The sequence below is a fragment of the Strongylocentrotus purpuratus genome, unplaced genomic scaffold, assembly GCF_000002235.5.
Source record: "Strongylocentrotus purpuratus isolate Spur 01 unplaced genomic scaffold, Spur_5.0 spur5_scaffold_17, whole genome shotgun sequence".
In the NCBI taxonomy this organism is placed as follows: Eukaryota; Metazoa; Echinodermata; class Echinoidea; order Camarodonta; family Strongylocentrotidae; genus Strongylocentrotus; species Strongylocentrotus purpuratus.
The window spans coordinates 22,545,080-22,689,258 of record NW_022145602.1 but is presented as its reverse complement, the minus strand read 5'-3'; the positions used below and the strand labels follow the sequence as shown (position 1 = coordinate 22,689,258).

General features: G+C 35.5%; 1 protein-coding gene and 3 long non-coding RNA genes across 4 annotated transcripts; all 4 read right to left on the bottom strand.

Annotated features, from left to right (window-relative positions):
* Positions 1-60,590: 60,590 nt before the first annotated feature.
* On the bottom strand, positions 60,591-97,470 carry LOC115925111 (CUB and sushi domain-containing protein 3-like). Its single transcript, XM_030988312.1, has 9 exons — positions 97,450-97,470; positions 97,088-97,322; positions 96,512-96,700; positions 96,018-96,203; positions 95,021-95,206; positions 70,849-71,052; positions 69,781-69,972; positions 61,712-61,897; positions 60,591-60,745 (listed from the first exon to the last, which is right to left on the bottom strand). Exons 1-9 carry the CDS (start codon positions 97,468-97,470, stop codon positions 60,591-60,593), a joined length of 1,554 nt encoding a protein of 517 aa, XP_030844172.1.
* Positions 65,543-69,462, bottom strand: LOC105443790. The gene is made up of 5 exons (XR_004064498.1): positions 69,166-69,462; positions 68,140-68,287; positions 67,132-67,433; positions 66,085-66,243; positions 65,543-65,659 (listed from the first exon to the last, which is right to left on the bottom strand). It is a non-coding gene; the product is annotated as an uncharacterized LOC105443790 (long non-coding RNA).
* Positions 97,471-97,825: 355 nt separating the features above from the next.
* Positions 97,826-99,191, bottom strand: LOC115925063. The gene is made up of 3 exons (XR_004064544.1): positions 99,126-99,191; positions 98,618-98,803; positions 97,826-97,998 (listed from the first exon to the last, which is right to left on the bottom strand). It is a non-coding gene; the product is annotated as an uncharacterized LOC115925063 (long non-coding RNA).
* Positions 99,192-109,146: 9,955 nt separating this feature from the next.
* On the bottom strand, positions 109,147-125,495 carry LOC100888360. Its single transcript, XR_004064497.1, has 6 exons — positions 125,457-125,495; positions 113,087-113,275; positions 112,385-112,576; positions 111,556-111,741; positions 110,619-110,769; positions 109,147-110,005 (listed from the first exon to the last, which is right to left on the bottom strand). It is a non-coding gene; the product is annotated as an uncharacterized LOC100888360 (long non-coding RNA).
* Positions 125,496-144,179: the final 18,684 nt, after the last annotated feature.

Genomic DNA, 144,179 nt, shown 5'->3' with positions numbered 1-144,179 from the left:
TCAATACCCCCCCCCCCCCCCACAAAGCAAGTGAAACACTTGCATCATAGATGTTAATATTCATAGAATTCCCACTATCAGTAATTAAGTTTCCCAAATCCTTACTGACAAAAGATGATCGACATTTTCAATAGTTTAGCCAATAACCAGGAATGGTAAAAGTACAGTGAACTTCAACCTTAAAGTAGATTGACGTCACCTTAAATATTGACTAGGGCTGCTCCCCGAGTCGTTAAACTCATTTACTGATCCGCCAATGTCTAAACCTAAATATCCATGGAAATAACGGTCATGCATTGGCAAATACAAGTCAAAATATAGTATTTAAAAAAGACCAAGAAAATGCCAAATGGGCGATTGCAATGATGAAAATCAAAGACTGGAACAACCTCAATCATTGGTTATAACGTATGCACGCACCACAATGTTTATGAATAACAAAGTAATACAAAGACGCGAATTGATTTAAAGATTTAAGAAAAACTTATTAAGGTTGTGTGTGTGACTGGTATTCCGTGGTTTTCTTTTCGCCGACATTTCATTTTGTTCTGCGTCATTGTCTGTTCTTTGAGTGTGTGGTATTATATCCTATCTCATTTCATCCCATGCTGTCGATAATACATGTAATCGAACATACGAACAAAATTTGTAAAATGATGATACCATATTCCTGCTATTAAGATCAACTTAAACATAATAGTAATACAACCTTTTGAATTAGTTTGCAAAACCATTGTTTTTGTTTAAATCAATTTTGAAGGCAGCTTATTTAGTGTCGTAGACAAACGTCTCACCTGGTTTGTGGCATCCGACAAATGCTATGTATTTGTTTGTCGTTGAATAATACGTGCAGATTGTGTAGTTTTGTAATACCATTAGAGCAGCTATACATTCTTGTCACACCGGTATTGCTGCTATATACATAGACTTCCCACTATTTGAGCTCCCTGAATCCCAACTAATGACATATATTTGACGGCTTCAAAAACCTATACGCGGCCCATTGCGACGCAGACCAGAAATTATAGTACAGATTTATCATTTTGAATACCATCAGAGAACTTAATATTGTTTAGGTTGTTCAAATGATTAGGTCCTTTTCGCGCAATACTAATCTGAACTTTATAAATATATATAAATTATCGCTAATAGTTGTCTCTCTAACTTGCAAAACATAGAGCAATGTAAATCTGTCCGCCACAAGAAACTCGTCTCGTCTTGCTTCCCGTATAGTTTATGGGGAAAAGAAGGACGATTTCTTTATCTATCATTCGTTATTTTCGAGTTCTTTATTGTATTTTCAAAAAAAAAAAAAAGCCAAGTAACTTGCCCTTTATAAACAGTTTTAAGTACGTATTCAACTTTCAACATGTGACCAAGGGGTAAATAACAATGTTCACTGAATGATAGCTGATTTAGTAGGTATGATAACTATAAACAAAACAAGCTCAAAGCTATACATAATTACTTGCCTACGTATTTTGGTGTTGATGATACTAATGACTATATCGTAAATCATCTGCACGTTTGTAAAAGCTTGATTAGAATTCGCTATCCAATCGTAAACCGCCGCTAAATAGCTATACAAAATAAAAACGTTCTTCTCCGTCAGTGTAAATAAATGGCGACTGGGCGCAAAAAGGGTCTTATTAGTATCGAAATTTCTATGGCCTGTAATTATTATTAATTTCATTGAAAATAAATAGTGAAGGCACATTTTTGTATTGAATTTTGAATGTAGGCCTACATGTCAAAAGACTTTGAAATATTATCCGAAACTTATACGTAAAATGAATTGTTGTGTGTTAGGGCAGAACTTTGCACTTTGATCAAATTAAGGACGGACCAATATATGAGTATCGAATCATTCAGGGAGGAACCTAGTTTATCCAAATATGGACGTCTGCCAAGGCACTTCTGCTGTATATCGCCTCTGCGGTATGTGAAAAAAAGGAACCCCAAATGTATCTGATCAAACAAAAAAGCAAAGGTTTTTTTGTAATATTGACCCAAATTAAATATTCAAAGTACCACCGAAACTGATTTTGAATTGTCCATAAAACAGCAACGAATAATAAACGTGTATCTTTATGTGCGTATCTAGTGTCTTGAAATAACTCATTCGTACTGCTGACTTGCTCAAATGTAATACTTACTGTATCCAACCGAAGGTCATCAAATGATAATGCCCTGCTTTACCTTAGTAGTATATTGCTTGAGTATATTAGTTATTTGTTAATTGTCTAAATCCTTTACAAAAATGTAAAGAGTAAAGATTAACGAAGAGTTTGATTTTCAATTGATGGGCATCACAAAAAGAGCATTTTAATCTTGTGATGAAGTTATTTCTTAGTCAGAATGCACATGCAATTTGTGTTAAGCTTACATTCATATCATCCTCACCTATTACTGAAGTATACGGTGTAATATTAGACCGCCCTTGGCCCCGTCTTATAAAGAATTACGAGTAATCCAAATAAATCTTAAGTGCTCCAATCAATCGTAAGTTTGCAGTTTCCTATTTTGTATGTACCTAGTTGCGATCGATATCAACTCTCTATAAGACAGGGTTAGGGTTATACATCCCTTTATCGGTTTATAACTTAAGTTCTCCGTACAATCAATATCGCAATAAACTATGAATGTATCTAATAATATGACTGATGTAATAAATAATTGGTATATTCCGCTAAAGCTCTACCGTAACGCGTATCATCATGTTGGCAAACAAAATATAGTGTGTGTTTAATCGGCGTGTTTTTTTTCTTTTCTTTTTGAACTAGTGGAGTAATTTACGTTGGATTTCACGCGTAGACGAACGTTAGTAGGCCCGTTTTTATCCATACGATGTCCGAGTTTATGCAATAAACGCTCGTCACAATATACTCGATGGATGTTTCCTCCGTCTATCAAGTTTCTTTGTTTCTTTCATTCTTTCTTTAACAGAAATGTCTAGCTAATTAAGCACTCTAATAATTTACATATTGTGGCGTTAATATAATAAAAGGGGCTGTAAGTTAAACAGCTTAGTTTCATTCAAACGTCTCACCTGGTTTGTTGCATCCGACGAATGCTTCGTACGGATATGACAGTGAAGAATACGTGCAGATTTAATCGTTCGTAATACCGTAAGCGCAGCTGTACACGTTCATCATACATATGTCACTGCCATACGAACGCAAATATTTCATTAGTTGAGCTCCCTGAATTCAACCTGGTGATAATTAGTCGGCTTCGGACGAGTAGCCCAGTCAGAAAAGACCACCAATCATAGATCAGTCTATTCCAACAATAATTTGAGAGCTTGACGGACACGAAGCCTTAACTTTATTCGCTGCAACTGTAGTTTATATCTTCACTTCTTCCTTTTGAATCATTTCTTTTTAGGGTTATGGAATGTGATATCAACTTGTTGTGTTAATGCTTCTCTTAAACGGAGTTCAAATACATTTTTAGACAGCAGCAGGTACTGTGTATGAAATTTTTGTCTCTCATCATGAATGCCTAGGTCACATTTGCTCTACGGCTAGGATACGACGGCCGTACGCTCCCAGAATCGAGAGATACTTGCGGCGGCCGCAGAGAATCTGCTGTGACCTCAGGGTCACCCGAGGGCGTATCCCTATCTTCACAGGCTTTATGGGATAAGAGAAAATTGCCCCCATTTTAAAAGATCCTAAAATACAAATAACTTTTTCATAAATTATGGCATGGGCGTTGAGATATCAAGAAAGGTCACCCATTTCGCCAAGCCCTCTGCCCAACGATATGTTCAGCTAGGATGTTTCAAGCAATATAAAAGTAACCCTGGACGTGGGTCACATTTAACTGATCACATGTTGGAACAGCTTTCTAAATGAACGTTTCGTTAAGACACAACCAAGAAACAAAAAGAAAACAACGAGCATTCCAAATAAAAGAAAAACAAAGCAGCAAGAGTAATACAAAATGATTGAACAATTTTCCTCCTTTAGAAAGGAAATATTAATTAATGATGGAAAGAATATATCCATGACTTATTTGATGATGGCAAAGATCCAGAACAATTAATGACGACGAACCAAGCATACTTAAAGCATACTTTAATCTAAAGTCAAACGTGTTTTGCAATCAATGAGTGCTCCTGGGGATCTTTCCTGCTCAACCCTTAGAAACCTAAGTGAATTTTAACATTTCAAAGCTATCTATCTAATGATTCATGTTACTACGCTATTCTCGAAGATCATACTTAGGGAAATAGATTATGACATTGCCACATGCCTAGGTTAGGAAAACGTTTGTTTCATAATTCAACTCGGTACAAGGGAAGCCATATTCAGCATAATAATGATAACAGACAGATATATAAAATAATACTAATTATATGATATTGGCTGCCATAGAGTGGTATATGAGATATCTTGCATTCCGCTCGCGAATGCAATAATAATAAATAAATAATATTCACTTCTGGTATAGCGCATATTTAAATTTACATAACGTCCCTATGCGCTTCTAACGCTACGTTTACACTATGTTCCCGGCGGCCACGGCAGCCCCGTTTGCCCGAAACATAGTGCGCCGTGGGATTTAGACCAATTTTATCTCTGGATTCAAGTTTTGTTAAGTCTTGCCAAGTTTTCTCACGGTCTACCACGGTATCCGTGACGGGCCGTGGGGGGGGGGGAGGAGATGCTGAGTCCCGGAGGCTCCACGGCGCACTAAGGTTCGGCCCGCGTTCTATCACGGATGACAGAACGTTCCCTCCCGGCCAATCACGTTCTGATGGGGTCTCTCACGTTTTGTTGGGTCCCTTACGTTTCTCACGTTCTGATCAAGTACTGACACGTTTTTTTACATTCTGTCAAGGCTTTCTACGGATGAAACGTGGACGCCGGGCAGCTTTGGAGCACGATTGTGCCTACGGTATAAAAAGAAGGCCTCCCAAGCACTACTGGTGGTGGTGGTGGTGCAGGACGGAGGGTTTTCGAACGTCTTGGCTTCTTCGATGGCATAGCTTGACCTTCTTTCTTCATATTGTAGATGCACTAATGTGTCGTCGATTGCTCAGACTCGAATGAAGCTCCTGCCGCGCCCGTCTTTTATATACTACCTCCCGACCGCGTGCGCTGTGTCAGAACGCAACGCGCCGCGCCCGTAAACCGTCAGACGCTGGGATGCGCCGTGATTAATGCGACAAAACGGCTATCATACACCCTGGCCTGCCGTGAGAACCGTGGCACACCGTGGCAAAACGAGAGAAAATGCGCAGCAACCGTGAAGCAACCGTGACAAACCGTGGCAGAAATTTGTCACGTGCTTGGATACATGTGTATATATCATGGGTGTCGATCCCGGGGGGGGGGGGGGGGGGGGGGGGGGGGGATATATCCCCCCCCCCCCAATATTTCAGGTGGGGGGATGGCCTGTACAATCATCCCCCAATAATTCACCATAAAAAACAAAAAAAAATGAAGAGAAAAATTAAGGATGAGAACCCGATGAGAGTAGTTAATGGTTATTACTCGCAAGATGACCATCAATATAGACATTTTGCTATCTCATTTTCATAATACATACATATCACATACATATATACGAAGTAAATAAGACAACCGTTTATGAGACAAGAATAAATTGAATTCTCGCTCATACGGCTTCATCAGGAATTGATGAATTTATTCAATTTGTTCAATCAACAGCATCATAGAAATGCAGTGCGCCAAATGCAAAGACGCAGCGTCAAAAAGCAACGAGCTAAATGTTAAGCGCGAAGCGCAAAAATAGCAATCTGCAAGGCACATCAGACAATCCTGGACAGTGTAAACATAAATGAACTCTGTGACGATTTCGTGATGAGATCGGAGACAAGGAGAAAGATTTTCGGACCTTAGTATGATTTATAAAATAGTTCTCTAGTTGTTATGTTGTTTCCGTTCACCCTTTTTAAAATTCAAGTCATTGTATCTTTATTTTTGTTTTTTTCAGTCATTTTATTTCCTGATATTTCCCAAAAGATTTTTTCATTTTTGGAGAAAGATTATTATGTCACAACTTATTTGTAACACAAATTATTTTCAGTGGGGAAACTGAATTCAGACAAGGATTAATACAGAGAACAGTACAACCAATCGTCTTCTTTCTCTAATAATTCAGTGAAAAGGGCGTAGCTGTTAGGGGGCAACTGAATTCAGACGTGGATTAGGCGTAATAATCAAATGAAACGTCAAAGTACTCGATACAACGAAGCGTCTTCTTTTACGAATAATTTAATGAAACGTGAAAGCTTCCGCGCTAAGCGCGGAATGGGCGAAAATGAATACAGACAAGGATTAAGAGTAATACTTTATTGAAACGTTAAATTTATTAAAACGCTAAACTTAGGGGGGAAACTGAGTTTATGAAGGACACGATACAACAAATCGTCTTCTTTCACTAATGTGAAAGCTTCCGCGCTTCGCGCAGGAATGGGCGAAAATGAATTCAGACAAGGATTAAGAGTCGAGAATGGTACATAGGATCGTCTTCTTTCTGTAATCATTTAATGAAACGTCAAAAGGGGAAGGGAAACTTGATTCAAATATTAAGGATTAAGAGTCGAGAATGGTACATCGAATCGTCTTCTTTCTTTAATAATCTAATGAAACGTCAGAGCTTCCGCGCTATGCGCGAATGAAGGGGAACTTGATTCAAACAAGGATTAAGAGTCGAGAACGGTCCAACAAATCCTCTTCTTTCTCTAATAATTTAGTGAAACGTCAAAGCTTCCGCGCTTCGCGGGGGGGGGGGAACTCCCCTCCCTGCACACAACCCCCTAGGGACCGCGCTTTGCGTGCTCACTACCGCCCCCTAAAATGAAATCCTGGCTACGCGCTTGGGAGGGGTGCAACTTGCCACACGCTTCTACCTCTTGATTGCTTTGATCCATTGCCGAAAATATTTTGGCACCTATCATCCCCCCCCCCCCCCCCCAACCACGGATACAAATCGACACCCTTGTATATATGCCAAGTTTCATTGACGTATGTCGTCATTTTACAGCAAGTTGTTCTTGAACATGGTTCTTGAACATGGTGAATTTGGAGGGCAATTTTCTCAAATTTGGTTATCGTTAGGGTATATTATTTTTCATTTGGCTGGAAAGGGCATATCTCCAAGTATCTAAATAAAAAAAAAGGTTTGGGTATTTTATCAGTTATATTGAGATGCTAGTTTGCGTGTTTTAAATATGTCAGCTATAATCATGGTAATCATACAAAGATATTTGTTGAAATTATTCAGCTGCATGAAAAACTGTATATATTTGCTTAGTTTAACGTTATTTCATCAACCATTATTATTAAAACCATAATAGTAACGTCATGCTGCAACTCTCCAAAATATATAGATTTGCATTCTTCTGTACGCGAGTTCATTTCCAAGCTTTAGAGTAAGTATAATATCATTGATACTGTATCTAATTTGAAAAAACAAAAAGAGTCCCGGATATGATGATATTAATGATTTTATTCTAAAAGGTGTAATATTTTCAATTGTTGATCCTTTAGTACACATTCTTAATCTATCGTTACTTAATGGACAAGTCCCAGATACTATAAACATCGCAGAAGTCATACCACTACACAAAAAAGGTGATAACTTGAATGTCAGTAATTATCGACCAATCTCTTTATTATCCTCCTTGTCGAAAATTATAGGAAAATTTGTTTATCGTACAACTGTTTACTTTTTAAAAAATCGTAGTATTTTTTCCAACTTTCAGTTTGGATTTTGAGAAAAGCATAATACAGAACATGCCTTATTGAATTTTATTTACAAAGTAGCGCATGCTTTAGACAAATGCTCACACCTGGTTGGTATCTTCCTGGACTTCTCTAAGGCCTTCGACACCATCAATCATGACATCTTATTATTCAAACTTTCTCATTATGGGGTGCGTGGGAAGGCCTTGGAGTGGTTCCAGAGTTACTTATCCAATAGACGACAGTACGTATTCTTAGATGGTCATACTTCCAATATGCAAAACGTAAATTGTGGAGTACCGCAGGGAAGTTTGTTAGGCCCTTTATTGTTTTGTATTTATATAAATGACTTTTTTTTAAATCACCCGATGTCCTTTCATTTATACTTTTTGCAGACGATTGTAATTTATTTTATTCCCATAGAAATCCAAATTCTCTAGTCAATGTTGTAAATTCTTAACTTGAAAAAGTAACCCAATGGATGAAAGCAAACAAACTATCCCTTAACCTCCAAAAAACAAAATACATGTTATTTAGTAATTCTATTGACACACTGCCCAAGAATATCATTTTTGACAACACCCCCTTGGAAGTTGTTTCATTTATTACATTTTTAGGCATAACTGTTGATAACGAACTTCCATGGAAATACCATATAGATAACACATGTAAGATCATTTCACGGAATATTGGCATAATAAAAATAATTTATCTGAATCTGAATCTGAATAACAAATAAACTCAAATTTCATTTTCCGACATCATCCCTACTCATACTTTATTCATCTTTAAATTTACCATATCTGATTTATGGGATACTTGCTTGGGGCAACACGCAGCAAACTCTACTAAATAGACTGTTATTATTACAAAAGAAGTCTTTCCGTATTAGTTACCATTCTGCTCCACTCTCACACACAGACCCGTTATTTGTTAATGGCAGACTATTAAAAACAAATGACCTGTATCTATTTCACTTCGGACAATTTATGTATTATTAAGGATTTAAACAAGACCCTTCCACATATATTTGATGCCATGTTACCCCTAAATCGGTCACCTCATGATTACCCAACTAGACGGTCAAACGAGTTTCACCTACCACTCTTTAGAACTTTATTAGCGAAGAAATCTTTCATGTTTGATGGTCCTAGATTGTGGAATTCTCTAAGTGAAGGTATTAAAAATAGTCCATCCCTAAATTATTTCAAGAAAAAAAAAATCAAAAAATATTTTTGCTTAAATCTTATATTAATATACAAGAATAATCTAATACAGTTGGTAATCATTTTAATTTTTTATGTAGGTCTTCATCATAAGTCTGCTCGATTAATTTAATATGTTTTCGATCTTACGATCTTACCTTCCCCAAATTACCATTATAACTACCCTTTTTCGGTCATGATGTGTCCTGCTTCTTCCTTTTTCCTTTTCCCCCTATTTCCTTTTCCTTCTTTGAAATTTAAATTTTGTTTTACCTTTTGCCTCCCGCTTAATTTTGTTTATCTTTACATCCCTTAGAACCCTATTTTGATATGCGGTTGCTGTATCAATAAAATACTTATTGAGTTTTTGTACGCATATTCTGTTTTACTTCTCCTTGTTTGTTTTGTGGTTGCTTGTTGTTTTGTAATATTGTTTTGTGTTTTCGTCTTCGTAGGCAAACAAATCAAAACATTTTTTTTTTCTCTGGGGGATCCACAAACTACAAACACTTTTTTCAGTGGATCGCTTTATTTCCTCAGAAATTAAGAGTTTCTTGTAATAATTGTATTATGTGCAACGTGTATTTGTATAGTTTCCAGAAATAATGAATTATGTATGAAAAAATGAAGTAAAAAAAAATATAATATCTTTGTTTACCGTTCTGTTGGAAATGAAATAAATATGAATATATGAATAATATTAATTCCTAAACTATTGTTGAGTTTTCGTTGTTAAAAGTGGATAAAAGTAAGTCTTTACTTTGTAACGTATATTAATTGGTCGCCCACCAATGAATTGGTAAAACGTCTCACCTGGTTTGTTGCATCCGACGAATGCTTGCTGACTATATGATCGTGAAGTATACGTGCAGCTTTGGTGATTCACAATATCATAAGCGCACCTCTCCGCGTAAGTCATTCCAACATTGCCGCTATATGTAAAGACTTCCCACCAGTTAAGCTTCCTGAATCCAAGCTGATTACTAATATTTGATGGCATCAGGAATCTATAAATAGCCCATTCGGACGCAGACCAGTATCTATACTACAGGTAACTTCAAATGCCTTTTGTATTATTATTCTAATGTTGTGGTTATTTGTTACACACATAAAATGCCCTGGCAGCAATAGGCGATTTGATAATGTCACTATTTAATTGCAATTAATTTAATTATGCAAGTCGTGTAACATATTTTTATCATATATTATTCAATACTAGCTGAAAACAATGCTACATGCCTTTTTGGTGATTTGTAATCTGAAGTGAAGTCTTGCATTGTAATTGATTCACATCAACACTTACTGTTATCGCTATATTTACGAAAATGTGGTGTGTTCTTCTGACGCTAGTGTTTGAATCTCTTATTTTATGATGTCTTATTAAAAATTAATCTTTCTTGTCTGAAATTCAAGTTATGGTTTATGTCAATTTAGTGAATTAAATCGGTCCATGTAAAACTAAATAACTATCGACCATACCCCACCTTAAAGATTGAACACCAATTAATTGATAACAAGAAACTCTAAACTACCGAAAAGGCAATATCCCAAATTCCTTTTCTCGCCGTAGGATTGTCCGTATATGATGTCAAGCATGCGCGCGCATCCAAAATCAAATACTTTAAGACTTTATAAACAATCTAAAATGAAACCTGAATTTGCTACATGGTATATAAATGTGAAGTCGTAAACGCCTATGTCCACAATATGTCTCCGGATTACAGCTCTCTTGGACTTAAACAAGTAAATATTTCGGACTTGACAATAAGTCTAAGAAATTAAGAGGGTAAAATACTTATGACCTAGGCTAAAATTAAAAACCTAGTCCCTATATAACTAACTTATATCTAAGAGAAGCTACATCTATACCTAAAGTCTGTACATCTAGAATTCAGGCTAAATCGTGTGTGCATGCTTTATTGTTAATCTCAATCAAAGTGGAATTAGTGTAAAAGAGTAAACTCTTTAAAGACATCCAAGCCGTACCTTAATTAGTTTCTTACCTGTCCACTTTCTATCATTTGAGTTTAATACAGTCATGCAGTTGGTCCTCGTCGGATAAACATGAGCAAAATTTACACTGCAAACAAAAATCGTCGGCTTTCTCACATTCCGATGTTTAGCAAATAATTGCAAAGCTATTACTGGAAAACCAAAGAATAATCGAAATCGAAAAAAAAACAAAAAAAAAAAAAAAAAAAAAAACATCTCCAGTGCTGTTATTTAAAACACCCGCCGAGGTTTCACAGATTTGTCGCCGTGAAAAAAAAAAATCAGTGAGATAATGGTTTTTCGACACGTGACCCCCCTCGCTTCCGTGCTAAGGCATCCATAGAATGTAGGGCACCGACGAGTCGCTCATGCGCACTACTCACCAAACAAACGATTGCGATCAAATTTCGAAGGGTTTTTCAAGGGTGTTTCCAGTATTTATAAATGAAGTAAAACAAATCGACCATTTTATTTTCAAAATGGTTTTTTGGATGTGTAAAAGGCTTAAGTGGTATTTTCTAGGCCAACTTTTGCTTAAGAGACATTTACGAGCAGAATGATTACTCATTATTCGATTAAAACAGGGGTTGGACTGACATACATCTTTTGGGTTCATGATAATTCTGTGAGCAGAAATAAGGTAAGATAAAAGTGGCAGACGGACGGAAAATAGTGAAGCAAAAAAATACAATAATAAAAAGAACCATACCATGACAAGTCTTACGTGACAACAGTGGGTTTTCCCTCAACAAGGGAATTGCATTTGTTATTCTTCTAGAAATGTGCGAGGTCAAATTAACAGCTCTTTCCCAATCCATGAACCATGACATTTTCAGTCAGGGATGTAATAGTTCTTTTAAAGCCTTATGATATTTGAAACAGTCTTTTTCTTTTCCATCGCAACACCATTTGTGACCCGGCACCACAAAACCAACAAAAAGTCGCAACCAGCGATTCTCCGTAATCAGCTAAAATGTCAATTTAGGTGAAAAAAATAGATTTTTGTTTTTTTGCATTTTCTGAAAGAGTGGTCTTTTCTGTACCTAGTATCAAAATTTGGAAGTCTAAAACATAGTAGAAGATGTGTTTTAAACGGTTTTTCTAGACCAGTTTTTTTCGCACAGCCTTCGGTCTCTTCCAAAATTTGATCACTTTTCCCGAGCGAAATTATCGTAGTCCGGAAATGGTCGGTCGTTGCTAACGGGTCGTGCTACGCGGGCTGTGATTGGTCCGTTATAGCAATCAGTGCGGCGCGCCATTTTGTTTGTATCCGCTTTCACATCCGAGTTCCAGATTTGCGGTCGTCTTATATTCTCCGTTAACGACTTCGAGTAGCTTGAGTTGTTGCATTTTCAAACTTGTGATAAAGGATGAGAAAGAGTTGTTGCATTTTCAAACTTGTGATAAAGGATGAGAAAGAGTTGTTGCATTTTCAAACTTGTGATAAAGGATGAGAAAGAGTTGTTGCATTTTTAAACTTTTGATAAAGGATGAGAAAGAGTTGTTGCATTTTAAACTTGTGATACAGGATGAGAAAGAGTTGTTGCATTTTCAAACTTGTGATAAAGGATGAGAGAGAGTTGTTGCATTTTTAAACTTGTGATACAGGATGAGAAAGAGTTGTGACATTCCCTAAATAATTTTGTTTTCATTTCTGTGCTTCCAAATTTATTCTCCCATAAGAGTTTTGAAATCAAGTTCTTATTGTAAACACACATTCACACTCTTGATATCATCATTTTGCTTACAGCTATCATAATTCTCCCCCTTCTTTTCCCTCTCTGTCTCTCTCTCTCATTCTTTCTATTTTTCGTTATTCTATGTTGGTGTCTTTACTGTGTTTCCTGCCTTTCTTTATTTTTATACCACTTTCTGGCTGGTATTTATGAATTGCTTCCATTAATTATCATCAGGATGGCTACTGGAAATGAAAGAGCAAGTCATTGTAAAAATACTTTGAACCTCCTGTGAGAAAGAAAACAGTATGGGAATTAAGTATAAAGCAAGTTCATAATGTGGTTACAAATAATTTCCCAGATGTATACAAAACAAGATAGGTGACAAGCAGTGTTATGTAATGGGGAACAAAAAGACTCCGGGTCCACCATGAATAGGCATTGTCTAGTGCAGGTGTCTCGGCACTATGTTGCAGTTCACTTAATCTGTCCAATTACAACTCTATACATTTACAACATAATAACTTTTGAAAGACTTAAGTCCACACATTGAAACCTCAGAAACATAATGAACAGACTATGTTTGACCATCAGGCCAAATTTCAGCCTAATCTGAAAATCTCTTCATAGTGGTTGCTAAGGCCTTTTGATTCACCCTTCTATTGATTTCCCTGTGGTTTGCTTGCTCCGCATGCTTGAATAGCCCCAAACTTTAAAGCTCTCTTTCTCACAATTTAATACCAGTAACCTCCCTCACCAGCTCTTTTCATTCACTAAATTGAAAGGGTTAGGAAGCTTCAATTTGGACAAGTAATATACCATTTTAATGAGGAGAACTTCTTCTTTCATAATCAGATGAAATCAGGAAAATAATTTTTTGCGACTTTTTGTTGGTTTTGTGGTGCCGGGTCACATTTATATTCATTCAAACGCCTCACCTGGTTGATGGCATCAGGTAAATGTTTTGTATTCGTTTGACCGTGAATCGAACGTGCATTTGGTGTAAAATGCCGTAAACGAATCTGTACATCATCGTCATCCTGACCGTGCTGGTATATTCAAGTGACATTTGTGACATTTGGAAAATTTCTTGTGAGATATTGCTAACAAATGGAACGTTATAATGAAAAAAGAAAAATACGAATGGCTACGAGAAAACATGTTTAGCTTGAATTCCACAACAACAAAAAAACATTGATTGCCTCCGATGAGTAGGGCAAAATAAGTTAATAGTACATGTATCAAGACAATTTACTCTGACTTACTTCCGTAGTACGCACGGAAAGCAAAGATTGTTGTGTGAAGAAAATAGGTTCGAAAGGTTTAATTTGTTAAAGAGTGAAATCATGCCTCCATTTTCTTGATACGTCATATTTATTATCGTATTAAGAACATACTGATGCATATGACGTCTAAATCTAAAGGAACAGAGCTAGTAATGTAGACGATCTCAATTATTACAACTTAAATATTCTAATGAAATTGCAGTTCGAATAAGATCTCGGCCTAGAAACGGCGGATTGACGCGAATGTCAAGTGAAGTTTATAGAATACCATGGAAAATTTAATTTTTTTGAAAAAATAACTCATTTGCATATTTATGGTTATGTATGCAAATAAGTTCATTACATTTACCTTTTTACCTATAAATAAAATATTTGTTATATTCAAGCATTCTTGTTCACCACATGTATTCGTTAGACAATTTGAAACAATAATACGCCATTTTTTGGAAGAGCAAGGTTATTCGTAATGCTATCTCTTGTTTTGATAATTTCTTATGTATTTCAATGTTGGTTTAACTTATGTATTTTATTGCTTGTGTTGTTTTATTTCATTTCTAACTACAATTCAGCTATTTTGACTCCCAAAATAAACACCTTAACTCTTAACAAGACCAAGTAACCAATGTTTTACCTCTTTTTAGGACAAATGACATTACCATATGTTTTGTACACAAATCACGAAGATGAGCGATTTTCGGGCTGACACGCCAATACAAAAGGTCACGTGACTTCGTATTAAACTGTACGTCCGATTTTCATTTTTTTTTTAAAGATGCGCACGACTCGAAAGAAAAAAAAAGGCATCGAGCGGCGGGGCGCCATCCGCATGCGTTCCCGAACAATCAGAAAAATGGCGGGGGGGGGGGAGCATAATGCCACCGGCCTTATTAGGGTTACGGTACGTAGGATCTGTGTTGCACAACTGAGAGCATACTCATCTGAATTGGAAAACAAAAATATTGCAAGGTCATTGTTTGTGGTGATGTGTACGAAAACGAAAATATTAACCTTCCTCATGATGTTTCATTGTCCGCATATAAAAGCAATGTTTAGGCTACGGAAAACATGACAAATAATTTTGTAAGTTGTTTACTTACAACAAAAATAACTTGTAATGCCAGTCATTCTCCAATTTGCAAAAATACAAACAGATGAGGATTTTGATTCATATCGACACTTTTCCTTGGAAAAACGAATTAACTTATTATACCTTGCAATATTCATTATACTTATTTTTGTTTTAAACTTATGAAAATCAAGTTGGAAAGCTTTGCGAATATTTTTCGGGGTTGGTGACTGGCAATAAACATTTTATTTTCACTAAACGACATTTGTTGTTACATATCGTATTGTTTATATTTATGAGTGTGGATTTCGTTTGGTTAACGATCCGGGTTTTTTTTTTCTCGACTGTCTGCACGATCATCCGTTTGCCACTTGTGTATTTTTGAGAAAGAACCCCTTAGGCACCAATTGACCGCACGATTGTTTGTGCGAGCAAATGACTTTGCAAAATTACACATTGTATGCCTTGCTTAGCTCTATGACAGCCATGTTGAACACCAGTATACATCAATCAACCACTAGAGATAGCTAAATAACCTCGATTTTAAAATATATATATATATCTACGTACACGTAGAGACTTGGTCAACTATTCCCTAGATGCATCTAGTTTCGGTTAAACGTCCAACTTGGTTTGTGGCATTCGACAATTGTTTGGTGTGTCCTTGACACTGTACCGAACGTGCAGCTTTGGTGGTGTAACATTGAAATCGTCACTATCGCTGTCGTGTTAAATGGACATTTTAATTCTCCAATTTATCAACAGTATATTTGCAGAAAACCTTTTCATAATCAATTTCACGGGAAAAGGAGGAATGAAATCATCGAGTAGCATCCCTTTTTTTCAATTCAATAAGCTTCACGCTTTAAACAAACTTTTCTAATATCAAGGAGTCCCAGCACCTCCATGCTAGTTAATGCAAATGATACATCACCAACAGTAAAAAGAACAGGTATTGTCTAAAAGATAAAGTGCACTGATTTTGGCAATACCTTGTTTGCAGACACGGGGATAACACTTAATGGGTCATTGAAAGAGCACTAAAGACCACTGGGACTGAGCAACCCATCGCAATCATCAGTAGCAGACAACGCTAATACTGGACACAACCTTGGTTGACATAGTGCCCATATATTTGACGTTGAAACACACTTTTGGTCAAGAAAGATGAAACAATCCATCTGGATAAAAATGATTAGACCTTTATTGGTACTATGTCCCATTTGCAGCCCACATCAAATTCTGTAGAACTTTGCAGGAATTATAAACATGTCACATATGTCCTATATGTGAAATGTAAACGTTTGATAGTGTCCTAATATTCAAATTATGCAAGGAAAACCCGTTTACTTTCTAAACTGTCAGACACTATTGAGTGACTGAATTATTGTTTCCCTTTGGTAATAACATACACAGAATGAGCTGTAAAGGGTACATGAGCATTTGTTTACATCAATAACCCAATTCTTGAAATGGCCAAGATTAAACTGATTGCATAATAACGCAGCACAAAACATACGACCATTTGGTACAAGGGTCTGAAAATCGGATTATTACTTTAGTGATTACAACTAATGGTCGTTATTTTCCCACATAAAGACATTTTCAATCCGTCTCGTTTTGATGGAAGTTCTAAATTAGTATTGTCTTCAAATGTCGTTGAAATTAAACCTTTTCATTGATTTGGCCTCCAAATGGGACATTGTAACTTTAAAGAATCTGGCTATTCACTGTCACCTGTCATTGCTCCTGTGATTTTGAGGAAGCAGACAGCAAGAAGCTGTTAGAACAATCATTTGGCTTGAGAAAGTCATCAAACATGGACGAAAGCTTCCCTATTAACTGGTAAGGTTAGTAGAAGTGAAAAATACACGTCATTTTATTTTCAATGTACCCTGCAAAACCTAGCAGGCAAAACGTTTTATTTTCTATAATGCTATTGTCATTTGTCGTTGGATTTAATCACTCCCATTTTTTCAACGATATTCACAATGAGTTTTGTGACGCTAGTGAACACTGCGTTTTCATTTTCATTTTTGATTGATATTATGATTTGAAGTACGCTTGATTGTGTTTGAATATTAATTAGACCCTGTCATTCACTCATCATATAAAGATAAATAGTAGGCCTGGTGTTAATATTTAACGTTGGTAGTAAATCATAACATACCGCACATAACATGTGCAAGGCTGCTGATTAGTTAATACTGCAGGCAGGAAATTAACTACTCACTGCTGAGCAGTACATCGATTTATTGAATTACAACTTAGCATAGGCCTACTTTTGCGAACAACGCATGAACGAAATACATGCGCACGAAATATACAACTTAACAAATGACTTGTTAAGGTTCCAAATAACTCGATGCATTTCGACAAGTACCACCTCCGCCAAAATTGTTTTTCGATTTTGTCCATATTTCGTAAGTCCACTTTAAAAGTTTCACGTTTTTGTGTAGATGTGTCTCGTTTAAGCTCGACTCGCGCTGTATTTTCCTTATATTGGTAAGAATGGCTCTTGATGAGATAGAGTCTTTACCATCAACTCCTTAAGGAGAAGGGTGTGCTTTTCTCACTTTTCTGTTGCTGAATAGGTTGTTTCATTTATTTTAAGTTTCTAATTCTTTTGCAGACTTCAGCGCGTTGACACATGTTCATGTAAATAATGATATTCCTAAAGTAAACAAATTATGATAAATAGTGAAATTCCCAGATATATTATTTTACCATCATAGCAATTGTTTACAAATAAAGCTGACCCCAAGAGCAACCTTCCCCCCAAAATCTCCCACAAACCCTTCTGCTTTTTCATTTCACATGTTCATTTAATGAGAGTCCCTTCTAAAAATGCTCTATTATATGGATGAATTCATAATGTTCTAATAAACAAGGATGATGTTTTAATGTAATGTTAATATAATAGCTAATCAAATATCAATAACTTGCGATTTATTTCTCAGTCAATGCATTTGAGACTTGATACAATTTCATTGTATTGATTTCATTTAACTATACATTTTCATTAATAATTTACGAAATGTAGAACCATTCTATAGTCGATGTCGATTCAAACGTCTCACCTGGTTTATGGCATCCGATGTTTGCTTGGTATTTTTGTGTCACTGTACGAAACGTGCAGTTTTGATAGTGTCACAAGTCGCTAAGCGCAGGTATGCACCTTTGACATTGTGATCGTGGTCGGATAGTTTGAATAACTCAGTGAGTGATGTTTATTTTTTATTCAGAAACCCAGTATGCTGTATTGCACGTTAAACGTACCGAACTGGTACATTGCCAAAATAAGATTGTCAAATTAACATAGTTTGTAGCAGCCACCTACCAGTCACTAAGCGTCCCCTCACCGCTCGGCGTCCTGTGAGCGAGTCCCCGGACTGCTGACGTCATGACACGACTTAAAGTGACTCTCACACTCTGCCGTGTAGGCCTACCGTGGGCCACCGTGCGCGAAAATGTCTGCGGACGGTGGAGAACGGCGAGGGCACACGGTGGTTCGTTATCAAAGCGGGCAACACGTTAATAGGGCGTTAGCGCTTATTTACACCCGGTGGGACCCGGCGAAAGTTTTGGGCATGTTCAAAACTTTGGCCGGCTGGCACCGGCCGCAAGTAAGCGGCAAGAGGACGGTGTTGAACGGTATGAGGACGGTATGAATACGTTATGATAACGGTCACACTGTATGAACACGTTCACAACACGCTCATAACCCGTTACAGAACGTGATGAAAAATGGAGAGCCGTTCAAATCGGGGTATTTATGGCAGTCGTGTCATGACGTCAGCAGTCCGGGGACTCGCTCACAGGACGCTCCGAGCGGTGAGGGGACGCTAAGTGGCTGGTAGGTGGCTGCTACAAACCCGGTGCACACGTTCGAGACCCGGTATGGGCCCGGTATGGAAACGGCCAAAATTTTCAACAAAAGTCAATCTGGGCGGTAAAGACGGTAGAAGCACGTTCAACACCCGGTATGCGCCCGGTGAGAACGGTCAGAAGATGGCAACGAAACGGTGAAAAGATTAATTTTATGATTTTTTTTTTGCGGCCGGGGACAAGTTCGCTCAAAACCCAACGTTCTGGACTCTTTTTTTTTTAATAGCCCGGCAGGTGGATGGTAGGCCTACACGGCAGAGTGTGAGAGCTCCATAAAAACGAGCAGTGCTTTGGCGGCCGCCGCTCGGTGGCCGGGCAGCCGCCGGGCAGAATTGGATAAAAACTCGCTGCTCGGCCGCCGAGCAGGTTACTTTTGGGTAATGTGACCATAGCAAAAGCCACCTGTCAGTAACCACACTGTGTGGTCTAATCCCTCCTGGCTAAACTAGTACAACAGGCCTTTAAGCTTTAGTTTGATATATCGTTTATCCATTTAATTGTTCAGTTCGGATATGGTTTCTATGCTCAAAGGAAATCTTTGTCTCATCCTCGGATCTGATTTATATAAAGACGAGGTATATGTCAAGGTCACGGATGGCAGTTAGGGTGGACTAAATAATTTCAAAAAACGATTTAAGATGTACTTATAATCACTTCCTTCTGACCTTTGTTCCTTCACCTTTATTGGCATTGGAAACATAGAATGTTTCTGAGTGTAGACTCGCGAACTTACATAGATTTAAAGGCAACATACACATCAGTTGTATATTCTGGAGAAGTAAAACTGCTCCCATAGATAACATGTAAACAAGCTGATCTGGAGTACACTTATTTTACCCGAGAAATCAGTAAAAAATAAAATTAGGTGCTAGGAAGGTACGAAACATGTAATGTCCGTATCAATGAACCAAATGTGATCTATTTGACAAGTGCAGCAGAATTTAAATATCCGCGATCGTCGACATGTAAAAACATTAATTATTTTAAACACAAATATATAGAGATAATGTATTCGTCAATTTGTTGAAAGCAATCGTGAAAGATATGTATATATATATATATTTTAAGTACATAGATAAGTTACAGTGACTTAAAATAAATAATTTTTAGTTATCTAAAGGGATGTGCGCCCTCTTTTTGTACGAGGCTGCAACTTTATCCGTTGATTTTGCAATATAGGTGCCAATGACCTAATGTTTGCATTTTTTATTGAGATATAGTTTAGGTCTACAGTGTAATCGTCGTACTCTTACATTGGTAAGTTTGTTTAAACCTTTATAATTTTGCTTATAGATTGGTAAAATTCATAATAAAAAACTCATTTCCCGTTTCATCCACGGTGGCCCGATACGGGGTTGCCGTGGCCGCCGGGAACATAGTGTAAACGTAGCATATAGATCGTGAGCTTTGATTTTCTTTTTCTTTCTTCCCCTTTACTGGGGAGAGGGGTGGCCTCTGGGCCGAGCTCGAATTTTGTTTACAGTTTTACAGCACATGAAAAATGAGATGTGCAATTCACGTGTGGGTGTGTGTTGTGTTTATAGGGTGAATTTACGTGCGTGGGACTTTATATCATATTCTGTTGGATGAAGTTGTGAATTACGAGAAGAAAAAAAAGTCTTCTTAAATAATTATTGTGGAGAAAGATCAAAGGTCACTATAATATCAAGAAGTGATATTGTTATACAATAATTCACAAATTTCGGTGAAAATAAAAGAGAGCAATATGAATAGACACATTCAAGAAAGAATTGAGAAAGATGCTGCTAATGTTAAGAATGTAGATCGTAAACACCATCGGCTCTTACTGCAACAAAAAACACCAACACATATACACCTACACATACACTCATACGCACACACGCGAAGAACGCACCTACACATATTTAGAATATATGATAATTTAATCATAACAAGCAAACGCCTCACCTGGTTTGTGGCATCAGAATAATACTTGGTATGGGGTTGACCTAGTTAAAACACGAACAGGTTTGATGGTTCGAATTCCATAAGCGCAACTCTGCACTAATGTCATACTTTGCGAGGGGGTAAAGATTGAAAAGAGTTTTCAACACATCGTTCGCGGCCCCAATTGTATATATTGAAATGTATTTGTTTAAGATTTGTATCCTGTATCATTATTCTAGGTCAAAGTTGTATGATTTAAAAAGAAAACAAAGTACGTATTTGCAGACGACTATAGATATGCAAGTGGTGATGGAAATATTGAATATTTGACTGAGGGTTGCAATAGGTCTCTGAGGTGTGCTCAGTTCAAATTACTTTTTCAGAAACACTATCAATTTATAAAACTGATGTTTTTACGAAATATATATATATATATATATATATATGCATATACAGTAGAAATTGAATTATTCATACCCTCAATAACTTAATGATTTGAGTATAAGAACAATTGCGTTATCCCCCAAAAAATTTCTTGAAAATATGACATATTAAAGCTTATATCTAAGAGTGGCCCCAATTCAACCAATCCACCTTTTATTATTGACTTTCTAAAAACGCAAACAACATATTTATGTAATATTTATAACTATACTAGAGGACCAACACAGAAGGCCATTAATATATGAATAAAGAGTACAGCGAAACTCAGAGGGCAATGTTAACGTACCCTCAGAAATGATTTGTTTTTGACATTGCGATAATCAACTTGTTGGAAGTTAGATTTTTAGAATTTAAAGCAGAGAAACGTCTGTGTCATAATTATATTCTTAGAAACTATGTTTATTCGTATTCAAGATTTGACAACAAAAATAAATATGTCAATGACGTTCATTGAATAAAAGCAACATAATTCCTCGAACAATGTTGAATAACAAAGCACTTGAATTCGAAAGAGGGTTTTTTGTGGTCAGTATAAGAGGTCTTTGTAAATATTTAGCACAGTCTGTAATGCATAGTTTCTTCCTCCCGTCCATCCACTCCATTTCACTTATATTTATTTCCTTCCTACTAAGCAAGAGTAAACTGGATTTCATGATACTTAGGTATGTTTGTATGGAACAAACTATGGATTTGTAACTGGATATAGAACATTGCACGTGTATAGATTACAATAATTATTGTTAAGGAGCAGGATTATGGTGCTATTGAACGAATACTGCCTACAATAATTTGCTACAGAATCAATTATGAATCGATAAGAACGCCGAGAATTTTTTTTCGTTAGAGTAGGCACCGGAAGAAAATTCGTGAATCTTGATAATTATGGGCAAATTATGAATGGAAGGAAAGATTTTGTCTTGAAAAACACGAATAATTTTCTGACAAATCATATATATATATATATATATATATATATGTAATGGAAATGCGTAAAATGCAATTTTATGGCTAGCTCTGTCTCGCATGTGACGTCATGAATCTTGACGCTCTACGGAGGACCTCTGATGGCAGAAAATCTGGATCTCAAAATTAACATTTTTTAGAGATGATTACTGCGGGCCCCAAATGAATTTTGAAGAGGGAAGTTGTTACATTTGATCATTAAGGCTTCCCCTTCGCAATGAAATGAATTTTGCAAAAATTCGAAAAGTGCAGCTGTGCACATACGTTCATACTGATCAAAGTGTTATGGTCTAACATGTAGGTTACACGTTTCATGGCTGACATATATATGGGCAACTCCACGGTAACAGAATTACATTACATTTTTTCTATATATGCTGTAGTCAGGTGGCTAGACCTAGCTGATTATTTATCTTTTTAAATTATTGTATTATGCACCTGCTAGCAAATAAAAAATAAAAAATAAAATAAAAATTCTTCATTCGGAACAAACCAGGACCAAAAATGTGTCGGTAGCGGAAATACGCCAGAACATTGTTTTTTACTTCTTTAATTAATTGACAAGATTTCCCCTGAAATCTACTGCCTATTGGGGATGAAGTAATGCTAATAAATGGGGCTTGTATTGTTGACTGTCCCATGGTAAGATTATTTTGGGTCAAAATGTTTTTTTGAACAAAGGTAGCGGTAACGGAATTATACTAATGGTTAACGGAATTACGTCTTCTGAAACAAGCTTTAAAACAATTGAATTCGTTAACATTTCGTTGGCTTAATTTTTTGTTTATTGTTTCAGGGGTTGCAATTATTGTTTTTAACTTCAAAGCAATGCATATGTGTACTTAATTTTAAAAATACTGTTGGAAACACCTCTTTTTATATTGTTAAATGTCAAGTAAATATTGGTGTGTGGCGATCACATTAAGGTCAATATGTGTTAATGTAGTCAATAGTTTACTATTAGATTAAATTAGTTTAGTTTGCAAGTAGGAACATCACAAAAAGTATGACAAACATATATATTAATGCCGGTAACAGAATTACGCATAAATAGATCACTTTTGTGATCGTCCATGACAAACTGGTCGCGAAGGCCAATTTATAGATACAGGTCAATAAATTCAACAGTATTCAGTAGGAAAGAAAGGCTGTTCATTTGGTAAATTTATATTTTGAGTGTCTATTAACTAAGGCAATACCACATGCATTATATTATTTTATGCAAGTTTGATCAAAATAAATTTAAAATTGCAACTTTGCAACTGGTTCATCGAGGACGGTCATATTCAAAGTGCCCGTTGAAAGAAAATCACAGAAATGGCAAATACCGTATCATTAGATGCTGGTAAGCTAACAGATGGCCATCGTACCAGTTTTAGGTCAACTACATCTCGGGAGAGTTATACAAATGAAACCACCTCCATATCATCTATTATATACAAGAGATTCGGCAGAAAATAACGATGTTTTAATGACGTCACAATATGAACCAATCCTGCCCGAGCAGACGACATTCCATAAAAAAAAATATAATTGCAATGCTATTATTTATCAAACTATAATGAGCATAATGTATATACATGTGATAGTATTTTACACCATTCAAAAGAGATATGAAACCGGTTCTGACAACTAAATTCTTTTGTTTGTAAATCTACAGGATAGGGGTTAACTAACGATACAACAAATGACACTTTCAAATTGTAAGCCCCGGAATAATAGCATGGACGGCATTTGTTTCCTCTTGAAACGCCGAACACACCGCGATGTATGCATCTGAAATACAATGGCGTCTCATAATTTGTTTCTAAGCGACGGATTCCTTTATTTTTTGTATCGCTTCCTTTTTTGTTATCAACATGATACCATGCGCGCGATTTAGAGTGAGGCAATGTATTGTGCATTTAGCCTGACAGTAGTGGAGTTGAAGAAATAACTGACGAGAAGATGCCAAAACACGCACTGAAAATGTGTAAGATGTCATAGGACATCTTACACAGCTGTATTTAAGCGTTTTGTAATTGATAATAATCATTACTTCGAATGTTTCCAAGCATTAAATTTTGATAACTTCGTCCAATCAAAGTTTCAACTTTACAATAATAACCATAAAGTTAGTTTTTAAACTCAATGAACCTTCTCTTTAAGCATTTAAACATTTTCAAACTACAACAAAAATTACAAAAACGCTTAAGTGCTATGACAATTTTGCGACATAGGGCTTTGGAGGGAGCATCGGTTATCATTCTTTCGAAATGAATTACAAACCTCGTCAGATAATTCTATACTACAATTTCAATCCACAAAATCTAGCACCGGAATCAAAACTAATTTGTTAATATGGTTCGCTATGTTCCTACGAACATAAAGTTGTTCCATCCATAAACTTGTAATGAAATATCATTTTGTTGGTAGATTAGACCATGTTCTTCGACCTCCATCTAGTCGTTTAAAACAAGGGTATTTTCTCTGTGCGCTAGCAGACATCGTCAAAGTCACCATGCCCCCTTCCCTTAGTCACATATGTACAGCACGTACAGTATGGAAATTCACCCTCTGCAAGAGGGCTAGTTCGCTGTGGTCTTAGCTATCCAACATCTAATGAAATAAAATCTTTTTGATAGATTGGATGTCATCAGTGAAGAGTAAAAATCCGAAAAGGCACTGTTTAAAATTGCCTTTTACGTGAAATAATTATAAAGTATTTCCATGCTTAAATCAAAAGGTATCATAAGATAAAAGCTAGATGTTGGTATAATTATAAGTTCAGAATCAAATGGAAATAAACACATTTAAAATTCCCTGCCTTGTTTGTAGTATTTATGCGAATTTGAAAACAAGTTAAAGATACATCAATTAAATTTATCTTTTTATCAAAGCCATATCATTAGCCTTCAATTAGACAGTTAATGTAATGAGCCAATACTTAAAAAAGGGCAAAATACATATGAATTTTTAAAAACCGCATACAGTATGTTTACATGAAGCAGCAGGTCCATCTCTTGCAAAACATGCAACTCATAACTAGTGCTGATGCCTCTTGTACTTCCGTTACCATGTTATTCCGTTACCTGTGTTAATAGGAAATACATTGATACCTCCAAAATTGATGTTTAGGGCTTTTAGTTGGTAGATAAAGGAAGATAATTTGCAACTACAACATAAATAAGTAAAAAATAACTTTGTAAGTAAATTTTTTTTCAGATTTTGGTTACAAAATAACGCCATTTTAAGGGTAATTTTTGTCATTTTTTTTTTTATAGAAAATGATTAGCTGAACTTGATTCCTATTTGTGATGTTGTTCAATTAGGCATAAATATAGAAGAATACGTTTTAAATTCATTGCTCCACTGAATTTTAAGAAATTAAAACTATGATCATGTAATTGTAACCCCAAACATACCCCAAACTTCAAATAATTTTATCAGAAAACCGTAAAAGCTATTTCAAAAAGTTTTTTCAGTTCCATTATAAGTTTTTTGTTAGCCACATGGAAAATGATAAATTATTCAAGTTGGATCAAAATTAGAATTTGCGATTTTCCGCTTTCCCAAACGGAATTGCCCACATATACTTTCGAATCCAAACATTGTTCTTATTTAGTTAGTCATCCATTGTGTTTCATTATTACGACTTGACTATCATACATCTAAGTTGTGCATATGTTTGCATTAATGTTTTTATATTTTAATAAATATTATGTAAACAAGAACTGTACGGAAAAACACTTGTGTATGTGTTTCTTGTTATTACAACTCATTCTTCAATATTATATGTGTTTATATTTGAACCTATGATCAAATTAAAACTATGATCATGTAATTGTAACCCCTAACATACCCCAAACTTCAAATAATTTTATCGGAAAACCGTAAAAGCTATTTCAAAAAGTTTTTCAGTTCCATTATAAGTTTTTTGTTAGCCACATGGAAAATGATAAATTATTCAAGTTGGATCAAAAGTAGAATTTGTAATTTTCCTCTTTCCCAAACGGAATTGCCACACTTTTGTATGTGTTTCTTGTTATTATAACTCATTCTTCATTTATTATATGTGTTTATATTTGAACCATTTGGGTGTAACTTCTGTTTCACTTGAACAGGCTTCCCTGAGTATGTTGGTAATTTGAATGAACAAGTAAATAAAGACCCAGCCAAAATAAGCACAAGCAATAAGCACTTTTTATTAATTATGATGTTTTTTGTTACTCATTTAAACTTGAAGAAAATGATGCTTGAGGCAGATTCATTAAATATTATTTTATTCCTAAAGTATTCTTAGGGAAGTTTTCCCTTTACTTCCTGAGCCTACAACACTCATATTTTATATCCATTCAAACGTCTCACCTGGTTTGTGGCATCCGATGAAAACTTGGTATTTATTTGTCAGTGGATCATACGTGCAGGTTTGAGGGTACTGATTTACGTAAGCGCAACCGTACACCTTAGTTATACTGACCGTGCTGGCATAATTACTTTCAAACAAGCGTCTTCCATTATGTAAAACATACAGACGTTCTTAACTAATTGCATCAACGAATGATATCGTGTTATGAATGAAATTGAATGGATTCTCAACTGCCATTTTCAGCTCCACCTCAACAAAACCTGCATATTGATCAGATAGGGTGACCATATGAAGACAAAAATTGCTTACTATACATACTGCACATATAAAATAAAGTGAAATTACGTTAAAACTAGGATTATCGGATTGTGTATGGAGTCTGCCCACTAACACAAATACAAATAATGAAAACGTCTCACCTACTAGTTTGTGGCATTCGATGAATATTTGGAATTTGTTTGAGAGTGGAGTATACGCGCAGGTTTGACTGTAGATTAATCAAGCGCAAATGTACACTTTAGTTAGACTGTTCACGCTGTGATACACGTTCGTTCTCGATCTCCATATCTTTTAATTCTTTTGATGTCAGGCATATTTATTTTCTCTCCCTTTTCATCTGTTCCTTTTCATTCGTGTTTTTATATTTTTTTATTTGCCTTCAAGCTTCAGGTTGTATTCTTGTGACATCTTATGTTCCCCTGCCTTTGCAGGAAATATAATTTTTGTGTGATCCCTTCACTCTAAAAGTTTTTTTCAGTATTCTTCTCTCTCTCTTTCCCATCTATCCCTCTTCCCGTCGCCCTATTTTTTCCTTGTCACGTATCGCGTATGCATACAATCATATACCATTGTTTGATTGAAGAAAACAAAAATAATAATTTGGTTCTAAAACATGCAACGTCCATAAAACTAAGCTCTAAAAAGAGCGAGATTATTTAATCTGCTTGACCTGCATTTTTTATTTTGATTTATATCTTAATATATAACACTTTATATTAATGAAATGAGATATGTGTTTAAATGGCAATTTAATGTATTTGTTCCGTGTATTTATCCATTTAGTGCAGGGGGAGCCAAGTTCCTTAGCTTTGACCAAAAACAAATTGTCAACATTAAATTGTTCAATATATCAAGAACAATAACAATCAAACAAATTCTGGTGTTGAGTACTATGGAGAAGAAAAACTTGGTAAACCCTTTATCTGAGAGATTTGAAAACTTGTACCAGGCGTGACTCCATTCAAACACTTACTTATTACTGGTTCTAAACAACAATGCATGCTTATAAGGTTCGCCTCGAAATAATTCAAGCATCTTGCTGGAGAAGTAAACATTCAGCGTTTATTGCTGGTGTGATCAACACTCAACGAAAAAAAAATGTTTTAAACCAGCAATCTTGAAAACTTGGCAAGTTTAATATCATACTTCGGTATTCTATGTCCAGATACTTAAAACTCATATCCTGTCATAAGGGTGCATGCACGATACCGATATTATGCGAGCGCGCTATCGATTGGCTGCTTAATTCACGCGAGCGAGCTACCGCTGCGATGTTGTTGCAAAAATGTCCAATCCGTTTAGTTACTTCGGCGTTTAGAACTATATAATATTTCACAGAAAAAAAAATCCACCTTAGATTGTTCCAAAATCTTCTGACAGTTTATTCAAACGTCTCACCTGGTTTGTGGTATCCGACGAATATTTTGATATGTTTGTTGTAGTTAAACGTGTAAATTCGAAGATGCCATACCCGTAAGAACAACTGAACACCTTCGTCATGTCGATCGCGCTGGTATATTCAAAAGAATCCCACCAATATGCTCAACGTATATAAGTTGACGATGCGCCTTTGTGCTGTGCTGATAAGAGAGTGTATGTCTATATCGCATTGGAGTACAGATTATTCCAACTGCCGTCTGCTAGCTTAAACTTTACTGACTTTACCGAGTCTCATAGCCTGTCATAAGGATGCATGCACGCTACCGTTTTGGTGCTTTGTACATGCAAGTAAAACATTGCTTCACTGCCTTTTGCGTGCTTGCACACATTCGTAATAGCAGTTATTGTTCATGCTCATTGTACCTTGCCGAGAGCTTCCCTCGCGCTATATATCGCACCATCAGATTATCAGATTATCTCAAAATAAACTTGGCCTTGGGGATTTGTGACTTGGCATAATGGGATTAACCCTGTGGCTCTGGGCTGTTCCCAGAATGACACGATAATAATTAATACAGTCCGGCAGTTGGTGTTCGTCAACTCATAGGGGGACCTTTTTGTGACATCTTGAGATGTGAGATATTAACGATATGACAATACGGTTTGATATAATCCAGTGAAAACCCCGGAGAGACGAAAATTGAAATCACTCTGACTTAAAGTCAATTTGAATCTTGAAGATTAATTACGGTAATCATAAAATCTTAGTCTAGAAGAAATGTAAATATGGCAATACATCTTTGAGGGCTTACACACATAACGTATCGGACAATATTGTTCATATTCACTGATCCTAACAATCTTTCATTGTTGTATTAAGTCTGCTCACTCACACCAATACAATTAATTTAAACGTCTCACCTAGTTTGTGGCATTCGATGAATATTTGGAATTTGTTTGACAGTGAAGTAAGCGTGTATTTTTGCATTGTACTAAATATCGTAATCGCAACGGGACATCTTCGTCATACTGAGCGCGCTGGTATATTTAAATGCAAAATATGTATTTTGTTTTCACATTAGGACAAATGCTTATGAGATTTGGCCTACAAATGAAACGCTATAAAGAGAAAAACATGGCTACAATTGTACATCCACAACACCTCAATACTAAGTACTGAGTACCCAAAGACCACAATATCGTAAAGACAGTTTTCCCTGTCTTACTTCCGTAGTAAGAAAATAGGCTAGAAAAATTATTTTTGCCATAATTAAAGTTTAACGAAATGCTTCCCTTTTTCTTGATATTTCATTTCATTATCAACCTTTTAATCGTCTGATTTTTGTCCGAAGTTAAGGATGAAGAAACTGAAAATAATTTCTTTTAAAAAGCCTGCTTACCATTTGGGTTGAGGAGATCAAGACCGAATACCGTACAAGTACTCAAAGAGAATGTTCATTGAAATATTGAAAATACATGTAGGTAAAAAATACGTCTACACATTGCTGAGAACCTTAAGAATATAAATAGAGTACTTTCAATCCCTCACCTGTGTTAAGGAATAAATTAAATACATTTATGACTGCCTTTTCAGAACGAACTCATAAAGTGAAATGACGGCGATAAAACACATGCGATATCGGTCACGTATGAACTAACCTACATCACACATCGGGGACAGTGTGATGCCCATTGGATTTTTTTTGTAGATAGGGGTTTAACGTTGTTTATATATTTACCGCAAGTGTTGATATTTCCTTTATTGTTGGCACTTTAAAGAGATACCATGAATAAATAATACATTCTACAAATGTTTGTTGGATTTGTTATGCTATTTTTCGTCATATTTTAGCATAGTAATCGGGAAAATAATCATATATATTAAGGGCATGTTCGCATGTATGTGTCTGATCTGGGAGTGCGAATGGAATTTTACGTGCTGATCTAACGACTCTTCTGGAGCAAAATGGGCGACAACATTTTCAAGATATTCATTACGAAAATGTCTTACAAGACCGATAAATGTATGTTTTTTGAAAAATATAGTCGTACTACCATATAAATGGGGAAAGGGGATACCGAGAGGAGGCCGAGCTCATTCCGGTTCGCAATTCACGGCTAGCTCGCAGGGCTGACTATGGCAGGCCAGATATCGTGCATGCGCTACAGGCAGATTATAGTACTGTACAGTACATCGACAACATATTTTAGATATATTTCAAGGTCAAGATCTCCATTGTCGTTGTCGCTGTCTGAGGTTATTCTTTCTTCTATCTCCCCGAAACTCAAATCAAGTAGGTTTTCGTCCATATCGATATTTCCAGGGGATTTTGATGAAAGTAAAGAACGTAGGGTATGAATGGTACGGTACTCAATGCGATACATGTAATTTGCACACTAACTACATCGAGCACCGTCGTCAATCAGATCAGATGAGCGGCCCAATGTTCATACCGTGAAATCACTGAAAAATCAGCGTGTACTACGATTGTTTTCGGGGTCATGAGTGGTTTGAATTTCGTCAATTTGTAATCAACTTTTAAAATTTTCGCTCGTATTTACAAGTTAAACAAAGGTGATATTCTTACTCAGTATCAGTTTACGTTTGCAATGATACCAAATTCATCCAAGTTCAAAATCAATAAGTCTTTTCTTTAATGCGTAAATGCGCGCTGGAAATATTTGCTAGGAATCTGACAACTTCTTTCAAAATATAATATTCAAAATTTCTTGAACAGTAACCACAAGAACACAAAACGTATATCCCTAACAAAATATTAATTAACTAACCTTAACACTAAAAAGGCCGGGCTATTTGAAGTCTTAGTAGGGCCGGGGGGGGGGGGGGGGGGCATTATAGCCCCCCTTCAGAACTCGGCCGCGAAAATTTGCACGCATGTCAAGTGAAGTGTATAGAATAATATGATAATTTCAATTTTTTGAAAAATTTACTCATTAGCATATTTATGGTAATTTATACAAATAAAGTCATAAAAATCACATTTTTACCCATAAATCATATATTATTCATATTTAAGCATTCTTCTTCACTACATATATTCATTAGACCATTCTAAATAATAATACGACGAACAAATTTGGAAGAGCCAGCTTATTCCTTATGTTATCCCTTGTTTTGATAATTTATTATGTATTTCATTGTTTTTGTCGTTTTATTTCATTACTTACTACAATTCAACTATTTTGACTCCCAAAACAACCACCTAAACTTTAAACAAGACCCAATAACCCATTTTTGATCTGTTTTTAGGAAAAATGACTTTTCCTTATGTTTTGTACACAAATCACGAAATTGAGCGATTTTCGGGCTGACATTCAAAGACAAAAGGTCACGTGACCTTGTAACCGTAGGTCCGATTTTCAAAAAAAATATTTTAAAAGTTGTGCAAGACTCAAAAGAAAAAAGTCAGCGAGCGGCGGGGCGCCATCCATATGCGTTCCCGAGCAATGGGGAAAATCGTGGAGGGTGGGGGGGGGGGCATAATGGCCCCCCGGCCTTATTAGGGTTAACAAGAATCAGAAGAGATATTTTTGTAAATCTTATTGCATTGGCATCACTTACCAGTGCACTGAAAACGTAACTTAGCCTTTAGTATATGTACAAATAAAAAAAAAAAACCTCGCCTATTGAACATGAAATAAGTATTAACAAAATAATTCTTTCGGGGAGCGGATGCAACCCTTATATAATCATTTATTGTGTATGATATTTTCGAATATGATTGTTAACTAATTTGATCAGGTCCATGACAACCCTCGCTAACACCATTATGAATTATTATTCCATCCTAAATAGTTGAATAACCTTTAATCCATAGGAATATCTATCCCATAACGATGTTTAATATTGTGTGGCAAAAAAGAGCAAACATTTATGAAATGTAAAAACGCCAACAGTTCATTAAAACACCACCTCATTGATTATTATAAATTTGGTCACTATTTCCTAGATGCAGCTAGCTGTAGTCAAACGAGTCACTTAGTTTGTGGCATCCGATATTGCTTGGTGTTTCACTGACAATGTACTAAACGTGCAGGTTTAGATGTGTACAATTTAAACGTTCCTAAATCGCTATGGTGTTAAGTCAACATTTATCTCAAATTTATCAACATTATAATATGCAGTAAACTCTTTCAATATCTATTTTGCGAGAAAGAAGGGAAATTTTAAATAAATAGTTATGTCCTTTTTCAACAAAATAAGCTTCACGCTTGGAACAAACTTTCCTAAAAAGTAAGGGCATCAGTGCTGCCTTTGGGAGACTTATCATCCGGAGGAGCAGATTACGGAGAAATCCCATTAGCAGGAAGGACAGGTAATGTATTTAGGATAACATGCACATATTGTGACAATTCCTATGTTTGAGAGACAGGGAGATTGAAAGAACACACAAGATCCCTCTGATTAAGCAATCCCTCGACCATCAGTAGCAGAACACGATTATAATGGATACAACATTGAGTGGGATAATGCCGATGTTATTGAGTTTGAAATACACTTCTGGCCAAGAAATACAAATCCATCTGCATCGAAATGATGCATCCTTTAGAGACGCTGGTTATTTACTGGCAGCTATTTTCGCTTACTTAATTCTAGGTGGGTAAAAGCCTAAAGTACACCTTTACATATGATTTTAATGCGCCCTATGACACCTAATTAACAAAACTTTCGTATGAAAGTCTTTTAATGTATCATTACATTTAGTCACTCACATTTGCGAACGATGTTTAGAATGAGTCCTATGACGCTAATGAACAACGCATTTTCATTTTGATTTCCGTTCTTATTTATAGTAGGCCTATTTGTCATCTGATATCAATTTAACCCTCCCTTTAAAAGTACTTTAATTACCATTACATTGTGTCCAATGATGAATAATAGACACGGTGTTATTATTTTACATTGGTTATAATTCATAATTTACCGCATATAAAGGTTTTAGGCCGCTGATTGTTCATGATTGCTGGCATGAAATTAATTACTCACTGCTGAGCAGTAAATCGATCGGCTTGCTTCTTGGCTAAGATGTACTTGCGTGAAAAATGCAAGGACGCAATACGAGCGCAGGAAATTAAGAATTTAAAGATTAATTTGGTAAGTTTCAGAAGAAAAAATAATAATTAGCGCATTATGGTATATATGAAACAAATGTTGACTAATTTGAATTAAATTTTGTGAAAAATGCTTTAAGCTTAATCTCATAAGTTGAAGGGTTAAATTGATATCAGATACCAGTATTATTGTAAAGTATATCACCCCTCCCCCCCCCCCCTGTTTTCCTTCTAAGCGCATCCTCAATCAAAATTTTAGGATGACGTGTAAGTCAATCCATTTTAATAGATGGTTTGTGCGTCTTCTTTTTTTCTCTTTTTTCTTCATTGTAATATGACGTCTGTATTCGGATTTGGTTAGGAACTCCGATTGTAAGTTGGCCACAGTTTCAATCAATAAAGAGTATTTCTATTATTACCAATGTTAAAGATAGCTCTTTGTGTGTTGATGTCATCGCAGAGAAGAGTTTGGGTTCGACACTTTGTGTTTGGAATGTACGTGCAATACTTTTTGTTTCAATTGGGCATGAGGAGATCGGTCACTAATTTATGAAAGAAAGAATTGGTGAAACGAGAGGGAAAATCAGAATTGCTCTTAACAAACAAAATGCCAAAATTTCAATAGTTTATAACAGTGATTGAAACCTGTAATTGATTTATGATATAGAGCTGAGGTTTAATCAACATCATCAATTAAGCACCTCACCTGATTTGTGACATTCGATAAATGCTTGGTATCTATCTGACGCTGAATAAAACGAGCAGCTTTTCGCTGCGTAAAATCTGTGCAGCTCGTCACTTCAGTAATACTTGTCGTGCCGCCAACATAAACGACACTTCCCTTCAGTGCATGATATTACCAAAGTTGAAGACATGTATGATTATTATATAGCTTAAAACAATTACGCAAACCATACAGTCTACCCCAACTGCCATCCGTGAGCTTGACTTATACCACCCTTGTTATATAAATAAGATCCAAGGATTAGACGAACATTTGCTTTAAGCTGAAGCGTGTTACGTCCCACTAGAATGGAGATCGGTCAAAGATTAGCGACAGTTGATGTAAAAAGGTTTATAGAAATCTCTTAGTAGTTGATATTGGTCAGACACTTACCGCGCTAGGCTATTGGTGGCTGGTGGTTGTAAATGCGTTATCGACAAATCTCTCCCGATGCAACATGTTCATTGGTCCATGGATGAAATGTAAGCGACCGGACGGAGAGAGATGGATGCCTGCAGTCGCCAATGTTATGTGTTGGTCAATTAAAATCGGCAAACTACTTGTAAACCAGTTGGCACAAAATGGACCGCTGATTGCCGACCGGTCACCGAATTCGATAACAACTGGTTCGTAGTCAAAGGTTGTAGATGGATTTTTGTCTTTTAAGAACAAGTAGTCACTGGTCATCAATTTGCATGATTCGTCTTCAGGTTTACTTAAAGTAAGTCGTCGCAAAGCAATAGGCTCTATTTACCATTCCAGACATTTAAGTGTTGAAATATTTTTTTAAAGCCTGTCTTATGTCATATTTTTATGGAAAAAACGGTTGGGAAAATTCAAAAATGGTTGGGAGAATTTACTGTTAGAGGGTGTCGCACATTGACGCCTTCACAGAAAACCATGAATGTCTTTGTGGTTTGAAAGAAATATGTGCATGTTAGAGGGTTAGTACAGTAGAAGGAATATAATAGGTAATAGAGCCACTTTAAGAATGATTGGAAAATATCTATACCCCATACTATTGGCAAGGGTGAAATACCATTCATAAACATGCATGTATCAATCATCGACACCAAGTTAGTAATAGAACAACATTTTTCTAAGAAGTATATTTTGTCAGCGTCAAACATAATGACATAAGGTCTTACAGCGAGAAACCTATCACTCAAACGTCTCACCTACTTTGTGGCATCCGATATATGCTTGGTATTTATTTGACACTGAAGCAAACGAGCATTTTTTGTTGAATAAAAATCGGTAAGTGCAGCTCGTCACTTGTGTCATTCTAGTCGTGCGGGCATATTAATAAATATTACACCAATACATGAGATTACCGAAGTTGAAGAAATGATTATCATAACTGACTATAGCTTAAACCTCTTATACAATTCATACAAAAGAGCCCAACGGCCAACCGTGAGTTTGACTCGTACCTCGCCTTCATATAAATCAGATCCGAGGGTAAGACGAATAACTAAAACTTAGTCACACTAGAGTTAGTTTACAAGCACAAACCCTTACCAGCCGCTGTGAGTAACAGTATCTGCACTTTAGCTGACACAGTTTATAGAGACAGGCGGATCTAGGCTCTGTTCAAGCTTTTGGAATTGTACTTAAGTGACAAATTAGAGTCTGTACCTGCAGACTACACTAGGGTAGAGACTAAGGCGAGGCGTCAAAAATAAATATACCAGCCAGCGGCAGGTAACTGCACTTGTGCGTCTTGGCTGCATTTTTTTATATTAGCTCAGCCGGCTACCGCTGGCGGTAGGAAAAGGCATTTAAAAGCATGCGCCAGCTGCCGCCTTTCGAATGGAAACCGAGCCTCAGATCCCAGCCTGGCGCAAGCCGGCTGGGCTAATAAGTGAAAAATAATTGCCCCAGCCAGGCTTCGGCCGTAATTGCAGCCTCGATGCGCCAATACGTGAGGCGGCAGCCTGCTGGTATCGATATTTTTGACGCCTCGCCTAATCGATTTAAGCTTCAGTTAAACTACGCGTACAACCGGTTGCCGATTTTTGACGACCAAAAAAACCCACCTGCGATCATAACAAGGATTTATAGTGGGCGATCAGTTGCTGATCAGTGGTCTATAGGCAGTTGCTGATTGGTTGCGAAATGTTTTTCGAAAATTATCCGATCATAAATTTTCGTTCGTTAAAGGGAAAGTCCACCCTGAAATTAAGTTAGTTTTAATAGGAGTAGAAAAATGAGAGAAACAAGTCAGTGAAAGTTTGAGCAAATTCCGATTAAAAATAAGGAAGTTAGGATTTTTGAAGTTGTGATCAATCAAACACAAATTGGCAACTCTATGACGTATCATGCGAGCTCAACTTCCATTTGCTCAGTACTAAAAAAATCTAAAATTTTCATTTTCCCTCAAGAAAACTTTCAACCGTACATGCACCCTAAATATAATAATTGCAAATATGTTTCTATACTCCCCCTGCAAGGAACAAATATATATTCCATCATCAATAACGAAGAAAACATGATTTTATGGAATATTATGCACAAAGCAAATGAAGGAGAGCTCGTATAATAAGTCACAGAGTTGCCAATTTGTATTTGATTGATCACAACTTCAATAATTCATAACTTTCTTATTTTCATTCAGAATTTGCTCAAACTTTCACTCACCTGATTTTCTTATTATTCTGCCTCTATCGAAACAAACTTATTTTGGGGGTGGACTTTCCCTTCAACTTATTTTCGACCGCTCGTCGAAATATTGCTGAACGACTTGCAGTTATTTCGGAAATTGATAAAACTAATAACTGGTCGGAGATCAATGGCCGATGTTCTTACGACGGTCGATAATCTATACAATATTTCAGTGAGTAACCATGTCAGTTATCTAATTGGATGACGAACGAAAGCCTAAGCAACATCATCAATGGTGCAAACAAACATAATACAATTATCGCTCATTAATGGATACTTTCGAAACGCGATTGCAATTTTGTCAGCTAATTATCAATACAATCCTTTTATTTAATTGATTTGAAAAGAGATGGTTCAATACTTTAATATTCATTATATCAGCGGCACCACATTATAGCAAACATCGTTCACCCGAATAGTAGAGCTCTCTTTTTCAGTGCCTAGCTTCAACGGGCAATGTAAACACAATTCATTCCATAAAGAACTTCTGACTTGAAATAGGATCTGAATCAACCAACTTATACAAGTCTCGAGGATGCCTCGATATTCACATTAGGGACTTTTAGATTTGCCGAACGACAACGTGGATTGCTACGATCGACTTTCTGTTGATGCACTGCCTTGAATGGACGTCACACGTATCAGTTTACGCGAATCTAAAAGTCCCTTTTGCAAACAAACATAATACAATTATCGCTCATTAATGGATACTTTCGAAACGCGATTGCAATTTTGTCAGCTAATTATCAATACAATCCTTTTATTTAATTGATTTGAAAAGAGATGGTTCAATACTTTAATATTCATTATATCAGCGGCACCACATTATAGCAAACATCGTTCACCCGAATAGTAGAGCTCTCTTTTTCAGTGCCTAGCTTCAACGGGCAATGTAAACACAATTCATTCCATAAAGAACTTCTGACTTGAAATAGGATCTGAATCAACCAACTTATACAAGTCTCGAGGATGCCTCGATATTCACATTAGGGACTTTTAGATTTGCCGAACGACAAAGTGGATTGCTACGATCGACTTTCTGTCGATGCACTGCCTTGAATGGACGTCACACGTATCAGTTTACGCGAATCTAAAAGTCCCTTTTGTCGGCTACGGTCAACAAACTGTCAGTAGCAGTAAAATGACGCAATGCATTCGCTTTACAAAAATATAGACTAGAGTGATCGTATTAATCTGATATGTTAACATTGTTTTCTGCATCTTTGATTCAGGATGATTAAAATGCCTCACCTGGTTTGTAGCATTCGACGTATGCTTGGTATTTGTAAGACGATGAGACGAACGTGCAGGTTAGATGGTGTTAACAATAACGCATTGGAAGAGATAGATGTGACACGATAATATAAGCTTTCGCGAGCGTGGTCTTGAATTGACTCATGTAGCCCTAAAAAGTTACCTCCCACTTGCAATCTCTTATGCCTAGGTCACATATAGACCGGGCCCCGTACGATTTTCCGTATCCAGGCGGCTTGCCGTGGATTTAGAGACCGTACGGGAACCGTCCGATTTTCATTTCTACGGCATGTGTGGTCACATATTCTGCGGCGCCCGGGAGGTGCCCGAAGAAAATTGGTCGGGTTAAATGCAAGGCGCCCGTAACGATGCCGGCCGGTAAGCTTACGTGCTCCGTCCGATGAGCAGGTGCACCCGTGGCTCCCGGAAGGTGCCCTGTCGGGGCCCGGCCGGGGTCCTCAAGGCGGTGTGCATATTACCCGGGGCTCTTGAGGGGCCCGTGAGGAAGCCGTAGGGTACACGTACGGCACCCTTTAGCACCGCAACGTGCCCGTAAAGATTTTTCATGAAAATTGACCTCCAAAAAATCGTGAGGGGCCCGTCCGGACACCGTCCGGAGCCCGCACGGGCCGTTCACGGGCTCTCTACAGCCTAACGGTCAGATAAAAACGCCGGGAGAATTGGGAGCAGCCGACTCATCACCACGGCGCCCTTACGGCTTCAAAAACTGTCCCGGCACCCGTAGGATCTTTACGGTAGCCGGCCCGACACCAGCCGAAAATTCCCAAAATGTCTGATTTTACTCGCCGTACGGGCCCCGGAGTGTATATGTGAAAGCCTCATAAGGGAGGAAACTATGGGAAACTCTATGAATAACTGACCAATAAGAAGCGACCTACATTGTCGTTTCTCTTTGGAAAAAGATAAGCTTTTGTAGAACTTTGAATTTTGGTTTTTTTGATGCAAAATTGAATGCAAATAAACATGTTCCAATTTATTTGAAATCGGTTTTAAGCTAACAAAGTAATGGTGTTAATCGTTTAAATTTCATACCAATATCAGCTGTCACGCCACTCAACTATTGTAGTGAGTAGAAATATGTTATTGATTCGCCAAAGACATGATGACAGCTTTTAGTCGGCACGATGGGTTTTTTTAAAGTTAAGTTCCGGGTTTATAACCGGTCTAAGAAAGTGACTATTATAATATATACATGCATATGCATAGATAGAGAATGACGTTATTTTTGTTATGTGCTTCAGTGGTAACAGTTATTATCATTGTCTTCTTTTTTTCCCGGAATTTCTGTCCGCAATTAATGATTGCCATGCGCCAGGAGTGTAAAGTCTGACTGACGCTAGCGCTATGCAAAACCCCACTAATTAGGAAAATACCGTGTGCATAAACAATTGGCAATGTATAGACTGTGGTAAAGGCCCGGTCACACAGGGAGGACGCATGGGGAAGGCACGGCCAGCGCATTGGAAATTTGCAATTTTGGCCAGTGCGTTGTCGTGCGCCCAACTTTTGTCGAAGCTACAGCGAGCTGACACCAAATGGATAGGGTGTTGCTAGCGCGCTGAGCGCATACAGGGCGCTTACAGTGTGCATACAGACCGTACACAGAGCGCACATGATAACAACTTCCACGAATGCACAGCGTGTTGCTAGCGCGCTGGACGAATGGTCCACGCATGCACCGCGTTATACGACGCACGGCCAGCGCATTGGAAATCGGAAAAGGCCGTGTGCCTAACTTTTGTCATGATTTTGGAAAAGCTAGCGAGCTGACAAAAAATACACAGTGTGTAGCTAGCGCGCTGTGCGTATACAGGGCGTGTGCTCCGCGTATGTCTGGCGCTGGTCTAGCGCGCTCCACGCATGTCTGGCGTGCCTTTGGCGTGTACATTCATGCGTCGAGCTCCGCGCACACTTTTGAGCTTGCTCAAAAAAGCCCGATGCACACAGCGAATGACGAAGAATGCATAGCGCTGGTCCAGCGTTGGTCCAGCGCGCTCAACGAAGGAGTAACGAATGATGACGCACGCATAGCGAACGACAACGTATGGCCCAAATTGCAAATTTCCAATGCGCTGGCCGTGCGTCCCCCATGCGTCCCCTCTGTGTGACCGGGCCTTTTGTGTCTAAATATTTCTTTTTGATCATAATTGTTTAAATTTACTGTTGTATTAGTCTTGTATAAATTAGCTCATAACATTTTTTTCAATAAAGATCTTTGACGTTATAATTCTGTAAATCAACGCTGTTGTTCCTCATTCATAATTCTAGCATTGATAAATAAAATAATGGTAGACCTACACTTTCTGAAATGGTCAGAATGCAATCTGTAACGTTGACTGAATTTGACACCCCTGTAAGTTCTTTAGCGTAGGATTGTCAAATATGTACATGATAACAAGCTTTATTTGACACATGAGCTTCCGATTGCTTTTTATCAGAATATGTGAGCAAAGTTTTTTTTTCTTCTATTCAAGCTTTCTTGAATATCTTGATTTATATCAGACAAGATTCATCAACTTCCTCCGCGAAATGTAAACATTGTTTACATGAAACTTGACTGGTGCCACATTGATGCATATCAAATTTTCTGTGATGAATTTGGGATATGACAAATGATCCAATGAAATAAGTACTTATGTAAGGCTTTTACAGGCTTGAACTGTTCGTTAAGATTCAACGATTAATGCAATACAAATTCTTACTTTTCGGGGAGAAAACATATTGGCTGGATAGTTTGTTTTCATTATATATTTAGATCAGTGAATTTTAGATGTACGCAATCAGGTATTAAAGGCATCACATTTGTATATGGATTGTTTGATGGTGTGGCGAAATATCGACAGTTGTACAAATTCGGAAAAAACTGGAATAATAGGGACCATATCTTATTTAATAATCATATTTTGTACACATTTATATTCATACAGTAGACTTGCGACTGCCCCGTGTGAGAGGGGTGGGGGCAACCACAAGCATCTACATTTGTATTTGTTTTGATAATAAAAGTCATATTTACAGCATATTTATAAATTGAATCATGTTGTTGATTTCAATGACAATGTAAGATCGTTGCCATATTTTAAAAGTCTTGGCATCAGCTCAACTCATATGATAGAGATCAAAACAAGTACTTAAGGCTTTGCCAAGATTCTGAAAAAAGAAAAAATTATGCTGGACAACAAGATTATTATCAAGCTTGTCTAAAATCCTTGAAAGAAATGTTTACAACATATTATATAGAATGTTTAACTCAAAATGACTCACTGAATGCAGATCAGTTTTGTTTCAGGAAGTTTCATTCAACTGATTTAACACTATTCCAAATATTTGATAGAGTATCAAATGCCTTGGCTGTTCATAAACATGTCATAGGCATATTCGTGGATATCAGCAAGGCATTTGATACTCTTAATCCTGCTACATTGTCGTATAAATTAAAGCATTACGGTGTACGAGGTAAAGCACTTGATTGGTTAGAAAATTACTTAACATCAAGAAAACAATATACTTTATTCAATTTAGTTACTTCTAACGTATATCGTCTATTATTAAATGTGGTGTTCCGCAATGTTCCATATTTGGGCCACTTTTATTTTTGATATAATATTATGCAAATGATATCTCTAATGTTTCACCACATTTACAGTATAATTTTTTTTCCGATGATACAAATTTATTCTATTCACATTCTGATTTAAATTCGCTAGTTGCAACCATGAACATTGAACTACCTAAGTTATCGAAATGGTTCAAAAGCAACATATTATCATTGAACCTAAAGAAGATAAATTTTACTCACTTTAGAAACACAAGAAATAATAATGTTCATAATTGTTAGGTGCTTGTTTTAATCGAAAAAAAGTTGTCAATCAAATTCTTAGGTGTATATTTAAGTGAAAAATGTAACTGGTATGATCATGTAAACTATATCTCTATACCCCTATTTCTCGCAATATTGGTATACTATTTAAGCTAAAATATTTTTTTGCCAACACTTGTCCTTAGTATACTATATAATACACTGGTTGTACCATATATTTCTTTTTGTAATACCATATGGAAAACTCATAAGTGCAATGCTAATTGTATATTAATGTTACAGAAAAAAGCAATTCGAGTTTGTAACGATGCAGGTTATCGCGACCACACTGACCATTTATTTGCCACGTTAAAAACTTTAGAAATAAGTGATATACACTACATGCAAACATCTCTGTTCATGTTGCGACTTAAATCCGGCATCCCCCCCCCCCCCCATCACTAGTCATATTATTCCAACATAATGCTAATTTTCATTCCTACCCAGCCAGGCATTCCAACGACTATCGCCTATCACCTCAAAACATCAATTAGACATTTTAGCCCTGATACCTGGAATGCACTACCCCCTGACATAAAATCGATCAGTACAATGCTATCTATCGGTGCAAACGTTTCTAATTGCGCATTTTCTTAGAAGCCACAATCAATTTGCTTACTTTCAATCTTTATAAGTTCCTCTCGTAAACCCGTCGTTACAAAACTCGATAATTTTCAGTACTCTTACTTTTTGCTTCCTTTTATTAAAAACGTTGATTATAAATTTCCGTAACCTGGTATGAATACACTTCTAATACGAAAAAAGAGTGGCCTAATTGGGAAACTCCCAAAACCTGTTTTGTATACAAACAAAGTTTTGCAATCTATATAAACCAGCTTGCTGATCTCACATTTCTATTCATATTGTCCTGAAACCTCGTGAGTCTTCTCATTCTATAACATATCCCAAGTTGGCCACCCAATATTCGAATGTGCGTCTTCTTTTGTTATCTCCATATATCTAATTGAAATGCAACTGCGTTGTACCACATACACCTGTGAATCTTGATGTACACTCCCTTTTTTTTTCTTCTTTCTATCTCTCTCTCTCTCTCTTTCCCCTTTTAACAATATTTGTTCCACCATATTCATACTATTATGTATCCATTGAGGGTAGTCATGCTATCAAGCTTTGCTTACTTTGTCAACCCTCCTGTTTGTTTTTTGTCTCGATTAATTCTTTATTCGACATTATATTCTTTTGAAATTTGAAAAAAAATTGCAATGTTTTGTTCGATATATATTTGTATCAATGCAAAAGAAAAAGAAAATCAAACAGAAATAAATAAATCAAAATCAAATTATAATTAATGTTTTATTATCCTTTTTGAAATCAGAAAAATTGTTGAAATTCAGCTTTTGAAGATTAATATTTTTAGTAGTAGTCTTATTTTGAATTTGAAAAGAGAAAAATCGATATTTTTTCAGACCACGTTTTACAATTGTAATTGCTAAAATAAAATATTTATAATGTTAGTCGGTGCATAACACGCTTTATATATTAAATACGTTTTTTTCTTCTTCAGTTTGCATTAGCTGCATGCTGATAATTTATAAAAATTCCAACGAAAGAAACGTTAATATTTTCACATTTATATCCTTTTGGTAAAGTTAAGGAAGTAATTATAGTATTTGATTTACTAGAGCTTAGTAAAAATGCATTGTTATGACTTTTTTGTTCGGCGTTGATGTATATTTCAGAAGACCTGACGTACAACAACACTAACTGATATACACTTGGTTCTCAATTTATAATATATATTCGGGAAATATAGAAACCTTTAACACTTTGGGAACCTCACAAATGGTTGTGATATTAACTAATCGTTAAAACACTTTGGGAGAATATTTATTTTCGCGTTCACATAGTATCATGGTTAATTTCATATTCATTTAGGGTGGGTTTATTATCAGCCCTGGCTTCTTTGTAAACTTGGGTTTACTATTTACTATCTAAAAAAAAAAGTTAATTCTTTATGAAGGAGAGGGGAGGGGGTTACTTAATAATATACGCAATCAAAGCGTTCTAAAGTTAGATTGAATAAGGAAATATCAAGCCTACTTGAGGATGACGTGCAAAATAATGCGTTTGAAAACTGACACACCCACTTCTATCAAAATATAATAATATAAATATTATTGAATCAGTAATATGAATAAGGAAATGTTCAGCCTTTCCATTAAAGATACTATGCCCCATTTGCAGGCCAAAAAATGAAAATGTTAAATTCCAATGGCATTTGAAAGATAATATAATTTAGAACTCCCCTTAAAAAGGGGGGCTTGCAAATGTCTTTAAGTGGGGGAAAAACGACTATTAGTTGTCAAATCGACTTAGGAGCCAATACGTAATAGTCTTGATTTTCAGACCATTGTACCGCATAGTCGTACGTTTTATGATGTGCAAAGATTCAATCAGTTTAATGTTGGCCATTACAAGAAGTGGGTTATTGATGTAGACAAATCCTTTACAGCTCATTTTATGTATATGTTATTACCAAATAAGAAAAAGCCAGTCAGTCACTCAATAGTGTCTGACAGTGAAGTCTAGCAAATAAATGGGTTTCCTTGCATAATTTGAATATTAGGACACTGCTAACGTTTACATTTCACAGATAGGACATACATGACATATTCATAATTCCTGCAGAGTTCTACATAATTAGAGGTTGGCTTCAAATGGGACATTGTACCGTTAAGAAACTAATAAGTACATCGAATTCAAATTAAATATCAGCTAGTAGGCCGAAAGAGGAATGATAAGCTTAAACCATCCATTGGATTAAGTTGTCTTGTAAGTTATTTATCATTGTCAGGCAATATTGTTGTATTATTGAAATCAATTTAAGAAAATGTAAAAATCATAACAATTTCCTGTCATGAAATAATTTTCCTCTAGCTTGGGTAAGATTTTTCAAATATTTTGTATGCGCGCGGCTAATGAGCCAGGCAGCCACCTCCGTGCAAACTTTAAGCAATGACCGAAATTAAAGACATTCTGAGGCCGGCCAGGGTCAAGCCTCAAAAGGTGACCAGAACATAGCGCTGAAGATAGACCCTCAGTTTGTCCATCATTAACATTGCGGTATGAAAAAGTGGTAGGTGCTACAACTCGATGGTTGGGTGGGGGGGGGGGGGGCTGTTCAACAACACAAGAAACATTAAGAAAGGATAAACAAATAAACACATAATGTGAAATATAAGATTATTGCAAGAATAACATATCAAACGCATAAAAGGAATAAACAAAATCAGGGGCTTTCTTCCTGGAGTATTATGTCAGGTTACGTTTCATAAAGGTATCAATGAGGAACGTTTTTCAAGGGGGACAATGTGATTTGTATATATATATATATATATATATATATATATATATAAGTAAGCTTGTTATGCAGTTGGTCGCGAACGCATGCTTCACTGAACTTCCACAGCTCGTGGTAATAGCTCCACCCCCTCCTCCGATCCAATAAAAAGGTATGTCCCTTGATTGAAATAATCCTCTTATCCTCATCCTCCTCCTTCTTCTTATTTCTTTTATTTTCTTCTCCTTCTTCCTTTTCTGCTTCTAAATCTTATGTTTGTCCATGGAAAAGCAGTGCGATCCAACCTATTATTAGAATCACACTCGTCAAACACGCCAACGTTACAAAGAACGGAAGCGAGCATCATAAGTTAGGTAAGAGTCATCTGCTAGATGGGGGCTCGCGAGCTAGTTACAGGCCAAGACGAGTAAGGCCGTGACCTCTCTTTACGTGATATAATTAGTTACAGCTTCCGTATCATACTTTTGTGGTTGTGTGGGGTGTTCTGAAGAGACGTTTGAAGGCGGCTGAAGCATGCAGGCAAAATGAGTAATCCGTAAGGTCGCAATGCGACTGATCATAAATTACTATACCGAAGAACAATTGCTTTAATGGGGTTTTAACCTCAATCCCACAGAAATGAATGAATGTTAGAAGACCTTAAATGTCACATTATTAGATGAATTAAAAATACGAGTGAGAATACCAATGTATTTTCACGAAAATTACTTCAAACATATATAATTCCCAGTCGCTGGAAGTTATAAACACATTCGAGGAACAATTATAATCCGCAGTTTCGGGTTGGAGGATAGTTACCGAGTCAAAAAATATTGCTGTAGCAATATCATTAACATGACTGATATTTGGTAACGTGACCTTCAGTTCTTTGTCTAATTCTATATTCGATTTTAAAGGGAACTAAATTGAATACCTCCGCACTCTGTAAAGTTCAAAAGGACATGGGTTCTAACCCTAGAAATGCCGTTTTGTTCTGCTATCTCAGCAGTTTCCACCCCCCCGGATCGCGGCGTATACGAAATTACTATACATTCTGAAACTGGGAACATGGATAGGGCATCTATTAATGAATAGCAAAATCAAGTGTAATACCTTTGTAACGAAATGTTGTGGAATAATCGATAATTTTTTTTTCCATTCTCGTAAATTGACGATTCTGCTATGTGTTTGGTAGAAAATCCAATTTGCCGAATGTTATCTCTCATACACTTTACAATGAACACTTACGTATTTATAACATGGGTGCCGGTGGTGGCATTTTATTGAATTATGTCCTTGCCCTCATCTCCATTTGCATTGTTTTGGCGGCAAAACAGTGCCAGTTAGTACAAAACGCTGTTCCGATTCTCTCATGCTAGATATAACTCTTAAGATAGCTGTAAAAGGGTACTTTTGTAGGTGACACTTGAAAAGGGGGAAAGAGCATTGCTAAGAAATGAAAGCTAGGCACTAGCCAAGTAAAAATAGGCCTTAATCGGAGTAAAATTTGACACTTTGGGGGCTACTTAAATAAGTAGGAGCACTGTGCCTTCTTCCCCACCCCACCGCCTAGAGAACCACTTCTTAAAATCACATACTTCTTTACCTATACAGAACATACATTCGCCTTTAACGCTTCCATTATCAAAATATTACCTTTTTTTTTAAATTTCTCTCTCACTATAATTCCATGTTTGACCATATGTCAACTATTTTCATCCATGAATTATTATATATATAGTGAATAGCGCTTATAAATTTTTGCTAAATTTACTTAAGTATTACTTCATTTTGTAATCTTTCGTCAGAATTTGTTCGTCTTATTTGCACCTGTTTGTTCGGAGTTCAATATAGATAGCGATCGTAATGATAAAGGGGCTAATTTATATCATATATACTTACAATGGAAACGTATGGTGAGCAAGGTGAGTGACCGTGTACCCCGATTCACCTTCGATTGTCGCACACACAATCACATATCCAGTTCTGTGTTCCCCTTGGCTAAACCAATTCGGAAAATTCATTCTTATTGCATAACCGTTGAATTTTCCAAAATGAACAATTGTTCTTTTTTTTTTCAAATTTAAAGAGGCAATAATCAAAAAGCCTCACCTAATTTGTGACATGCGACGAATCCTTGATATTTTCTAGACACAGTATAAAACGTGCAGCTTCGGTGGTGCGCAACTTCGTAAGTACAGCTGTACATCTACTTCATACTGTACGAGCGGCTATATTCAAAGACATCCCATCATGTTAGCTCCCTGAAACCAAGCTGACGACAGAGGTTCACAATAAACAGGAAATACCAATAATCATGATAAATATTCAGCTTATGTCAACTTCTAAATGACTTTAAGTGTATGTTAAAATATTATTAACATATTTCGCTTTCAGGCATGATGGCTCAGTGGCAGAGCGGTGCTCCCTTTTTTCATCCCACTTCAAGAATAAAATGACGAAGTGACTTGTGTGCTTGGGGAAACCTTAGCTATTTTTCATGTTACAGGACTTAAGAAACTTAACTTGGCTTTCATTATTTGTTTCCGATAGCAGTATATTTTATTATTTTACATGTGTATATTTCTTTGAATTATCACTGTACTAAAATGTTTTTTATTAGTTGCAGAGCATCCATCTGTGCGAAAATATGATTTCGTGTTGGTTATATTATCATCAAAGAGAAATATCTGTTTAGATAACATCAAAAGGGCACTTTTGTAGGTGACACTGGAAACAAGAGAATACAAATGGACACTTATCTCAAAATGCATTTGATAGAAAAGAAAGAAAGAAAAGAAAGATAGATATAAAGAAAAATTGGATTATTACCAAATTAAAAAGGGGATCTCATCTTATTCGTGATAGAACTTTTGACATTTAAAAGTTTACATGCATTATATGTGAAAGCGGATACTTGTTAGATTTACGAAAATGTACTTATCGTAAGGGGAAAAAGCACTCCTTAGAAATTAAAGAAAGTCAGTTGCCAAAGTTAAAGAAACCTTTTTAGAGTAGATATGGGCAGTTTGGAATACTACTGGAATACATATGGCTCCGGTCGTCTCATTTTCGCTCGCCGGAACTTTGCCAGCACAAACCACTGACCTCTACCTCCTAGACGGATCATCGCCCATTCCCATTCACTTTACGTTACGTACTAAAAAGGCTGTATTGTCTGACCGTTTATAAATATTCATGTTTTTTGCAAACCTCGGCAAAATGTTTGCTTTTACTAAATGGAAAAACAAAATACGGGGGGGGGGGGTTGGATGAAATGGACTAAATGAATCGAGCAGAAGTGATCTATGATAATTCATGCTTCTTATTCTTCGTGTGCTTGACCTATAATCTTGAAATCGCTTGGTAAACTGAGTCCAAAGTTCGACTTGTTTAACATGTGTATTATAGGCAATGACGAGCTTGCAACCTATTTTGATCAAATTACGGTGGGTGAACTTTCAAAAGTCAATGATACCTGAGGGTTCCAATTAAAAAGCTTGTGATAACGTACTTTGGGGTGGATGTGAGCTTTTCGTTAAAAAAAAATGAATTGTTAACGATTTGTTGGGGGAAACATTCCATTGGCTAAAATGTTAGGCTGCTGACTCTGACGATAGGGGGCGTAGTGAAATTAGACTAAACGGAGCAATATGAAGTATGAACACTGTGCCCCCTTTCCACTCCCTGGAGAACCGCTTTTGTAATATCTACTTTTCACATATTTGCTCACCTTAAACAAAACAAAAACTTTATGCTTTTAACGATTGCCATATTAAAATCTTATCATCGCGATTTTCGTATTAAGTGCTCGAATTGCTTAGCCTTATGATGGAAAAGCTACTGTCTATCAAACATTGTAATATTATGATCGGCATAATGAACGTTCGTGCACTCCCTCCTCTAAAATGTAACGGTCGATAATCGAAAACATATAATCACATGTCCACTTGTCTGTTTTCCCTTGGCAAAGTTTTTCCTTGGCAAAGCCAACTCGAAAAATTCCTTTAATTGAATTACTGTCAAATTTAATGAAAGTAACAATCGTGTTTGGTTCAAACTTAAAGAGGTAATAATCAAACGCCTCACCTGGTTTGTGACATGTGACGATTGTTTTATTTTTCATTTACAGTGTAGAAAACGTACAGCTTCGGTGGTGCACGACGTCGTAAGTGCAATGGTACATACTGTCATCCTGTATGAGCTGCTAAATTCAAATGCATCCCACTACATTAGCTCCCCGAAACCAAGCTGACGATAGATGTTCCAACTATACAGGTAATTTCTATGGTTATATTCAATATCCAGCTTATTCCAACTTTTAAATGGCTGTAAGTGTACGTAACGACTTTCATATTTGTCATTTACTTATCCTCCTGAATACATGTACATATTCATTTATTAGTTTTTTATTAAGCTACGAGGTTCGACCATACGATGGCTCAGTGGCAGCAGCAGTGGTCTGGTGTTTCGCGTTCTAAATCAAATAAATGCTTTATTGTCGTTCGGTGAGCCATAACTCTTATACAACTCAAAGAGGACTCCACCCCAAAGCAATATAACTTTAGGATCGAATTATGGAAAAAAATTCCCCCACAATTTCGTGTATTAAAAAAAAAAGTCCTGACTTTGTATTCGTTTCTCTTGATTATATTAAAAAATGATTTTCCTTTGAAAAATTCTGATTTAATGTTCTAATGTTATCTTCCGTCCATGAGTAATGTGTTTGGGTTTACCCCCATATAACATTATTCTATATTCTGCTACGCCCACTGTGTAAAATTTTAGAATGAGCAAATATCCTAAGGGAGACATGTCATATGTGTGTATTATGATGGTTTTGTTACTCCAAAAGCCTGGAAACATCCGTGGTTCTTCATATAGAAACATAATATCTCTTAACAGAAAAAGAAAAATATCCAGTAACATAAGAAAATGTATATAACAAATGCATAAACACAAGCTATACAACTAGACAAAAGGGAGGAGTTCCGTTTTAAAGTGAGTATGGCGAAGGAAAGTGTTTGCTTCAAAGCCTCCGCCTTTATGAGGTTCCAGGGCCTTTGAATTGTCCCTGAATTAAAAAAATGTTTTAATTATCATTTTGTGCCAGATTTATTATATGCTGTTGACACTTAAACCTGCACCACTAAATCAATTTTTCGATCTTTTAATAAAAAAGTATATAATTAACTAGACAATGTGTTAATTTGCATACATAATAGTTATACTCTCTTGGACGTATCGAATTGATATTAAAATGGCTGAGTTTTCTTACAATATACCCTCGCGAAGAGACCTACATATTTTAGAATTCAAGAAATATTTGTGTTTACGCAAATTATTTACAAAATAAATTACATCTTCCTATCATTTTCCCACTAGTCCCCGTTAATATTGGTATACATGTATACGTCACCGTGTTTTTTGTTTAATTATTGCGTGAAAGAAGTTAACATGTTTACTGCATGCAATCAGTGCCAGTCACGGGGAGGGGAAACGTCCCTTGAAATTTGACAATTAATGGAAAAAAGTGAGTCAAGCGTCAAGCATCATCGAAAGCTTTTACACATACTATTGAAACATATTATAAAATATCGACGCTTAGTCGCTACGCCCATTCGCTTGACCTGAACTGTATAATATTGTATTAATTTTTTTTTTTTTTTTTTTTTTGTTTTTGTTAACAGGAGTCAATGACATGCATTTAAGCGTTTCCTTTAAAAAAACAAACAGGGCTGCGGAATCCTCCTCTTAAAATTGCTGAAAGGAGTGCCCCTTTTGGAAACATTGCAACTGCCCCCTCCCTTCCTCACCCAACAAATGTCTCAATGATTATTTAAAAGTTAAAGGGCAAGTGTATATTAAAATAAGACGGATCTTTACCCATGCAGGGAAAGCTGATTTTATTCGTGATCGTCAACAACAGGTAATCATAAAAAGAGCCGTGTTTATCAAGTCCCGTGTGACAGGTGATGTTCCGCGGGATAGCGTCAACGTCCAAATGATATTCCTGCAGTTCATCAATGACGTGCCATAGTCCCTGTCTAATGACACCAATGTTAGACTCTGGGCAGATGACTGCCTATTATATTGTAACGTTAACTTGGTTGCTAATTTTAGGAAAATGGGAGGGAAAGTCTATATCAAATGAATTATGTTAATGATGAGGGAAAGGATTTCCGTATTGCCCGTTCTTAAAAAAGAGAAATGCATATTAAGCTGTATTCCTTCAATCTAAAGCTTTAACAAGTTACATGCTTGTATGGTATATGTGGTTTCACCAGAGAGTGTGAGAGAGAATCGGACGGGGTGCTAGCAGATCAACAACTTTAAGTACAGCAACGCAACATTTAATGTTGGTCTTATATTGGTGTAGTCCAAATTTACAAAATGCAAAACACATTTCATTTCAAGATTGAATGAATATTTCATGCTGATCTCAATGATCATGCTTACTTAATTATTATAATGATTGGAATCAACTACTTCATCCTCTTTATTCTTGTCGAAATGACGAGATTGCATGTTTATGCATAACTCAGGCACATTTCAAATCAAAATGTTACAATGATAATGGCCTAAAGAAAGGAAATTGTTGGCAGTTGAATTACTATGTGGCTCCTCTCCAATCAAGCCAATATCAATATTAAATAATACTCAGCATTTAAAATTAGTAAGGTAAAACGTCTCACCTAGTTTCTAACATCTGAAAAGTGTTCGTATCAGCTGTGAGGCAAAAAAACTGTGTCATGTAGTTTGTGTGTCGCCATGGAAAACAATTTCACAATTGCAAGTGTTTACATTCGGCAACACATCAACGATTAAGTGCAAAGCTGTTCAACATTGTAATAAGGTTAGTCAAACTGCCATGTGTAAGCTTGACCTGGACCCAGCCTGAATACTGATCGGGTCCGTCGACTAGTTTAATGCCCGCTTCACTTGGAACTTTACTCTTTTGCATATTCTATGAACATTGTCGACAGCGCGATACAGCCATTAATGAAACAAAAATCGAAAAAAATGAAGAGGCAAATTTAAACAAAAATGATAAGCTAAGAACGGAAAGAAATTATTTTGCTCGCCTTGCAGCGATCGCTACAGCTTTTCGATGAGCGGTAAAGTGTTGTACAAGTGTTTATGTGTGTGTATACCGTGTGAGTCAAAAAAAAGTTTACACCTAGAAAATTGCTAATTATTTTTAAAATCGTATATGAACAGTGAATTATTAAACATCTTATAAAAGAGTGTGTTATCCCAAATCATTTGGTATCACTTTTGTGTAGAATGTGTTCACGCTTGGATGAACGGGAGGCATTTTTTGAGAGAATGCGAAAATCGACTTGCGCCAAAGTGATGCCTAAAGTAGCGGAGTGAGATAACGAATTGAATGTATCAAATGAAATGCATTGCATATGGTTTTTGCAGAAGCAAAAATTACACACAAACACACACACACACACACACACACACAGACACGCGCGCACAAAATGTTCGTTGATATTTGATTTTCGATATTTGATGTGTGGTGTGGTATGATTAATTTTTTGAGAGATGTTATTTGTTTCTGCAAAAACCGAATTAATACCTAAATCCCAATTGTTTTATTCAAACATCACATAAGCAACTTTGGCGCAAGTCGAATTTTGCACTCACGCAAACAATGCCTCCTGTTCATCCAAGCGTGAACACATAACCCACAAAAATGATATCAAATGATTCGGGATAAAACACTTTTTCATAAGATGTATAATAATTTACTGTTCATAGATGATTTAAAAAATAATTGGCAATTGTCTAGGTGTAAACTTGTTTTGACTCACACTGTATGTGCGCGTGTGGTTGTGCGTACCTCAACGAATGGCGCCTAGTTTACACCGATACTCGTTATCAAACAATATATATCTCACATGATATTAGGATAATAAATTACTATCACAGTTTCTGATCACCATTTTATAAAACAAATCACATGTTGTTGCATTAATACAATCGGTCACTCTGCATGGTTGCCTTGTTAACCGTCCAAACTGTCCCACAGATACAGCCTATTAAAGTGGACAAGTCTTACTGACACCTTCTATAAAGTATATTGTTTGTGCATTGGTAATTCATCTCCCCAATACATAAGTGATAATGATAATACAGGGAAATCAGGATTTGTTCAAATGTTGCTGGGATCAATGTAGAATCAACACAATCTTGAGGAACAGTATTCTTAAGCTGGACAAAATAAAGTACTCGTGTATTTATAAACATTTATTTTTACTTAACAATCATTCTATATTCACCGAGACTGAACAAAACCATCAGTTAGTAGGTTTGTCCCTCTTTGAGAAGTCGCAGGTCTAAAGGAAATTTAAATGCAAGTTTTGTATTCACAACATTATATTAATGTTTGTGCTTGTAATTTGTGTTGCGTACGAAAGAAACAATAGACCCACCTTTAATACTGTCTCAGGAATAGTGATACGCACTATATAATTCTCTTTCTCTCAATTCGATATATCTCACACTGGAATAATATGTTTCTCTGATATCTTCCGTAACTATTTCATTCAAATAAATGTACGGGTATTCTTAAACTTCAAACCTCAGAGAAGGCAAAGAAGGATGAGCATTTTCACTTGCGGATAATAATTATTATCTCGACGTAGGGATGGTGGTGATATAAAAAATCGCACGCAGAAATTAAAAGTCGTATAAAGTCATTTCTGCTAATGAACGTAATTTATTTTATATCATTCTCTGTAGATTGACAACTACATATCAACTACTGATTATTCTACTTCTTTACATTATACAATTTCATTTGTCGTATTTCGGTTGCAAGCCTGTGTAAACATATATAATTCACCTGTGTAACGAAGAACAAAGCAACAATCGAAAGATAAACCATTTTCGTGATGTTCAAGTTCTTTTAGTTCTTAAACGCACAAGCATGAAGTGTTGTATATCCTATTATCGTCATCATTAATATCCTTCCATAACATATTAGTAATAGTAATATTAATATTAGTAGTAGCATTAGTATTATCACTATCAATATCATCATAATTATCATTTTAGTTATTAAATTTTTAATTTTTACAATTGTAATTAGTATTAATATTAGTGATACTAATATCATTATTATTATCGCTAACATTAATATTAGTCAATATCATTGTCATTTAACATTAATGTGAGGGAGGTTGCTATTCACTATGATTGTTAAAGGGTGTTTATTTAACCATTTATAAAAATACTGCTTTTTTTTCCAATACCATTATACAGAGGATGACATTGAAAAAATACGCCTATTGTTATTATTATTAATTGTGTCATCATTATTGTTATAATTATCATCATTATCTTTATCACCAATATCATTATCCTTACCACTACCTTCATCGCCATTATTATATGATGCATGTATACATTTATATTTTGCGAGTCATTTTGGTAAAAGATCCAGGGTACCTTGCAAACAAATGATTTCCATTCGGTTCTGTGTTTGTTTATCTAAACATATATTTATATATCTCCTGTTCGTATATATATATTTCTAATTGAATGTCTTAATTATTTGTCACCTACTTATTTCTACACCGAGTTTTTGCAAAATAGGTTCTAGCTAGGAGTGGTACACATTTACAAGTACATTATTTATACCCTTACAACGTTTACATTTGCAAATTTTACTAAGCATGTAAATAATATATTTTTCCGATTTATTTTTCTTTAGAATATGACATATTAAAGCTTTCATTTAAAAAGTTTTCTTCTAAGAGGTTTGTTTAACTAGTCAAATTTGTATTCTCGAGTTACAAAAATCAACAACAAAACAACACTTAAAAAAATACCGAGAAGTATTCTTCTTTTGTTTTCATTGAGGATATCTCCTTTAGTATTAATGGATTCCTTGTGTATAAAATCTATCAATCAGCATAGTATCGGATACTTTGAAAATAACCTGCCCATGTCAAAGAAAGACAATTATTAATATTATTGTCAGATGATACAGCACAGATATGCAACAAGGCAAAAAGAAAGTGGCTTACTCTATCAACCAAAATGTAAGACAACGCAAGGAAATTTGTGTATTGTGTTTGTAGGAACAAAGCTGTGGAATGATCTTCCTGAATCAATTAGATTAAGACATCGAGGTTATCTTTTCGGAAATATCTTTTCATCTACCTTCATGTAAATGACGTGGGTTCAAACCCAACTCACCCCCTCTCCTTTTGTTTTTCCTTTGAATGTACATGTCTTCTTTTTATATATGCACTTGCCAGTTTACAATTATAGTTGACCTTAAGCTTTTACTTTTACGCATATCTGTATGATTTTATTTTTGATTATTAAATCCTTTTCATTTCATGAATGTGGTGATGATTGTATTTGTTCAAAGATTTGTTATCTTTCATTATAATACTTTAGCTCTTAAATTTTTGCGTTTTTCTTTCTTTTCTTTTAGAAAAGTAAACAGGTTACACGATGCTCTATTATTATTTGTCTATATATGTAAATAAAACACAAACAAGATTTAAATTCATATGTACAAACACATTTAAAAAAGAAATCTTCCCAAAGTTTGGAACTGGGCTCGAGTAGCACCTGTGCAAACTTATAGTTCCCATTACTAACTTCACCTGAATATTAGTAATACACATATTTACGTGTATATCTTTTGTATATGTAAAAATATGCAGATATATGCCTAAAATCGTATTTAAAACCATTACTGTTTAATCAACATTACTATTCTGTTATGTTGACATTCATTAGTATTATTATTTGCATTGTATGATTGTTCATATGTACTGTTATTATAACGGATGTTTTTTTTTTTAAAATTTAGATTTAAATTCAAATAAACTAATAAATGCGTGTTTCATCTTAATGTACACCTCTCCTACATACTGTACTTAAAGCAGAACTGGTTTAACCTTGTCTTAAACTTATTTCAATAATAAACATAGGATATTCTTATTTAAAAAATTATGCAAAAAATTCACAGAAACGTGAATTCGTTGTCACAATACAATATTTAGTGGATTCAGTGAATTCCAAGACATCAATTAATGCATTATGAGAAAGAAGAGGGATATTAATGGTATGCCATTTTCATAGGTGAATATTCGTGTAAATTATCGAGAAACAGGGAATGACTGCGTAAAATAACTTCTAACATTTGAAGGAAAGATTAATCAAAATTTATGAGAATAAAACAACAACACAAAATATAACAGCATAAGTATAAAAGAAGGCTAATAAACAAGAGTCGAGTTTTCCTATATGAAGTTCTCATTAAATCTAAAACTGGTAGTAATGTATTCAAGTTGGTTTTTCGTAGACTTCATAGCTTCGAATGGGATCTTCATTTTGTTTGAGGTATGGTTCGACATAGAGTGACTGGTCACCCCCAATGTAGTTGGCATAACCGTCAGGAACGTCGGGAAGAGGTCCTCTGGATCCCTTCTCATCTTGAAGGGTGTCTTTCGATGATGTTGCTAGATCATAGCCACGACTGTAGATTATAACATGAAATTAAAACAAATTTTGTATTCAAATACCATTTAATTTACTATTCAGATTTCAATTGCACCGTTAAATTCATTATGTAAAACAATTGTAAATGTTTGAAGTCGAATATTAATGAAAGAATATCAAATTATGTATTTTTTCATGAATATTTGTTTTCGAACGCTCTTTTAGGGGGGAAATCTTTGCAGAAGTGTCCTTCAAATGACACCCTCTTTCATTTTATAAACATATCTTTATTTTCATTTATTTAATAATGTTTCTAATTAAACACTTTTGTTGGTTTAGCTACTTTTAAAAGATATATCTATACCATAACTCAGACACAAATTGCCTGAATATGTCAACGTCTTTTGAAAAATTATCTAACAAAGTTGGTTAGGATTTTCCCCCGGAGTTTATTAGTGCTGTTATTGTTTTTCCTTCTAAGATGATATATAAAATGCATTAACAACCACGAAACCACCTCATTCCTTGATTGCGAGGAAACGCTTTCCTAAGTACTGGTAGTTTTACACATTATGAGCGCGAGCGGCGGGGTTCAGCCTCCTTCCATAAGTCCCAGCACACTGAGTTAATTAGAATTATGTAATTGATGTAAAAACGGTTAAATGCCTGGAATCAACGGAGAGTTGATTTTCATCATGATATATGTTGTACGTAAAGAGAAAATACACTGAAAACATAATAACAAGTTATTGTACAGATCTAGACATTATAGCGTACCGAAGCTGTGCCATCATAACAATCTTTTTTTTAGAATTTCTCAATTTTTTCTTCATTTTCCAAAAGACCATCAAAATTAATGTTCGAATGTCGAAAACCAATTGAATATATTAAGTATTGGCTGAGATATGACCCTATGAATAAATAAATGTTCTATGGGAACTCAGTGTTATAGTGCTCTGGTTCCTAATGTTATGAACCAGAGCACTACCACACTGAGTTCCCATAGGACATATATTTTTGGTGCCAGGTAAAAATGTCAGAGGTAAAAATGTCAAAAGGAAACAATGTCAGAGGTAAAAATGTCAGAGGTAAAAATGTCAGAGGTAAAAATGTCAGAGGTAAAAATGTCAGAGGTAAAAATGTCAGAGGAAAAAATGTCAGAGGTAAAAATGTCAGAGGAAAAAATGTCAGAGGTAAAAATGTCAGAGGTAAAAATGTCAGAGGTAAAAATGTCAGAGGAAAAAATGTCAGAGGTAAAAATGTCAGAGGAAAAAATGTCAGAGGTAAAAATGTCAGAGGTAAAAATGTCAGAGGAAAAAATGTCAGTTGTAAAAATGTCAGAGGTACAAGCAAAAAAAATGAATGCCGTCATAATATCTCAACACTTTTATCACACAGAATGTTGAGACGTACTGCTACTGCATGGGCTAGTCTATTATATTCCTTTCTTCCATAATGTAAATTTTATAAATGGCTGTGTGTTGTATTTCGTACATGTCCTGAGGATAATACAATGTGGAAAATAGATTTTGAAATTTATTTCGTTGTGATCAGGCTCGCATATAATGAATGTCTAACCTTTTCTATATATTGAATTGGTTGATGTGTTAATGTTTGTGAAACGGACCGGTTTGGCCGGTGGCAGCCTGCAATATTGTACAAAGTCTAAACGAAGAAATGGAAATTCTCGACAAAAGTCAAGTGTTAAAGTGAGTAGTGCATTTAGTACAATATAGTTACATAATCACGATGAATCACGAAAATTTACATATAAGGGCTGGTCGCCCCGAACTCTGCTAAAGCTTTAGCACCTCATGGCGGCAAAGGAATTGGAGTAAGAATAAGAAAATCAAGAAGTCGCTACGAAAAGTAAAAAGTCGCTCCGAAAACTAATAACCCGCTCCAAAAAGTAAAAGACCGTCTCGATTCAGAAGCTCATCCCCATTTTAAACTCTCCGACAATTATAAATAACGATGTAATTTAAACCGAACCTCTGCAAAGCGCACGCTTCTCTAAAATGTGATGGTGCGGTTGGCATTTAAAGATAAAGTTGAGTTCTGGTCATGCGAATGCATTGTGAAAGAAACGGTGTGGAAGCAATCAGAAAAGGTTGATCATCTAGCATAAACATGTAAGTATTGGTGTGTAGTGCAAGGTTTTGGAGTCATCAAAATGATAAAATCTTTGGCCCAGTCTTGGTAAAGTAACAAGCACTGTACACAGAAAGATATTGATATGGGACTACACAAACTTATGGCATACAAATCGGGCCTCATTTTAAAGCTGTTACTTGTCATATATGGGATATGAAGTCATTTGAAATAGATTTTCAGGGAATAACTTTTTTCTTTGATGTTCTTCCACACTTGCATAATAAGAATGATAACAAACGCTCACACATTATTGTTCACCTTTCCCCAGAACTCAACCTTCTCTTTAATTGATGTAACATGGGCGGATTTCTGCTTTGTATCGGAGTAACAAAGCTGCTTATTGATTTTTTCCCAGACTATTTTATACCGCAATAGTAATCGACAATATTTTATTGCAACGTGCGCACTTCGGGAATGTGATGGTGCGGTTAGCACTGATAACATGGCTTTCTGCTTTGTTTCAGCATGGACCCTACTTTCAGAGTATCAAAATACCAAGCCCACAAGAAAGTGGAATTGTCGGAAATATGCATTTATTGGAAATTACATATAATAGTAGTCATTGCCACGCAGTTGAAATGTCCAACTATCTTCAAAAGTGAAGGGAGAAGTGGGGGGGGGGGGGGGGGAGGTTCATAGATATCTGATCCTTTTTTGTGGGCTGTACTGACTTTTCTTTTTATTTAATGATTACACCATGGAGCGACAACTCAGCCTATAAAACATGGCCAAACTTCTCGATTTTAGAAATCTTTTCCCCCAGAAGTTTGCTCAGTGTACCAGTACCATTTGCTTATACAAAAGCATAATATACCGGTATATAAATATTGAATAAGGCAGACTAATGGGACATGCATGGTTGCTACTCCGAGTTTCACGCCTTGCAAGCGATCATCAGACAACTGATAGCATTCGTCAAAGTACACGATTTCTCTACAACCTTGGTACAAATACGCTCAAAATAAGAGCTATACAATACAATAAGACTACAATACCTGAATACAATACAATAAGAATACTCATGAGTAATTCCGATTGTATTTTATTAGTTAAGTCTTATTTTAGGGGTATTTGTACCAAGGTTGTAGGATAACCATGTACTTTAAGAATGCTATCAGTTGCCTGATGACTGCTTGCAAGGCGCGAAACTCGGAGTAGAAACCATGTCCCATTAGTCTGGCTGCTCTGCCTAGGCATTGACCACTGTTCGGAAGGATATATAGCAAAGCATATAAGAGGAAGGGGGAGAGCAGCCGGGTCACCGTGCCCCAGAAGAAGAATACCCCCTCCCCGTCTTCCTTCGACAATAATCGGGCAAAAAGTCACAATTTGGGGCCGAAAGGTAAATAAATTTAAACTGGGAAAGTGGAAAATAAAGCAGCGGTGAAATAATGACTGCAGAATATCCCTCGCTGTTCTTTTTCGATAAGCCTAATATATAACCCGGGTGTAACCATAACAAACTTGTCACATGCTTTTGTTTTTATTTTATACCTCTAACTGTTTTTACCTCTGACATTTTTACCTCTGACATTTTTACCTCTGACATTTTTACCTCTGAGATTTTTTCCTCTGACATTTTGACCTCTGACATTTTTTCCTCTGACATTTTTACCTCTGACATTTTGACCTCTGAAATTTTGACCTCTGACATGTTTACCTCTGACATTTTTTCCTCTGACATTTTTACCTCTGACATTTTTACCTCTGACATTTTTACACCGAGCCATATTTTTTTCAGATGGTCATACTTCAGCCAAAACTAAATATATTCAATTGGTTTTAACCATTCGGACATTATTTGTGATGCTCTTTCAGAAAATGAAAATGAAATTTAGAAATTATAAAAATAGCTTTTTGACGACGTCACTCTTCACCACTCTATACGATTATTATAATAAACATTAACTTACTTTCTCGTGAAGATAACAAACGCAGCCATACACATGAGAACAAGGATGAATAAGATGACAGCTGTAACCAGAAGACCGGTGATAAAGTAATCCCTTCCCCTTTGCTCACTCATAGAATATGCAATGCGCTCTGGAAATGTAGGTTTTCCTCCTGTAAATATAAGTAATTTGATTATAAGCAAACACCAATTATCATCAGATATATTTGTATTAAATTTCAGTAATTGAATTTGGATGCGTATATTTATTCGTAATCTAATTTGTATTTGTATTTGTATTTGTATTTTTGTCTTGTTTTTAATTTGTATTTTCCTTTGAATTTGTATTTGTATTTATATTCATATTCGTATTTGTATTTGCATCATTTCATTTGTTTGTGCATCATTAACATTTGTATTTCTATTTGTATTCTTCTTCGTATTTTTAATCGCATTTGTAAACGTGTTCGTCTTTGTATACATATTATTATTACATATGTGCTTATATTCTTTATTATATTTGTATTTATTTTTCTCAGATATTCGTTAAAAATAAAAAAACAGCAAATTCCCCTACATGATTACAGCAGCCCCGTCAAATATGTTAAACAAAATAAAAAATATAACAAAATAAATGCTCATAAAAAAGTTTTGCGTGAAAGAGATACGTGGAAAAAATAAGTAGGGAGGTAAATAATAAACAATAATAATACAATCCCAAATAGGTAAGTTGATACACTTTTATTAATAATTTGCAAAGAGATGAGCTTAATTTGAAAAGCAGTATCCTTTCTTTCTTTACAATTTGTGTTTCTTTCCAATCTTTTGTCAAAAATGCTTCGGCTTTTGTTATTCATCACCTTGTTTTACTCGGCCTTTAAACAGAGAAATATATATTGTGCAACATAAGAGCTAGTGTAAACTCTCCCTTATTTGAGGCGGCGGAGAGGCATTCTCTCATATTACTTATATTTACATTTAAAGGACCAGTTTACATTTATTACTTTTAATCTGTTAGTATGCTACAATTTAAGATGATAATCATTTACACCATAATTATTATAACTTGAATACAAGATTGTTATCAGTCTGGTACCACATTATCCCCTTATATCAGACATTTCAAAGTGTATAATAACCTCCGGGCGGAGGACAATCAGTTGAGCACTGGACGGAATTCCCTCGCCACAAGCCATCTGTGTGACATTCCCAAGCGAACCAATCAGAGTCGTCGTTACATGTGATGTTGACTTGGTCACCAATCTTGTACCGAGGCTTAACATTTTCCATGAATGAAACGACGGGGATGATTGGTGGATTGCATTCTGCAAATGAAGTATTTAAACATTACAACATACTGATTTATTGCGATTAGGGTATACGTGTACACAAAAAGAAAATTGTAAAATATTTAAAATCAAAGACTTCTCCCAAGACTCTTCAATGATTAGAGCAGACAAATAATTCAGGGAAGCTTCTTTCGAGCGCTTGTAGTTGCCCCAAAAAGTGCAAATATTTGATGATTGAAAATGGGAACTACAAAGTGACTCATGATATGTCTTGATAGAGTTATCGTCCACGTACACTCAGGTGCCATTTTCATTTGAATATCTGCATGTATGAGTGAACACCAGACAATCTTTACAAATTGCCAGATCTCACTTGCGTCAAGTTACTGGGTGAAGAATAAAACAGTGCATTGAACAGAGACAGTCAGACAGACACGCACACACACACGCATATACACGCAAACACACACACACACATACACGCACATACGCACACAAACGCATCCACGCACACGCACACTCGCTCATACACACAACACACACGGTGAGAATTGTTTCACAATTTCCCCTTTTCTGATTAAGCATTTATTTTTCTATCAGGATCGCTGAATGTTTAAGTGGCATCCTTTAGTACACGTTCACTACCACCATCATGTCATCATCATCATTATCATCATCTTAATCTTCATCAACATCATCACTATCATCATCATCGTCCTGAAGCACAGCATCCGCCAATACGCACCAAGAGGACAGCGGCCACTCAACTTTTCGTACAAGAACAAGATTTCCCGATAAAAAGTAACAGTTTGGGTGGGCCTTGTCGAGAATGGAACGCTCATCTGTGTGCGTGTGTGTGTGTGTACGTGAGTGTGTGTGTGTTTGCGCTGTCCTTATACTGTCCTTATACTGCAAATAAGTTTGTGTTTAATTATGTTTATGTCAAAGCATCAATATTGAACACGTTTATTTTATTCAATTGTATGTCATGGTTTGTATTACACATCTGGAGAAATAAAACAAAATTGTAAAAATAAAATAAAAAAAAGTGTATATATTTGTGTTTGTCTGACTGTCTTTGTTCAATGCACTGTTTTATTCCTCACCAAGTAACTTGGCGCAAGTAAGATCCGGCAGTCTTGTAAAGGTTGGCTGATGTTCACTCATGCATGCAGAGATTCAGATAAAAAGGGTACCTTAATGTACTAGGATGATAACTCTATCAAGACGTATCATGAAACCCATGAATAATTATTCACACTTCAAACAATATAACTTTTACAAGGTGGGACATTTTTTTCTGACTCACTCTGTTTGTTTCGATCGTAAACGAAGTTGCCTTGATTATGCACGCTACAAACTGTCCGATAAACACACACACACACACACACACACACACATACTCAAATAGATAATAAGCTCTTTTGAAGGGCACTTTATCACATTAGCTCTTATCATCGTGTCATTTTTAGATAATCATGGTTATTAAAAATAAATAATGATTGAGTTTTCGTCTTGCAATTATTAATGTCCCGGTAATCGTCAGGCACCTACATGTATATGTACACTGTCAAAAATAGGCGATTGCGCATTAATGGCCCGAATTCACAACGGAGGTCTGAGGACAGACCCGGTTTGATCAGACCAAGGTTTGTACAAACCTCGGTCTGAGCTCAAACCTGGTTTATTTTCAAACCCATTCCACAAAGGAAGGTTTGTATAAACCTTGGTCTGTAATTCCCAAACCTCCGACCAAGGTTTGTAAAACTAGTCTCAGCCATAGGGTTTCTAACATAATTTTTATGGGCTAGGGTTTAAATGTTAAGAATTGAAAAAACTGTTAAACTAAGCATTCTTAGTACGATCCGGACATCTTAATGAGCAATCTTGAAAAGATGATGGTTAGAACATCTCTGAAATAAACTTTTGAATTGTATTTTCATGAATTAATCGAACCAAACTGGCGCGCCGATGCAGAAAGTGCCCCACGTACTCACATTTGTGTGGTGCTGGTGAAGCACTCAATCTGACCCAGAACAAATTGACATCGGCACCTGAAAACCTTCGTTAGATAAATACATCTAAGGTTGTCAAGGGCTCTTTTAAATTAACTGTAAGAGTCTTATTGTTTTGGGGGTTACACATTCTTATCAATAAAATCACCTAATAATAATAATAATAATAATGATTTAATATGAATTAAGTTTTTATTGTGATTAATATATTAATTCATTTGATTGCAATTGTTAATTACTATACATCTATATAGTTATTTTGTTAGAATGGTCAATCAGTTATTATTTTAACTAGTTCCCCGTTTGTTTCCCCAACTGGCTATTTTTTTCACATCAAAATTGCAACTGGTAAATGATTTGTTTCCATATAATATTAATTTTTAAAAATTCCTCTATGGCCATCTTTTCTTTCTCTCTCCCTCCCTGTCTCTTTCTCTGTCCCCGTCCCTCTCTCTTTCTACCCATTTTTGTTCTCTCTCCCTCCCTTTCTCTATTAATTCTTTTTCTTTCTCCCCTCTTTCTCTATTCATCTTTCTCTCTCTCCCTCCCTGTCTCTTTCTCTGTCCCCGTCCCTCCTCTCTTTCTATACCCATTTTTGTTCTCTCTCTCTCCTTTTCTCTCTCTATTAATTCTTTTTCTTTCTCCCCTCTCTCTCTCTCTCTCTCTCCCTCCCTTTCTCTCTCTATTAATTTTTTTCTTTGTCCCCTCTCTCTCTCTATTCAACTTTCTCTCTCTCTCTCTCTTCTTCTTCTTTTTTGCAATGAAACACATAATGCAAAACCATGCAAACTGCAAACACACACATCTGCACCCCCCCCCCCAAAAAAAGGGAGAAAGAGAGAGAGAGATAATCTGACACATATCTATTTCAGTTATCTTTGTAAATATATGAAAGCAAGAATATTGTATTTGTATTTTCATGTTTTACATAAATAATTGAGCATTCAACACAATAGTAATCTACCGTTTGTTCAAACAATGCAGTTCACATTTGTAAATTTTGTAGCATGCTTATATGAAATATAGCCCACTAGAGGTTGAGAGAGGCTCTGGAAGGCCAATTAAAAGTCTCACTGTAGCGCTATTAGCAGAAAGAAAATCAGAAATACAACAAAATGGGTGACGAAAATTCAAATTTGCACATAAAAGTTCTTTAATTCTGACTTCGCTTAGTACAGTAAATAATGTTTGTTCGAATACTCTCCCCTAGCTGCCAACCAAATAATTTATATTGACCCACCCCTCAACTCAGCAGTACAATGCTAATTATAGTTAAATCGGGTGCATTTAATCTATAGAGAACACTTAATTACAAATACCGTCAGAGTGACAACAAATACTTATCAACTAAACATAACATCAAAAATATTCAACACCCAGGTTCTTGATGTAATGCTGCATAACTACGAAGTATTGTGGGAACACCAAGGAGGGGCCGTATTTTGAAATACTCTTAGTATTGATGAGGCATTTAATAAATATGCGCTCAATCACACATCTCCCTTTTTTGTGTGTGAAGTGTTAAAGCCCCACTGTACTACTTTTAGCTACTTGCTCCCTCTATATAGAAAACTTCCCCAATCTGTGCCTGTTAATCCCCCATGATCCTCTTTTTCTTATGTTAATTGAGAACTGAATTGATGAGATAGCCTCCCGTCAGTGACCTTGCTGGGTTGTCTAATCCTCTTTGGCTGAACTAGTACAGATGGCCTTTAAAGCACATCTGTGGTCAACCCTCTGAATGAAGAAATGGCTTCTGATGAGGCAGAGAAGGCATGGATACCTGCAAAATTGAATGAACAAAATAAACAATATCATAAACAATATTTTTAATTTCGACTTGTTCATTTTTTTTCTTGGAGGGGGGTGGGGGGGGGGTAATACTATAGAAAGGATACAATGTATTGTACACATAATCAGGAATTATTCAATCCTGTGTCACTAATACAAAAACTATGAGGTTCCACTTGACAACAAACTAATCAAGTTGCATCCAGATATCAAAAACATTAATTGTGATTTGTGAACTGAAATTTAAAAGCACATGAGCTCGTTTGAATTAATTACTTAATGCGAGTTGTTACTATATTACCAAATGAACATTCCTAACATGTCACATGTTGGCCAAATACAAAAAAGGAAACAAGATTGATTAAGAAAAAGAATAAACAAATGTTTTCATATAAAGAAATAATCTACAGTACCTACCCTATAGTCTATCTCCAAGAATCAACTGTTATTCATATGCCCTAGCATCAAGCTGTCAATTCAGTGCACACTCAGAAAAGATCCTGGCATCGTGGCTGCTACCAGTCCAGGCCACCTTGCAACGATACTAGTTATTTTCCCAGCATAATCACAGACAACCTGTCAATATGAAATAACATGTTGGCATTCATTAGTTATGAAAACTCACTCATTTCACACTTCAGATAGGCCGTGAAATGTATAAATTTCACTTGTTATTTATGGTAATTAATGCAAATGCAGTTGAATATGTGATAATTGCTTTTCAATATCTATTCATACAACAAAAATTGGAAGAAAATTCTAATTACCCTGTATTTATTGACTGATGAAGTATTTCTTCATTTTTAACTCATGTTTTCATTGTTTATCTTGTAACAATGTAAACAAAAATAATCTCACTTTTAACAAAACATTTCGAGCCTAAAACAACAAATGCTTTGTTTGTGTGTGGGGGGGGGGGGGGGGGAGGGGGTACCCACTCTCGCATCTTTTTATTGGAAATGAACCTGTTTGTTTTTCTATAGTTTAAAATATATAGTGGTAATTGCCATTGATCAATTTACATGCTTCTCTTTGTTGTTTTTTCTTTCCTTGATCAATGGCAAAAACAGTGGCCCAATTGCCATGGCCATCAACAAAATATCAGAAATCTAGAGGTCATATCCGTATTGCCAATAGAAGGATGGAACAAGTTTTGATTTTTCAAATTTCCCTTTCGTTAAAAAGATATTAACGAGTGTTAGGATTTTTAAGTTTAACTATCCATTGGATATTCTTAACTGTGTACAAAGGCAGTGAAATGAGTACCTGTACGCGAATATTACTTTAATATCCATTTGGCCACTAGAAATCTTGCATTGGTCACCAATGAATTAGCATGGATGTACAACACACAAGACTGGAGAGTGTATATATCTAATGTGAAAATTTTGCAAGGTACAAAAAAAAAAGGTCTAAAGGGAAAGCCGTGCTGGATCCAGTCATGATGTATTCATTTATTCTCACCTGAACATCGATGGAGTACCTGTTCTTCCTATTGAAGTAGTACCTGGCTCTTGCCCCACCAGGGCTCCTGATGTAAACATGTGTCCCATCAACAGCAACTCCTGGAAATCTGCAGTACTGGAAAAACTGCTTCTGAATAGTAGTCACTATTGCCTTGTAACTTGTAGGAAACTTCATGACTTGTCCCTTTCTTCTGACAACAGCTTCGGAAACATCCCTCACTCACTACTCTCCATTCGGCAAACAGATGAATATGACACGGCATGCCACCTCCTCACGGTGCATCCTTTAGATCGAATTACCTTTTTAAAAAAATTAAAAAAACAAGCATTCAAATAAATCATTTTTTTGCTGGTTTATGCTATTATATTTTTACATCCCCAACTGTCACTGTCACTTTACAACAAAAAAAATCCTGATTTCTAGATGTGGTGTGAATCAATTTAACGTAAAAGACAAAATTGTCTATGCCTTTTCTAATCTCCTTCACGGCTTCACCTTTTGAAAAATAAGTTTAAGTAGTTAAGTAGTTTTACACAAAACAAGAAATCACAAACCTGTTTCCAACACATAATCTGAATAATTTCCTCATGTATTAAAGCCAAATAACAGTATTGGGAAATGCCCCACACACAAATTATGAACATTAATGCTCCCATCACCTACAGTACCATGTAAAAGAATAAATATCATAACTAATCTATCAATGTATCGAATATGACAGAAAATGCTTAGAAATTGAATAAATTTATGTAAATGCACATGTGTATTGCATTGGGGGCTTGCACGGTCGTAGGCAGACCAGCGAAGCGGGGCAAACGAACAGTGAATTTAGGCGGTCAACATGAATTGAAATATTTCTGCATTTTAATAACGACACTAGTCTAGGGTTGGATTTTAGAACAGAAGCCCTTTTTTTGTATAGCTATGTTAACAATATTCATCAAGTAGTTTGGCCATGTTTTCAGCAACTTTCCCAATACAGAATTTGAATTCAAAGTAGCCTACCTCAATCTAAAACAAAAGGCTCATCATCCAGCGGGTTTTCCCAATCTCAGACTCAGAGGCCTCTGCCCGGTTGTGCTGCTATATATTGCTCCAGCTCCTCCTTCAGGTACACCAGCTCATTATGCTGAATCAGCTGCATTTCTACCATCTTTATTAGAGTGAAGATAAAATTAAACAAATGTTTAAACAATGTTTTTAAATTAAAGAAATGTTATTACTTGTGCTTGTGACTTTGTGGGTGATCCTTGCTCTGGAGACTAAGCCAGTTAATTAAGACAATCAGAACCAGATCTAAATTTAATAAAACTAAGCTTTGCTTGTCACGACTCATACTAGATCTAGATCTAGTCATAGACAGAAATAACCGTCTGAGTGATATGGGTCATTTCTTTAATAAAAATAATATTAAAACTGACATTTGTTGACATTCTATAATCGGAGGTCTAGTGGAGCCAGGCGTAGTCTCAGTGAACAACCGGCGATATAGAGAGACTGAAGCTTTTGGTCCATGCCTGTCAGTGTGATTCATTTTGGGGAACATTGGCATTGCTGATGCCATTTTAATTTCTATTTATTTAGGTACCAGTGTCAGTGAAACAAGTCAAGTGATGGACATCATTGCCAGGCCTATACTAGGCTAGAGCCTGGTATTATTATCATTATCATGAATTTGTAATAACTAGTGTAGGTCTAGGCCTATTCTAATAGGCATGTGTCATGGCATTGCTGACAACAAGACGAAATTAAACATGACAGTCATACTGACATACTCAGATATAGCGTACTGTAGGCCCGGCTAGGCCCAACTCCAGCCCAGGGTCAGAGGGTGCGAGCTCCGCCGCCGCCTTGGGCGTTGGACTCGAGCTCCCTCGGACTCAGTCCCTGAACTCTGGAATTGAGAGGCCGTCGGATATGTAAACACCGAACATTTCATGGAAAATGGAAAGTTATAAAGCATATCACATATTGAAATCTCAGTAACGTGAAGAGTATGGATTCGACTACATGTACAGGTTTTATACTTACGATTTTAAGGAAAGGATCGAGAGATTGAGAGATTTCAATTGCACTAAAATCGGGCTGACCAGATACTATCGCAGATTGTTTAGGCGGTGAATTATTTGGATAAAATCAATCGAGCATAAATTATCTCCACCCAGTGCTGCATCCTGATTGGTTGATAGCTCTCAAACCAGGTTTGAGAAATTACAAACCTCCTATCTGAGCAGTCTGTAAATTTCGGGTCTGATGACGTACATAAACCTGGTCTGAGGACAAACCTTGCTTTGTGAAATGTAATTTCAGACCAAGGTCTGAACTCAAACCTGAAACGCGTCATATGACGTACATAAACCTTGGTCTGAGGACAAACCGGCTTTGTGAAATGCATTTCAGACCAAGGTCTGAACCAAGGTCTAAAACGTGTCATATGACGTACGTAAACCTTGGTCTGAGCTCAAACCTTGCTTTGTGAATTCGGGCCAATGTGTTCAAAGGATTTAGTAGCGGGATGGGATTCGATCCATCAACCCCTCCACTGAGAGTCAATTGAATGAAGCCCTATACCACGACGCCTCTTCATTTTTATTACATGCAATGACTTTACGACAGGTAGCTTTTTAAAACGTATGTTTTGCTTACCTTTGGGAGGGTCAGGGCAAACTATGTTTTGGCCTATCCATATTCCATCGTCACATGATACGTCGAACCAATCAGAACCCACGTTACATGTCACGTTCATCCTGTCACCGTCTTTGTATGAGAGACGAAGATTCTGAATGGTTGAGTCAATAGGCACTGCTGGTGCACTGCATGAGGCATGTGATGGAGGAACTGTGGAGAGAATATATGCAAATAATCGTATGGTGACCACGAGATACTTTAATAATGGGAAGCGTTGGTTCACATTTTTGGAATTCTTTAGGATATTTAAATTTGTGACGTTCTTAAAATAATTAATGAGTGAAATAATACATACACGTATTGAACAGGTGATATTTAAACCTCTCTCAGAAATACCTGTACGACTCTGCTCAGTAAATACAAGTTTATTAATCACACAGAACCAATAGTCTTCAAAATATTTACATTATATATTGTCATTGTAATGGCAATTCAAGCGTTTTTAAGTTTGGGACACCAACACATAAAAGGAAAACAATATTTATATTTAAAAATTTGCTTTAAATCCACAAATGCTACTAATCACGGTCAAAACTATTCGTCCTTGTCATATGGACAATGGAATAAAATTGATAGGTGGTAAGATTTTATGTTGAAGAAAGTTTGTAGGTTTAGGTGTGCAAAGGGAAATCAGATTCTGGAAATCGAAGAGATGAAAAGAGAAAAAAGGAAAGAAACTGTAATGAAAAACAGTTAAAGTTATAAAACAGGATTGAGTTTTATATGTACTTTGTATTTTTGTTTAACAAAATATCAGGTTCTCTGGAAAAAAAAAATGTTATTCTAGATATCAGTGATTATTGTAACGGATTGAGCGCAAGATGTGCGTTCATCTCAGTGCGTGTTTATATTACTTTTATATTTAAATTGTTATATTTCCCCGGGCCCCATTTATGCCAGGGTTATGGTTATGGTAGTGGTGATAATGAAGAAGAACATGATGATGATGACGATGGTGATGGTGGAAACAAGGGAGTATAAGAAAGAAAAGATTTCAGATACAATACCCAAAATATATTTACTTACATGGAGCTGGTATTACCGGCAATGTAGGTGCTGCACAGGATATATCAGGGCCATCCCATAATCCACTTGCCTGACACCGCATGGTAAATTGATCATTGTTCGTGTCACATGTCACTGTCACTGTGTCATCGTAATTGTAGTTCAAATGATGACTTTCAATCGAAGAATATCTCGGAATATAAGGTGCACTGCACAGTGTTGGAGCTGTCATATTCACAGCATTTTGGGGATAGAAGAAGAAAAAAATAAAAACTGAAACCACTAAAACCTCAAAATAAAACATCACATTATACAGTGCGTCCCCCCCCCAAAAAAAAAAAAAAAAAAAAATGAAACCGAGAATTATCGATGTTTATCATAACTTAACAATATTTATTATTAACATTAATTAAGTCGTTTCAAACACACAAGATAGCAACCAACTTATATAATATATCCCTTAAAATGTCACAACGATCTAGCTTGATCGCCTAAATAAATTACAGCATCCCTAACTTTTAAACAACGGAAATACCACCAGTAAAGTTTCGTTATCAAAAATATAATTTGTGATTTTTTTATTTATTTGTATTTGTTTTATTGTGGTATATATTTTTTTTATATGGCAGCCTTTCGGCTGAACTGAGTGCAATTTACATAATTAATAACACAAGAATACTGCACAAGATGCATTAGTATTAAAAAGTAATTAAAAATAGTACATTCATAATAAATAATTATAGGTACAACTTAGATCAAATAATATGGTGGGAAAACGGAGGTAGGTAATGGATGCGGAAAATAAACGTTTTATGATATGACTTAAGCAAATTCATAGAAAGGATATAACAGTTGAATAAATTATAATAAGTGCTAAGAAAAATAATCTCTTTTGCATGCTTCAAAGTAGGCCTATTGTCATATGGGTGCAAGGTACATGTATATGGAGAACAAAAAATGACATATAATTCGCCTAAGACGAATGGATAGTGGAATTATAGTTTCACTTCCTATTACTGGCTAATAGAGAAAATGATAGGTAATGCGATATTGAAATTAATATAATCCGTATAAACAAAACATGTACCTTCTGTAAACAACATAAGTTTTTATTTAGGCACATCTATAAGATAACAATTGGTGTACGTATATGCTTAGCATTTAAGAACAAGAGATCTGTCTTTACATTAATCAAGTTTTGAATTGAGTAACCTCACAATGAAGGGGAGTGCGCTCTTTCTGTAGCGCTCATTTTTTTCATGAGTATAAAACAATATACATTAAAAAAAAGGGGTTAACTATTAACAAGTAAGATTATGGCCTACTATGAAATTATAAAATATGCTCTAGATTAGTAAGGACAATTTCAATTAAACGAGAGAAGGAGTTAGTTTTATGTGTACAATATAAGACTTTTATATGAATATAACCCAAATAACTATAAGGGGTTCACTATTAAACACAAATTATTTAGGTATATCATGTACAATACAAAATGTCTGGTATATCTTGACCTGAAAGGAAAGGAAATAAAACACATATTGCATATATCGTCGGCCTTATGCCAAAAGGGCCTTAACCCGATTTTGGGGGTTATTGAGTTATTAACATCACCTTGTATATTTCATCATTCTCTTTAAAATGATGTGCTTCACTTGTTGAAATTCGATTTATTTAAGAAGATAATTATGAATTTCAAAAGGGCCTTAACGCGTATCTTATCTTTTTCCTTACACCAAAAAGGCCTTAACCTACATGGAAAATCTATTATCAATGGCAGATTATTTAGTAATTTCCATTTAATTCAATACATATAATGTACAGCGCGTAGAGATGTACAAATGTATTATGCGCTATATAAGAACTGTACTATTATTATTATTATTATTATTATTATTATTATTATTATTATTATTATTATTATTATTATCATTATTATTATTATTATTATTATTATTATTATTATTATTGTCACTGCTCAATGATTTGGTCTAATGGTGTACTTACTAATTCTCTATTACCAGAATTAGTAGTTACCTACTACTAGTACTTCTAGTACTACTACTACTACTACTACTACTATTACTAATTATACTACTACTACAAGTAGTTACTACTATTACTACTACTTCTATTTATACTATTACTACTACTACTACTACTTGTTTTACTGCACAAAGACTAATCGTTATGTTTTCACGGAGGAAGGGGTGGGGTGTAATTCTCTTAAGATTTGTTCCCCTTTTACAGCATTAACAAACTTTGCATTCTAGGGACTACCTCCGTACCATTCGAACATGATAAAAACATGATAATTCTTTTTCGCATACCACTATCATCGACGTCCTTTCAAACTTTGTTTCTAGTTACACAAAGTATCCCCGAAATCGAAAAGTAACGTATAAAGTAAGCTGGATAATGCAATTAAATAGTGAAATTCTCAAATCTTCTATTGCTGCTAGGACACTTTTTTTAAAACCACAACAATACTTTGATAATAATAATACAAAAGGCATTTTAAGCTACCTGCTCTATGGATATTGGTCTGCGTCCTATTGGGCTACGAATCGATTACTAAAGCTATCAAATATATATAATCAGCTTGAAGTAATGAAGCTTAACTTGTGGGAAGTCTTTGTACATAGCAGCAATGTTGTTATAACCTACGTGAAGAGGTGCGCTTATGATATTGCGGACCACCGAAGCTGCACGTATACTTCACAATCATATACTCAGCAAGCATTCTTCGGATGCAACAAACCAGGTGAGACGTTTTACCAAGTCATTGGTGGGCGAACAATTGATAATACGATACATAGTATAGACTTACTTTCATCCACTTTTTAACGACGAAAATTCAACAATAGTTTAGGTATTGATATTATATTTACTATAAAGCTGGGAAATGAACTCGCGTACATAAGAATGAAAATTGAGTAATTCAAATCTATATATTTTGGAGGAGTTTCGTCATGATTTTACTAATATGTTTGTAATAATAATGGTTAATGAGAGAACTTTAAACTCGGAAAAGATGTATAATTTGTCATATTGGTCCTATGCTTAGCTATTTATTCGCGAATCTAAACCTGATTCTTACATTGACACTATCGCAAAACTATGCGTTAGTGCAGTCGTTGAATTTACTTGAATATTCCCCTACCTTCCCGTTTCCCTTACAGCGTCTTGTAAGAATTTGAATTACGTGCAGCTTAACAATTTCAACACGAAACTGTGCAATAAACATATTTCCATAAGTATGATCAACATGAATACAGCTGGCATATTTAAATCGCACAAAATAGCATCTTGATATAACTGACATTGAGTTGAATAATATTTACAAACAATGCAAGATATCCTAAGAGAAATCTATCCGACAATGTACTGCTATTCATTGCGTTGTATGATAAAAAACATATATCTTGGTCACCCTGTTTATACCCTTGGATCGCCGTGCAAACATGAATAAAAAAAGAAGTTTGAAAAAAGGGAACACCATAAATAGGCTAGCAAAAGTCGGTATATAACTGCTCACTCGGAAAGAAAAAAAACATCACGTTTTATAAACGATGGGATAATTTCGAAAAAAATAAACATTGATGCAATTATAACATCGAGAAAAGAGTCAAGGTATCTATGTCACCATAGCAACAAATTATTTGAAAGGAGCCAAATCTAAACAAAATACTCTACCTCATTTTAAACCTGATCAAAACAAGGTGTGTTTTAGACCTAGCTGGAATTATCTTAATCAAAATGCCTGGCCCTATATAAAGAGTGGATGTAATGCCTGGAACCGACAAACATATATTTATCGTGGTATCTTCTCCCAGATCGGAGGTTCATGGCAACATTTTCCCCACACATCTCAGTTATCTCCCATTCTGGTTTACTTTTTACAGTCATTCTAATAAAAATCAACCCCCCCCCCCCCCTTTTAAGTGATCTATACTCCTATTTGTATAGTACTATTTACTTTACTTTCTAATGTCACGGATGGAACCAAAATATTTATCTTTCCTTAGGCTTTCATGTCAAGAGATATATAGTTTAATTTTCTTGTATGTGATATTTGTTTATGTAAATTTCCAGATATTTCCATGATACCCCCATCTCTCCCTTGTACACCAATAGTTCATCGTCTTTTGAACAGTCTCAACTTTAACAAAACTGCATACCTATTGATTAGTTTTATAATAAGTTCGAATTCCGTTTTTCTTGCTGTAAATGTATTTTATCGCCAGAAATTTACTCCGCGCGATTACAAAATATCACAACAAAAGTATTGATTGCATTGTCAGTGACATGATGTCATAGCTTGATGTAAATATTGACATATTCAACGATATGGCCATTTTTTATTTTTCCCTCGAGAAAACCATAGGCTAAGTTTTGCTGACATTCATATGTAGCCCAAACCGTCACATATAACATTATACAACATGCAGTAATAGCTGCATATCTTTCTCACTCCCTACGCCCAATACAGTGTCAACAGCATCCCCTTATTGTTGAACGCCAAACAAGGTAGCAGCAACTCCCATCTTTTAACGTATTTAGGTATGACGCGGCCGGGGTTCGAACCCACGACCTCCCGGTTGTAAGGCGGACGCTCTACTGACTGAGCGAATACTCTTTAGTATGATCTTCAAAAGACTCAGTAGAATAATAGTGTAGAAATATAAAAGCATACTTAATCTAGGTTGATTGGGGATTGGCATACATACATGAATACTATTGAATCATACTCTCTGGCATATTTTAGTAACATTTTTAATTTCAAATAGTTTGTGAGATATGAAGTTTTCCTTTGCTGTCTCATCCGGACTTTTAGCCTTTGAGGATATCTCAATGATTGTAGAGTATGTTCGACTTCATAGACGAAGATGCTTCATTCTTCTTTTGATACACGCATTTGCCGCTGTCGTTTTTTGTACTTCTTAAAATGCTTAATTTCTCTCGTTTGTTCTTCTTTGGTGTATGAAAAATGGTCAATTGTGTGATCAGTTTAATGTGAGCGGTGTCTTCACATTGCTTTAAATCAGGGTCGTCAATTCCGGGAGAGCGGGAACGGGGAGGGGGGGGGGCACGCCTCCCTCATTCTTTTTAAGGAGGGGGGGGGGGAATGTCCCCCAGATAAGTTGAAAAGTGCAACCAAATGTATAGCAAATGCTACGGCACACTTTTAGGCTCTGGATTGCCAAGGAGTTCAGCGTTCAGCTCTCTCGCATAATATCCTTCAAAATGCTCAAGTACGTACTGTCAAAAATCTGTATTCCGTCGGTAGCACGTAAGCACGGAGTGATTGAAATAGATCAGAACCACAACAATTAATGATTAGGCAAAACTATTGTCGCCTAAGGGGAATCAGTAAGGAGTATGGAGCCTCTAAAGTAACATATCATGTTTTGTTTTTGTTCATAACTCGTTCTCTCAACTCATGATTCTTACAAGTTTAGCCATCTTTTAATGTTATGCTCATAGTACCCCACTTGTAACTTTGGTATTATAGAAGAAATTTAATATTACGATGCTTTAAAGCTTGATCTACCAAAAGCCTGACAGAGTGAAATACGATACGACACCGGGCACGATAATTCGATTGGTATATAATACATTACCTATAATAATCAACGGGGAGGAGTTGTATATAGTGGTCATATGCAAAACGTCAAGCTCTGTGATAGTATTTGGAAAGACTATACTATTGGTTCTGGTCATCCTCTAAATGGTCTACATAGCTTTTTGAAGCCACCGAATAGCTATCATCAACTTGGATTCAGGTATCTAAATTGATGGGAATACTTTGTATGGAGCAGCGCGACCAGTATGACAGAGGTTTACAGGTGCGCTTATGTTGTTTCGAATCCCAAAATGCTGCACGTTTTCTTCAACATCCCAAAAATATCAAGGATTCGTCAGATGCCACAAACATGGTGAGACGTTTATATTAATTCTATCTTTTAGACATGCCCATTTTCTGAAACACAATCCACAAACATTCGTTTTTTTTAGAGATTGAATAAAGGCAGTCAGTGGGCCTTTCCAAATGAGTACTGCAATGAGAGGGTATGTGATATAAAAACATCTATTTTCTTAAAGGGCCGCTTCCCTGAAGCTAAAATATCCTAATCATTTGCGTGTATTTTAGATCACAATAGTATTATGTGATGAACATCTTCCAATGTATGCATCACCTCAGGGTATTGCACACACATATATTTGTAAACAAAAGTGAGGAAAAGGCATGATCGAAATTCACACGCATATAGGACATCACCGTCCAGAGGCCGACTGAGTTGATCATGTGAGTCGTAAATTTATATAAGTCCGCTTTGCATTTTTTTTTGTTGTTGCAAATCTAGCCATGTGTGAGTGCCGGTCCCTGAATGCCAAAACGTCTTTTAATGAAAATAGGGCTCTACTCTGGCGATAACATTCCAAAGTTCTTTTCCAAAGTGCATCAATAAATATACAACGATATGGCGTATACTTGGTGTTTGAAGTACCCCGCACCATCATTAAGGGTCTAGTCCTGATGGGCAATTCTCCTGAGCGCTGCGACTAAAATAAAGGCATAACACAAACGAGACTTTACTTCGAGCACGGGGGTTTACAGCTAATTTATAAAAAAAATTGTGATTCATCAAAATGAAAGTAATATCATAATTTGCAAGGCAAAATATTATACAATTAATTAGTACTACTTCTCGCATACAATTTTGAGAATATCTGCTCTCAAAATGAAGATTGGAAAACCCTTATCGGTAAATTAATATTGTTGTTTCGAAACGGACGTCAACCGATGTCAATAGGGACTTTTAGATTTGCGTGGATTGATACGTGAGACGTCCATTCAAGGCAGTGCATTAAAAGGACGTCGATCGTAGCAATCCCTATTGTCTACGTGCGAATCTAAAAGTCCCTATTATTTTCATAATTGTACACCCAGTTCCAAACAAAATTCCGTAACTGGGTAATTTTACGTTTGTGCTTCCATTTGGACTATCAGATTTTCGAAATCTTACCGACAATTTTTTGATTTCGAACTCGGGTCACAACTTGATATAATTGGTTGCATTTTCACAAGAACAGACGGCCCTGTCTACTTGACGTAAATATTACGCCCCCCCCCCCCCCAAAAAAAAAAAAACAAAAACACATTGGTAGCGGACGGGGCGGATAAAGGGGTCCATGATCACCCGTTTTCCATTTACGATTTTTTTTTCATTGCTGAAGTTGCCTCTTATTTGGCATGTTGGGAGGAACCTATGAGTGTCATCTCTTGGGATTGACGTTATCCACTGGTACTTATATTGCCCTCCGGTCTATGTCGCTGGTTCGTTAACAGTTCGTTATCAGAAAGTCCGCAATACCAACAAATAAAGTACCGGATCGAATGGTTCATTAAACAAATACGTTAGAATGAAAAAAAAAATCATTTGATACGACTGAAACCCCACAAACGCCAAAATGTAACATCATTCCATTCACAAGTTAGACGCTTCAATACATTTTCTTTAGAAGTATCACTTGTCAGGTTAGTAAATTTAACTCCCCTTAAAATGATTTCCTCGGAATAATGGTATTATCTTAGCTATTCTACACCTCGTATACCCTTCTCACGAACAGGCTAACAAACAAACAACACAAAATACGTATTTTCAAGGGAATTATAATAGAGAATTACAGAAGATAGATGTGCGTTTTTAAACATACGCATATTTGTTTACATCAGATCACCCACAACTAGACTCGACAACAGACCTGATCAGTATTCAGATTTAGTCCATATAACCATTAGGAGCCAGAGCATATAACACTGAGTTCATATAGGAAATATTTTTTAATTCAGATGGTCATATTCCAGCCAATACTTAACATATTTAATTGGTTTTCGACATTTGGACATTATTTGTTATGCTCTTTCGGAAAATGAAGAAAATAGTGAGAAATTCTAAAATAGATTGTTATGACGTCACAGATTCGGTACTCTATTCATAGAACCATCGCGTTAACAGATTATCTCCAAAGCAACCTGACACGGGAGGTGGGGGATTGGGGGCTTGGCACAATGGGGATAAGCCCTTTGCCATGATGAGAGTTAATACCTTTGTTTAGAGATAAGAGACTGAAATTCTTTGCACATTACCCGTTGCCGTCTTAAATAAGATGAATCTACATTGACTTGGAAATTGGTTGATGTGAAACATAATTCCGAGATTCCCTTCCCTAAGTTGAGTTGATGTCTCAGTCATTATTAACAAACATGATTTAAAAAGAAGAAATGAAGATGTAAACTACCGTTCCATCGAATAAAGTGAATACCTCGTGTACAAGTTCCTGATTTGTAGTTAGAATATACTGACCTATAATTGGTGGGCAAGGTCTACCTGGTCTAATCGTGTGAAGCAGTCGATCATTTATCATCAGCTTGAATTCAGGGAGCTTAACTGAAGAAATATTTGCGTTAATATATCAGTGATATCAGTATGACCTACGTTGAGAGCTGCGCTTATGATATTACTATTAAATTTGCACGTATTCTTCACTGTCACGCACATACCAAGCATTCGTTGGATGCAAAAAAAAACAGGTAAGACGTTTAAGAAAAAATAAGTTGCTTCCTTTTGTACAGCTCCCCTTATTGTATTTTCTATATACAGTTTTAGTTAGTAGAGCAAGCTTTATGGAGGTTCTTCCTAAAGTAAAGGCTAAGATAATGTTGTAATAAGCGTTTAATGCATCAACTCAAATATTTATATCATCAACAGCATGTATAGGTCTTACTAACTTTTATCCAAGCATATGACCCAATGTAAATACTCCACTAATTTAGAAAGGGCCATACCGGCATGATATTTCAAATGTCTTGCCGCAAACTTTTAATCTAAAAAATATATTCATATTATTATGATTTTCTCGCATCTTTGGGGAAATCAAGAATTTTTATTTTGAGGGAGAGTGCTTCTAAAAAAAGAGAGAACAAAAAAAGAAGACAAAGAGAATTTAGATATTTTCCATAATGTGCAGTTAAAAAAAAAGTCGGTCAAAGAGGCTGTGCACACCGGCAGAGATAGCGCGCGCTAGACCGCGCTATCTCTGCGGTTTGGAAGGTACAACGTCGTTTCGGTCCGCACAACAGCGAGCCACGGCGAGCCAAAACGGCGTGCCACTGGAGCACCTCTTGGGGGTGGTCCACGAGAGAGAGCGCGGTCTAGCGCGCGCTAGAAAAAACGGGGTGCTACGATAGACCGCGCTATCTCATTGCGGTGTGAACAGCCTCTTATATGCCTAATTTTTTTACAGATTATATCCACAATTTACCGAAATTTAGGTATATTATATATTTATTTTTTTTGCATCAATCATTCATAGAAAAGTAATTTTCAGGCTGAATAAATGTATTTTAAATGATTTACCAGTAGGGTCATTTTGATTTTTTTTTATTTTATTTTTTTTATTCAAAAATGTTCGTTACATTTGTCAAGGGATAAAATGTAAGATAGAAAATAATTACCAAGTATAACTTTACATGCTCTTTTCTGAATCGTTTTTAGTTGGTAATCCTGCCTTTTTGTGAGATATCAGTTTATAGCTAGAGAACACTGTTACTAAGTCAGTTAGCGGGATGCTGAAACGTCTGTGATTTCTAAGCATGGAAAGTTTGCTATTGCACCATTTCATGATTTGAGTTAACTGAATGTCCTATTTTAAGTTGTCTTAAACTGTAATGCGTAATTTGTTTTGCTTCTCTGACAATGTATAGTTCAACGTTGGCTATGTACAAAGGTTTTTTGTGAAGGGAGTTGTTTACTGAATGTCACGGACGTTGTACACCATTGATTAGGGTTAATTTACACGTTGTTATAAGTGGTCCGTACGCTCAAATCGTCAAGGGCAAGTTAGATGCTTGAGGTCATCAACGTATTCAGGTGTTAAACTGATGACTTTGCGCATGCGTATTTTATCGTAACCAAGAACTTAATAGGCCCGATCCTTGGGCCCTGCGGTACACCAGCGTAAATTCTGTCCCAGTTCGATGACACGCCACCATACCTGACATATTGTTCCCGACATTCAAGCTTATGATCCAGGAAACAAGACACGATCTTACATCAATATTGAGCAAACTTACGAATAACAAATGTTATGGTCAATCTTATCGAATACTTTTGAAAAATGGGTAAAAACAAGTGCTTAAGTTGCTTTAGGGCTTTCGGCATTTACAAGGGCCGATGGTTTATAGTAATACTACTACTACTACTACTACTAATACTAGTGAGTTCTAGAGCGCTCATGTCAGTCAGATTACCATTTTGATTAGGATCAATGGAGTTATCAGATTATACAAAAACAGGTGAGACGATTGCCAATTTTGCTTCTACAACGGCTCACCTTAATATCACTACTCCATGATCCGGTCCATAATTTGGTCTAATGTTGTAGTTACTAATTCACTATTACAATAATTATTAATTGTTTACTACTAGTACTACTGCTACTACTAATTATACTACTAAAAGTAGTTACTACTGATACTACTACTACTATTCATCCTATTATTAATACTACTACAACTACTTATTTTACCGCAGAAAGACTAATCGTTATGTTTTCACGGCGCGGGTGGGGAGGGTGGGGGTAATTATCCTTAAGATTTCCCCTTTGTACAGCATTAGAAAACTTTGCATTCTGGTGACTTCCTCCGTTACATTCGAACATGGTAAAACATGGTAATTTTGTTTGCATACCAGTATCATCGATGTTGTTGTAAACTTTTTTTCTAGTTACACAAAGTATCCCCGACATCGAAAAGTTACGCGTAAAGTAAGCTGGATAATGCAATTAAAAAGTGACATTCTCAAATCGCCTATTGCTGCTAGGACACTTTTGTTAAAACCACACAAATTAGAATAATACAAAAGGCATTTTAAGCTACCTGCACTATGGATATTGGTCTGCGTCCTACAGGACTACAAATCGATTACTGAAGCCATCACATATATGTTATCAGCTTGAATTCAGGAAGCTTAACTTATGGGAAGTCTTTATATATAGCAGCAACGTTGGTATGACCCACGTGAAGAGGTGCGCTTATGATATTGCGGACCACCGAAGATGCACGTATACTTCAGGATCATTTAATTACCAATCATTCGTCGGATGCAACAAACCAGGTGAGACGTTTTACCAAGTCATTGGTGGGTGAAAAAATTGATAATACAATACAGAGTAAAGACTTGCTGTCATCCACATTTAACAACGAAAACTTAACAATATTTTAGGTATTAATATTATACGTACCCTAGTACTTGGAAATGAACTCGTGTACAGAAGAATTAAAATAGAGTAATGCAAATATATATTTTGAAAGACTTTCATCAGGATGTTAGTATTTGGTTGTAATATCAGTGGCTGATGAAATAACTTCTAACCCAGGAAATAAATACAGTTTGTCATAATGGTCCCATACTAAGCTATTTAATCGCGGATCTAAACCTGATTCTTACTTTGATCCTTTCCCCAAAACTATGCGTTTTTGTAGTAGTTGAATTACTTAAACATTTCCCCTACCTTCCCGTCCCCCCTTAGAGTGTCTTGGTGGACTATGAATTATTTGCAGCTTAACGTTTGTTCAAAAAATTGTGCAAACAACACATTTCAATTAGCATGATTAACATGATTACAGCCGGCATATTTACAATGCGCAAAAAAAAAGCATCTCAATAAAACTGATATTGAGTGAATTATATTCACAAATAATGCAAGATATTCTGAGAAAACTCTAGCTGAAATGTACTGCTTTTCATAGCGTTGAATGATCAAAATACATATTTACTGGTCACCCTATACCCTTGGATCGCCGTGCAAACATGAATAAAGAAAGAAGTAAAACAAAAGGGAATACCATAAATAGGCTACCCAAAACTCGGTATGTAATGCTCACTCGGAAAAAAGAAACATAACCTTTATTAAACAAGGGGATGATTTCGAGAAAAAAAAAACATTGATGCAGTTTAATGTAGGTAAAAGAGTGGGAGTACTTACGTCACCATAGCAACTAAATATTAGAAAAGAGCGAAATCTAAACAGAATGCTCGACTTCATTTTACACCTGATCAAAACAAGGCGTTCTTTTCAAATCTTGTGCTTGCATAAGGTAGTTGGAATTATCTAAATAAGGCCGTATATGAAGAGTGTATGTAACGCCTGGAACCGACAAATATATATTTATCCTGATATCTCCTCCCAGATCGGAGGTTGATGGCGACATGTTACCCACACATCTCACTTATCTCCCATTCTACCCTACTTTAGTTATCCGATATCCCTCTTGGTCTAATACCATTTACTTTGCTTTCTGATGTCACGGATGACACCAAAATATTTGTGTTTCCTTGACGATTCCTGTCAATTGATTTTTTGTTTAAATTTATTTTATGTTATAATTTCCAGATATTTCCATGATATCCCCATCTCTCCCTTGTACACCCAAAGTTCAATTGATGTGATTTTCTTTTTGCACAGTCTTGTCAATGTTTCAACTGAATATAGCAAAACTGCGTGACCAGACATACCTATTCATAAGCTGGTTCGAATTCCGCTTCTTTTGCTGTACATATATTTTGTTGCCAGAAATGTGCTCTGTGTGATAACAACATATAAGAACAAAAGCGTCGATTGCATCGTCAGTGACATGATGTCTTATCTAGATATAATTTTTGACATATTCAATGATATGGCCATTTTTTATTTTTTTTTGGTGAAAAATATAGACTAAGTTTTATTGTAAGTTTAAACTCCGATTTTCTTACTGTAAATATATTTTATTGCCATAAATGTACTCCGTGTGATTTCAATTTAGCGGACCAAAACGTCGATTGCATCGTCAGTGACATAACATCCAGTTTTAGTTGCATATATTCCTCATTCCCTGCGCAAAATGCAGTGTAAACATCATACCGCTAATCATTAATGTTTACTCAGTTTATATAAAGATACATTTGTACATGTAATTACCCTGAATGCCATCTTTGTCCATATATTAAACCGAACTTATATATAACTTATAATATACAACCCTGACGTACTTCTCTGGTGATTTATGTACGAAATTCAATCGGTGATTTTAATGTCAGTTGTAAACTCACGTACATTTTGGAGATCAAAAGTATGTTAGTAAAATCGATTATTATTTTGTACAAGCTTATTGTCGAATCATCGTGATGAATACGACAAATGATTACAAAAGTCAATATATCACACAGGTCAAAAAATGATATTTTCGATGTGTATTTGTGTCATTACGGAACCTAATGACTGCAAATTTTGCCGATCTATTTAAAATGTCTTCATAATTGTACACCCAATTCGACAGAAGTTTCCTTACTGGGTAATTTTATGTTCTTCTTTCCATTGGGGCTATCAAATTTTCGAAATCTTACCGATGTTTTGTGAAAGCGAACAATGGTCGAACTACCATAATTATCTTTGAAAACCCTTTGCCTGATTACTTGACTTTGAATTGTCTTAATTTTTCGAATATATTCTTCATTAGGATTACATTAATATAATTTATTGCATTTTCACATGAACACATGACCGTGTATACTTCACGTCAATATTCCCATCCCCCCCCCCCGAAAATCGGTAACGGATGAGGCGGAAAAAGGGGTCCGTGATCACCCGTTTTCCATTTATGAGTTTTGTTTTCATTGCTGAAGTTGCCTCTTAGTTGGGTTGTTAGGAGGAAACTATGAGTGTCAGCTCTAGGGAGTGACGTTATACACTAGGTAACTACACGTACTACTATAACTTGTACTTATATTTCCCCCAGTCTCTGTCGATGGTTCGTTAACAATTCGTTATCAGAAAGTCCGCAATACCAAAAACTAACCGGATGGAATGGTTCATTCAACAAATACGTTAGAATGGAAATACTAAATCATTTCGATAAGAATGACACCCCACTAATGCTAAAATAAAACATCATTCAATTGACAAGTTAAATGCTTCAATACGTGATGTAATGCATTAACTTTCCTTTTCATTTTCTTCTTCACAACATTTTCTTTAGAGGTATCACTAGTCAGGTTAATTATTTAACTCCCCTTATTGTATTATCTTAGATATATCTTACACCTCGTATACCCTTCTCATGAACATGCTAACAAACTAACAAAAAACACGTATTTTCAAGGGAATTCTAATAGAGAATGACAGATGGTAATTGTTTACATCAGATCACCCAAAACTAGACTCGTCAATGGACCAGATCAGTTTTCAGATTTGGTCCATATCAAGCTTAAGCTTGAGCAGTTGGAACAATTTTAAATTTCCTCGTTGATATCAACTACTTAAAATCGTTGATAACGTAATGGAATTTGGTATAAGATTGCACTTCGTTAGTATCTTTGTTTAGAGATGGGAGATTGAAATTCCTTGCACACTGTTTGTTGCCGTCTTAAATAAGATGAATCTCCAATGCCTTGGAAATTCGTTGATGTGAAACATAATTCCTTAAGTTGAGTTGATATTGCAGTCCTTACTAGCAAACATGATTAAAAAAAAAATGAAAATGTTAACTACCGTTCCATCGAATAAAGTGAACACCTCGTGTACAAGTTCCTGATTTGTAGTTAGAATAGACTGATCTATAATTGGTGGGCATGGTCTACCTGGGCTAATCGTGTGAAGCAGACGATCATTTATCATCAGCTTGAATTAGGGGAGCTCAACTGATGAGATATTTGAGTTTACATAGCAGTGATATCAGTATGACCCACGTGGAGAGCTGCGCTTATGCTATTACTATTAAATCTGCACGTATCAATCCCTGTCACGCACATACCAAGCATTTGTTGGATGCAAAAAAACAGGTGAGACGTTTAAGAAAAACTAAGTTGCTCCCTTTTGTACAGCTCCCCTTATTGTATTTTCTTCATACAGTTTTAGTTAGTAGAGCAAGCTTAATGAACACGAAATTTCATTTAAGGGACGAATGAAACAAACAAGAAAACATTGCCTTATGGAGGTTCTTCATATAAAAATAAAGGTAAATCTAATATTGTAACAAGCGTTGTATGCAGTTGTTTATATCATCAACAACATATATAGGTCCTACTAACTCAATGTAAACATCCACCAATTTAACAGTTTGCGGCAAGATATTTGTTATATCACGACGGTATGATATAATACATTTCTTGCCGGAAACTATTAATATAAAAATGTATACTTATTATTCTTATGATTTTCTCGCATCTTTGGGGAAATCAAGGATTGTTATCTTAAGGGAGAGAGTGCTTCTGAATGCAATGCAGAATGTGATGCTCTTATAATGTGTAAAATCGACCTCAAATGAATTTGAAACGCATTTTTGAAGGCTAATGTTTCAAGCCTTGGTCACAAATGCCATTACGAACTGCTACGAACGCCGTACGAACGATTTTCAGACAATGGTAATTCGGGAAGACAATGGAAAACAGGGAGATTCGTAGGAACTTATCGTTCGTACGAACCTTTGTGACCGAAGCAAAAGCCACAAATAGTAAATATCAAATTTTAAAAATCTATGCGAAGGGAAGTCATGTTGCCCTACGCTTCAGTATGGATGTGTACCTGCTGGCCAGTACTGAATATCAAAATGCCATGTGCTTCAGTAGAATGCAGAAGCAAGCTGATATACTGCTTATGCCGTCAACGATGAAACACCTTTTTTCAAAGTAAACATCATGATAGCTTTTAACATATCTGCATTAATACTTGTTTATGTTCATTTGTCTACCTGTTATTATTTGTATTATTGTCTTCATATTTGGAAAAATACAATTTTTATATTTTTCTTTGTTCAGATAATTACAATATTAAACTATGTTGCAGGCAGTGAATCTAATTATTTCGTTAATATGCTATTATGCATTTCTTGCTAAAACTAATACCATAACATTTAACGTTATACCAAAGAGATAGTTCGACAAAATTACGGAAATGAAAACAATACTTAACCTCAAAATTATTAAACCAGATTTCACACAGACTTGTATGCCAGACCTAATTTTTGGTTTCAAATTATCACGAATAATTTGTATTTCTTATTTATTTATACCTAATTAGGTTTTTATTTTAAAAGTTCTGTTATGGAAATTGCTGTATCCATCAAAATAGGTTATCTTTAAAAAAAAAAGGAAAACAAAAGGAGACAAAGCAATTTTTTATATTTTCCATATTTTGCAGTTTTTAAAAAAACAAAGTCTGCCTTTTATATGACTAACTTTCTATGAAGATTATAACCACAATAAATCAAAATCTAATTATGTTATAATTTTGTTTTTGCTTTAATCATTCATAGAAAAGTAATTTCGGGCTGAATAGATGTATGTTAGAGAATTTCCAAGTAGGGTGAGAGTGAATGATGTATTTATAATCAAACATTTTGTAAATGAAAGTGAGAGCAAATATATAAACATGAACGCTAAACTTTGTAGTGAGTTTATGTCCAAGAGTGTAAGGATTTTAAAATAATGGGCACATGGGAGAAATTTATAGAGAACCGGTGCATACGCGGAGAATTTTCATTTATATTAAGTAAGTGCAGTTGATTTTGGTTTTGGCCCTGGCGCCCCACATAAAATTCAAAGCCATTGTTTAATAAAGACCCGTTCTGGTGATGCGATTACATTGTGAAAGAAACGTTGTGGAATCGATCAGAAAAGGTTGGTCATCTAGTATATATGTATTGGTGTGTACTGCAAGGTTCTGAAATCATCAAAATGATAAGAAATATGGCCCAGTCTTGGTAAAGTTACAAGCACTGTACACAGAAAGATGAATATGGGACTACGCGACACGTGCGTAATATATATCAGGTCCAAATAGATATAATAATGTACCAAATATATCAATTAGTAGGCGGTTTTCCGGCAAAATTTGTATCATCACGTATTAGTCAAAACATATTCTTTCACATGATTGGTAATAAGAGCTTCCATATAATTTGTTGGGAGAGAGGGGCGTTTCCAAAACTGATCTTTACCTTCAAAAATGTTTCCAGTTTTACAAATCTAAGATGCATGGCCCTACTTGTTATCAGTGTCTGTGATATGGTGTAATATTGAAGCCCTACACAAATTGTGCTTCAAAATGGACATGAAGTGCTTCAGAAAAGTAAACATCTTTGAGTGACCGGTTTTACCATACTCATTTTTTGCCATTAAACTTCATTGTTTTTTATAACTGTATGGCAAACAGTTTTTGACATTTCTTATCCCAATCATAATTATTTTGATAATGAGACAGGCGATTGGCTTGTAAAAACATGGATTCCTGACTGACCTAAAGTTTATAATTGTGATTGCAGCATGAGTTTAATCGAGAATTTTGTTTGGAATCTGAGGAAATTATACCCAATCCTTTTGAATATGATATATACAATAATATCAATAAACTATTAAGCATGACAGGCGTGTTAAATGGGATATGTTGTTATTAACAATTATTTAGTATACTAACATTCCTAGAAATAGAAGTAGATACCTGACGTTTAGGACTATTCCAATTTTATTTTTCATCGATAATTTCACTTGAAATATGATGGGTTTTTTATCCAACGAGAGGTACATACCGTACATTATCAACACATGTGTTATTGGAAAATTCAGTGACATGATAATGTGCGTGCCTAAAATGCGTGTGATATATTTCAATTATATTGAAGAAAAAAAAACACCTGTTTTATTTAAATCAAGGAGACAATTTTTGTAACCTATTATTGAGTTTACTTATCATTATGTTTAAGTTATGATGTGAGCAGAAAATGCTCGTGTCATCTGCAAATAATATACATCATAACAAAGACGTCGTATTGGTTATATTAGTAGGCTCTACTTTTCAAAAGGATAGGGCCTAATATTAACCATGATTGAACACCACATTTGTTAAAAATGAATTCCCAAGAAACAATATTATATACTACAAATTATTGCCTGTTAAATAAATAGTTTTCTTACTATGACACTGCTGCAGCAACTCGAAGAATTTCATAGAGGTTTTTTTTTCTTTCAATTCGGCATTAGAGCTTTAAAATCGAGTAATGTACCGTGTTCTGCAATCAAGCCGACACGTAGTATTTTTTGGAGCCAGAACCATGTTTTGACAGCCCAGATCTTTTTTAACTTCAACATTTTAGGTATGTCAGTGTATGATGCCACTGGAAAGGAATATTCTGCATTCGTTAACCTGTTGCATTGTTTATTGTATCAGATGCAAAGCTAGCAAAAAGAATAACATGAAAATTAAGTACTGATCCGATTGATCCCTTTACGTGAAGCTGCGGAGAATATTATATAATTAACTTGGATTCCGAGAGTTTAATTGGTTGGACGAGGTACTCTATATCAGCTCTCGAAGTATGGAATTAAAAAATGCAGGTTTAATAATCGAACTAACACAAAAGCACAATATGTTTTAAATCCAATGAAATGCCATGCAATTTAAATTCAATTTAATTGAATAAAGGTCAAATTTAAACGTGTCTCGCAGCCAGTGGCTAGATTGCACATTATGTACATAACAATCATACATGGTGATAAATTTAACAAAATGTATCTACATGTATCGTATGAAACATAACCGTAATGTACACTTTAGCATAGAACAGCTTAACATTGATTAAGTCGATTCAAACACACAACGTAGAAACGAACTTATATAACGTATCCTTCAAAATGTCATAACAATACAGCTTGATTGCCTAAATAAATTACAGCATCCCAAACTTTTTAACAACAGAAGTACCATCAGTAAAAGTTTCTTTTTAAAAAATAACATTTTCTGACGTTTTCATGAGTATAAAACAATATATACATTAAAAAAAAGGGTTAACTATTTTACAAGCAAGATCATGGCCGACAATGAATTTTAAACTATGCTGGACATTACTTGACCTGATTAGTAAGGACAATTTCAATTAAAAGAGAGAAGCAGTTATTATTATATAACTAAAAGGGGTTCACTATGCAACAAAAAATGATTACGGTTTATTATGTATAATACAATATATCTGACATATCTTGACCTCACCAAATAGAAACAATTTCAAATTATACAACGGAAATAAAACACATATTGCATAAATAATGTATTATGTATGAAGTAAGGTAATTTGTTTACAGTAGTTGAATATAATTCAAGGCATATGTATTCAAGGCAACTGATTATTGAGGAAGGCGGGTGAGATATGGTATTGTACTATCCTTGAACCTTTTTATTTTACAGTAATATTGTTAGAATGCATTTGCTGTTCGTAATGCATACAATTATATGGCTCCTCGTCCCTGGAAACCAATCTGTCACAAGTGGGCTACGAACAACACTTTGTGCAAAGTCAAGGCATTGGTTTCTCCTTTGCGATAAAGTATGTTTGTTACATTTGTCAAAAGCTACAATATAAGATATATAATTATTACCAAGTATGATTTAACATGCTCTTTTCTGAATCGTTTCTAGTAGGTACTCCTGCCTTTTTGTGAGATATCCGTAATTCTCATTCAGATTGTTCCGCCCTTTTACAGCATTACAAATCTATTAATTCTAGGGACTTCCTCCGTAACATTCGAACATGGTAAAACATGGTATTTTTTTTATAGCATACCACTATCATCGACGTTGTTTTAAACTTTGTCTCTATAGTTAAACAAAGTACCCCGACATCGAAAAAATAAGCTGGATAATACAATTAAATAGTGATATTCTCAAATCGCCTGCTGCTAGGACACTTTTTTTGTCTAAACCATAAAAATTAGAATAATCATACAAAAGGCATTTTAAGCTACCTGCACTATGAATATTGGTCTGCGTCCTATTTGGCTACGTATCGATTACTGAAGCCATCATTATATAATCAGCTTGGATTCAGGAAGCTAAACTTGTGGGAAGTCTTTATATATAGCGGCAATGTTGGTATGACTTTCGTGGAGAGGTGCGCTTATGATATTGCGGATCACCGAAGCTGCACGTATACTTCACAATCATATAATTACCAAGCATTCGTCGGATGCAACAAACCAGGTGAGACGTTTACCAAGTCAAAGGTGGGCGAACAATTGATAATACGATACAAAGTATAGACTTACTTTCAGCGACTTTAAACAACGAAAACTCAACATAGTTTAGGTATTTATATTTTACTTACTCTAAAGCAGAAAAATGAACTCGCGTACAGAAGAATGAAAATTGAGTAATTAAAATCTTTATATTTTGGAGGGGTTTCATCATGATTTTACTATTATGGTTGTGTGTGTGTGTGTATTTGGTTTTTTACAGACGTGTATCAATCAGATATGATTATTTACGTCTGGGGACCGACCTTTAACGTCACCATCCGAAAGACGTGACTCAGTTTCGAACCTGCGTCCTCGGCTGAATCAGTTTGTAACTTCCACTGTTAGCTGGATTACAGGCGCACGCCACAATTGTAATAATAATGGTTGATGAAATAACTTTAAACTCGGAAAATATATACAGTTTGTCATATTGGTTCTATGCTAAGCTATTTATTCGCGAATCTAAACCTGATTCTTACCTTGACCCTATCGCCAAAACTATGCGTTAGTGAATTAGTTGAAATTACTTGAATTTTCTCCTACCTTACCGTTTCACTTACAGCGTCTTGTAAGACTTTGAATTACGTGCAGTTTAACAATTTCAACACAGAATTGTGCAATAAACACATTTCCATAAGCATGATCAAAATGATTACAGCTGGCATATCTAAATCACACAACATAGCATCTCGATATAGTATAATAATTTATTGTCTTTGGTTTCCACTATAGTTAGGCGAGGCGTCAAAAATATCGATACTAGCAGGCTGCCGCCTGACGTATTGGCGCATCGAGGCTGCAATTACGGCCGAAGCCTGGCTGGGGCAATTATTTTTCTTTTATTAGCCCAGCCGGCTTGCGCCAGGCTGGGATCTGAGGCTCGGTTTCCATTCGAAAGGCGGTAGCCGGCGCATGCTTTTGAATGCTATTTCCTACCGCCAGCGGTAGCCGGCTGAGCTAATTTTAAAAATGCAGCCAGGACGCACAAGTGCAGTTAGCTGCCGCTGGCTGGTATATTTATTGTTGACGCCTCGCCTTACAGAGTATTACAATACAAATATATAAATGAAATATTACACGACAGTGATAAACATACATAATGAATGAGATAATATATGAGTAAGCCACGGTATATATGGTGGTTATAGAGGTAATAGCAGATTCCATTTTACAAAATATAAAGCTAAATTATTTAATATCATTAATTATCCATAGTACATCTTAAAATGATAATAAATACATAAATTATTATTATTATTATTGTATTATTATTATTAATATCATTATTTTTATCGATTACCATTTTCAGTAGTATAATAATTACCGGCATCGTTATTATTGTCAACTTGATTGATGACACATAGATTGTAGTTACTGGCTCGATCGGTAATTGATAGTTGGATGCAATATACATGGCATATGTTTGAAATTTATATTATATTACATTTATATTGATACATTGACATGGTAGGTTCATAGTAATCAAACACGTTTTGCTTTGGAATTGAAAATATGAATGGAGTCGGGGATAAAGGATCTTCGGATACGTTCATGTTGGGTTCGTGGTGTGCACAGGCGTATTCCAGATCTGTTATAATTGAAAGGCTCATTCATTTGGTGCGAGGGGTCATGCATTATTTGTTTTACTTTAGAAAGGAAATTTTTCTGATACAGATATTCTATGGACGTTAGATCGGCTCCTGTGATACGTTTTGCTGCCTTTTTTGGGACGTTCGAGTAGTTTGTTTGGCAGCAATTTTAGCGTTTGCATAATAGCAAATTAGGTTGAAGGTTAGGACACTCTAAATTAGGGACTTAAAGAGATGGTTCATTGAAATGTGGAAAATGGGCAAATTACATCTCTACAGATTGCTGAGACCATTAACAAAATGAGCAAAGTACTTTTGAAGCCCTCACTGTTGTGAGGAATAAATTAAACGCAATTTTGTTACCCTTTCCTGAACCCACTCACTAAGTGAATTGACGGCGTTATTTTACATGCGAAACGATGACGTCACAATATGAACAACCTACATCACACATTCGGGACAATGGTGGATACCCATTGCAATTTTCAGATATGGGTTAATGTTGTTTGTATATTTACCGCCAGTGGAGATATTTCCTCTTTTTGGGGCATTTTGAATGAGATAAACTGAATAAATGATACTTTCTACAAATGTTTGTTTGATTTTTATATTTTTTTTCGTCACATTTTAGCATAAAAATCGGGAAAATAATCACATATTCTGAGGGCACTTTAGCGTGTATGTGTCTGATCTGGGAAGGCAAAGGACATTTTTCATGCTGACCTAACGACTCTTTTGGAGTAAAATAGGCGACAAATTTACATAGAATTGTCCAGATATTCATTACAAAAATGTGTGATTAGGCTGATTAGTTTACATTTTTGATAAATTAGTCGTATAGGACCTGATAAACCGAGAGAAACAGATCAGCCCGGTTCGCGATTCACGGCTAGCTCGAGCGCCGGGCTACGTGCTAGGCTGGCTAGCAAGCTGCTGTGTGATGCGCGCTAGATTGTGATGCATGCGAGGTCAGTGTATTGCACACATAGTACATGCACAGAGTACGCACGCACAGCTACCAGCTACGGGAAACTTGAACGCTACATCGACGATATATTCACTCGCTTTTTGGAAGTTATATACCATTTATCTAGACTAACGTCAGATTAATAAATGACACATATTTGGAAAGATTAGGTCCTCCTCTTTCGGTTGATGCAACTCAAATAATGCATATTTCACGCATGAGTGATTAAAATGAATTTAAAGATAATGGAAACCAAAATGTCATTTGGCGGACCGTAACTGAACTTCAAAAAAAAAATCACATTTCTAGAAAGTTGAGTTTCCGCCTTTCATTTGACACCTCAATCAGGAAAAATGAGCAAGGAATAACACAGTTCTGTTTGATTAAGGTAGTACTTGCATTTCCATAATTTTTTTCGAACGAACTCGTTTCCACTAGCTGCCCGCCGTAGTAACAAGCAACATTGACAACATACTTAACTCCGTTTCGTTGGCAATCAGCCATGCATGAAGTCTTTCGTCTACGGCTGATTGTCAACGAAACGGAGTTAAGTCCTTTGTAGGCAGCTAGTGAAAACAAATATGTTTGATAAAATTATGGAAATGCAAGCACTACTTTAAACAAACAGAACTTTGTCATTCCTTGCTCATTTTTTCTGATTAAGGTGTCATATAAAAGGAAAGAAATTCAACCTTCTAGAAATGTGATTTTCTCCTAGAAATTCAGATACCGTGCGCCAAATGACATGTTGGTTTCCTCTCTTCAAATTCATTTTAATCACTCAAGCGTGAAATATGCATTATATGAGTTGCATCAAATGAAAGAGGAGAATCTAATGAATTCCGAATACACTAACTTGCAATGTCAAGCCTTGGGGTCACTTTCACGATTGTGTGTTACTCCGAAGGTTTTAAATTTGCGAGGATTTGTTATTCTCAAAGATTTGTAGTCTGACGGCTCATAATTTTGAAAGACGCTAACGTGCTATTTTGTTGAAGTTTTGCAATTCTCAATATGAAATAAGGTGCATGATTATAAATATAAAAAAAATTACGTTAATCTCAATGTTTGTAATTCTAAAATTATTAAGTTAATTATAGGGACAATACAAATGGCAATTATGAATCTATTCCACAGTTGCAATTACAAACCATCTCTATTTTTTAAGTTTATAATCCATATAGCATTGTTGGCATTGATACAAAAGATCAAACCTTTGTAGTAACAGTACTTTGGAACAGCCATCACAATATTGAGCCGTCGGACTTACTTTAAAACGTTGAATGTTTTGCATGAAAGTGGCTTGGTACCGATTATATTACTCTATCAATATGTGTTGATACTCGATAAAAAAAAATCGCATAATTTATCCCATGTGCGAATTATCAAATTAACATTTTAAAAAGACGATCTTCTTCTGCATATGACCTGATGCAGAAAAATATAACCTGTCCTGCATTTAATTAATTTTAAGTTAAAGTAAACCGATCACATTGCCAAATTAGTCAGATAAAAATCAAATATCTTACGTTTGGCTGGTTCTTGGCAAGACATTTCCGGTCCACTCCAAATTCCACTGTTGTTACAATGGAGGGTAAAACGATCGTTGCTTGCATCACAAGTTACAATCACGTCATCACCTGGGTTGTAGGTTATTCGGTAGAATGCAATGGTAGAATGTCTTGGAATAACAGGAGCACTGCATTGAGATGGAGCTGATCGTAAAATGTTACATAAAGTCATTGGAGGGTGAGGTTCGATGCAACAAGGAAAACACGTATGTAGCATAAGAACATGAATAAATAATCAGGTAATAGTAAAGACAGCATCAGTAATATAACGAAAAAAAATATACAACTGTCAATAGCATTGTTAAGCCTAGTCTAGCACAGACAACGATGATATTAGAATAAAAATGTGAAGTCAACACTATACACATCTGTGAAGCACCTTACACATAATATTGCCCTTATTATATTGAGCATTATTTCCAGCTCCTCAGCAGGTATTCTCATCAATTATTCACAATGACAACACCTCAATTAAATCGCAGTCTGTCCCAGGTAAAATGATAGATCGTCTTATTTTCCCCCGATAATTAAGTATACAAAATGTATCAATGCTTAGACAAGGATATTGATACATATACATGGCCATGTTGATTGTGTAGTTATAACAAAATATACAGACATCAATAATATTTGTTAGGATCCCACACACATACATACATAATTATTCAATTTCTAAAAATATGTCCTTTATAGTATGGTTAAATGTTATTTTGTTATAGATACATCAGGCATTTGGGACAATTTTAATTGTGTTGGTCAAACTCTTTTTTAAATTGTAAACTCTCACAATTGGTACAGCACCTGTCAGTGTTCCCTGGATCTAATTTCAGATTCATTCTATATATCCCCACTATCATGACCATTGATCTGGGGCTTGTATAATGAGAAAAGCGGTCGAATTCGGAGGGGGGGGGGGGGTAAGTGAATGCAATCAAATCAAAATTGAAAGTCTTACATTGCGGAGGTCTAGGACAGGACACCACTTGGCCTGTCCATTGACCTTTCGTGCGACACCGAAGAGTAAACTGAGCAGTGCTGCTGTCACATGTCACGGTAATGCTGTCATCATAGTCATAATTCAGTTGCAGGTTTTGAATGGTTGCATATCTTGAAACGTAAGGGGCACTGCATTTCTCCGGAACTGTAAAGAAAATCAAGTACAGATGATGGTTGGTACAACAGACATTTATCTACTTTTGAGTATTATCTGATTTTTCCCTAAGCGTAAACGGGGTTAAACGGGTGCTGCTGAGTGGTAAAAGGAAAACAATTGAGAGGTTTCCTGAAATAATCTGTTGACCACAACCACCACCGACAAAAAATATACACGTGAACGCGTAGGAGGATTGGGGTGCTAAATATTATGTATTTATTTACAAGTTAGCAGATGATAGGTGGGTGGATCATTGAATAATGATTAATGATTAATTAATAAGACATTAACCTAACCTTCTATCGGCGGTGAGCAAGTAGAAACGCTACCCGTCCAAAACCCATCTGAGTCGCACTGAAGGGTAAACGACCTGTCTGTATTGCTGTCACAGGTGATTGTTACACTCTCACCGATGATGTAGGCCAAACGTATGTTTTCAGCTGATGCATACTTTGGGATGTATGGACTAGTGCACCGTGTAGGGGCTGTGAATGGAAACGCATACGTATGTTTATTACAAAATCATAAGCAGTTTAGACAGAGAACGTTATGATCAATATCTACAAGTTAGGAGCTGATTTATAGATACCATAATGTACATTGTTGGTCATAAAGATGGAATAATTTTCGTTAACCAAATTTATGGAATGATCTTGACAAAGATTTATTCCCAATAAACCTAGAATATTTCATTGTCAAAATTATTCCAAAAATTGGGGTAAAAAAAATATTACACCTTCACGACTGGGCTCGTATAGTGCGAAAGCCAGTGGACATTTTTTTTTTTTTTTTTTTTTTTTTTTTTGGGGGGGGGGGGTTCAGACAAAAACAATGAATCAAATCAAATCAAATTCAAAAATAAAAAGGGTTACCTGGGATAGGTACGGGACAAGAAACTTCCTGGCCACGCCATCGACCTTTCGTGTCACACCGAAGGTTAAACTGAGCAGTGCTGCTGTCACATGTAACAGTAATACTGGCACCGTAGTCATAATTCAGTTGCAGGTTTTGAATGGTTGCATATCGTGAAACGTAAGGGGCACTGCAATTCTCCGGAGCTGTACAGAAAATCAAATAAAGATGATAGTTGGTACAACAAACATTTATCTACTTGAAATGTTATTTTATTATATCTACGGACGAAAACAGGAGAAACTAAGAATAATGTTGTTGAGTGATAACAGAAAACAATGAAGTGGTTGGATTGAATCTTATTTTGACTACAACCACTAACAACGCCAAGTGTTAGGCTCATTATTTACGTATGCGCGTAGGATCAATGGGGTTATATATGTTCTTTGATATTTAACTCTTATCCTGCCACAGGGCTAATCCCCCCAGTGCCAGATTTATAACGAGATAATCGGATTAACGCGATGGTACTAACAATAGAGCGTGCAAAGCACTAGGCACAGTCCAATAGGCATGAACAATAACTGCTATTACGAATGTTTGCTAGCATGCAAGAAGCAGCGTAACAATAGCGTGCACGCAGCCTCATGGCAGGCTATGAGTTAAAGGTTTTGGACAATAGATAGGTGGGTAAATAAATGAATAATAATTAATGAATAGATGAATAATAAATAAAGCTAACCTTCTTTCGGCTGTGTGCAAGAAAGGACACTACCCGTCCAAAACCCATCTGGGTTGCACTGAAGAGTAAACGACCTGTCTGTGTTGCTGTCACAGGTGATTGTTACACTCTCACCGAGGCTGTAGACGAAACGTATGTTTTCAGCTGATGCGTACTTTGGGATGTATGGACTAGTGCATCGTATAGGGGCTGTGAATGGAAATAAAAAACGTATGTTAATTTAACAAAAAAAAATATTTGTAGTTTAGACAGAGAAAGTTTGATCAATATCTACAGTTTAAAGTAGGAGCTGACTTATTGATACCATGATGCACATGCTACAATTATGGATAATGTCGAATACCTTTACGACAAATATCGCAGCAATCAATCTCGAACCTTACGTACTGGACCTCCTAACTTTAACTATCAATACCTATCTCTATAAATTCTTCGTCTCGAGATAGCCTTAGTTATAATCACAAGTGACGATATATCCGAAGTTCTCATGTTAAGCCCAGTTCAAAATGTTACCTGATAATAAGTCGGGTCTTGAGTTACGTGCCAAACCAGTTTCTCTGTTAATGTCATAACATATTGGGCAATTAAATTGTCGTTGGTTAAACCCTTTTTGGAAATGTGAACTTTTATAATTTGCACAGTTACTTTTCCCTGGATCTAATATGAAGATTTAATTTATCTTCCTCTTTCATCATGACCATTAATTGATGGCTCATATATTGCGAAAGCCAGTCGAAAGGGGGGGGGGGGGGGGGTTCAGGGAGAAACATTGAATAAAAAAATAAAAAAATACAATTAAAAGTCTAACCTGGGGTAGGTACAGGACATGACACTACATGTCCGTTCCATCGACCTTTCGTGTCACACTGAAGGTTAAACCGATCACTGCTATTGTCACATGTCACGGTAATGCTGTCACCATAGTCATAATTCAGTTGCAGGCCTTGGATGGATGCATATCTTGGAACGTAAGGGGCACTGCACTTATCCGGAACTGTAAAGAAAATCAAGTAAAGTTGATAGTTGGTACAACAAACATTTATCTACTTGAAATGTAATTTGAATATATCTTTGGACATAAAAGGGAAAATACACTATAATGTTGTTGAGTGATAACACAGACAAAATTAAGTGTTTCAATGCTAATTTTTTTTTACCACAATTACGAACAACAACAACTGCACAGTTCATTATATTCGTGTGTGCGTAGGGTCATATGTGCTCTATATATTAGGTATTATTTACAAGTTCTTTACAATTGATAACTATAGGTAGATAAATGAATTAATTGTTAATTAATAATATGTATAGCTAACCTTCTACGGGCGGTGAGCAAGTAGAAACGCTACCCGTCCAAAACCCATCTGAGTCGCACTGAAGGGTAAACGACCTGTTTGTGTTGCTGTCACAGGTGATTGTTACACTCTCACCGATGCTGTAGGCCAAACGTACGTTTTCAGCTGATGCATACTTTGGGATGTATGGACTAGTGCACCGTGTAGGGGCTGTGAATGGAAACGCATACGTATGTTTATTAAAAAATCATAAGCAGTTTAGACAGAGAAAGGTATGATTAAATATACAATTTTTAACCTCTTTTACAGATACCACATGAACGTGATAGAATTATAAATAATGTCAAACAGTGTTACAACCAATACTGCAGCAATCAATCTCCATCCCTAAGTACTGGACCTCCTAGCTTTAAATATTAACATCTATGTCTATTGTTGTTGTTCAAACTCTACTGGAAATCAAATCTTATTCGCTCAGAAAATGGCATTTTTCCCTGGATCTTATTTCATTTTTCTGCTATCCCCCTTTACCATCACGGCCATGAATATTGGGCTCGTAGATTGCGAAAGCTAGTCGAAATTGGGGGGGGGGGGGGGGAGTTTCAGACAAAAACAATTAGTCAAATCATATTCAAATCAAATAAATTAAGAATTAAAAAAAGTCTTACCTAGGGTAGGTACGGGACAAGAAACGTCCTGCCCTCTCCATCGACCTTTCGCGTCACACTGAAGGTAAAACCGAGCACTGCTATTGTCACATGTAACAGTAATACTGTCACCGTAGTCATAATTTAGTTGCATGTTTATAATGGTTGCATATCGTGAAACGTAAGGGGCACTGCACTTATCCGGAGCTGTACAAAAAATCAAATAAAGATGATAGTTGGTACATCAAACATTTACTTACTTTAAAACTTATTTGAGTATATCTCTGGACGTAAACAGGAGAAACAAAGAATGATGTAAATGAGTGATAACACAGACAAAATTAAGTGGTTGGATGCTATCGTTTTTTTTGTACCACAACCAAGAACAACATCAATCTATACAGTTAATTAAATACGTGTGTGCGTTTGGGCTTAGGTATTATTTACACGTTTTTTTTAATATTGATGGCTTGGTAAATAAATAACTCATAAATAAAGCTAACCTTCTAACGGCGGTGGGCAAGAATGAAAACCACCCGTCCAAAACCCATCTGCTTTGCACTGAAGGGTAAACGACCTGTCTGTTCCGCTGTCACAGGTGATTGTTACACTCTCACCGATGCTGTAGACCAAACGAACGTTTTCAGCTGATGCATACTTTGGGATATATGGACTAGTGCATCGTGTAGGGGCTGTGAATGGAAATGCATACGTATGGTTAATAATATAGCATTAGGAGTTTAGACAGAGAAAGGTATGATCAATATCTACAGATTCAACTAGGAGCTGACTTATTAATACCATAATGTACATGCTACAATAATGGATAATGCCGAATAGTTTTACAACCAATACCGCAGCGATCAAACTCTTACCGTACTGGACCTCCTAACTTGAACTATTAACACCTATCTCTATATAATGCTTCGTCTAGATATAGCCTTAATAATCACAAGTGTTGATCGATCTAACATTCCGATAATAAGCCACATCAAAATGTTACCTGATAATAAGTCGGATCTTTAGTAACGTGCCGAGCCCCATACTATTTGTATTTTCTAGCAGTTTGGGCAATTGGATTGTTGTTCGTTAAACTCTGTTTGGAATTTGAACAATTACAATTAGCACAGTAACGGGCACTTTTTCCTGAATCTAATAGGGATCTCATATGACGAAAGCCAGTCGAACTTTTCCTGTCAGGGGGATAAGTTTCAGATACAAATGCACATATATGTCGTTATATTGTTCACTTCTTTAAAAACCGCAATGCAGCATATAACTAACTACAAGTCAGCATATTTATTGATATATTTCAGTCGTTGTCAATGTTTATGATCTAAAGTGATCGAAATTGAAGAAAGAAAAAAAACTCGCAAACTTGACTCTTATCGGAGTCCCGTATTTATGTACCGTCTGTGGCAATAATAATAATGGATACACATATGTAATAGATACCTGAGACAGGTGGCGGGCACGTCTGCATTGGTCCACTCCATAACCCAGTGTTTTCACAAAGAAGACTAAACGGTTGAATGGTGGTATTGTCACATCGGAATGTCACACTGTCTCCAAGGTTATAATTCGGGCTAAGGGTTTCGAGCGTTGAGTATCTCGGGACTGAAGGAGCATTACAGTTCGTAGGAAGAGCTAGAGTTGAGGGAAACAAATTATAAGTTACTTGCTTCACAACTGTACTAAATGCCTACAATTTCTAATTTATGTCTGAACCCCTAGTTTTGCGGATTGTGTAAACTAAACTAAACGAAAACAATATGTTTTACTTTCACCAAATTGCGAATACTTTTCACGAAATTAAGTGCAACAAGAAAATATATACTGACTAAAGAACAAAAGAAGCAATCACGTATGCAACAAATTCAGCACTATCATTTGGCAATTAGTGCCCATCAGCTTCACTGACATTGCGAGTTTACAGTGTCTTACCAGCTCAGGATTCATTCGGGTAATTGAGTTGGACTATGGATATGTGTTTATGAACAGAGCGAATTATTCCGTTCAGAACGTTTCGTAATGGGACGAACATATTCACGCATCGTACACCTGACTGAGTGTTAGGGGTTTTGATGCATTTTTTAGATTCAAATCTTAATAGAAGCAAAGTGATCCTGAAACGGGTACGGATTGGAATATTATCTTACCCCTTGCGGTCGATTCAGGGCAGGATACAATCGGTCCACTCCAAAGCCCTTTGTTATGACACTGAAGGTTGAAGGTATCAGAACTGGCATTGCACGTCACGGTAATTTTGGCACCAAAGTTGTAGTTGAGACGAGGATTTGTAACATGTGCGTGTGCGGGAATGTACGGGGCGCTGCAAGGAATTGAACCTGTGAGGAAGGTCATAATCAATTATTTTAAAAGGATTTTGTTTCGTTATTTCTTAACAAGAACAAAATTGTACATTGCAATTTGAGAGTATCTCACCCAATGTAATGCAGTGACAAACTATTTGTTGCGGATAATGAAACTTCGAAATTTAAGAATAATGGAAAATATTTCGACGTTATTTTGATGATTCTTCTTTTGGATTTAATTCAATATGGATCCCTTGAAAAGGGTTGTAGACGGTAATCATTAATAACAATTGTCTTCTGGACGTTACTGCGGGGAAGGGGGTACGTGAGGAAAGAAACTTCCAGTTAAACGCATTACCTAGTTTGTAGCATATCAGTATTTGCTTGGGTCTTATGTGATATTTAATCAAATGTGTTTATTGGGAAGGGATGGATATTTTAGTATGTTTTGTCTCCTTTGTAATTCTGCTTACGGTAATGTTTTCTATATACCAAATGGATTTAAATTAGCAGCATTATTTGTATAATTGCCCTTCTTTTTGTGTACAAAAGTTGTATTGAATCATGAATTAAAGCTCTTTAGGAAAGTAAGGAACAGCCATTTGATTGTTGCTTATTCTGATCTGTCTATAAAGGGAATGTTGGTGAACTGCTTTTAATACAGCATGGCTTTAATACACACTTTATTATTCAGCCTCCCTGTCTATATTGCTTACTTCTTCTACGGAGGTATCGGTTTTCAAACGTTGATTAAACGACTGGCGATGTGCTATTCACCAATTTCAATTTGATAAATTGCATAGAACGAACGTTTGTGTGGATGTTTTTATTTCTGTCCAGTGTTTGGTTTGTTATTTGTTTTACCTGACTGCTAAGAAAGCAGGTGTATGCTTGTAAGTAATCTATCTAAATGTATCTCTGTCAAACGTCTCACCTTGTTTGTGGCATATGATATATGTTTGGAATTTGGATGAGTATGGAGTAAACGTGCAGATTTGCTGTGTCAAAGTTAGTAAGCACAGCTAGACACCTGGGTCATAGTAATTGTGGTGGTAATGTAGTTTTATCATAAATCTGATTCAAAAACCAAATTGTAGACAAATGTTCGGGATATGCTGATTTATATCAACATCATTCTGCCATACATATATATATATTTATATATATATATATATTATGTCCAAGAACCAAATTGACCACTATTCGTTTCGAAATGTCCAGTGTCTTTCCTGCCAATATAAGATACATGAGTCAGTCTTTGTTTTCCCATAATCTTAAATTGCTAAAGTTGTATTTCATTTGACAAAGTTAGAATAACTTGCTAAAGAAAATAACCATTTATCTATGTTCTCTATGTAGTCGCTTTACGCCAGACATTTAGAAACAAACTTGAAATGATTCAAACAATAACCCTTAAAAGTACAATGCTGGCATATTGGACTAAATTGATCGGCATACAACGAGTTAAAATCACTGCTCCTGCCACAATAATACGAACGAAGGTGGTAGAAGGGAGTAACACTGATCTAATTAAGCAGAACATTATATTAACTCCACGTTTTCGTATAATTTCTAAGAGTTTAAAGATGTTTGTCACGGAACTGTTCTTAAAATTTTAGTCAAATGTCTCACCTAGTTTGTGGAATGCGATTTTCGGATTTTCGGATTTTTGTTTAAAGTAGATGAGCAGACTTGGAAGTTTCACCATTCTTAACGATATTTGAACATGAGGGTCATAGTGTACGGGGTGCTCATTCAAGAATATATCGTCACCAGCGAGCTTATATACACACACACACACACCCACATGCACACGCGCATTCTTGTTATTCATGTTTTGCGTTACATAGAACACAATATATGGTATTAAAAGAAGAAGTTTCATGCTATAAATCCAACATCATTTGATAGCTCACGAATGTTCGACATACCTAACGTCTCGTTCAACTCATAAATATATCGACAGTATAGAGGAAGTAAAAATGTAAAACAAAAATATAACTACCCTAAATGATCAAGATGATAGATAGAAATTGAACAAGGAAATGGAGGAAGAGAAGATGAAGTAGTAGGTAATGTATGTTTTAATAAGAAAAGAAGTTTGAGAAGATGAATACAAACCTTAGTAGACTATAGTAAATGTACTTTCCTTAGGTTCTAGTTTGATTGAATGTTAATTAATGTATGGGTTTATATTATACTTCTTCGTCATCCTGATTTCTTAAATTGTCCGGTATTGCCGTAAAAAAACAATATTATCATATTTGTGGACAAGAATAAATAAATTGTCCATTTATCAAAATATTTGTTTATTAAACGACAACAAATAAAGTTTAACAAGTTATATGAGCATATATTGATATAAAACATTACCGATCAGATACATCAATCTATAATCTCCCTTCCCATTTCTTTTCAAACAAAAATAGCTCACATGGTTTGTGGTATCTTATATTATTTGGTTTTTAGGAGAAATTAACGCGTGCATTCCGCCAAAAAGAACAGCTCACCACGATACTGATCTCTATGAGGTCTGAATACTGATCAGGTCCGCCGACGAGCCGCATTCCTGCATCACTTGTATTTTATTATATATTCCAAATCCATTTAAAGCTTTGCAGAAGAAAACAAATGCGTTGGGGTACTTTTTTTTAGTTCAAAAGGAAATATGATCTTTAAAATTGTTTTGGAGAACAACACATTTAATTATGATTAATATCTAATTCATTGATTATGTATTGAGACAGTAACTCAGTTCCATCTGGATTTCATTAGGTACTAGTCGAGGATATTTGTTAATCCGTTTGTATATTTTGTATCTTAATTTGCCTGGAAAGCATATATAACAATGAAAATACATTAGATCAAACACCTGTTTTGTTCTATAACATCTTCAAATTGATTTAAAATGTTTCCAACTGACAGACGATAGCAGTCATTTAAGCTATCTTGCGATAACGATATGCAAAGTCTTTCCCTTAAAACAAGTTTTTGTATTATGTTTCCTTGCCTGATTCTAAGTTCCCTCAAATTTAGGCTGCTTGTTGGTTGCATGCTTCAATTCTAACCTTTGTTCACCTAATATAATTTGGTGTCACTGAAATCAATTATGTTTATATTCAAATTTAGGCGTGTTTCAATACAATTCTAAGTGCGTATTCGTCATTTTTTGCGCCGAATGTGACTGAAAGAGTAATGTTAACATCTATATTGAATGCTCAAATTGCAGCTGCTGAATGCAATCGTATGCTCCTTAAAACCAAATTGAATGAGAAAAACCAAACTTCTGAATGTTCATCTACGCCTTCATTCAATTTCGCACGAAATTGAGAACAAAAATGTTTACTTAGTTGATAATTTCAAGAAGTTGGGAGGATAAACCTATATCAAACTATTTATGTTAATGATGAGGTAAATGAGCTGCGTATTGCCCGTTCTTACATAGATAAGTGTTTAATGAATTGTATTCCTTCAACTTAAATACCACACACGTTAAATGCCATCATGGTATGTTGTTTCGTCAGAGAGATAAATAAATTTGAGAGCGAATGAGAATTTGTGCTAGCAGGTGAACAATAGTATTGAGTAGAACAACGTAACATTTAATGTTGGTCTTATATTGGCGTTGTCCAATTTTTTAAAGCGCCATTTGCCTTGTTGACCTCTACCCAGCCTGTGTACTGATCAGGTCCGCGTACGAGCCGTAAACACACTCCATTTTACAATGGCCTTATTTAAATGTTCATGTTAACATCAGAATTATGTTCATTATTGGAATCAGTTAATTTGTCTTCCTTATATTCATGTTCAAAATTTACGAGATTACGAGCTAAGGCATAAGCCATACACCTTTCAAATCAAGGTTTTTCAAAATGTTAGTGCCTAAAGATGGGAATTCGGTGCAGTAAAACAACCATGCAGCTCTTCTTCCATCTAGCCCATATCACTATTGAATAACATTCAGAATTTAAGAGTCATATAATAGGTTTCTAGCTTCGGAAAACATGAGATATGAAGGGATGTTATCAGCTGCAAAGCAAACCTTAGTGAGTGTCCTGCTGTCATATTGTTTGTATGGCTTTCACAACCAAAGGATGACTAAGTGGTCAAACCACTTCCAAAACACTCCATCTATACTATTCTCCAGCCCAAGGGAGTCCCTCGCTTCCAGCTCCAACTTGGCCTTCTTGGCTAAGCCTCAACCGCCTAATAACAGGTTACGGATGAGGCAATATTGCCATGGTCAATCATCTCACAATCGGAAGTGTTAAATGTTTGGAGTAATATTAATCATAAAGTGTGAAGTCGTTGACTTATGGGATCAGAATATTTCTACTGCCACTTGTAAGCTTGACCTGGACCCAGCCTGAATACCGATCAGGTCCGTAGATGAGCTTAATGCCCGCTTCACTTGGTACATTATTTCATTAAATGTGCTATTATCATTGTCGACAGCGTAAAAGTGCCATTGTAGAAAAAAAAGAAGTGACGATTGTTTTTTTTTCTATAAATGATAACAGTTTACTTTGATAAAAATGACTGGCTAAGAACGGAAATATATTATTTTTTCCTGAAACCCATTATTGTTTTTTTCTTCATTTATCCCCCTATAGAAAAATACATGATAACAAATTTAAATAATTATTATGTACAAGCAATGCAGTCTTAATGAATTGCATTCATCGAAAGCTGGGCACATACTAGTACGCCGTATATTTTAAATACATTTATTCTCTTTTTTTCCAAGTTTTTTAATTTTGATATAAGTATATACAATTTGTTTTGTTATTACGTTGAATTTGTTTGCAACAAAATATTTAAAACGAAGCTATTATAGGGAGAACGTTTAAAACAATAAAAGCATTATACAGAAAATATATTTTACCGTAAAATGAATACCCTTCCTTATCAAAAGTGTTTTGAAGATATTAAGTTAACCTATGTTACTAGCTTGTCAAGAAAAGAAAGAAAACAAATAAAGCAATGTACGTGTGTAATCTTGCATTTGTTTCAATAACTTAAATCCCGTCAAATCCTATAAAATGTATAACACGGCTCCAACGAAATAATGAGCACCAACGTTTTCCAACAAATGTTTTCAGAATTCTCTAGTATCGAGTTTGTGCTGAAGCTAAGGTCGTACGAGTAAAACGTAAACTTTTCCCCATAGTTATGGATCTGCAATCGACTGCTAGGAATACAACAATAATTTGGTGCAGTTTGATAGGTAGCCAAAGTTTGAATTCGTTGTATAAGCCTTAACATGGCGAAAAGGCTATCAAAGTCGACCACGGGTTTTTAATGAAACGTTGGTGCTTAGTCCTCTATGAAATAAGAGTATTACATAATATATATATTTACATTGGATATTTCTTATCGTTTATCGTGAAAAAAATTCCAAGGTCGCAGAGTATGAAGTTCTTATCCAACCTTTTCAAATGTCATGTGATACGCGCTGTTCAATTCTCTGTCTCTGTCTCCTCTCATACTGGAATTGTATGTTTCTGTGATATCTTAGGTAATTTCATTCAAATTGATAATAGGGTATTCTTAAACTCAACCTCACAGAAGGCAAAGAAGGTTGAAACTATTGGAGTGCGCATAAAAGTATTATCTCAACGTATTAAGGGTAGTTGCATACGAAATCGCTAACAGGAAATAAAATTCATATACAAAAATGTTATGCTAATGTAAGTAATTTATTTTCATACCACTCTCTGTAGATTCATAACACAATATTATATTACAACACTTCCGTTGTAGCATATGAAGTGCAAGTCTGAGTATAGATTATAATATATAGATGTAACGCATAAAAAGCCGAACATCGTTAGATAATAATAATAATTACAGTGCTTATATAGCGCCTAACACTTACTTTGTCAGAAGTCTCTAAGCGCTCTACAATAATGCAGCATAATTACCCTGGCTTTAGCAGTGCAGCTGTTACGCGCGCTGCGTTTCAAGGAATAAATTCCAACCAGGTACCCATTTACTTCACCTGGATACACCACTTTCTTATTAAATGTTCTTAGTCCTCTTCAATTCTTCGTATTCGTATTGTTATTTTTATTTTTTGTACCATTATTATCATATTTTTTTCATTATGCTCATTAAAATTAGTAACAGTGTGTATTATTATAATTTATCATTATTGTTATAATTAATATCATCATTCTCTTCATGATTTTTAGAATTCCTGTTTTCCCTGTTTATATCAAATAAACCATTTATGAACGGACTTCGTTTGATTATATACAACGTTATACAAATGAACATTGTGATCTACGCTTTTTTATTAATTTTATTTTCACTATTGCTATTACAATTACCATCGTCATTAAAAGTATTAGTATCATTATCATAATTATTATCATTAATTTTATTATGATTACCATCATCATTAACATTTTTAGTTTCATTATCATCATCATTATCATTATCCTTATCACCACCTTCATCGTCATTGTTATTTGATGTATGTATGCTTTCATATTTAACGAGTCAGAAGAAAAAAATGCAAGGTAGTTTTGTCCACAAAATTATTTCCGATCGATTCGGGATATGTATACAGTCATATTTAATTTTTCACCTCCTTATAATAGCACATCTTTTGTCAAGGTTGATTGACATTTATTTACATAAAAATCAACGTAAAAAATACAGGGACAACACTGATTCTTCTTAATAATAGGTTATTACTGATAGGGGTACAATTCCATGATGTTAACAATACGCTAATTACGCTTAAAAAACAACAAGCATGTGAACAATCTATTTGTAAGGATTAATTTTTCTTGAGAATATGACATATTAAAGCTTTTATCTCACACAAATTAACAAAAGCGTTATTTCAACCAGGCCTACAATTCTTGTTTTACGAAAAACAAAGAACGCATCCAATTTACAATGGCGGTAAAAACAAACAAAAAGTTTTTACTTTAATAGTGAAAGTTACAAAAATGTATAGCTAGATGAACGGACTAAAGTTAAAATTGAAATCGAAATTGAATTCGAAAAAAATGGATTTAAAGTCATGAAAGTAGTAGACCTAAGTTTTGTTTTGTTTTGTTTATTTTCATTGCAGATATCTCTTTTGGTATTAATAAATTTCATGTGTATTAAAGTAATCAATGAGCTTAATATCGTACACTTTGATAATAACCTGGACATGTAAGTTGAAGGCAGAAAAGTATTCACATTATGAAAAAATACATGTAGAATCATACTGTACACATTTGATATATATTGTATGTAAAGCGATAAAGGTTTAACCTCGTCTTAAATTAATCTCAATATTTAACATTTCTTACGCGAGAGAAAATTGTGCTTTTCATATTTTTACTTGAAATATTTAGAAATAAAATAAACAAAAACGCTAATAAACATACATTTCATTGTAACACAAAACAGTGGTGGATTCAAGACAATAAGTAATGCATTATCGGGGAGGAGAGGAATTGTATGCTATTTTTATATATCATATAATTTAGTAAGTATATAGTAGGGAATAACTGCGTGCAGGTAAGAACTTCATACATTTGTAGATAAAAGAGTATTAAAATTGTAACAACTGAAATTCAATACAAAGATTATTAGGCGAAGGTGCATGTCCCATGTTCAACTGAACATTGCTAACAACTAAACAAAAAACAAATATTAACATGATTGGTACAAAAGAGGGAAAAGCAAGCTGAATCTAACACTGATAGTGATTAGCTGTTTACATTGTCGAGGATAAATTAATCAAACTGGTTTTTCGTAGACTTCATAGGCTGGAATGTGATCTCCATTTTGTTTGAGATATGGTTCGACATAGAGTGACTGTTCACCAGCAACGTAGTTAGCATATCCTTCAGGAACGTCTGGAAGAGGTCCTCTTGATCCATTCTCATCTTGAAGAGCGTCTTTCGATGATGTTACCAAATCGTATCCACGACTGTTTGATTATAAAATGAAATTTAAAAAATATTGTATTGGAATCAGATTAAAGTTTATATTCTGATTTTCATTCGATCGTTATATTTAGAACTTTGAACGTCCGATTTATTTATGCAAGTGTTGCATAGCATGACCATTTTGTTTCTAACCAAATCTTAGGCTCTGTTAAATTCATTACGAAGTTTATAAGCATTTATTGAAAAATCTATCCAATTTAACACTTTTGTCTACTTTAAAAAAAATCTATCTTTACCGTATTACAGAAAGAAACTGCCTGATTATTTCAACATTATTTCTCAAATTATCTGACCGAACAAAGATAGTGAATACTTTTCTTACAGCAGAGTACATTAGTGGTTAAATAATTTTGTTTATCTTCAAGATGTTACCTAAGATATAATGGTATCATGAAACCATCCATAGCCTGATTGTGAGGAAATGCTTGGTACAAGTAGTGGTAGTTTAAAGAAATCCTAGGTAAAGGAACGGGGTTAATGTTAAACGCGGTTAAATTCCTGTCATCAACTGAGAACTGCTTTTAATTACGGCCTTAATACAATAAAAGAGACATTTTGCATAAATAGAAAACAATAACGAAAATATTTACTTACTTTCTCATGAAGATAACAAACACAGCCATACACATCAGAACAAGGATGAATAAGATGACAGCTGTAACCAGAAGGCCGGTGATAAAGTAATCCCTTCCATCATGCTCAGTGTTAAGTCTTGTAAGGCGCCCCGGGGATGAAGGTTGTTGTCCTGGAAATACAAGTAATTTGGTTATCAGCAAAGACCGCATTCATTGTTGTATTAACATACATCTTTGTATTCACATTTAACATTTGCATTTGTACTCGTATTCATATTCGAACTGGTAATTGTATTTTGTTTTTTCTTATTTGCATTCATATTTGTACTCATATTTCCATTTACATTTTTTGTTTGTATCTTTATTTCAGATATCTCTATTTTTGTTTTAACGAACATGCAGCCAAATCCCGTATATAACTTTAGCGGCCCTGTACACAAAACAGTTTTTTGTTTAAGATAACAAAATATTATAAAAACAAGGTGGGCATGAACTAAAATATATGTATAGAAAAGTCCGGATCGTAAATTATAGACGGTATTAATATCAGCGCAAATAGGTAAATCGTTCCACAAATATTCATAATTTACACAGAGATGAGCTTAATTTGTAAAGCAGTATCCTTTTTACGTTTTTACTTTTCGTTTCTTTTACACCTCATGTGAAAATGCTTTTGGGTCCTTGTAATTCATCATGTTTTATTTGATCTTAGAAATAAGAAATGTATTGTGTGAAAGAGCTTGCAGAAAGTCTGCCTTTTTATGTGTTCAGGTGGAGAGACATTTTGGTCACAAAGCTTTATGTTATATGTAAAAGGCGCAGTTAAAATGACATACATCTATTAGTACTCCACATTCAGAGGATAAATTGTTTACTTTATAATTTGTTATATGATCGTATCATAGTCTGGTACCAGATTATCCCGTTTTATCGGATATGTTTAAGTGCATAATTACCTTCAGGCGATGGATTAGTACGAGAGCATTCGAAGGGAGGCCCACGCCACAATCCATCTCGTTGACATTCCCAAATTAAAGAAACAGAATCGTCGTTACATGTGATGTTCACTTGGTCACCATTCTTGTAGCGAGGCTTAACATTTCCAATGTATGCGTCGACAGAGATGATTGGTTGATTGCATTCTGCAAATGAAGTATTTTTAAATAAGAACAAACTGATTTATCGCGATTATAGTTTACTTGTACAAACAAAGAAAGTTGGAGAATATTCAAAATCAATTTTTTTTCTCGAAGGCTTTACATTCATTACAGCACAGTAAATATTCAGGGAAGCCTCTTGCAAGCGCTATGAGTTGCCAATAAAGCGCACATCTTTGGTTATTGAGAATTAAACTACGTTTCGATCGAAAACGAAGCGACTCTAATCATGAGTTGAACAAACTATCCTACACCCTCACCCCCCTCCCCCCACAGACACGACAGAATGAGCTTTTTTTAAGGGCGCTTTAAATCTCTATATAAAATGTTAATTCAAATTGTCACATCACCTTGCATTCTCGTGTCAATTTAGTGTAAGCGTTTGAATACCGATTTATTATTAATCAATGTTGTTAAAAAATATTAATAATTGAGTCTTCTTCTTTTAATTCGTGTTGCCCCAGTAATTGTCACGCACTTATTTATACATGTTCAGAGATAGACAAATGTGCATAGATGTGTTCAAAGGACATCAATAGGGATTCGATCCCTTAACACTTCGCTGAAATCAATATACGACCGGTAGCTTTTTTACCGTTAGGGTTATTTCAATGTATGTTTGGCATACCTATGGCAGGATTAGGGCACACTATGTTTTGGCCTGTCCATATTCCATCCTCACATGTCACGCCGAACCACTCAGGGCCCTCGTTACATGTCACGTTCATCCTGTCACCGTCTTTGTATGAGAGACGAAGATTCTGAATGGTTGAATCAATTGGCACTGCTGGGGCAGTACAAGAGTCAACTGATGGAGCACCTGCGAGGAAAAATGAAAAGCGGTGATAAATATTTGAGAAATTTTTCGAATATGCATATCGCACTAGTTTTTAGATAAATTAACGTTTGAACAATTAATAACAAGAGTATATAAACAGGGGATTGGAATCTCTCTCACTATAACTTTTACGACTCTTGTAGAGTCTTTTTGTATTTATCACACTGGCAAAACATTGGCATAGCGATTGTATATTGAAAGGGAAATTTAAGCCTTTTAGAGTGTATGACAGTAAAACATAAACGTAGTTAAAATGAAAAAAATGATAATGATTAAATTCCAGATAACTTACGGATATGATCATATGGAACAATATTGCAGGTCTGATTTATATTCATCAATAAAAGGGATTTGATGAAAAGTAATGAAACGCTGTGGTTTTGATGTTCTAAAAATGGTACTAAATGATTAATGATTCATTTCTGTAATATTTCCTTTGAAAACAGAATCAGCTTATATCATATTTTTACAGGAACTAAGAGGAAACCTTACTCTTTGGTTCGGGTTCGGGACAAGACGCAAGCGGCCCGCTCCACAATCCTTTGTTATGACATTGAAGGGGGAAGATAGCATCACTGGTATTACACCTCACATTCACACTGTCACCAAAGTCGTAATTCAAACGGAGATCTTCCACCATAGCATGATGAGGAATATATGGAGCACCACATTTTATTGAACCTGAAAGAACAAACAAATTGATAGAATAAAGTGATTTTGATTATTTACGCCATTAAATTTAGTGTAAATAAATGTATACTTTAGATGGGTTTATAGACATAAATATAACTACCACGCGTCCTTAAAAACTGGTCACCCTGCCATCATTTTAAATATGTAGATCAGGGTTTCATTGCTTAGAAGTAAATTGAAGTCAAGAAGGTTATGTTCATTATTATTAAAAAGATATATCGTGGTTATGAAGATGATTATTATTATTATTATGAACACATTAATACAACGAAGAGTGAGAAGACAAGCAATAATCCATTCAAAGCTTGGAATGGCTGTAAAAGAAATAGGCTGTGGGAGTGCAAACATGTTAGTATGAGTGTGTAGCGGGGAAACATGACATGTAAAGAGTAGCTAAAGAGACAAAACTGCTCAAAAAGAAAATTCACTATGACACAAATAAAAAACATTGCATAATGGAACTTTCATATCCTGACAAAATGTTTTTGCATTCATATTTTAGAAGATCCATATCAGCATGGAATTAAATCTTGAAAAGCGCATCAATAGATTGAAATTTATTTCGAAAAAATCAGATCTAAGGTAAATATAATTTAAATTAAAAGATCAATACTCCAATATCAAAACCTCTCAATTGATATTGCATTTTAAGATCGTGTCAACAAAGTAATCAACTCCTTTATTTTTGATATTCTGTTCACGATTCCTGAACACTTGGCAATCACAATATGCTAAGCAAAATATATGTTTTGTTTAAACCAAGTCTTCAACAAAATTAAAAAAAGACAACCATATGCTTCAATTCTAGTGTAGGAAGAAGATAAGAAAGAAATTCGGCAAGAAAGGCAGAATAAAAAAAAATCTGTAGATATAAAATGGAAATGTAAGCTTAGTTAATTGCAATATAATATTTTGAATCATTTGTATCTTTACATTTATTTTCGTTTTTACTCGATCGAAAACGTTGCAAGTTTTTACTTCATTTCTCAAACAAAACTTTCCTGTTAATTCGTTAATTTTCACTTATTTTTTCAAAGTGTTATTTGACACAGAATGTATCTGAGTTTAATTTTAAACCGATATTAGTTAACATATACCACAAGTCGAGCCAACTTTCCACCCTTATCGACTTGCTCCTTTGCTTCAAAGCAATCTGGAAAAATGGGCTCGAGATATGGGTCAATCTTGGGGATGATTTACAGACGTTCTTTAGAACATAATAGGCGTGGTTGTATTTTGGTATTGGGTATCAATACATTCCCTTAGAACAAATGACGTCACCTATTTTCAAAATACATTTACCAATTCAATCATAGCCTTTTATAGAAACGTACAGAGATATCATCAGACTTTAACACAATTATGAGTTTAAAATGTAAAACTTTATTATGTTTCATCGTTATATCTGACTTTTTCTTACACTTTACTAATAATGTAATTATTACAACATTTTGGATTGATTTGATTAGATTTATTTTCCACTCAAATATCCACAAACTAAATGACATATATTCCATACAGTAATACAGTATATAATAGAACAATTGAATTATAAAAGTAACGAAATACTGACAAGTATGTTCGTAATCAAATAAGTTTACAGAGTACCTTTACGTTTGAGAATTAGACAAAGTATTTTATATCGCTTGATTTAATTGAGAGGGGGGAAAGGGAATCTCAGAAAAGCTAGGCTTGTTGAAAGAGATTCCCATTATAAATTAAATAATGGACCATCAACAACGTGCATCAAATTCTGCACATGTCCGCTCCCATAGAGACCAGAGACGCGCGAACCAACCCGCCCGCGCCAGATCCCCGGGTCTCCCCCGCCTAGGCCCATTCAGCGTAAATCAATCTACCGTTGCCAGGTCGAATAAACTCAAGGTCTTTCCGACCTAGCAACGAGCAACATAAAATATTGCGCACCGAACAAGCCCCGACAAAAGAAACACAAATATCTGGCATAGGCAGCCGAACCCGCGCGTCCGGAGACTCTCCGGGAACAAACACGCAAAAACTAGACAACACGCCGAAGATGGTCCAATAGTATTTTGTACAAGCGTATAATTAACATTGATTACGATCAGAAATCACCATCATTTCTTGGGCCATGGTTACTATCGACTTCGTTACAAATTATACATTCCATACGTTCCATTTAATCAAATAACCGGTGGATAATGATAACTAAAATTTAAAAAAAATCCATGTATTAAGCCCCAAAATGTGTGTTCTTAAGCACCACATTAATAGGCAATAGTGGCTATGTTGCCTAGTCGATGGCTTGTTAAGACTTTATATCACAACGAAACACTTTGAGTGAACTTAACATCAAAAGTGGTTGTGCATGGAAAAAGGACAGAAGAAAAAAAAATATTTAGCTCTTTGTCTGTTAAAATATGTGACTGGAATACATTTTTTTCTCACAAGTGAGTATCTTATAATTTACCTTGAACACTTAAGCCAAAGTTGTCCCTTTTTTAATAAGAATTACATGGATTGTAAAAGACAATTTATGTCATGCATCCAATTTTCGGTAATGGTTAGAGTTATCGAATCAAACATTCTTGATACTGAGGTACGCTCCTCTAAATTGTCTTGGAGACCCATATTATTTCAGATCCTCTAGTTGCATAATGATTGGCGTTTTTGTTAAATTTAGTAATATACATTGGCATCACGGACGTCAGTAGGTAGATTATTCCCGAGTTTTGGTGCGATTCGAAGAGAAGGCGTGCTCTCCATATCGAGTGCATGGGGGTGGTCCTGGCGTCTGTTCAAGGCGTGCATGGGGTGTGGATGTTAGTCTAAGGGAAGAAGTGAACAAAGCGGGAGAAAAAAAAGCAGTGAAGCTTGTCGGAGCTAGAAAATTTTAAAAAGCTTTAAATGTTAGGAGCAGAATCTTAGATTTAACTAATTACTGTGCAATTAAAAGTCAGTGGAAAGGCAGGAGTTGGAGTTATGTGTATCATACATCCTCTATGCAAATCTTACTTCCTGTTTTCAACTTAATTCATTTAATACTAGATGAAAACCATGTCACATGCCTTTTATGTAGATGTGTAGCCTAAAGTTTCTTTGGGTCGAATACACTTGGCACTTCCCGAAGAAGAAGCCCAGATAGAATTTAAGTATCGACCATAACCCTCAAAGATTGAACCATAATAAATATGGAACATAAGCCCTCAACTCATCGATAAAGCAACATACATATTAATCTACTCTATTTCGATGTGACATTTTGACATGTGAGAAATTAACGATACGATCATGCGGTAGAAATAACGTTTGGTATAATCTGGTAAAGGTCTCTTAGAAACGAAACGTATTCCTAGCTCTAAGGTTACTCTCTTCCTAGAACTTAAGTTTGTAATATAATTGAAGCTAGATTAACAGTTATTTTGAGTCTTGAAGATTAATAAAGGTGATCATAGAATTCAAAGTTCAAAGAAAATTTGTTTTTGGCTATATACATATGTCAGGGTTTATAGCTTATCGCTAACTGGATTGTGTGTTTACAAAGTTTCAACACTATATATTTTGGGACTTGACCTTTAAAATTAAACCTGAATTTTAAATATGTTGAGGGATTTGAATTAAAAGTCTTAGAGAGCCTTGCTTTAGATCAAAGTCCGTGGTTTTTCTATGTTTTAAAACTCTTCTGGACTAAAAAGGTAACTATTTCGGACATGCAAATAACTCTAAGAAATAAAGAGTGTAGAAGACTCATAAGTAAGGCTAACACTTAAAACCTAGACCCTATTTAACTAACTTTTGCCTAAAAAGATCTAGATCTAATCCACATATAAAGACTTAGCATCTAGATGTGTATATTCATGTCTTGTGTGCATGGAGTAGATCTAGGTCTCATCTTGTTTTTAGAATTTACATACAAATGAACGCTTTGTTGCTCATCTCAACCAATCAGAAATCATAAGTGTAAAAGATTAACCTCCTAAATGTACAGACAGTCAAGTCTTACTTTATTAGTTTCTTACCTGTTCACTGTTTATTACTTGAGCTGAACACAGTCTGACTGTGAGTCATCGTCTACTAAACTCGAGCTGCATTTACAATGCAACCAAAATCGTCTATTTGTCTCGAATTCCGGTGTTTCGCAAATAGTTTTTATAGCAATTGCTGCTAATCGCAAGAAATCGAAATCGAAAACCCTACCCATGGAATTTTTTTTTTAACGCTCTCCGAAGTTTCGCCGATTTTTTGAGTCGTAAAAGCAAATTTTCGTGAGTTATCGATTTTTCGTCATGTGACACACTGACAGGATTATGAGTATGAACATTTCCTTTTTTTTAGGACGAAATGATTTGTCTAATCATAGCTTTTAATGAAATTGCCTTGTTTATCCTGTAATTCAATTCAAAACAGCTATTTGACTTTGTTGAGGTTGTTGTTATAAATCCATAGTTGAGGATGGAAAGATAACAACTTAGATGAATGAAAGTCATGTTACTTTGTCAAGAAAGCCTTACTATAATTTGAAAACTGTTTTAATCCTCTACAACAGCAAACGATCTAGCAACACTCAATTATTATAGAAATTGAAAGTGACCAAAAAAGGAAATAGAAAAGGTCATTTAAAATGTAAACAGTGAAAGCTTGTTGGTAATGGATGAGTATCAAATGTTCAGAAGCCTTGTAAATTATCATGCCCTTTTCCTAAGTGTACGGCTTCAAAATTCATTAAATCGTAACAGGTCTCCTCATGCCCGTTCATAAAAAAGTGTTGGAAATACATTTCAAGCACAATTTCAGTCCTATCTCTTCTCTGCGATGTCATCAACACATAAATGGCTGCCACCAACGTGGGTAAAAATGGAAATAATCTTGCTTGATTGAAACTATGTCCAAAACCATTAATGTCCTGACACAACTGATACAAGGGCCATGAGGCCCGAACACAAATCCAAAAACAGAGGCCAAATGAAAAAGAAAAACCAAAAAACCAATAAATCCCCTTTTAAAATGGATCGACAACGCGATATCTTAAACTGTAGTATTAAGGATGCATCCGAAAAGGTGGACGGGTGGAGACGTACTTTACAATCTTGCCGAAAGGAATGACAATAGGGTTCTCTTTTATAAATTGTAATTTGTTGATAACAGTTGGTGGCAGATGGTATATTTAAACAAATGTGTTCGCAGCAAATCGAATGCAAATATTTCAGGAGTTTATACCAATGACTGAAACCCAATATTAATAGCAAGATTAATAAAAAAAAACAGACCTTTTGTTTGCAATATAACCCCGTTTTGTGATTTATAAACATGTTATAACGTCAAACAGAATGAGTGTATCTTTAAATTAACGTTTATATAGTTATTTGGTTCAAGTCATGTTTCCTAAGTCCTATCAACATGAAGAGTCAAACGCCTCACCTGGTTTGTGGCATCCGATAAATGCTTGGTATCTCTCTGACACTGAATAAAACGAGCAGCTTTTGTTTCGTAACAATCTGTAATTACAGCTCGTTATTTGTGTCATACTAACCGCGCTGCCATAATCATAGACGTCCCACCAATATTTGATATCACCAAAATTGAAGATATGTTGGTTATTAATATAGGTCAAACCAATTATACAAATCATACAGTAGAACCCAACTGCCACCCGCTAGTTTGACCCGTACCTCGCCTGCATATAAATCAGATCCGAGTACGAGACGAATACCTGATGAGATAAACCCTAGTCAGTATTTTAATATTCTAAAACATGCTTTATAATCTTCAAGGCAATTTAAGATTTCAGCAACAGCAAACGATCCAGCAACACAGAATTATCATATAAATTGAAAGTGACCCCCCCCCCCCCAAAAAAAAAAGGAAATAGAAAAAGCCTTTTTAAATGCAAAAAGAAAAAGTTTGTTAGGAGTGGAAGAGTGTGAAATATGCGGAAGCCTCATACATTGTCAAGCCTTTTTCCAAAAAGTAGACGGCTTCAAAGATCGAATGACGCGAAAGTTGAAGGAACTTAAAGTAAAATATTCGTTCGAGTTTTACAACTCCTTACATTCATTAAATCGTAACAGGTCTCCTCACGCCAATCGATACGAAGAGTATTGCAAGTAAATGTCAAGCAGAAGTTCCAGTCCTATCCAGACATCAACACATAGATGACTACCACCAATATTGGTGAAAATGGAAATAATCTTGCTTTATTTGAAATTATGTCCCAAACCATTGAATGTCCTTAGGCAAATTGATAACAAGGGTCATATGAGACCTGAACACAAATTCGAAAACAGACGCCAAATAAAACAGAAACAATCTGCTAGTTTGACCTTTACCTCGCCTTCATATAAATCAGATTCGAGGATAAGACGAATACCCAAAACTCAGTCACATTGGAGTTAGTTTGGAGGCACAAACCATGGTCAGTCGTTGTGAGTAACATTAGTAATATTCAATGTGAGATTATGCAAATAGCATACTGAACTGTACTTTAACAAACACACCAGACGGTGCGAGGCTATGTTTAAAGGCACTGTGTCCTATTTGAAGGCAAACAAATGAAAAGGTTAAATTCCAACGGCATTTGAAAGATAATACTAATTTAGAACTTCTCAAAAAACGGGGGGGGGGGGGGGGCTTGAAGGTGTCTTTTAGTGGGAAAATAATTACTATTAGTTGTCAAATCGAGAAAATTGTAACAAATCAGTGAGTAATAGCCTGATTTTCAGACCATTGTACCGAATGGTCGTAGGTTGTGTGCTGTACAAATATTGAATCAGTTTAATTTTGACCATTTCAAGAAGTGGGTTATTGATGTAGACAAATGCTCGTGTAGGCCTACCCTTTACAGCTCATTTTATGTTTCTTATTACCAAAGATGAAACAAAGTCAGTCAGTCACCCAAAAGTGTCTGACAGTTAAGTCTTCGTAGCAAATCGAATGCCAATATTTAAGGAGTTGATAACAATGACTCGAACCCGTTATTGATAGCATTTTTTTTTTTAAACAGACCTTAGGTTCGTATTAGAACCCCATTTTGTTGTTTATAAGCAGGTTTTAACGTCAAACAGAATGAGTGTACCTCTACATTAACGTTTGTATATTTATTTGGTTCACGTCATGTTTCCTAAAACCTATCAACCCGAAGAGTCAAACGCCTCACCTGGTTTGTGGCATCCGATAAAAGCTTGGTATCTCTCTGTCACTGAAGCAAACTTGCAGCTTTTGATGCAATCTGTAATTACAGCTAGTTATTTGTGACATACTAGCCGCGCTGCCATAATCATAGACATCCCACCAATTTGATATAACCAAAGTTGAAGATATGTTGGTCATTAATATAGGTTAAACCAATTATACGAATCATACAGTAGAACCCAACTGCCACCTGATAGTTTGACCTGTACCTCGCCTGCATATTAATCAGATCCGAGAATGAGACGAATACCTGATGAGACAAACCCTGGTCAGCAGGGGCGTACGCAGGATTTTTTCAAGGGGGGGGGGGAGTTTTAAAATCTGGCCCTAAATATTTTGCTCCCGAAAATTTGAAAATCGCGCCGGCCGAAAAGTCGCTCATTGGGGGGGGGGGGGGGGAGGGGGGGAGGGGGGTAAGTGGACACTTTTAGGGGATTTTTTTTGGTAGCCCCCAAAAAAATCGCAACGACTCAGCCAACCGAAAAGTCCCTCAGTGGGGGGGGGGGGGGGGGGAGGGGGGGAGGGGGGTAAGTGGACACTTTTTGGGGATTTTTTTGGTAGCCCCCCAAAAAATCGCAACGACTCAGCCAACCGAAAAGTCCCTCAGTGGGGGGGGGGGGGGGGCGAGGGGGGGGGTAAGAGACAGACAGACAGACGGATTTGAGCTTTGTTTAAGGCATCATGAATTATAATAAAGTGACAAAGTAGAGTCTGTTCCTGCAAACTTCACTCAAGTGAATTAATTAAGCTTATTGCCGACGTCTGACAACCAAACAAAGCTGCACTTATCGCAAGAATTAATAGTGGGCGATCAATTGCCGATCGGTTGAAAGGCATTTGTCGATTGGTTGTCTAAAGTTGAACGAAAATTGTCTGATCATCAAAGATTTTCGTTAACTAATTTGCGAACACTTGACGATATATTGTTGAATGGTAGGCATTTATTTCTTCAGAAATTGATCGGCAAGCTGTAAAGTTGTGAGAGGAGTGCTAACACTGGTTGAAACATGCATACGAAAATTCTCCCTCATTATTAGTCAATATATCATTTTAGATGAGGTAGGACTTCATTTATAAATATTTTACTCTGCGTTGCTTTGTACAGTTCTTTAAAAGACGAATAGAAAAGGATTGCATTGAAGGAGATTATCATGAATTGATCATAACAATGATAACCATTGTCATGACAAAGGGAGAGGTGGGTTGAGGTTAAAGTGCTAGTGCTTTAAAGTTGATCATTCGTGGGTCAATAGAGGGCAGGACACTGAGCCAACGAGTATTACGCTCCCGTGCGTACTAGTGTCCCTGTATGCGTACGGGAGAGTAATACCCGCTGGCTCAGTGTTCGCCAAGTTGCCTTCTTTATGGACGACTATAATACCCTCGCATGAACATGTTTCAGCTTAAAATATGATAGCAAAGCAGCCAGTAGATGGCAGAATGAAGGCCTTAGGTAATGGACAAAAAAAGAGGATCGGCAACTGGTAATTCCAGGTTTCCTCATATGCTGATGGTGGTAAAGTTCGCACTGAAAACCTCCATCGGCAGAAGCCTTCCTGGTCGTTGATCAATTGTCGACATGTTAGCGTCCTGACGGTAATTGGTGTTCAGTACGTGCCGGCGATACAAGAGCAATCGGCAACTTTTTTTACACGGACACCAGTTGGCAACAAATGAAGAGGGGATTACAAAGAACAAAAGGACACCAATGAACATAGTAGGGCCAACAATGGTTAAAAACATGAAGAATATGTATCAAATCGGGGATTAGATTTTAACCAGTGAAAAACCTTTTGCCAATCGCACAATGATCGAATTCCCACGAATCTCTCATCTTTAATGAGTAGCAGCGGCATCTAGTTTATGGCAATTAATGACACGTATCAGTCTAACCGATTGGCTTTTTCTTCCTGCAACTTATAAGTGACCACTCGCAAAGTAAACCCCTCGATGGTTGACACTTCACATGTTTGTCCGTTCACCACTATTGTGTTGCTTAGCATTTTAGTTGGTATATCCAGATGCGGCAGAGTCACTTCTACATGGGGGGGGGGGGGGGAAACTAACACACAATAGGCACTTTCTAGAAAAGAAAAAAGGCACCTTCAAAGGGAAATCTCATAGCGGAAATAAACAAATATTTATACATTGGTGTATACACATCATACAATATTTTGCTTAAGCATCATACTTTGCAGTTGAGTCTGATGTCCAAATATTCTTTTGCGAGCGAGCGAAGCGAGTGAGGAAAAATGAAATATTTGTGAGGGTCGCAGTGCGAATAAATACATCTTCTAAAGAGGAAAACCCCAATCCTGATGAGATTATAAGCACAGTCTCATGAAGAAAAACAGAGAATACCTTTGGTTGGTAACATAATCATATCATCTTTAAGATTCATGCGAGTGAGCGTAACGAGCCAGCTTTTGGGGAAATTGCTCCTAGTTGTTTTAAATTAGGGGCATGTTTAATGATGAGAGGAAAAAAGGTACACTTATCAAAAGGGATAAGACATTTATTAGGAAAAAAAAGCACTTGTCAAAATACAAAGGATAGTTATCAGAGGTAAAAATAGGGCACTACTTACACGTACAAAGATGCACTTATGAAAATGGTAAATAGGCATTTGTCATCAGAAAAGGAGCACCCATCAGATTCTGATGGGTAAATTTAAAAGAGGTGAACAGGTGAGTTCATGAAAAAAGAATATTTCCCTTATTAGAAAGGAAAAGGATCACATATCGTTTTTAAAAGAAAAATTATCAGATTTGAAAAGGATCATGTACTACACCTGAAAGGGACACTGACCAGATATAAAAAGGGACACTTATAAAAGGAAAATGCACTTGTTGAAAGAAAAGGGGCACCGATCATATTTTAATAGGGCGTTTAGGGGGGATGTGGCCTTTATTTACAAGACAAAAGGCACATTTAAAAAATATACGGGACATTTATTAGAGATTTAAAAAAAGGATTAAGTATGAGAAGGGGAAGGGGCTCTTCGTTTTAATGGGGGCACTTATCATAAGAAAAAGTGGCACTTATTAGAAAGGAAAATGGGGCACATGGAAACAAGTTGCGCTTATCCAAGTTAAAAAGAGGTAGTTATTGAAAGGGAGAGGTGTACTTCTTACAAAGAAAAAGGGGATATGAACAGATTTATTGTATAAAAGCCGGATAGTTTCATATTCAAAGCCATGATATAAATATTATGATCATCCGTCGTCTCAGAGCTCGTTACTAAGCTTATAATAACACCCTATCTAATATCAACTGCCAAAACTTTTGTGATGAAACATTTCGTCACATGGATTGTAATGACACTAGAATATTTGTGTCATGGTTGAGTGGTTTTGTTAATTGAAATTGATTGAAGTTAGTAGGTCGTGAATGTGAGTCTTGGCACATATTTGTTATGTCCTTGAACACGTCATTTTATCTGCATTGCTTCTCTTCAGGAAAGTGCTAAATACTTGCCCGGTAGGAAAGGCATGAGCGCACCCGTAAATAAGGGCAATTTGCTATAAACATATGCTTCTCGGAGATTGGTAAATGGAGGCTGCAATCCGCAGAATCACAGGAGTCTCTGACAAATGGAAGTGTTCTAATAAAGTGTAAACTATGACAAGCAGAAAGTTTGTCGATTGGGTCTCGTAACATGTTAAACAAGTGTAATGCACTTAACTTAATTATACAGGGTAAGTGCATCAAACCTCAAGAAAGTGTAAATTATCTTGGAGTTATAGATAAGCAATTGGAATGGGAATAAAAAATAGAACATACATCTGCAAAAGTTAGTAAGCTTATACATTTTTTTGTTTTTTTTTGGGGGGGGGGGGCCGGCTTTGTCATTATTTGAATGAGCCTAACTTAAAATTGATCTATCATTATCAATCCATTATTTTTCTTATGTTTGATTATGCTGATGTAGTGTACGACTTAAGGTAACAAGATATAGCACTCAATTGCAAAAGTTACAACATAGAGCAGACAGAATTATTCTTGGGATAAGTCCTTTTGAAAACACATATAAAATTGTAATATTCACCAGATGTTAATTTTGTAATCTTTGGTCCATCGTTGCTTAAAAGATACAAATTCCATGTTTTTTTTAATCCTTCATGACCTCAATGCCCCTTATTTAAAGGACTCCTTTCACTTTGTTAATCACAAATATTCGTTATGTTCCATCGGAAATTTATCTTTACCTAAACCACATACTAAATCATGTCGTAGAATGTTTTCATATCATGGGGCATCGCAGTTTAACGTTTCACATTTTACTTTTAAATCATCCCGAAATTACAATGATTTCATAAGATTATTAAATAAACATACGTTGAATACTATCTCCCTTTAAAACAAAATCATGTAAATATTGATAAATAATAGGGTGGGTGGGGGTTAGGGGTTCTGCTCTTGGGTGGGTGGGGGCACGATGCTGTGTAAACGATGTTGTTTTTATATCATACCAATATGGTAGAACAGCTGTGCTGCACTGGCATCGCTGAGCAGGTAAATCCATCCAATGTTATTTTCTCATGTTATCATGTAATTTTTATCTATATGTTTTTATATTGGTCAACCAAATCAAATCTAATCAAAATCGCATGGTTGGGGATCGGCAACAGAACAAATACATCACCCTGACGTTTTTGCGCGATTATTGGTTTTCCTCTTACCTATCCAAACTAGTTGAAACTCGATGCGATATTTCCTCATTTCATTACATTCACAACCATAAATAATTGTTCAGCACACCCTACAGTACTTTGTGCCATGTGAACTAACTAAAGGTTGATCAAGCTAGGGTATCCAAGATTACCATAGATCTGCAAGAGTGCTTGGTTGATATGAATGTGGATTTGAACATAATGCTGTAAAGTGTTAAATAAATGGAATATTTACTGGACAAGTTCATAGTTCACTGGGAGGGGGGGGGGTGTATATCAACTGCCGTCCATGTCGTTGAAGAGAAGTGGCAGTAATCCAAACGCCTCACCTGGTTTGTGGCATCCGACGAACAGTTGGTATTTGGTTGACTGTGAATAATATGAGCAGATTCCAAGTCCACAATTCAAAGATCAAGGTTAGACAATCTAGTCATACTGAGCGTGCTGTCAAGGTCAAATGTATCCCATCAATATCGGCACAGTTTGACGACAAATGTGTGCTTTATAATGATAATATGCAGACCAATCATAATATGCATACAGTCTACTCCAACTGCCATTTATCAGCTTGACGTGTACCTTGCTTTCATAGTAATTAGGTCCGTAAATGAGACGAATATCTGCATCATTATCAACACTTTTGACAGAAATCGTTACCACTATACCGATAGTCTATACGTTGTCCTCTTGTCAAAATATGGTGGTATTATGGTGTGTTTGTACAGTTTCCGTCATTATATAATTTTGACAATATTTCAGATAAGATAAAAACAAACAAATCTATAATAATGGTCCTAGTATACAGACAACCAAAGAGACCGATAAAGCCCACACGCACACACTGCCATTACGATCCGCCCTCTCCCCCCATAATTCGCCAACGAGCACGGAGGCACGTACGACCGTTAGTCAACGACACCAACCTTTAAAAAGGTCCACATTACTTACATCACCAATAGGGCAAAATATAGACGATATAATAAAGAACGATATATTTCCAACAAAAATTTAACGAGACTGATAACAAATAACAACATATATGCCCTTATTTACCACCCTCCCCTTTCGACAAAAAAGACCCACAGCCCGCGAGACCGACAACCAACATAGACACGAACTGCATAAGGAAAAACAAATAAAAGGAAGAAAATTTCCTCGGAAACCCAACGAGAACATCGTAACGGAAATGTACATTGCCTGTTAAAATGGACCCTTTGTATTGACAAAGATATGGTGCTTGTTAGTCCAGCCATCTACCGAAGTCAGGAAGAGTATCTTTGGTTTTTCAGTCGGTACTTTGAAACTACGATTATAAATAAGTCAGTCAATTTAATAGTCATACGCCTCTTTTATTTAATTCGTTTGAGCAGGAATGGTTTAGAATGTCCATATTCATTCTATATATATTAGTTGAGCTCTCTGTTTCAGTACCTAGCTTCAAAAAGCGATGTGAATACAAGTTTTTTTCATGTAGGACTCCCTACTTGAAATAGAATCTCAACCAATCAATTTGTCGCGGATGCCTCGATGTTCAAATTGTCGATTCCGATCGACATACACTATTATTTTAACCATGGACCTAGTACTAGATTCAAGTTTTTAACTAAGTAAGACCAATCCGACTGCCTAACAGACCTTTGAAGACCGAATGATACTTCTGTTTGCAAATGTCTGACAATTTTCTATATGCAAACAACATATTTAAAATTTATTCCTTGTCAAACATAGTATAGATATATTGACTGCTATGAGAAGCATTGCTGCTTCTATAGGCTCAAGGGGACGTTACATCCTGATATGACCCAGAGTTGCCCCATCTGCAATCTCTATGGGACGGAACTATTCGAAGTTTCATAAAAAAACTGATCTATCATGAGCCAATCTCCATTGTGGTCATTCTATGCAAATAGGTAAGCTCTAAAATGTAGGCAAACGTTTTCAATTTTAAATTAGTTTTTGTTTGAAAATTGGATTTAAAGTTCCGTTTGATGTTACATTGGCGTGTGCAAAACAATGGTACTGTGCATCTGATGTTTCTATTAATATTAGCTGCAAAGGGTTACTAGAATGAAACCGCTATAGTGAGTAAATACATGATGAGGATTCGCCACGAAGATGATAAAGGCCTTTAGTCTGCACGGTGGGGTTGTTTTAAGTAAAGTTCAGGGGTTTTACTCCGTCAACAAAGTGAGTAGTACACATAAGCATATGAAGAAAAAGAAAATGATGTGTTCTTATTTTATATTTTTTATTGAAATATATGTATGTATGCATGATATCAGGTTTGACACTACAAAACAAAACAGAAATACGTCTGCCATTCGCATTAATTCCAATATCATAGGATTCCTATAATCTTTTAACCCTAAAAAGGCCGGGCTATTTGAGGTCTTAGTACGGCCGGGGAGGGGGGGGGGGGGGCATTATGCCCCACCCCCATAAGATCTCGGCCGCAAAGCGACTGACCTCCGCGAAAATTTGCACGCATGTCAAGTGAAGTGTATAGAATACTATGATAATTTCAATTTTTTTTGAAAAATTTATTCATTTGCATATTTATGTTAATTTATGCAAATAAGGTCATACAAATAACATGTTTACCCATAAACCATATATAATTCATATTTAAGCATTCTTGTTCACTACATATATTCATTAGACCATTCTGAATAATAATACGCCAAAACAAATCGGAAGTGCCAGCTTATTCTTTATGTTATCTCTTGTTTTTCATAATTTCTTATGTATTTCTTTTTTTGTTAAAACTTATGTTTTTTATTATTTTCGTTGTTTTATTTTATTTCTAGATACAATTCATGTATTTTGACTCCCGAAACAACCACCTAAACTTTAAACAAGACCCAATCACCTATGTTTGATCTTTTTTTTTAGGAAAAATGACTTTTCCATATGTTTTGTACTCAAATTTTCGGGCTGACATGCAAAGAAAAAAGGTCACGTGACCTTGTAACCGTAGGTCCGATTCCCAAAAAATACCAAAATTTCCAAAATCAATATGCGTTCCCGAACAATCAGAAAAATCGTGGAGGGGGGGGGGGGCATGATGGCCCCCCGGCCTTATTAGGGTTAAAGGATAATATATCTATATCATTAGCCGCATTAGGAAAGAGTTCTAATTGTCATTTTAAAATGATGGAATGTCTTACATGCTTTATTGGATGGATGCAAATATATAACAAATCAAATATTTTAGTATTCTGTTGGTATGGATATAAAGTATGTATATACAAAAAGATGTAGTTTCCATATCTACGAACCAAACGTAATCTAATTTTAAAAAGGCAGTAGACCTCATATCCCCGCTACTTTTACTATCATTAAAAACAAATATTTGTAAAATCCATTCATCAATTTGTCGTAAGCATTCGAATAGTGGGATAATAATGGGATCTTGTATAGCGCTCATGTCAGTCAGATTCGACCATCCTGGCGCTCCCGATTATTACCCTGGCTTTAGCACGGCTGCTATACGGCGCTCTAGCATATCAAGGAATACATTCCTACCAGGTACCCATTAACTTCGCCTGGGTGGACTGTGGCAAATGTAGATCAATGTCTTGTCAAAGGCCATTAGTGCGGCGGCGGGACTCGAACCGCGGACCTTGTGACCGACAGTACGGTTTGGCGACGTATCCACTCGACCACAACTCCTCTATATATATTTCGTTGTAGCTGAGGCATTTCTGAATACAAACATAAGTTACAGTGACTTAAAATGAATCATTTTAGTTAATTAAGGGATGTCAGCGCTTTTTCTGTACGAGACTGCAACCTTTCCCGTTGATTTTGCAATATAGGTGTCAATGACGTCTTGTTCGCACGTTTCCTTTAGTTATATCATAGGTCCACATTGTAATCGTCGCAGTCTCACTTTGGTAAGTTTTTAACGTTAATAATTTTGTATAGATTCAATGTCAATTAAAAAGTAGCATGCATAATTAAAGCACTAACAATCCCGATTACACAGTTAGTATCATGCATTGAATAATAAGTATAGGTTATGTGTATTTTGAAATATCACAATCTTGCAACGTGGTTTCAAATTGTATCGCTAGTGACGTTCTATAAAGTCCACGTACTTATGTTACGGGATACAAAACGCTGTATAGAATGAAAGCTTTGAACATTTTTATTTCTTTCCTTTTTCTGGGGGTTTAAATGGCTTTTGGGCCAAGGGGGAATCAAGTTTATTTTGTACAGCGCATGAAAAATTAGATCTGCAATTCATGTTTGGGTGTGTGTGTTTTTTGAATGGTTAATTTACGTGCGTGGAATTTGATATCCTCTTCTGTTAAATGAAGTTGTAAATTACGAAATTACCAAAAAAATCTCCTTAAAGAATTATTGTGAAGAAAGATCGAAGGTCAATTTGAAATCAAGAGCTTATATTGTTATACAATTATTCACACATTTAAGTGGAAATAAAAGAGAACAATATAGATATACGAATACAAGAATAAATAGAGAAAGATGATGGTGATGATGATAATAATGATGAGAGTAAAGACCTTCGGCTCTGACTGCAATACAAATACACCAACACACATACACATGTACAACACGCACTTCCAAATATCTAGAATATATGATAATACAATTATAATTTTAGAAAATCTTATGTGATGATATTGTAAATAAAAGTAATTACAATCCGATGGCTGTATTTCATAGTTCGTTTCTTTTGTTTACATAACGGAAACAATTAAACAACATCATATTTACACTGGGTACATGATCATGTGCCATCAACCACAATCTAACTATCGCCTGCGGCCAGCGAAAATGTAATACCAGTATTTTGTGAGTGATTGGTAGAGAAATAAGGAGGAAGATTTGACAAATAGGTGTAGGACCCGATCCCCCCCCCCCCCATTCAGTGTTATTTAGAGTACGCATTTGCGTGCTTCCAGCATCCCCCTTTTCAGCAAAGGTCCGTTGTGTAAAGTCAATACGGGTAGACCTTTTTATTTTGTTATACGAGCCTTTTCAGATCACACCCCCCCCCCCCCCTTTCAGCATAAGTCCGGTGTGTGTCAAAAGTCAATACGGGTAGACCTTTTTCTGTTGTAACAATCCGGAGATTTTGGGAACACGCATGGAATCCCTCCGTTACCGGAGTGTGGGGGGGGGGGGTGTAGGAGTGAAAAGGAAAGGCACTATAACCGAGGATAGAACTTTTAATGAAGAAGAAGAACAAAAAAGATACGTACAGTAAAAAGGTAATAATATTAAAATTGAAAGTGGTTTGGGTAATAACTGATAAGTAATATATATTCCATCATATCAAAATGTCATCGCATTATGTGCTTTCAATCAGTTATTCCTCAAAACAGTATCATATATGGAGTTCCTAAACTAGAACATTTAAATCATACACTCTTTTTAACAAGCAAACACCTCACATGGTTTGTGGCATCCGTTAAATGCTTGGTATGGGGTTGACCATGAAGAAAACGAACATGTTTTGCGGTTCGAATCCCATATGCGCAACTCTGCACTAATGTCATAATGTGCGAGGTGGTATATATTCAAAAGAGTTTTCACATATCGGTCGCGGCCCAAATTGTATAGTTAATAATACACAAGATTTATTAGGCGCTTAATACGGTTGTTTTAAGCGCATCATTATCTGTCTAAATATTAATAACCAACAATTATATTGAGCACACGAATTATAAATCTATTTTTTTAAAGATAAATCATGCATATATAATAATATAAATGAGATCAGAAATAAGATCAAACATTCAATGAATAAAATGTTCTACACCTCTTTTGAGCGACTCACAACTGAGCCCGAGTAGAATGTCATTTATGAATTTAAAAATGTGTTATTTAGCATGGTTTTAAACTGATCATAGGAATGAGTAATATAATATAAGCTTGTAATTTGTATCAAAGGATAAGGGCAATTATTGAAAAAGCTCGATCGCTATATATTGTATGTTACCAAGTCACTTTAACTGCAAGGTTGATGACGATCGAATAAGTCCTCTATAACTAGAACAACGTTAGGAAATAAAATATGAAAGATATTTAGGGGCTTTGCCATGGAAAATTGTGTATGTCAAAAGAAGAACTTTGAAAGTTATACGATATTGGGTTGATATGCTTTAATTTTCTCGAGAGAGTAACAAGCCTTGCACCAGTTTTCTGAATTTGTTTAAGTGGAATTAGGTTTGAATCAGGAAGGCCAAAATAAATTGAGATTAAAACAAAAAGGTAGGAAAACAAAAGGCATAAATAATTTTGAAATGTAATTGTTCAAGAACTTTGTCCATCTATAATAGAGGATTACTAAAAAAACGCTATTAATATATAAATAAAGAGCACTGATAATTGTCGCAGAGAGCGCGACACAAAACATTTTTGTTAGTGAAATAATGACAAACTGAGTACCACATTTGAAAGAACATATAATTTAAATGGCAAAATCATCTTTGTTTAATCAATATCAGATCAGTGACGGCTGAAATATCCATAAATATAACCTTGTTTTCGTGTTGGTTATAATTCGCACAACCAGCCGGCCCGTCTATCGTTATTATTGATAAATTAATTGAGTAACGGTCACGGTATTTTTAGTAAAGTGGAGCTGTATTGGTATGATCGTATTTAATCTAAATTCACACAATTTGGAGGTCTAAAACTACTTTCAAAGCAATATGTCATAAATAAGAATAATTCTGTATCAATAACCATGCACTTTGGAAGGCGTTTTAAACAAGAATTCTACTATCCCATTCACGTTAACTCATAAACTATTTTTTATTTTGCGATTATTAACTTGTTCAGAGTTCGACATGTTCGACAACCGTTGGTGTCCTTGTAATGCTTTTATCTTTGTTTGTATTCAGGATCCTAATAAATAATAGACATTTCAATGGAGTTCATCAAACAAAAACTATCTAATTCGTTAGAAATTAAGAATGACTGAGCGCTTGTATTCAAACGTTTTTGTGTGGTCAGTACAATATGCCTCTTTAAATGATTAGTACGGTCTGTAATGCATAGCTTCTTCATTTTTTTAAAAATTTGATATAGGTACTTATTCACCAGGAAATTTTAAAAAAAATTCCAACCTTTCCGTTTCACTTATGTTGATTTCCTTCCTACTTAACAAGGGAAAAAGTATTTCATGATATTTGCATTGAACAAGCTATGGTTTTGTAACTGGATATAAAACTTTGCACATTTTCTTTTATAGATTATGATGTGTATTGCTATGAAGCAGGTTCGGATGCTATTATACAAAGACTGATTACAATCACCTGCTACATAATCGATTTTTAATTGATAATAACGCCGAGAAAACATCTTTGTTAGGCATACAGAGGTAAGAATTCGTCATTTTACAGTTTACCATACAATCATTTTACTGACAACAAATAGACTCAGCCTTTAGTTATGTTAGGTTCTCCAGTTGAAAATAGGGACATTTAGATTTGCGTGGACTGATACGTGTGACGTCCATTCAAGGCAGTGCATTAAAAAGGACGTCGACCGTAGTAATCCACACCGTCTTCGTGCATCTAAAAGTCCCTAATAATAATTCAACAACAACTTGTTGTTTGGGGTAATATCCATCCCTAACCACTTTATTTCAGTATAACATTCGCCTCACCTGGTTTGTGGCATCCAATGAATGCATGGTATGTGTTTGACAATGTAGCATACGTGCAAATTTGATGGTTTCATCATCCATTTCAAAAGTGCAGCTGCGCACGTACGTCATACTGATCGCGGTGTTATAGTCTAACATGTACGTTAATACATAAAGGCTTTCAAAACCAAACTTGTTTTTCTTTAATTTATATTACATTTCAGTCAAATTTAGTTCATCGCCCAATGTGTATGCTTCTTATCATTTGACATTTATACATCTAAGTTTTGAACATTATTTTATCATGTATGATTTTACATTTCAATAATGTCAACAGAGCCGTGTCGAAGAACACCTTTCTATGTGTTACATTTTATAATAAGTCATTGTTCATTGATTATATGTCTTATATTTAAATCGTTTGAGTGCAATTCTCTATCAGCTGAACAGGCTACTCTGATTAAATTGATACATGTATTAAACAAATACCCAATCAATTCCTATTTATGGATTTCTAGCTTGTAATTGTTAACAAAATTGTTATTGTCCACTTGCATTTGAACCAATCGTCTACCTATTTAATGTAATTTTCATGATTTCATAGGATTAGGTTTTCCAAGTTCAATAGTTCGTGTCTCTTTATCATTTAAACGCCTCACCTGGTTTGTGGCATCCGATGACTGCTTGGTATGCGCTTGACACTGTAGCATACGAGTAAGTTATTATGTTTTCGTAATTTTTAAAGCGCATCTCGTCACTTTAGTCATAATGATCGTGCCGCTATCATTTAACTTCTTACCAGTCGTTATCATAGTGATGTATAGCACCATTGTATATGAATATTTAACCACCATACACTTCGTACAAGCGATGAATACAGTTCAACCTAACCGCAATGATCTGAAAATAGCTTACATATAATGATTAGGTCGGTGTAAATAACCCCTACTGACGCACTCACTATAATTGTGTATGATTTGTACTCCATAGATACGTCGCACGAAACAAAATATAAATTTGATTAGAAATGCCCTACCCGCAATTTATATAGTAAGATATCGATATACATGTACGATGTCACATAAAAGATCTGTCATTTAAGGGGATTTCAAAGGATTGTCTGGACCTAAATAAATTATTGCTCAAGGAAAGTAGAAGCCGCGTATGTTCAGCTCAATGACCCCATTATGTTCGACAGAAAGTGTTCGTGAGGACTCTTTTACATAAAGGGCTGGCATAACGTCTACACTGATTCCTGGCAACCAATCACAGGCCGTACTTGTTTGGCGCGCCGTGTTCGTTCTTATTTTCTAAATAAGGCTATTTGTCCATTCTAGCGATTTGCTCTGATCAGTGCCGAACGACAGGAAGCTGCAGTATGTATCTATTCGTTGCTAATCTTTGTTGTTCAAACCTAACGTAAACAGTGAACATTTTGATTAAAATTAATATAGTTTTACACAATCGTGAGCTATGTTATTGAATCATAATAAAAAAAAATTATTTCGCCATTTTTCAAATTTGGGAAATTGTGTTTTCGTCCTCAGATTTGTTAGGAGAATCTAATTATCAAACCCAACATGATTTATTTCTTAAATATATTCAAAGTGTCATACTATACACAAAAATACTATAATTATATTGGAAACTCTATGCAGATTTAATTTTCTTAAAAAATAGTTGTTTCTCGTGCCAGGGACACATGACGCACATTTCTCCAGGTTCAATCGTTTGTTCGTATCTAATTCTAAAGCATTCTTGCAACATGAAATGTATATATAAGTTATGGACATGCGATTGCAATGTGAAAGAAACGTTGTGGCCGGAAGCGATCAGGAGAGGTTGATCATCTTGCATATAAGTATTGGTGTGTACTGCAAGGTTCTAGAATCATCAAAATGATAAGAAATTTGGCCAAGTTTTGGTAAAGTTACAAGCACTGTACACATAAAGATGTATATGGGACTACGGGATATATATCCAGTCAGGATAAATATGCTATCCGAGCCATTGACGTATATGCGTTATTATGGACTATGAGTCATAGAGAAGGATAACTGATATATGCTTTAACGTGGCTGAGGCTTCCACATTTTGACGCATCGCAGCCGGGTGGTTGGCATTTGCATTAAATCAGTTTCTCAGAAGGGAACAATCATCTGTTTTTGTGTGTTATAATCTAATAATATAATGAAAACTTCTCACATAGGTTGTGTCACCCGCCTTTATTTTATTTTTAGACAATAGAAGCATTTATGTTTTGTGGTATGAACATCCGTAAGACCAATACACACTTTTGTCACACCAATTGCGATGATGTAAACATAAAGCTCCCATAATTAAATTAAAAGGTGTTTATTTTGTTTAGGTTTTCTCGATTTATCATAATAAAGGGTAAGGAGCTTTCTAGTAACTGAGGAATAATTTGAATTAGCAAAATCAACATCGCTCATTGATTACGACAATATTCTAATTTGTGAAAGGCTCAAAAATACGTCACGCGAGTCAAAATATTCATGTATGACAAACCTGTACAATTCGAGACGTCTGTCAATCAAAATATCAACCTGCAATTTTCAACCAAATATTGTTATGTAGTTTAAACCTAAATATTATTACGCATTAAAGAAGCACGCACACGGTAAAGGTTTTAGTTACTGAATAATAATGTTAAGTTTTAAATAATTTAATAACCACAATAGTGACTGAAAATTAGTCATTTCTCTTGCGCAGGGGGGCGCTGCCCCCTTGTAAACACCCCCTTTAAACATGCTCGTGTTCATATGCAACTCTTGCTAAATAGACATGATGCAAAGGGCAAACCATGTTCTCTCCATGTTATCTTTTCTAGAGATATATCATTTAAATCCAAGGAATTTATATTCAGTATCATTAATATACATACATTTAGTCTTACCCAATCAAAGGTAAATATGTATTTATTAAGCAATACTCGGCCGGTACTTGCATGGTTTACCAATGCATGCAACAGATGCGTAATCTTGAATCATCGACCTTTGAAATTATGAACACAGCCTGGTTAATTAAGTTGCTTCCTCGCTGTTGCATTACCTTATACAATTTGACGATTCCAAAAGATTCCAAAATTTTCCTCGCTCTTTTCGCTTACTCGCCAAAATGAGAAATACAAATATTTATATTCCCAAATTATCTCTCATTACCTCCCTTATACTGGCAAGCCTAACATAATAATATATTACCGCGTTTTTGCTATGCTTTTATTGGTCAGCAATATGTAACCCGGTTACTCCGCTCCTTGACCCTCCAGCTCCTACGTCCGTGACCTTTATCACGATTCCCGTATCTCGGTTTAATGGTAAAAGATTAAGAATAAACATATACTTTAATTTGATATTGGATGGTACATTTTTCTATTCGTATCCCTCTCTATGCAAATATTTTAGAATGGTGTTTACACGCGCCAGGTTTTGAAAGTCATTGTCATGTAGTACACCATGATTTTTTGTTAATTATTTAGTAAATTGATAAAGTTTCATCTTCGGCTAAAGAATGTTTTTGTCAGTGTTTTATTATTCATCGCGAGACGAAAATGTCCATTTAAGCATAAAAAAAACATTCACTATTTTACAAAACTATATTACCTTGAACTAAAGTATAATTTTGAAGCTGTCACTGTTATAGAAGCTGCAATTGTTAATTTACTTTTGTTCATTACTTTTTTGTTGGCAATATAATTTATTCTCAATTATTTCCTTATTCATATTACGGTTTTATTAAAAGAAAAAAAAAGACATTTCAATTGGTAAATAAAGTGTTTATTTTTTGTTTAAGTGGGCGTTGTTGGCTATCTCCGAGTCACTCTATTTTTTTATTATCCTTATCATAGCATTTCCTTATTCATGTTACGAGTTTGTGTTAAATTATACATATGGCTGTATCATTGTCTTTTGAACTTTTTTGTAGTGCAATTATACACAATGTCGCAACTAACAAATGTTTGCTTCGATCCTCATAAGAAAAATGACGAATATTTTTAAATTGTTATATATTCTGTTGTACTTTGTAGAGAGTCTAATTTTAAACAAAAATATATCAATACAATTGACAACCGTGTTATGTACGAATGTGCAACTGAATAAGTTTGTTTGTAATATGACCCAGCTTGTTTTTGTGTTAAAGTATGTTTGTTTTCCTGTATTCATGATAAACAATCACAATATATAAACCCCGTTACTCTCCCACTTGGCATCAAGGCAATGCACTATGGGTTTTATATGGTAACAAAATAAGGCCTGGTCTAACACAAAGTTTTTATAAAAGATTGCAGTCACAATAATGGATTTAGAGTTGAGTCTACGAATTCATTACCTAGTGTTAGCGATTGACTACACAATAACATGAATATGCATAGCTGCGGGCCTAAGGCAAGGCGTATTGTATGTTCTTATAATATCATAACGATACATTATGTGCATTTTGTATTGAATTATCTAGATTTAACTCTCTTTTAAAAAAAATAGTATGATTTGGTTTCCATGCTTTCACCGGCATAGTATGAATTGTCTGTCTTTCTTTTCAAGACATAAGGTATATTGTATTTATGTAACTGTTTCCGTATAATATCAAGATCGGTGTTTACATGCACGATTTCCTGTTTATATGGTATAATCATGAGCTTGCTGTGCTATACTCCTGGACAAATATGTTTCTTATTTAGAAAAAAAGGTGAAACCATGTCTAAGATTACGCTTTAAAGAACATTCAGGCCTCAGACCGTTTGGAGTTTGGATTTTATAAGAAGAATACAGAAACGCCTCGGGATTATTAGGAGAAGGCGGGCCCTAGATCGGACATCTTACTCTGTTTGTGCTAGTCGCCTGTATTTCATTATGTTATGAATATTTAAAGTGTAAACATCATCAAATGTAAACTGATTGAGTTTTCAAAAGCTAGAAGATCTCATGATATAGCATAAAGTTGTTTTCTCATATTGCTATTACCAATTCTAACGTTTGGATTATCAAACAATTTAATGTCTTCCGAGTTGAAACATCTGTCAATGTTCTGTGATTAGAAAGAAACAATTTTAAGCTGGGTAGGTGTATTTGGAAAAGTTTAGGGAAAGTCAAGAAATTAGTTTCATAAATCATAGACCCGTTCCTTCAAACTTCTCATCAGGTTTGTGGCACCTGACCACTACTGAATACTTGCCTATATGAAATGGCAACAGTTGACATCAGTAGCTCGAAATACATGAGCTAAACTGCGTTAGTGACCGCGGGGTGCTAAGTGTATGCTTTTCCACCAGTTGATATCTATGAATACAAGCTAACGACAAATGCTCCACAGCTTCAGGTAAGAGGATCAATCAGACCAATGCAGCTGGTACAGTCTACTCCAAAAAATATTTGCATTGAACTCTAAAATACACGTACCTCTAGAATGACTACGTCCACGGTATATGTTAAACATCGGTTCGTTAAAATATGTCTTAATAATTGATTAAATTAACTTGAAATACTTTTTGTCATATTAAAAGAAAATACTGATAGAAAGATATCACATGTATGTGACGTAAGATGCCTCCCAGCCGCAAAAAAATAAAATAAATGTGTAATACTTCAAGTTACAATGCGTGGTTTTAACTCCCCTGTATTTTGCAAAATTTGCATTTCTCTGTTTTATATAAATATATATTCATTTGATTAAAGACAGTTCGAGACCTATCTTTTCAGGAAACTAAACAAGTCATCAAAATCATAAAATTTAGGATAAAGCTAAAATAACGTCAAATCCTTAGAATGTGCGATCATATCAGAAGTTGACAATTTGTTTAGATTAGATTTGAAACAATATCTATTCGTTATGTTTCCATTTGTCACATTGTAACGTCTCACCTAGTTTGTAGCATCCGACGATTGCTTGATCGATGGATACAAATGTATAACAACGGAAAATGTCGAAGGTCAGTCAACCGTACAGTTCATATTATCAAGTTTGTCATACTGTAAGACCTGTCATGGACATATACATCTCATAAGTCGAGCTTCCCGAATTCTAACTGACGATACATCTCCGAATGTTTCAAACGAATAGACCATACTTAAATACCATTTAACTATAAAAGTTCAGTGCACGCCAACTGCCACCTATACAAGCTTGACGTTCACTAGGTCGTAGTTTTGATTAGGGCCGCCCCAGAGTCGTAAACACTGTACTCTTCTTTCCCCGTGGACAGTAGCAGAAACATAAACATGTCCTTTTTATTTGAGCCTTAGTGAATTGCTTCAGTGATTTTTACCAAAACATATTCAGTTCCCTCAACTATGCAGTACATAGTACTAGATTTGATAAGCCTAACAGCCCAACCGCACAAAGCACTTTTGGGTATCTCTTGAAAGTATTTCGCAAAGTACCTTCGTTTATACTAGTTCAGATAAATCAAAATTGTGTATGTTATACGTATCATATTTTTATTATATTTGCTCTAAGCCGAATTATGATTGATGACTGAAAAGTTGATTCATTTCTGTTTATGTATCGTAAATATAAGGCTTTTGATTTGAGATGACTGCTTTTTTCCTGTATTAATCATTTGGAAATAAAATCATATTTAACTCCCCTAAATAACTAAATACGAGTTTTACAGTTATATGATGAATTTTGATTTGAATCGATTATCAGTCATTTTCTAGATTACATAGTTTCCTAGCATATATATTTTATAGTTTGTTGATGAATTGATTTCGTGATTCTAACCACATGTTTTCTAGGCAAAGGGCGTCTTATTTTTTTTTCAATGCATCGTTAAGTTAGCATTTGAACTTTTTCAACAGGCTTAAAAGTGTGTGTTTAATTTTGTTGGCTGTATTTGTTGTTTTTCTTTCTTATTTAATTTATCTATTTATCATATGTTTTCATTATGAAGCACTTCATCTTCAGAGTTGCCTTCATAACTTCCTTAAAGGATCTTATACCTTAGTACGTTTAATTCTGTATTATCGTATTCGTTTGTACTTTGTCTTTGTTCATGGGCGCATGGGTCTTGTATTTATTCATAGTTACATTGAAGTTGGCAGATGTAACTTTACACAAAAGGTTTTAACGGAACAAAGCTTGAATTACCAATGTTAAAGTTGTCAATACCCCCACAAAGCAAGTGAAACACTTGCATCATAGATCTCAATATTTATAGAATTTTCATTATCAGTAATTAAGTTTCTCGAATCCTTGCTGACAAAAGATGATCGACATTTTCAATAGTTTAGCCAATAACCAGGAATGGTAAAAGTACAATGAACTTCAACCATAAAGTAGATTGACGTCACCTTAAATCTTGAATAGGGCTGCCCCCCCCCCCGAGTCGTTAAACTCTTTATTTTATCTACAGCACCTAATTTCTGTTTAAATTGAAGTAAATCATATTTGATTAGCGAAAGCATTTTGCGATTAACAAGCAGTTCTCAACTTGACTGCCCTTCAACCCTCCATACCTTGGCTTCCTCCTCCTCCAACCGTATATTGGCAAGAAGACTACACACGTCTCAAGAGGTTGATTGCGCCAAAGGCTAGGCATAGTACACATGGTCCGATCAAAATCCGATCTCTTGTTACCGCTAACCACTATTTTCAACGACTTTCTTCGCAGTGGCCACTTCTCAAGCTGTTGAAAAACTGCATCAGTTTGCCTTGTACCAAAAAATGATCAGCAATCCTCGAGTACAGTCAGCTTTGACCTAAGTATTTCGATCACATCGATGTATTCTTACGCTTTCTGACAAAATTGGTGATGCCTGATGACAAACATGAACATGATCAAATTGATCAAAAGCAATTTCGTAACATTAAATAAACCTCTGTTTCACGTTATAAATTATTCTCCTGGGTGATTTTCAACGGGCCTTAATTAACTAAGCCATCATGCCACTCTTTGTATAAACGATACATTTCGTTTAAACATTGAATTATTTCTCTGGTGTAAATTGTACAATCCGAAAGTTTTAATATAACCAAATTTAAACAGCTATTTATACAATACATTACATTGCATTGACTTACATTTTCTTATTTTTCTACTTTTCTGAGCTTTTGTAGTTGCAGCGGATTTCCCTTCATCAAAGTACTTTAAATCGGTTATTAAATCTCAAGCACTCACAGTTTTCTGAAAAGATTGCATGATTGACAAAAATGCAGTTATGTCTTATGTAACATCTTTGCAATCCATTCAGATGACATTTATAGGGTTTTAATGTAGGCAATCCAATTAGTTAAACGACATCACGTAACATTATTCTTCCCAACCACGCCTTGACGCTTGATAACCCACGTCTAAAAACAAAACTGCAAGGTTTAGATGTACGTCAAATAAAAACGTGATTAAATGCACGTATTTGCAAAAGGCAATGACAGTGGTGATGCACACATTGAGACGCCCATTAATTTGTTTGGCATTTGATCGCATTTCGTTCTTGCTTTTGGTTCTCTATTGCACAAAATGACGATGTAATAATGACGATGTCATTCATCCCTATTATTTGGGCATAATGCATTTCTTGATATAATGACATAGACACAGAGAGAGGATGGAGGTGCTCGTATCAAAACGTCTCACCTGATTTGTTGTATTTGACTAATTCCTTATAATTATGTGACAGTGAATAAAACGTGTTCATTTTATGGTTCTCTATACCGTAAGCGCAGCTGTGCACGATCGTCATACTGACATAACTGCTTTACACAAATATATTTCGTCAACTTGCATAGCTCCATGAATCCAATAAATGACCATATCAATGCTCGACGGCTTCAGAGCAAAAGCCCAGTCAGACGGGGACCACCAATTATAATATAGTTGACTCTAACTAACATTTGTAAGCTTAAACGGAATACAGCCTTTATAATTACCTCTTAATAATGGAATGCCATGGTTAATCAAATCATATTCCTATGTGTTCATTAGAATTGTATGCGACAATGATTTTTATGGCATTCCTATGATGTAGCACTTATCAAGTTACAGGTTTTTTTAATATTAATCCACATGTAATATATGTTGTCATGCGAAGTATTCATATCCGTGAAGTAGAAATGTTATATATATATATATATATATATATATATATATATATATACATATATATAAATATATTATCTCTATATACAAAACAATATATATATATATATATATATATATATATATATATATATATATATTTATACAAATGAATAAATAAATATTTCTTTAATATACACTCAACAACAACAAATTAATGGACATCATCTTTGACTTAAGAAGAAACAGTTGGAAAGAAGTAAACCATCAAAGTCTCCGCTATCTCAAATTTGTAATCTTCATTAATGTGTATTTGTTTTGGTTCCTGACCCATCTATGCCATACTATATTATGAACGTGGTACCATGGAGAGAGCAACGTCTTGTCTTACAGACATTTTATTTTGTAGTAAAAGTAGCACTGAAACGCAAAAAAATGAACCTTTAGTGATCAGACAACGTCCAAAACTAAATATCCATGGAAATACCTTTCATGCATAGGCAAATACAGTTCAAATATTATCTTTAAAAATACCAACATAATGCCAAAAGGGCAATTGTAATGAAGAAAATCAAAGACCTGAACGACCCCAATTATTGCTTATTACGTATGCACGAATCACAGTGTTCATGAATACAAAAGTAATTGATTTTAAGATCTAAGAAATACATATTAAGATTGTGTGTGTTACTCGGTATTCTGTGGCTTTCTGTTTGTCACTTAAGAAGAAACAGTTGGAAAGAAGTAAACCATCAAAGTCTCCGCTATCTCAAATTTGTAATCTTCATTAATGTGTATTTGTTTTGGTTCCTGACCCATCTATGCCATACTATATTATGAACGTGGTACCATGGAGAGAGCAACGTCTTGTCTTACAGACATTTTATTTTGTAGTAAAAGTAGCACTGAAACGCAAAAAAATGAACCTTTAGTGATCAGACAACGTCCAAAACTAAATATCCATGGAAATACCTTTCATGCATAGGCAAATACAGTTCAAATATTATCTTTAAAAATACCAACATAATGCCAAAAGGGCAATTGTAATGAAGAAAATCAAAGACCTGAACGACCCCAATTATTGCTTATTACGTATGCACGAATCACAGTGTTCATGAATACAAAAGTAATTGATTTTAAGATCTAAGAAATACATATTAAGATTGTGTGTGTTACTCGGTATTCTGTGGCTTTCTGTTTGTCACTTCATTTTGTTTTGCGTCATTGTCTGTCATTTGAGGGTTGTATTAAATCCTAGGTCGTTTCATCCTATGCTGTCACTAATACATATAGTCGAACATACGGACACGTTTGTAAAACGATGATACCATATTCCTGCTATTAAGATCAACGGAAACCTATAGTAATACAACCTTTTAAATTCGTTTACGAAACCATTGTTTTTTGTTTAAATCATTTTTAAAGGCAGCTTATTTAGTGTCGTAGACAAACGTCTCACCTGGATTGTGGCATCCGACAAATGCTAAGTATTTGTTTGACGTTGAAGAATACGTGCAAATTGTGTAGTTTTGCAATACCGTAAAAGCAACTGTACACTCTTGTCATAGCGGTAGAACTGCTATATACATAGAGTTCCCACTATTTGAGCTCCCTGAATCCCAACTGATGACAGATATTTGACGGCTTCAAATACCTATTCGTGGCCCATTTCGACGCAGTCCAGAAATTATAGTACAGATATATCACTTTAAATACCATCAGAGAACTTAATATCTTCATTGTTTAGGTTCGTTTAGCGCAATACTAATCTGAATCTCATAAATATAAAAAAATATTGCTAATAGTTGTCTCTCTAACTTGGAAAATATAGAGCAATATACATCTGCCTCGCTACAAGAAATTCATCTCGTCTTGTTATCCGTATAATTTATTGGGGAAAAAGGGATTAACATAAAGATTTCTTTATCAATCATTTCTTATTTCCTTGTTTTTGTTATGTCTTTCAGAAGAAAAAATACCGAGGAAATTGCCCTATATAAACAGATTTAAGGACATATTCAGCTTTCGACATCTGAACAAGGGTGTAAATAACAATGTTCACTGAATGACAGCTGATTTATTAGGTATGATGAACAAAAAGAAGAAGCTTAAAGCATAAATTATTGCTTGCGCACATCTTTTAATGTAGGTGATACTAAGATATGTATTAATGACTATGTCGTAAATCATCTGCTCGTTTGTAAAAGCTTGGTCAGAATCCGACATGCAATCGTAAACCGCCGCTTTATAGCTTTTCAAAAAAAAGTTCTTGTTTTTGATATTTTACGTCAGTAGGCCCTTTATACGTTTTTATCCATACAATTATAGAGTTTATGCAATAAACGGCCGTCCCAATATACTCGTTGGAAGTCTCCTCCGTCTATCAAGTTTCCT

What these genes read in the sequence shown, in the direction of transcription:
- LOC115925111 (XM_030988312.1), bottom strand. Translation starts at nt 97,470, where the DNA reads ATGAGCCTAACACTTGGCGTT. An exon ending in TGAGCCTAACACTTGGCGTT is followed by an intron (nt 97,323 to 97,449) that starts GTTAGTGGTTGT and finishes CATTTCAAGTAG; the next exon opens with ATAAATGTTTGTTGTACCAA. An exon ending in TTGTCCCGTACCTATCCCAG is followed by an intron (nt 96,701 to 97,087) that starts GTAACCCTTTTT and finishes TTCCATTCACAG; the next exon opens with CCCCTACACGGTGCACTAGT.